The sequence below is a fragment of the Brassica napus genome, chromosome A6 (genome assembly GCF_020379485.1).
Source record: "Brassica napus cultivar Da-Ae chromosome A6, Da-Ae, whole genome shotgun sequence".
Lineage (NCBI taxonomy): Eukaryota > Viridiplantae > Streptophyta > Magnoliopsida > Brassicales > Brassicaceae > Brassica > Brassica napus.
In genome coordinates this window covers 16693560-16835820 of record NC_063439.1, presented here as the reverse complement: position 1 = coordinate 16835820, position 142261 = coordinate 16693560, and the positions used below count along the sequence as shown (strand labels likewise).

Below are 142261 nucleotides of genomic sequence, written 5' to 3'. Positions count from 1 at the left end.
ATGACACAAAACTTGAAGTCAAGTAATTCATGAATTTTTTGTGATGTAATTGTATATTCCCTTTGTATGTATGTTTTGTAAAATTTTGTTAAGAGAAGTATATAATAATGTTTATGGGTTTTGAGAATTTTAGGGTGTCGAAGGATTATTTATGTTAAGATTAGTTATATTTGAGTTAAAATATTTTAATGAGGGGGTTCATTGAATGATTTAATGTGATAGTCAATGAGAAAATGAATTCCTATTCGAAGAGTGTATAAACGTCGTGAATATCTGAATAGGGCGAACCACTCCGTGGATATCTTTACAGTTCCAAAATTCAACCAAGGGTAGAAGAAGTGGAATCGAACAGCCAAATACGACGCATTCCAACTGACCTTGATCGGAATTCAGTGTGGCCGGTGCAGCAAATTTTTATTGGCTGTAGGTTTGAACTGAAGTTGTTAAAACACAGCAGATCTGTCTTTCGTTCGTCGACATTATTTTTGGAGAAGAAGCCGTCTCATGTAGGATTCACTCATGTGTTACCCTACAGCTCAGAAACCCAATTATGTTAAGCCCAAAACACTGATCCGAAATATTTATTAACAAAAAGAGAAAAATTCATTAATAATTGTAACTAAGGGAAACGGTGAGTATCATCCAACCCGGACACGTGTCGGCTTGTCAGGAATTCACTTTATGACGTGGCAAATCAAGAGTGAGGCGAACATATTTATAAATAAATATATATTTATTTATTCAGTTTAATACTTATTTGTTTTCAATAAAAATATAATCCTCATAATTTTACTTCTTAATTTATACTAGATTTTGACCTATACAACTAGGCATGAGCGTTCGGGTACCCGTTCAGGTTCGGATCAGGTTTTTTAGATTTTGATTCCATTTTGTAACACCTCCTAGGTCCCATTCTAGTAAATTTACAAGTACGGATCGGATTCGGATATAACACTTCGGTTTCGGATCGGTTCGGATATGTCCGAAGTAACCATATATCATTCGGATTCGGGTTATATCGGATCGGTTCGGGTATATCCAAAGTAAAATCTAAAATTTAAAAGTAAAACATAAGAAATATATCTTTCTTTGTATATAATTGAGTATTTAAAGTGTTTATTTAAATTTTCAATACTTATTGTTAGATATCATATCCAAATAAATATGAAATTGAATATTTGAAGTACATATTTATGTTTCAAATATTTATATTATATATTAATTTGGATATTCGGATCGGTTTCTTCGGATACTTTTTCGGGTTTTCGGGTTATCCGTTCGGGTTCGGTTAATAACACTTCGGGTTCAGATATGTTTTATAACACCCTATAAGATCCATTGAGGTATTTTTTACATTTCAGATCGGGTACGGATCGGGTGTTTCGGTTTGGATTCGGTTCGGATTTCGAGTTTCGGATTTTATGCCCAGCCCTACATACAACCGTTCTGGTTTTTTATTTCTATACTTAAATATTTTAAATATTTTAGTTTATACTCTCTCTTGATACAAATATATGATGTTTAAGGTTGTTCACACGTATTAAATATTTACTTTTATCTTTTACTTTTTTTGTTTTTGTTTTTCTTTTAGTTTTAAAGTTTTATTTGATTTTCAATAAAGCTCAACCACTTACATTTTTACATTTTGATTAATATTTTAATTTTAAAGAAAACTGCATTAAATAAAAATTGAACATCATACATTCGTATACAAAGAAAAAAAGCTTAAACATCATATATTTGTATACAGAAGGAGTATAACAAAATTTACAAATAATTTAATGTAATTTAGCGTTATATATTATGTAATTTTATAATAACTATGTTTACGTGGCTTAATATTATTATTATAATTTTGTATTTTTGTAAAAAACGTATTTTGAAAAAATTATTATGTAACAATACTACTTTACATATGTTTTTTTTTTAAATTTAAAATCTATATGGAAACAAATTAAATTGGACTATATAGTAGAGAAGAATTTTTTTGGGAAATTGCCATAAATAGCACTTTCATAGTACCACTTTTCATGTTTACACTAACCACTTTTACCCTCACTTTTAATAAAGGGTAAAAGAAAATTATACCTTTAGGGTTAACTAATCTAGACTTAGGGGGTTTAGAGTTGAGGGATGGGATAAGGGTAAAAGACAATTATATCCTTAGGGTTAACTAATCTAGACTTAGGGTTTAGAGTTGAGGGGTGGGGTAGTGTTTTTGGAATGTGAAATTTAGGATTCTAATAAATATATTAATAAATACTTAAAAAATATATAAAAACTATAAAAAATTGTTTCAAACATAATTTTCGTTTTTCAAAAAGAAATTTGAAAAAAAATATAAAATAAAAAATCGAAATTTTTCTTTTAATAAAAAAGTTTGAATTTGAAAAAGTATAATTCAAAAACATAAAAAAAAAATTTACTTTTTTTTATTTTTTTTATTATTTTTTTTATTATTTTTTTATTTAAATAAATAATAATTTATATATATATAAATAACAAGGGCATAAGAGTCTTTTGCCATTTAATGAAAAATGTATTTTTAAAAATGTCTCCTTCGTGGTAGTAAAAATGAAAAGTAGTACCTTGAAAATGGTAAACATGTAATTTCCCCAATTTTTTTGAGATACTATTAAAAAAAACATAATTTTTTTATAAAAAGTAGCGATAATACATTGTATTTCAAAATAATTTTATAGTAAATATCATATTTGAGAAATACACTAAGTTGAGTAAATATCTTCTTTTAATTTGAAATAGATATGAATCTTTCTAACAAAATATTTGCAAATTGTATTTTTGAAAATTAATCAGTTTAAATTGTTATTATCATTAAATATATTGAACTTTCTTAAAAAAATACTGATTTATATTCAAATAAAATGATAAAATATTATAATTAATTCTTAAAGAATGGTCCAAATTAAAAAAAAAATCATGCATGGAAAGATCATCACTATAGTATATATATATATATATATATATAAATATATTTATTAGAAAAACAATATATGGTTGAATCTATAGTATTGTATTTTAATTATATATTTATCAATACATATTTGTTAACACAATACCTATATAAATATTGATATATGCATAGTATAATTAATAATAATGATGCAAATACAATAGTGTTAGGATTTTGGGGAAATTACATGTTTACCATTTTCATGCTACCACTTTTCATTTTTACCACCACTACAAGGATATTTTCAAAAATATCTTATTCATTAAGTGGCAAAAGACTCTTATATCCTTGTTATTTATATATATAAAAAATCATTATTTAAATAATTAAAAATAGATAAAAAAATAAAAATTAAAAAATTAAAAATTAAAAAAATTTACTTTTATGTTTTCAGATTTTTTTATAATTCTTTTTTTGGAGAAATTACATGTTTGCCACTTTCATGCTACCACTTTTCATTTTTACCACCACTACAAGGATATTTTCAAAAATATCTTCTTCATTATGTGGCAAAAGACTCTTATATCCTTGTTATTTATATATATAATAAATCATTGTTTAAAAAATTAAAAATAAATAAAAATTGAAAATTTAAAATTTAAAATTTAAAATTTAAAATTTTAAAAAAATTACTTTTATGTTTTCGGATTTTTTATAATTATTTTTTGAATTTTTTTTCAAATATTTTTTTGAAAATCAAAAGTTATGTTTGAAACTATTTTTTTTTTAAAAAATTATATTTTTTAAGTATTTATTTATATATTTATTAGAATCCTAAATTTCACATTCCAAAAAATTATACCCCACCTCTCAACTCTAAACCATAAGTCTAGATTAATTAACTCTAAGGATATAAGTGTCTTTTACCCTTCATTAAAAGTGAGTGTAAAAGTGGTTATGTAAACATGAAAAGTGGTACTGTGAATGTGCTATTTGTGGCAATTTCCCTAGGATTTTTAATATTTGATTCGATTTTATTATTTGCAAGGTAAAATTCTAATAATATTGTATTTTCATAATAAGTGTTATTATTATTATTATTATTATTATTATTATTAATTAGATCTTATACAATTATATACTCTAGATAATTAAATGTTATTATTATTAAGTAGATTATAAATGGTTATATGCAAATATAATTATATATTGATAGAATTTTATATTTTCGAAATTATGCATATCTAATAATATTTTGATGGAATAAAAAGAGAATTAAATAAATTGTTAGGATTTTATCATAAAAATACAAAAAAAATATAATCAACTTTTTAGGGATAGTCCATTTAAAATATCGTACATAAAAGAAGTCATGACTTCTATTTTATTAGTATAGGTTTATATTTAATGAAATACTTTAATCTTTAGCAAACCATTATTTTTAAATAAGAAAAAGATCTAAAAACAACCTTTTTTAACTGATGTGTCGGTAGTTAATATTAGGGAAGTTAATCTTATGAAGATTTGTTTGTTAATACGCACATGGGAGAAAGGAATATTGAAATCAAGTTGAGCGCTTCTAAACCTTAATCGTTGGATCAACACTAGAAGGCAAAATCTACACCGTTGATTTGGATTAGGAAAAGAAAAATCGCGTCTCTCGTGTATAAAAAGATAAGACAATCAACGAGGGCCGTAAAAGAAACGCGTCTTTGCTTTCTCATCGAGAGGTTTCATAAGATTCCAGATCTGCGCCGCGATCGATCTCTTTGGCTCCTTGATTCAAAACCTTCTCGATTCCCAATTCGCCGTCTATCGTCTACGAGAATCGGCGGAGAAGAAGGAGACGTTATCTGTTCCCGGAGTTGACTTTTAGGGTTTCCCAGATCCGGTTTGTTTTCATCGAGATTCTATCTTGTTTGATTGATCTGATTTTGATTACCGTCGAATCCTTTGTGGCGATTGTTGGTGATTTGGGATTTTTTTAATTGTATCGTGATATTTTTCGATTGGTTATTGATACGATGGCGGCAGGGGGAGTTGAAATCTCGAAAAGCTCTGTCGTCGTTGATCGTGTTCGTGATTTGTATCCTCGTCAGGGTGGTAGGGACGGTGAGAGGCGTCAAACCAAACGACCCAGTGATTCTGATCGCTGGTTGAAAGATGGGCGACGTGATTTGTATCAAAGAGGAGAAGCCCGAGAGGGAGATGTTGGTCAGAAGAGGAGGAAGTGTTCTCCAGTTTCAGGGGAGAGAAAAGATCAAGTCTTTCCACCTCCACTTGGTGAGAAGACCATTGTTGATGTGGGTAAGATTTCATCTGAGGGTGTTGTGAAGTCAACAGAGTATGTTTCTGCAGTGTCAGTGACGTCTGTTAAACATCCTTTTGATGATCTTGAGGAGGGCCAGTTGGAGGACGAGCAGGTGGTTCAGGCACCCAATATTGCTACGTCTAAGTGGTGTTTGGAATCTCCAAAGGATGAGGCAGTTCATGTTGTCAGGAATAGCAGATGGAATAGGAGCAGTCTTACTCCTGAGAGCGGTGAATTTCAAGTGGATTCGTCTGATGAACGTCGGTCCAATTCTTCTGAGTCTCGCAGCTTAGAACCCCTCAGCTCTCATGAAAATTCAGAGCATGAGATTAACATGGATGTTGGTGAAGAAGAATGTTGTGCTTCTGATTTGAACGACTCGGAAGTTGATGAAGCAGAGGGAGGCTTGAGCATGCTATCTGGTAGTAGAGATGTTAACGAATACCAGAAGCTAAGCAAGATTAACGAAGGAACTTATGGTGTTGTCTACAAAGCCAAGGACAGAAAGACAGAGGAGATTGTGGCACTTAAAATGATCAAGATGAACATGGAAGACGAATATGGATTCCCGTTGACATCTTTGAGGGAGATCAACATTCTTTTGTCTTGCAATCACCCGTCGATTGTGAACGTCAAGGAAGTCGTGGTGGGAAACGGTGACAGTGTTTTCATGGTCATGGAACACTTGGAACATGACTTGAGGGGCGTTATGGACAGGATGAAACAGCCTTTTAGCACCAGTGAGGTCAAATGCTTGATGATTCAGCTGTTGGAGGGTTTGAAGTACCTACATAGCAACTGGATCATCCACAGGGATCTGAAGCCATCTAATCTTCTACTGAACAACAGTGGGGAGCTGAAAATATGCGATTTTGGAATGGCTAGGCAATATGGGAGTCCTATCAAGCCCTACACGCAGTTGGTTGTCACACAGTGGTACAGGTCCCCGGAGCTTCTTCTAGGAACAAAGGAGTATTCAACCGCAGTTGATATGTGGTCCATCGGTTGCATTATGGGTGAGTTGCTGTCTCTAAAACCTCTTTTCCGAGGGAAAAGTCAGAATGACATTGACCAGCTTCAACAGATATTTGCGGTTCTTGGAACACCGAGTGAGACGACTTGGCCTGGATTCACTTCGCTGCCAGGTTCCAAAGCCAAGTTTCGTAAGCAGCCATACAATTTACTGCGTAAGAAATTTCCTGCTGCATCTTTTACCGGAGGTCCAGTTCTTTCAGAATTGGGATTTGATTTGTTGAACAGATTATTGAATGTTGACCCTGAGAAGCGACTAACAGTTGACGAGGCTCTTAACCACGCCTGGTTCAATGAAGTACCTCTCCAGAAATCCAAGGAGTTCATGCCTACATTTCCTTCAAAGCGTAACTGAGAGATCTAAACTTTTTGAATTTTTCATGTTTACTCTTTACTTTGTGATTCTTGACATGGGTTTCAAGAATGAGGAGATTGGTCATCTTTGTGCTGCGGAAGCGTTACATCCATGTGTATATATATGAATGCTCCATGAAACTGCAAGGTGTGTGGGTCTTCCCTCTCTTATTGTCTCTCTTCTCTTGTCTTTCATTTAATTCCCTGTGTATCCTACAGTGTTAAAATTAATTTAGAGAGATGTTGACTTTTAAATTTCTTTCTTGTCTTCATTTTCTTTTGTGTTATCTTCTTCACGAGGTAAACTTTGGAAGGAGACTTGCCATCTGTAAGTTACTTTACTTTTGACATCTACAACATTACGTGAACTTGTAGTCTTTTTATCCAGTTCATTACCATGTCGTTTCCTCATTTATTCTCAAGGATATATTCAATTATGCTGATCGATGGTTTGGAAGTAACCGATGCATAAAGGCTCCGCTATTTTCTGATACTTATTTATGCGTCACTTACTAATTATATTGGCAGAGAGAGAAAGGGTGAGCTGAGTTTCTAAATCATATCCTGACTAGACTCCAAAATAACCTCTGTATGTTGTGGTCACTCGAGTGGCTTTAATTTATATCACGTATGTTTGTTTGCTTCAGCGTGCGCTTGATACAGCTGTTGTTATTTACTACTATGCTGATGTATACAAGGCCTCACACTTATACACCACAACAAATACGACGGATTAAAAACTGGAACATCTCTTGAACGGAAGCTATCCGAGTTGTGTTGATTCTGATCATTTGTCTACAAAACAAAAGTCTCTACTAAATTCGTCTTATCAATAAATAAAGCACTTGGACAAAGACCTTATTACAATTCTGAGCTTGGACTATTATAGCGCACTTTTCGGGTATGCCCATTAGGCTTTTTTCTTAAGGCTCCTTTTCTTGATATAATTTTAAAACCAAAATTATGGTGTTCGTTTGATCAAAAACATTACGGTGTTTTGAAATTTTTTTTTTTTAAATTGCATGTTTTTTTTTCATTTACTTAACAACGATATACAAAATTTTTTTTTTTCTCTCGAAGTGTCCCCAGCCGCCAAGACCTTTATTCTTAGATCCATAGCTTTTCCGGTGGTTTGGCTTCGTCACCGCCGGGGAGGCTTTTCCTCCTTTTTCGATTTTCTTTCATGTGGTTTATTTTCTCCATTTCAATTTCGTCATCTTTCTCATATTTTTTGTCCGGCGGTGTTGTTTGACGATTTCAAATACAACTTTTTGGTGTTCTTGGTTGAGGCTAGAGAAAGGAAGGTGTTTTAGTTCTCTTCACCGGTCCAGTCTCAAGTTGGTGGTTTCATATCCATAACTCTCGTTCTCACGGAGGTTTTAATAAATGGTTCGTCGGTGGTAGCGTTTGTCCGGCCATATATGTGGCTGGTGTTTCCAGATACGTTTTTGCTATCCCAGTTAGGGATTAGTCCTTGTTACCTGATAGAAGCAATGTAGCGGCTGAAGAGATTGCCAAAAGTGTTACTCGTGACAATAGGCGTACGGGGTCCATCTTGGTTATCTGACCTCATCCTTGCTGAGGCGATTTCAACTATCAACCAGCATCCTACATGAAGCTTGGGTCAAGACAGTCTCCCAGGAGGTCTTCCCTAATCAAGCTTCCTTGGTTAGCTTCATTTGCAGAAATTTCTGCTTTGTTTACTTTTAAAAAGCACCCACTGGTGTTGTCTTTCTCATTTTGTTTGCAGTTTGTATTCGTGGTACTTTTTCCTTTACGTTGAATCAATGACAAAAAAAAAACAACGATATACACATGTAGTTTACATAAGGAAAATGAATTACATATTATAACAATATTAATATACTAAATTTTTGTATACACTTTAAAAAAGTTACGAAAATACTTCTAAACATCAAATTTTCATCAAATTTGTTTTTCAAACTGTATTTTATTCACGCAAATAAGAAATCTTTATCTGATAAAAAATAATTACATATTTTAAGAAGACGTAATTTCATATACAGTTAGAACTAATTACCAAATGTTTGTAAACAATACATTTTCCTAGTACTTAATTCACACAAATAAGAAAATTGGTAACTAAAATCATATGAAATTAAATCTTAATACAAAATAACATATACAGTTAAAGAAAAATATATCATCAAGTATAAATCACCTAAAACTTGTTTACATTTATATTAGAGGAATCAATCACATGTTTGTTTATTTCATGTCTTCGGTTCTTATGAAAATTTTGTTTTCGGATTCGATCAGACTGTTGAGTTATTTTCGGTTAATTTAGTTACATTCAGTTGTTTTTGGTTACAAAACCTGAAACCGAACTTGACCATTTTTACTTCGGAACTAAGCAGATCGTGAGTCGATGACCAATCCGGCCCGAACCTGATAGGTTCTGAACCGAGTCCATACTGAAATTTTATATAACCCGAATGGAACTTCTGAGCTAAGAACCAAAAACCCGAAAATCCATTTCCCCCAAACTTAATCCGATGGGAGCACCGAACGCTCAAGCCTAATAACACCATTGTCCTGATATTTGAGGTAATGTTGTTGTCATATTTACCTCTGTGGCTTGGTTGGTCTTTCGTACTAATAACACATGTGCCTTGCTTCAGTCTTGCTTCAGTCTCAGCCACAACCTTGCTTCCGTCTAGTGCATCAGAAAATAAAATTTAAAAATAAAAATGTGTTAAAATTTTAGATTTACTATTCGCTTAGAAATTTTAATTTAACTTTTAATTTAGTTAGACATAAAAAATTAAGATATGTAACTAATTTTTGTTTAAAGTTTATATTTAAACTTATAATTTTGTATAGATTTTTATTTACTTTTGTGGGTTAAAATATATTAAATCAAATTGCATAAAATTAAGAAAAACTTTTGCTAGATTTTTTTTTAAAATTATCAAAAAGAAAAACTAAATTGCTTTTAAGAATTTGTAAATATAAAAGGAAACTGATGGTATTAGAATTAGAAGTTTATAGTTGAAAAAAATTGCATAAATGTTTGAAACACTTTTTAGTGAAAAGAAATTCTATAATTATCAAAAATAGAATTAAATCATATTTTTGATTTTTAAATTAACTTTTTTCCTTTTTTGTCAACCTATTTTATTGTATTAATGTTATATTTTAGTAGATTTAACTTAGTGATGATATATGTGTTTTTACCACATTCTAAAAAGTTTACCAAAATTTAAATCAACATTAAATGAAAATGTTTAGTCAGAATTACCTTTAAATCATGTCATCATTTTTACTAAGATATGTCATCTTTTTCTAATAAAAATGAATGCGGTAGTCACACATAAAAAATTTCTCTCCGGTACTATTTCGTTGGCAAAAATTTTTAAGGGCACGAGGTATTAATTGTAATACACGATGCAGTATTTTTGGTGCTGAGGAAGAGTCAGTGAATCATGCTTTATTTGAATGCCCACCAGCTCTGCAAACCTGGGATTTATCAAAAATCTCTTCAGCCTCTGGTATTTTTCCCACCGCTTCGGTTTTTACTAATATGGATTATCTTTTTTGGAAATTGCCAAAAGAATATGATTTTAACAACTTTCCATAGATATTATGGTACATTTGGAAAAATAGAAACAATAAAGTTTTTAGTAATAGAAATGAAAACTCTCAGGAAATTCTTCGAATTGCGGAAGTGGAGAGTGAGGTATGGGTGGAGGCTCAAATAACAATTCCAGAAATGCAGTTTCAGGGTACACAAGCTTTTGACTGGCAATATTCGGGTCACTCGAGGATTTGTTTTATAGATGGTGCGTGGTATCATTCTCCGGCACGGATAGTTCTGCCGAGGCGTAGGATCAGAAGAGAAGATGATGGGGGCGATGAATCTCCGAAGAATCTTATCAGCTTTACATGCAGAATGTGAAGCTCTGTTTCAGATGTAGTTTTTGAAACAGACTAATCTCAACTGGTGAAGATGGTGTCTTCACCTGGTGAATGACCAGCTTTTGTTACACACTAGGAAGAGTTTCGACGCAGTAAGAGTTTCTTTTCTTCCTTCAAGATTCAATATATACCAAAAGCAACTAATCTAGTGGCGGACAAGCTTGCACGAGGTGTTCGGAGTTCCTCTTCAGCTGTGTTCTATGTTGATTTCACCCTACCGGCTTGGCTTTTCGAGTTTGTAGGACTTTTATCTTAGTTTAGTTATTATTGTTGTTCAATTTTCTCAGATGATTACTCTAAATGTATAAAAAAAAACATCGACGTAAAATATTGCAAATAACAAAGTTTATCATCTTGGAAAAAACCCTTCAATATACAAGTTTCTCGGTTTGTATATAAGCATGCAATTTGATCCAGAAACTATAGTTGAATTATTAACCCCATATAGTTGAATTATTGACCCCATATATTATTTTCTCTCGATAGCAAAATTTGGTGATAGATTAAGTTTAGTGATTGCATTTAAAAAATATTGAAATTTCATTAATCATTCGTAACAGACATAAAAACAATGATTACAACATTGATTCGAATAAAATCTATATGATCTAAGGCTTCCCTGCTACACTTCGGAAGGACAACTAGTTGGGTTACTTCATAAGCTCCAGACCCAATTCTAACGAATGACACACATACAAGCCACTTATCATAATTCTAGATTTGACTTTCATGATTACCGACTGATTCCGATTAATCGGTGCGGGAGAACATAGTCTCCACTCTCTTCTCACCATTGATCCACAGCGAAATTTAATTAAGATCGGACAAAAACATAAACACAAGACCATACAACACACACAACAACCTAGACCTAAACACAGACAAACACTCAAAGGACATCACAAACAGATTCAATACTAAACAAATAGACTCGATACCATAAAAATTGGGATTGAATAGCAACTGCAACGCTGTCAAACCAAGCTCATACCCTGCACGAAGAACTCAAGAAATAATGTTCCCAACGAGATCAAGTAACCAGCTGTTGGCACTGGGAAGCATTACTCCGAGCAAATGAAGAAACCGCCAAACACAAGAGTTGAAGACCAACTCAACCACTATGGATCAGCATCATTTGCCGCCTCAGAGAACCCATGACGGAACCCGACCACTATGAACTTTAGTGATTGCATTTAATTACGGAAAGCATCTTATATCCTCGAATTAATTTTATCTAAAGATAAGAAACGACCACTCATAGCACAAATCAAGTTCAAACTACCTACGAAAATATATTTGCAATAATGCAAAAATTTAGTGTCGTCACATTTATCATTTTATGTCACTGATAATATTACAGGGGATAATAAAAACGTTTTGGAATAACTTAGAGCAACATTATCACTAAGAAATCTTCTTGGTTCTAAAAGAAAAAAAAATATCAATATTATATTTAAATGGTTAAACTTTTGTTTTTTTAATTCAGTTGAAAAAGCAGATGAATGACACATGTTGTTTGGAGTTACTAAGAGCATCAATAACGGTGCCTCTTAAGTAGGGTTGTTCAATATGGTAAAACCGAACCGAAATAGACAATATGGTTTAGTTTTGGTATATACCATATAAACCGAATAGATATAATTTTATAAAAACCGTAGGATTTGGATATAGTTTGGTATATAACCGATTAAACCGAATAAACCGAACAAAACCGATTAAAAGTAGAAACATGTAAATATGTATCTATTTTATAACAATACATGAAAATCTATTTGTTACATAAGTTAAATTTGTGTTAATAACTATTACCTTAATTTGTAAAACACTTGAACTATAACTAAATAACAATACATCGCAATTCAGACATCTTATTTTCTAAGTCTTTTTTTGATCTTTTTGATTTATTTTAGTCTTCACTAAATTAATATGAAGATTATAAATTTGATGGACAATAATTAATGGAAAATTTTCAATTGAAAAAGCATGACTTTAGTGAACACTAAATAAGGAAGAGTGGAAAAAATTTTCTTTCATGTTTCTGTTTTGTTTCATATTTTTATTTTCAAAATTTCAAGCTTTGATTTTAGTTATAGATTTGATTATTTTATTTGATGGTAGAAGCATTTTTATTTTTTTGTTCATTTATTTGAACATGTAATATATTTTTAATAAATGACTGTGTTGACAATATGACTCTAAAATTCAGATAATATGATCTCAAACAAAATAATTATGTTTTTTGGTATAAAACCGAATAAACCAAAAACCGACGGTATATAAACCGAACTGAACCGAAGTAAATATAGATTTAGAATGATAGTTATATTTTACTAACCGAAATACCGAAAACCGAAAAAAAACGAATCGAAACCGAACCGATATCTGGATTGAAAACCCCTACTCTTAAGGCTTGCCCTTCCAATAAAAAATAATTTAAAATCATGCGGGTCCCACCATTATTTAAAACATGTATTTTTTACCTCTTCCATAAGAGGTGAGTTTGTGAGGGTTTTGCCACTTTTTGCAGGTTCCACTGACACGTGACGACCCGCGATTGGTCCATTTTTAATTTTTTTTTTTAAATCGGATAAAACAAAAAAAAGTAATAAAAAAAAGATTAGAATCCACGCTCTCTCCCCTTTGCGTTAATGCTGCTCTAAAAGATGAGGTTTAAGAACTTTTGTACACTCTTTTTGATATTTTTAATATTTTTTATTTTCCTTTAACTAGTAAGAATTTTTCTAATAACTCCTTGTTTGAGCAAAAAAGAAAATGGAGGAGAGAATAACTTTCCATGTGCAACTTGCAACCAACCAAACCCTTTAACAGCCTCTTCTAGACCAACACAAGCGGGGGCAAGACAAGCTACAACACGTGTCTAGATCACAATCCGTACAGGAAAAACACACATGTAGGCTCCAACACGTGTTCGGATCACAGGCATTATAAAACCCTATAACCATTGGCTCAGTGTTCCTCAGTCCAAGTAAAATCTTGTATACAGAGAGAAATGGACGGTAGGGGAGGGTGTTGCATTGCAAGGTACACCGACTGAGCTGGACGGTACGCTTATGATCTCTCTCAAGCTGATCGCATCATGCTTCGATTTCGTCCCATCGCTCCTAAACCAACCAGCGACTACGGCTGCGGAGGAAAGCCCGTATCCAGCGGAGAGAGCTTTTCCGGAAGCTCCAACGTTTCCTTTAGAGGAAAGAGGAAATGTCAGCAGACGGAGAACGGAGGTAGCGCTAGGAGGTGCACTCGGCGGAAGAAATTGGAAAAAACCGTAGCTCACGGCGGGGAAGCTAAGGTGACTCTATCTCTGTTGCCGGAGAGGCCCGGTCAAAGTGCTTTTACAGATATGAAACTGTCGGTGGCGTCTGCGGAGAAGCAGAAGCGGCAGGGTCCGTTTTGGCTGAGTTTAAGCGATGGCGGCGGGATGATTACTCAAACTTACCAGTCGGTGGAGGTCATGGGGAGAACGGTGGTGATTTCTTCGTGTATGACGGTGGAGCGTGTAACAGATGCATGGAATGACGGTTACGGCCTGGGGAGGTCCGACGAAGAAAGGAAGATGAATCTCGTGAGGGACACGTGTCCTGGTTTCATATCGGACGGTTCAGGTAGAGTGACGTGGACAAATGAGGCGTACAGGAAGATGGCGAGGGATAACATTCGTGTTAAAGAAGGTGCACCGGAGAACAAGAGCGGCGAAAGTTTCCACGTGATCGTACGGTTGGTGATGAGGGAGAGGCCGATGCTAACGTACACGGCTTTCACATGCAGGATGACACTACAGTTCACGTGTCAAGATCGTGAGAGATGCTCCGTCACGGTGCCTTGCGACGTGTGGAGAATGGACGATGGACGTTAAGGCCGCTTTGTGCCTTTGACCGGGAAATATATATAATGTACTGGTACCGCACCGTAAGATCAGTATAGTCGCGAGCAGCGACGAAACTGTCCTGATCGTGCACTGCATGATCTCTTCGAAACAAAATATGCTTTAGTAAAAGGCAAGTCTCTAGCTTTTTATTTTAAGCATAATAGATCATGTCGTTTTTATTCTGTAGTCTTTGCTTTTCTTTTTTCCTCGAGTGTAATTTGTTTGGAGTTCTTGTGTGCATCTTTTTGTTTGCACTAACGCATTGGTGATGCTAATTTGTTTAAAGGTAATTAATTGTAAGTGTTAAACATAAGAACAATTGTAAGTATTTAATGCATTTATCGCCTGTGTCATATTTCACGGCGAGGTCGTCACCGTCCAACTGCAAAATCCAAAAGTGGTCCAAACACAAAACGTGCTTTCTTGATCGCTTCAAATGAATGTGACCCAACTGGTTTGAAACGTTAATGTATAATATGATATGATTGAACCGGTATATATTTTTCGATTGGTATATGCCTTGTAAAATGCTCTATTATTCGACTATTTCAACGATCCGATTCAATCAAATATCTAAACCTGCCTCTTGTATAATTTGTTGTTTGTCCTTTCACTATATTCTGAATTCCTCTTTTCGTTTGATTGTTTTTCAATCAAACTATATGGATTATATTTGAAAGAGTTCCTGAAACCATTCCTAAGCTTAGAATTTTCTACAGAGGATTTAAAGGTGTGGAAATAAAATTTGTTTGGTGCAAATTTTTAGGTAGTTACTTTCTTGAAGAGATTTTCGAGTCGAACTCACAATTTGATTTTGGTTTCTTTACCCACATTTTGAACAAACAAGGAATATAACAAAGTAACTACCCAATGAAAAGGTAACATGTCGAGCAAAAGAAAACAAAAGAGGAGAGTAAAGAACAAATGTTGTACTACAGTCTACACCTACAATAGCAAGAAATATCCAGCGTTACGTGGGACATCTATCAGCTTTGCAATAATGGAAAACGTTACGTGTACCAATGTTAACTCAGTGTGTTGTTTTTGGAGTCTAATTCATTATGATAGAAAAGAAGACGTCAAATTCATAATGTCCAACGGCGTACCAAATTCCAAATGTATGGCTAAGTTTTAAAGTTTTCGTTTTACACAATGATTAATTATCTTGGTTAGGGGAAAACCAAACCGATCCACCTAAATCTAAACTAAACTAAAGTTATATGCCCCAATTATTTGGTTAAAGATTTAATGAATCTAAACAGTTTGATTTGGTTCAGTTTTAAACCCAATCCAACCAACAAATCGAAGTTTTTATTTAATTAGATCATGGCTCTTCTCCACTACAAAGACTTCAATGGACTCCCAAAATTTCTGCTTCGATACACCTTTCAGGCTACGCTATATCAGAAACTAGGATCGGTCCGTCCTACGGGTAGGATATACTTTACTTGTGATCTAGATTATTATTATTTTATATGGTTTTGTGGTTTGTGTTTTAGGTTTGCATTTGCAAAAAATGTTTATGATAATAGTTTTTTTCTTTTAGAAAAATTTAGGTGAACATAAATGATATATGATAAGATATGTTTTGTTTGTTTACAATAATTGTTTCTTCATTAAAGATATGTGGTATTGATATGTTGTTAGGATTTCAAATGGTCTTTCATATTGTTTCCTTTTACAAAAACTTGATCCTATATTCGATACGTTATTTGTAGCTTATTATATTTATTTTGTTTAACGTCTGATGTTTGTTTATTTTTCTAGTGCGATTTGGTTTTTAGTTGTTGTCTATTATAATTTGCGATCTTGATTATTTTGGATGTTACCTTTATTTTCTGTTATGTCGTTTTTAATGAAAACACATTCACATCTCATCCTTGTATACATCTAATTAAAATTAACATTATTTACGTTTGATGTAGGTAACTATGTAATTGTACTTATTTATTGAATTTACTGATATTTTTTTTCTTTATCCCTTTATTATTAAAGTAGGAGCATTATTAGAGACTAACCTTAAGCTCATGTGTTAATAACAAGAATGTCATTTCCTAGGTGGCAACACCATATTCACTCTCACCCTCTCTAATTAATTATCTTCTCTTTATTAGACTTATTACATTTTTTGTCATTAGTCATTAATTGTAACTTAACATAATGTTTTATTCACATTTACATAACATGTTTGTTAGTGTGTATGCAATGTGATCTCTAACTTAGTTTACACTCAATTTGTTTGATTGGTCCAAGCAAAACCAATGCATCATGATTTAGTTGCATGACAAACCACGATTTTGTCTAATCGACGTGACTATATTTATATTCTTTAAAATGATATTCTATAAGCACAAAATCTATTTGACAGTTTTAATAATAATAAAAAAATCATTTCTCCTGAAGAAAAATTTACAAAAGTTAGCTAATGGAACAAAAATGATTTTTTTTTAGAAACGAAAAGTGTGTTTTCTATAAAATTTGAATCATAAATTCTACTTTTACTTTAATATTATGATGTTAGGAGTTTTCAAGGCTCCTAAAACAAATGTTGTAGTATAAAAGATTGTCGAACCAGTTCTGAGGGATATCAAAGCACTGAGAATGCAAGTACTCACTTAATCTAAGTGCAACCAATGATTTAGATGGGTTTTAAGCTATGACTAAAACTAAAAAGCAATAACAGAATGATACTTTCTTAACTAAGGGAAAAGAGAACTCATGGGCATAGGGATTAGACCTTGGGTGATCAAGTATCGAACTAAAGATGGCAAAAGATCAATCAAACTATCAACCTTAAGCCTAGACACAATTCTAAGCAAGCTCTATGTCTAGATGAATGCTCATTTGCTAACATATCTCAAACATCAAATGTCTTTGGTTGAATAATATGAAAGCAATCATTAATAACAAGTCTATTAGCTATCTTAGCATCTTTAACAACAAATGTCTTTGGCAAAGTATACTAAAAGCCTAGGAGAGTTGTCTCGGGCATTTCATCGAACACCTTTCGGGTGAGAAATGCCTAAGGATCAACTTTTGAGTGGCCAACTCAGAAGATGCATTATGATTACTCTACTAGCAAGGAAATATGAATGATCTACACTAAAACATCCTAGCTCTAACCTAATCACCCTTAATCTCCCTAACCCATGAATTCAAAAGGTGATTACTCACTAATCTCCATGATTCCTCTTAAACCCATATTGGATTTTAGATTAACCATGTAGAGAAATAGATAAGAAATCAACAAGAACACAAGATGAAAAGCAATGAAATCTGAATCAAAAGAGGTTTTTTACTAGTTCTTCTCTAGAAAAGAGATTATCCTTGCCTCCCATGGCTTACAAAGTACTTAACTTAGGTTTAGAAAGTGTAAAACATCAAAACAAATGACCAAAAGGTCCCTGAAAAATCATAAGTTTCGTCCAAGCAAAACACGCGGAGGGACTTCGTGGTGTAGCTCCGAGACGTAGCTCTGGTGGGAGCTACCTTATGGTGTCGCTCTGGAAGGTCCCTCCAGGCCTATGTTTTGGCCTCCAAAATGATTAAAAGGCGAGTGACGTAGGGGTGTAGCTCTGGAAGGTCGCTCTGGGTTGGGAGCTACCTTATGGTGTCGCTCTGGAAGGTCACTCTGCGATACTCGACCAGGATGGATATGCCTCTAGTAAATTGATCATAACTCCTTCATTACATCTCCAAATGACTTGAAACCACTTCCATTAGAAAGCTAACTCAATTTTCTGTGTCTCCACAAAATCTTAGCAACAGAAGATTTCTCTAAAGGCTCCATCCATGCTCATCTTTCACCCCCTTTTGGATCATAATGCTCCCAAACATCTCAAATCACTCCATGGCACACTCCAGCACCTAATAAGGACAATGAATGCAAAATGCAACCTAGACATGGCTAAATCCTAATCTATATGATAAAAATGCTCATGGATGAATGGATAAAACAATGTAAATATGCAAGATATCATATTAAAAACCATATATGTTAAGTAGATTTTTTTAAAACTTATTATATAATGTTTAGAATCGAAAATATGTTTTCTATGATATTTGAATCACACATATGGTTTTTACTTTAATATTGAAAAAACCATACATCTTAAGAAGATTTTATTCAAATTAATATGTTTTGCTGAGAAGATTTTACTTAAACCACATCTTTACACACGAAAATGTGTTTTCTATGATATTTGAATAAAAAATTCTATTTTTTACTTTAATATTGAAAAAACCATATATGTTAAGAGGATTTTATTCAAATTAATATATTTTGCTCAGAAGATTTTATTTAAACTTAATATATAATATTTACACCGTTAAATATGAAATACTGAATAATACATCTTCAAAAGTTATAAAGAGGAGGACCCGTATATAATGTGTATGAATCAGAGCAAATTTTAAAGTTCATATAGTTCTCATGGTCCAATATTTGTTTTATGCAGGTAATTTTAAGTTGTCCACTGTACGTCGGGTGTTTAAATTACGCTAGATACAATTTTCCCAAAATGGTATAAAATACAATGCACTTCATAATAATGTCATTTCCTCTTGAACCCTATCAAGAATGCCTTCCAAACGCTCTGCAATTATATCATTTATTTCCGCGCCATGAACATTCCAAAAATCGATTATACATTGTCAATTAGCATTACTTGTGGGCAAATGAATGATCTTCATTTTTTTTTGAAACACAACGAATGATCTTCACAATATTCAAAATTAGGAATGATGACACAGATCCCTGTTTTAAACGTACTCATTAACATAATTGATTTTGGTAATAGAAAATTAATGTCGAATTAGGAATGTTTCGAGCTAAATATAACACTAATTCCTATTTTAAACGTACTCATTAATATTATACGTTTTTTAATGGAAAATTACAGTCGAAACCGAATCATACATGCGTTTATTCATCGACATTGATTGAGCTTTAATTTATTTGCGTTGACCAATATATGTAATTGTTTTTATAATAGACTAATAGTCCATCGAATCCGACGTGAATTTGAATTATGAACATGGCAAGTGATGGACAGTCAATATTAATTTTCAATACGCAAATAAAGATGGAGATTAGTTATCATTATTTACCCTAGCGCCACACCTTTTTGTATATATATATATACAAAGCTTTCTATTTACATTTTTTTCACCATATTCTCTTTCTCAATACATCCTTACGGCAAACATTCTTGCAAGCAAACACTCATGGCAAACCTAATCAATACATCCTCACCATATTAGTTTCTTATATTTTGTTTCTTTCATATTTTATTACTCTATTGCTTATCCTATGTTTTATTTTATATTTATAATTTATTTATGAAAACAATAATTCTATTGCCAATGTTTTGTTTAACTTTACTTCATAATTTATTTTATATAAGCTTTCTTACTCCTAGAAATTCACTTTCAGGACCTATACTTCAAAGTAAAAAAACAAATAGACAAGGTTAAAAAATAAATCGAAGCTTAATTTATATAAACATACACAATTTCGTGAAATCCTTTTATCATATAAAATGTAATATTTCTTTCTATGATTTTTATTTTTCTAATACCTATATATTTAAAGTGATAAACTATAAGTCTCTTAACTCCGCGTATGGCGTGGATTATCACCTAGTAATTGCTTATTTAGTAAATGTGGGAAAATAGTCAAATTACTGTGATAAAAATATACATTATTGATTCTTCATATGCTACTATATTTGTAGATTAGGTAAACCATATTATCTAAATAAACAACTACAATTTTCTAAATAAATGTTATTGATTATTTCTTAGAATATGATTTTAAAATTTATTTATTTATATATAGTATATATTTAAAAAATTGACTATAATGAAAGTAATAAATAATCACAAAATATTTATGTTTCTAGTGGTTTTTCTGCACTGTGGGATGTCAGTTAGTTATACAGCACAATGTTTTTGATTTGAAAGTCTAATTGTTTATATTGTAAGTTCTAGTATTAGATATGGTTTCATTTCTACACACTCAACGATTTCTCAGTTGTGTTTCTCTAGTTTTATATGTTTTAATTAAGTATTTTCTTTATATCTTTTTTCTTTTAATGATTTTTTATATCATATGAGAATCATTATTCGGTAATTGCTCTTATTTATTTTTCATGACCTCTTTCAGTTGAAATTTTTGATGGTAAAATATTCAACTTTAGTTCGTTAATTATGTATATTCACTCAATTATTATTGGAATTTTTATATTATTGAACTATATTATGTATATTCACTCAATTATTATTTTTTGACAACTAGAACTCTGCTGAATAATTTTTAATTAACCTTTTTTGTTCTCAAAATCAAAATTAACTCAGCATATATCAGCAAACCTCTTTAGTTTTAACTTTGATATTAAGTTGCAGTTATAGTGCTCTCACTTAAATATAATTATTGCTGTATATATATAAGAATGTTGAATTACTGGTTTTCTAATAAACCTAGCCTAAAAATCAATCTTAAACCCGACAATTTCTTGTGTAAAAACAGATGCTGACTGTAAAAACTGATTTGAGCATTGTTTTCTAGTTATACTAATGATAATTTTTTTTAATTTTAAAAAGAAACTTCTTCTAACTTTAGCAATCTCTTGCTTGATGTACTACTACTTTGGTTTTATAATATCCAGCTTTTGCAAATTACTTGGAGGATGTCAAGACCCTAAAAGAGAGCTTCACCAGATCAGAGATCATCTATGTACCAAAGACGCAAAATATAATGGCAGATAGACTAGCACGCAGTGCTAGGAAACAACCGTCTTTTGTCGTTCACATAGATGCAGATCAACTGATTTGGTTTACAGAGTCAGTATGAGTCTGTAATAGTTGACGACAAAAAAAAAGTTAAAATAACTAAATATTCATTGTAGAAGATTTGAAATATTATTAGATAATTCAAGTAATTTAAAAATTAATAATTTATTTGATAATAAACAATTTAATGTAATTACAGTGTCCTTAAAAAATTATCCTAGCTCTGCCACTGTTTACCTTGCTTTATTTTTGTGCAAATGTCTAGAGTTTTTTAATGAGCTTGTCAATATTTTTCTCCTTGATTTCAGTTCCTCATCAAAAGTCTAGTTATAGTTTCACCAACTTGACGGTTGGATCATACCAATCTGCATAAACACAAATGCAGTTTTGTATAACGGCGCTTCTGGTGATCTTTCACATAAAAATCCCAGGAAACAATGTATCCATCTTTATATTGAGCTACATCCGGGAACCTTAGAAATCTGCTTATCCTTCATCCACTGCCTCAGGCTCTCAGCTTCGTCAAACCGACCTGCAGCTGTATATAGACCAGCCAACGTCACATAGTACCCAGCTTTCCCTGGCTTAAGTTGGATCAGCTTCTTTGCCACTCTTTCCCCTACTTGTACATTCCCATACACCTTGCACCCACTCAACACCGCACCCATAACAGCCTCATCAGCTTCCACGGGCATTTCTTCCATAAACTTCTCTGCTTCCTCCAAAAGACCTGCTCTAGCCATACAATCCGCCATACTAGCATAGTGTTTCAACTCGGGAACTATCTTATACTCGTGCATCTGTCTGAAATACAGCCAAGACTTGTCCACAAGGCCACCGTGTGCACATGCTGATAAGACACCAAGAAAAGTAACAGCATTGGGCTCGATTCCTTCCTCGAGCATCTCGTCAAACAGTTTAACCGACATGACAACGTCCCCGTCCAACCCATAACCCAAAACAAGAGAGCTCCAAGAGATCACGTCTCGGGTCGGCATCTCAACGAAAACTCTATGCGCATAAACTAGCTTTGAGCACTTCACATACATATCGACAACAGCATTGCCGAGATTCAAACCCAAGCAAGGGCATCTCCTGATACACCACCCATGTACGCTCTTCCCGTGTTTCAACGTCCCAAGCTGTCCACAAGCCGTTACTAAACTCACCATTACCACCGAGTCTAGCGAAAACCCATAACACATCATTTCTCTGAACAGAGCCAAACCCAAGACAGCTTCTCCTTCCTGAACATAACCGCCAAACATAGCCGTGTAGAGAACAGAGTCTCTCACAAGCATTTCATCGAACAACTTACGCGCATATAAAATTTCACCAATATCAACATACATTATCACTAACGCGGAACTAACAAACAAACTCACGCCGAATCCTAATTTCAAACTCAGCACATGAACACCGAGCCTCGCCTCCCGAGAGGCAGAGCAAGCTCGTAGGACGAGAGGAAGCGTGAAATCATCGGGTCTGACGCTGGACTCACCCCACATACGAAGAAACAAATCGATTGATTGCGAGGGAAAGCCTGATCTGGAGAACTCACCGATGATTATATTCCATGAGAAGATGTTGCGATGTGGCATGTGCCAGAAGACAGCGAGCGAGGTAGGGAAGAGATGGTTAAGCTTGGAGTAAGCGAGGACGAGCTTGGAGCTGAGGACTACGTTGGAGTAGTTGGAGGTGCGGAGAAGATGAGCGTGGAGATGGCGGAGATGGTTAACGTTTGGGGATTGATGTAGAAGAGAGAAGAGATTATTAGGATTCTTCTGTGTGGTTCCTGATAAAGCTCGAGCTGTGACTCTGAACAGCAGATTCTTCGCTGCGCGGCAATAGCAGGAAGAGCCAAACGCTAACCGCATCGAATCACAAAGTCGATACTCTCAAGGTTATTAGATATGGAGCATGGCTCTAAATTTAAATTCTAATCAGTGCCAACGAGAAAATAATTAACAAACTGTTGTTATTTTTTATTGAAATCAGATGCTAAATTCCTTACGTTAACAATAGAAACGTTTTTATTATGAACTAGGTGACCGGTCCGCATCCTACGCGGACATAAAAACATGACCAGCCCGCACCCTATGTTCCCTCTCGGTCTGTACCTCACGAGAGGGAACACAGTAACGTCAGTATGAAGAGGTAGATATTGTGTGTATGTATAATTGCAACGTCACAAAATATTTTGTGTGTTTACGAAGATATTTTCATTCAAAAAATGGAATAAATAGTGTATAATTTTAGAAGTAACATATTTTATATTATCATTAATTAGAATTATATTGTATATGTTTCGTAATTCTTTATTTTAGGTGAATAATATTATTTTTCCATAAATAATAAACAAACATTTATGTAGACATATTAAAAGAAAATATAATAAAAATCAAAATATTATCCATAAATAATATAAATTATGAAGTATATTTCTCGATAAAGAAAACAAATTCAATTAGAAACTTGCAAAAAATTAAATAAATTTTGTAAGCAATTTAACGGGTTAACATTATTTGATAGATTTATAAACTTCTAAATTTTATTGAACATGAAATAATATTAAATTGACATACCGTCATCGAGAAATGTACTTCATCGAGAAATAATATTAAATTGACATACCTCGTACGGTGTAAAATAGTTATTATATAATTATATTCGAACACAATTCATCAAGTAGAGTATAAAACTAGTATGATTATCTTATATAAAATTTCGTTCATTGTATTTTATAGTTTATAAATATTAAAAGTAATAAATAAAACATTATTAATCTTTCTATAATTTCGAGAATTAGTTTCCATAAATTGTTATTTGTAATATTCGTTAGATTATATGGCAAGTGATGTTAATGATTTTAGACTTATCTTAAATTTTTAGATCTAAATTAAATAAATAAAAATTAAAAACAATCGACCAATCAAATTATAACAATTTCTTGAAACTTCACCTATGAACCCCAATCTACGATAGATCAATCCACGAGATTCACAAAAAAATCTAAATCCCTTACAGGTTGGATTACTTAAACGTAGATTTGTCAATTTGACATATATGCACCATGTTGGTAAGTTGACCACGATTATTGGTGGAACTAATATCCGGTCTAATAAAAAAAGGTAGTTGGTTCGATTATTAATTTTCTAGGTTGTTTGACTGCTTTGAAAGTGACCTCATGAATTAAATAAAAAATGCATAATGCTAGCTTACTTATAAGATAGTATATTCAACAAAAAAATGATATAAGATAGTATTACTAAATGATACTATGTAATACTTTCCCCGGACTATATTCAAAAAAAAAAAAGAGAAAGTACTAAAGAACCTCTTCAATAACTGCTTTAACTTGGCGAAGCTTCTCAGCATGTTCAAGGTTTTCTGGATCACTATCACTCTCACGACCTGGTCTACATATAAAAAAAGGAAGACCATATTGTCGTTACCAGTATTCAACACATGGAAAGGATAGATCATACATGCTTTTTGGAGACAAGACACAAAGAGTTGAGTTCATGGTTTTACCTTGTACGGGGAACTAACATTCTTGTTGCATCTAATAGGTCTTGCAACTGGACTGTACTTTTTAGTTTTGTCTACAAAAAGAAAAAAAATATAAAGTCGATTTATTCAAACGGAACCTATATATATACAATCGATTTATTTCTCATATTAATGACGCATAATATTTTGCACAATAAATAATGAAATCGTTTAAAGAAAGATATTAAATGTGTATTGTCAAAAAATGATTTGCATATGATATGATTTTAACTTGCGCAAGTAATCCATATTAGAAAGGTAAGTTATTAAAAACAAACAACCTAATTAGAAACATTAGAATATTTTGTAAGCAATGTAATAAATATGATATCAACATGCGCAAGTTTACCGTTTGAATAATAATGAAAGTTTTCAATATTTGTCTTAATTCTAAATCTTGCCTAAGGGTAAACTAAATCGATAATATTTAATGATTTCAACTTGCGCAAGTAATCCATATTGTGAATAAGTGATTTGCATATTTAATGATTTCAACTTGAGCAAGTAATCCATATTAAGGTAAGTAATTAAAAACAAATTTTGTCAATAAGTTATTTGCATATTTAATGATTTCAACTTGCGCAAGTAATCCATATTAGAAAGGTAAGTTATTAAAAACAAACAACCTAATTAGTAGGGGTGGGCACTTTACCCGATATCCAAAGTGGCACCCGAACCCGATCCGAAAATGCATGTCAAGTTTTTTATTTAAAAAATTAACAAAAAGTTACATCCAATTTTTTTTTAAAAATAACTAAATTAATGCCTTTTTAGTTTTAAAATGTTATGTCCAAATCTATTAACCATTCAATCTATTAAAAATAAAAAATTAGTTAACTGAAAGTTATATTTTTAAATATAAGAAACTTGAGAAATGAAAATTTTAATTTTTTTTTTCAAAATCTAAATATCCGAACCCGATCTGAAATAACCGAATCCGAACTAAAAATACCCGAATCCGACCCGAAGTACAGAAATACCCGAACGGGTTCTACACCTCTATACCGAAATACTCGAAAATCCGAAATACCCGATCCGAACCCGAACGGGTACCCAAACGCCCACCCCTACTAATTAGAAACATTAAAATATTTTCTAAACAAATGTAATTAATATGATATCAACATGCGCAAGTTTACTGTTTGAATAATAAGGAAATTTTTAATATTTGTCTTAGTTTTAAATCTTGCCCAAGGCTAAACTAAATCGATAATTATTATCCACTAGCTATATATGGGCTTAACAAAATCGACAATAGTTTTGGGCTTGTCAACATAAGCGATTGATTAAAATAAATGAAAAATAAAATTCAAAACAATCGACCAATAAAATTATAACAATTTTTCTGAGAAGCTCTATATTAATGTCATATCAGCATAAATCACTAAAGTGACTTCTCTTTTAATGTATAGGAGGATATATTAAATAATCAAAATATTTCATTAAAGATGTAAATATACATTTATATCCACATAGTTAACTAATATCTACTAAAATTTGAGATTTAAGACATGAAGTTTCAGATTTAGGGTTTAATATTTTCTTAAAAGATGTATATAAATTTAAAAGCTTTAAAATAGTTTCAATTTTTTTGGATTTCAAAATAATAAATAAAGTTTGAATTAAAAAACGTATTATTCGACAATAATATTTTTTATTATTTATTTAAATAATTATTTATATTTACATATTTTTAAAGTAAGAGGTATAAGAGTTTTTTATTTATTTAATGAAATTTGTTTGATCTTTTTTTTTCCTTGTGTGTTTTTTTGGTGAATAAAAATAATTTTAATGTTTTATAAGAAAAACGCCCAATTAAAATGATAAGATCGAAAATTTCTAAATGCTCAAAATTTTCTTTAGAAAAATTCAATGGCAGTAATATAAATCTTTCTGACATTTCACTTAGGTGTTTCTTCATTGTGTATTTGAAACCAAATATTATTTGGTGTTTTAGAGCATGTTGATTTAGATTTTTTTTCCAGATTGACGACACCAATATAACATTTAAGAAATAAAACACTTTGAAAACACGATAGAGGATTGGACGAAATATAAGCTATATATTGCATGCATTCATGAAGACTAATAAGAAACAATAAGACAAATACAAAATATAGCAAATTTAGATGTTGACATTGTAATAATTCTATGCAAATAAATGATTTATGTGTTTATCATGTATCTATTTTAAAGTTATTTTATATAAAATAAAAAAAATCATTTTCCCTTGGTTTATATATTAATTAATCTAATGATTTATATAAAATAGGTATTATGTAATGTAAAAGTGTTTAATATGTAAAATGGTAAAACAATATCAAAATGTTTTGAACTGTTAAAAATATTTAGAGATTTATTTCATTGTAAAACAATACAATGTTTTGTTTATATTTATAAAAAATGTACAGATTAATATTTAATATAAAATTTTAATGTGGCCATATTTGAAAAATACTCCTACCATTATGGATTGTTATACACTATATTATCTTATAAAATCGTGTCCTAATTTGAATTGGTCATATCTGAAATTAGTGAAATTTATTAATTTTTGTGGTAATTAATTTATCTAGTATGAAAGTTACCAATAGAATATTCAGAGCAAAAACATAAATTAAATCCTAAAAAATTTAATTGATTAACACCAAATCGTATAATTAATACAAATTGGTAAACAATACTATACTTAAAAAGATATCTAAAACACACCAATTTCGTTGAAACAATTTTTTGAATTTTTTCATGTATTTTAAAATTTCAACACTTTAATCTGTAAATAATCTTTAATCAGATCTATATTTCTTATATGAACAAAATAAGTTGGCAATGATATAAGTCGTTAATATCACAATATAAAAATTAGCTATAATACAAACTATTTAAATCATAAAGTAAATATAAGGCATAAAACTAATTATGATATTACCAATATATTTATTATCTATTTCTAATTAATTATCTCAAATATCAATTCTAAGATAGATTTTTGAATAAAAAATAGTATTAAAACTAATTACTCTTAAAATTATGGATGAATTGATAATAGACAATTCTCTCAAATAATTTTATTTTTAAAGTTTTTATCACGAAATAACCTTCAAAGAATAAAATAACCAAAATGTTTTTTTTTTTAATTTTTTTAATATTTATTTAAATTTTTTTTAAAATTTGAAATCATATCTTCAAAATCTCACCCTTTATAAATCTAAACCATAAGTCTACATTAGTTAAACTTAGGATATAAATATATTTTTACCCTTTAATAAAACTTCTTTAAGTTTTTAGAGCTATTTTTTGAAAATAAACTAAAAAAAAAAAGAGAATTTCTTAGTGATAAATTAACAAAATCATTATTTCAAATAATAGCATAGATAAAAAGTCAAAAACTGTAATGTAAATAACTCAATAAATATCTAATAAAGAGACTTGAAGTCATCTTGACCGTAGAATCGTTGACAAAGGGAGCAAAATCAAGGGCCAAAAGAGGAGTTTTCGTATTCGGGTAAGGTACATTATGGTAGGGAACCACCAAGAGTAAAAAAGGCTGAGACTTTGGACAAGAAGAGAGAAGGAACAGAGAAGAGAAGAAGAAGAATAAGTATAGAAACTCACTGACCTATCTCTCTCTCTCTCTCTCTCTCTCTCTCTCTCTCTCTCGCGTATTGATTCTTCAATGTCGAGAAGAAGAAGTAACCGTGTTAGAAATACCAAAGCCGTCATTGCTCCTCCTGCATCTGTTACTATAATTGAGGGTAATGATTGCCTCCGTTCTTTTTTTGTTTTTGTTTTTGATCTCTGCAGTTTTGGGGATTAGGGTTTAGGAAAATTCGATTCAGAAAATTGGATTAATTTGTGGAAAGTTTGGGACTTTTTTTATGTCGGATCACAATGAAATCTTGATACTTTTAGTTCTGCATTATATTGTTTTTTTTTTTTTTGTAACAGATATTGAGGAAGATGAATATGAAAACCACAGATCGTGTTGGAAGCATATTGCTTATCTGAACACGCGTGATTCTAAACCCAAACTAACCGAGGAAGAGTTTGAGATGTTCAAAGTCACTGCCCCTTGTTTCTATGAGGAATGCACACGTCGTGAAAGGTCAAGAAGAAGGGTCAAGTGCAAGTACTTAGTCTCCAAGCTACGGAAAAAACTCAACTCCAACATATTCATAAACTATCTAGAGTAATCAATCAATCATCTCTTTTACTCTTTCAAAAAAAAAAAAGGAATGTTTATCAATGTCTTTTCTCTGATTGGTCTACTTTTGAATAGGGTTTTGTGGAAGAAGGACGTCTTGGATGAGAAAAAGAACTCTTTTGTGTACGTAGATTGTCTATGGTTTAGTATGTACAAAAGCGAAAACGAGAGAGTTAGAAGCAGTGTTTTCGAATCCATAAAGGCAAAACACATCTTCTCAAAGGAATATGTTTTTCTTCCTATCGTCTATTGGTCAGTTCATTTTCTTGCCATATACTAGTAATGTTCTTGATAAGCTGTTTAACTCTAGTGTTATGATTTCATTTAGGAGCCATTGGACTTTGTTGATCTTTTGCAATTTTGGGGAAGATCTTGATGATGATAACGACAAGACATGCATGCTGTTTCTTGATTCACTGAAAACAACTGAGACTGCGCAGCGGCTTGAACCTGATATAAGAAAGCAAGTACTCTCTTTCTCTCTCTCTCTCTTTCTTGAATGATATTTGGTGAGTAAACATGTTTGTAGCTTCTTCTTTGTCTTTCAGGTTTGTGTTGGACATATTCAGAATCGAGGGAAGAAGTGAGGACTCGAGCTTGGTTGATGATATCCCTCTCCATGCGCCAGATGTAATGACACCATATCTAATTTCGGATTTCTTGATGCTTATATCTCAGAATTGGATTTTTGACTTGTCATAGTTTCAGGTTCCACAGCAGACAAATGATGTGGAATGTGGAAGCTTTGTTCTATACTACATTCATCGGTTTATAGAAAAGGCCTGCAGCTTCAACATCGACAGTTACCCATGTTTCGTAAGTTTATTATCATCACTTAACAATCATTTTTCTCATTGTTAGCGATAAGTTTGTTTCGTTTTTTTTTTTGGTTTAAAATATGCAGTTGAAAGAGGACTGGTTTAGCCATAAAGACTTGGAAGATTTCTGCAATACATTTGATTCTTCGGGAGCCATTCGTTGACCAAAGTGTTTTAACTTTTAACGGCTACAAGACATCAGCATAGCACAGAAGATTAGTAGAAAACTAGTTTCATCAGAAGATTCGAAAGGGTAAAAAGAGATCCTGAGGATGTTATCAGTTGGTATGAAATCTCAAACTTCATCAGAGGAGAAATCTTAGGAACCCCATTGTGGATAGTATTTATGTTTTTAGGTTCTTTGATATATCAAACTACTGTTCTGGTTTTGGCTAGGCATGCCTGTTATATTACTTATATTTAAGTAGTAACCAGCTGATTTTTTATTTGCGCCATTGACTATAAAATAAATCTGAATAGAAGATGTTAAGAATCTTCTTTTAGCACATGTTATCCTTGACTGCTGAAAGGGTTTGCACTCTTAACCTAATTTGTTAATCAAAATGAACAAGTTCCTACTTTTCAAAACAAACACTTGCAAATTGCAATAGATATCAAAATTCGAATTAACACACAATAAGTTTATTTAGTTCAAGAAATGTAGCTATATTAGCTAGAGAAGAACATTTGAAGAAGGAAGTTTGATTGATGTCAGCTTAGAGATAGCAGAAGGTAGACTTATGTTCATCGGTCCCATGCTGCTGCTGCTTTTCCCACCAGCTGGTTCTAAAGCTCGGGAAGTTTGGAGAGCCATCTCGGCGTGAAGTTGGAGACATGACAAAGCCATCTAAAGACAAGACACAGAACATAAGCCAAATTGTAAAACTGTTTAAGCTAATGAAAGACTTTGTCCTTTAGTTATATAACCACGGAGAATGTATGACTTACCGAGTAGCAGTCTCGGTCGATATCTGAGTCAGCTACTTGAAGAGCCCACGTTCTGATCCATTCAAGAGCTCTGGCAAGTTCAAAATTTCCTTCAGCTAAGGCTGAGACTATGTAAGAAGGGTGAAGAGCAATCAAAACAGAAGAGGCTGCAAAAAGAACCGCCCTTCGGACATAGGCTTCTGGGTGATTGCAGACTTCCCTGTATTAAGTTTTTCAAGCATGAAAGCACTCAGTATAAGGTGCTGAAGTCTGGATCATAAGCAAAAAAGAAGCTATGATGTGTACCTTCGTTGTAACATATCTAGAAGAGAGAGAGCTAACGCAGATGCTTCTGGATGCATTGATGCACACTGCATACAGACTCCGAGCATGTGAACAAGTTTCCCAAGGACAACAAAGTCCCTACCAAGCAAGTCAACACCATGTCGTTTCTTGTCAAACTCTTTCATGGCTGGAAGCATAAATGCTGCTGCGTATAGTGGAAACCTATTCTGTGACCAGTCAGTACTACTTTGATCTCTATCTCCTGATCTCAGGCTCCACCTTCGAGTTTTCCCTTTCATCTTCTGTCCAGGTTTCGGCTGTAGCTCCCTCTCGTATCGGTTGGCCCAGTTAAGATGAAAAGATGCTGTCTCCTCGACCTTTTTCCATGGGGTACTCGCATCGCTAGGCAAATACCAGGGTTGAGGATCTGAGATATTCGATATCAGAGGTCCACGTGCTTGGTGTTTAGGTTTCAGTGTCCTGGTATTAGCAAGCTCTCGAGCTGCTTCAGACATGACATCAAGTATCATTATGCGCTGACTTACGTCTACGTTAGGCGAATACAAAACACTGTTAAGAGTTTCCAGGGATTCAAAGGGACGGGTCACGAGCAACGCTATTAGAGCTCTTTGCCGCTTCTCTTCTGCTGAATCTTCTTCACCTTCGACTGTTATATCAGAGCAGCGAACCTGTACAAGAATCCGAGCAAGATCACCAGCTATATGAGTCAGTTCATCCGGAGATGCTCGCACAAGCTTCTCTGCAACATATATCGCTTTCTCCACCTGCAAGACGTCATTTTCATCAAAGTTAGCACTTTCTGTTGAATCTTAGTGAAAGTATATACAACAATTATATCCTAGTTACTTACCCCATCAGCATCATTAGTCTTCCGAAGAGCTCCAACAACATCAACCAAATGTGTAAACTGTTTCCCTAAGTCCTTATCATCATCTAACAGATCATATGGCTCCAAAGAAGTAACACTTGAGTTATCAGAGCTGACACTTGCGTTATCATCACCATCATCTTTATCACTCTCTGTTCCACAGTTTAAAGTAGCCAAATCAACCATTTCATCTGGATCAGCCAATACAAAGTTAGCTATGTCCTTGCTCTTGCGATCCTTCTTCTCCTTGTTTCTGCGGCTAGAGTCTGCTGATGTTTTGGTTTCACCGTCTCCATTTTCCCTTGAACTCGTGATTGACCGGACCCCTCCAACGGCCGTTTGCAATTCAGATTCCCAGTCAATTGCATTCCCAGTGAATGAATCATCAAGGTAGAGAAGATTCTTCGGGTCAATAACTTTAGAGAACATAAAGGCAATAGAGCTAGCCATTTTCCGTACCAGATCTCCTGGGTTCTCCAGTCTACCTGTTTGCAAATAACAAGCAAACGACATAAGACCAATTAAGCGTTTAAGTTTTTTGCCCAATATATTGAGAGAGATGAGTCTTATACAGCTAACTCCTTGGAGAATGTTGTGCATTACATCCTTCTTTCTATCTAGTTCCTCTCTCGACATGTTCTCCAGGCAAAGCCCAAGAGCTGCAGTTATATCTGCAACATATATTATGGGAAACAGGAGCTGGAATTCTTTAAACAGTAGCATGGAGATTAAAACATTTCTTCACCACCTACACAGTGATTAAACAATACGCCTACTCCCAACCTACAATGTGTGATTAATTTTCGACATAAAGTTTTTTAGAAAAAAAGAAGAGGATACAAGCTTGCTGCTCCAATGGGACAGACTGCAGAAACTCCCCTTTTGACCAAACTGAGGCTATTCGCTGCGTTGTTTCAAGCAGTCCTTGCGTGATGTCACCTTTAGCAAGTGTATTAGTAACCGGTGGGCACTCAAGAACCGAAAACTGTAAGATCCATCGCAGACAACGGATAGGAAACACTTTCCACAGCAAAAATTTGTCAACAAATATGGACCTGAAATATTAAGTCCACAAAATTACTTGCAAAATACACTCAAGTGGGAAAAACCAATAGACAACAAATCTGTCTTCTTTGAAAAAAGAGCAACAAAAACACTTTTGCACACCTCACAGATGCCTGATGTTTCACATTGCGATGAAACAGAGTCCAAATAGTCCAGAAAGCTTCAACATCACTTGCATGCTCAGCATATAGCTGATGTAAGAGTTGTTCAGCCATTTTCTCAACAGCATATGGATCAGTCACTGCTTCCATAGTTTTCGACCAAATCTGGGATGTAGGATCCAACTGAAATGATTCAATCTCAACAGAACCCTTATTTGAGTTTAGTAATCTCCTAACATGAGCTAGGACATGAGGTGTTACTTCACTTAACAGCAAATCTGTAAATTAAAGAAAGAAAAAAAAACAGAATAAAAATTACTCTGAAGTACATCAAATTTTGTTTACTGAAATAACTCTAATAAAAAACACATAGTCACACCATCAGTGCTAAAAATATTATTATAGCATATCCTTTCTCCTATCTGTAGCGACGACATTCTCCTAACTCAGCCATTGCAGGGGACAAAACGTGAATACAAGCAAGTCAATGGTAATTCAAAATCCACAAAGAAACTATACAGTAGGTTGAGAAGTGAAATGCTCGGAGCATACCTGATAATCCGCGTCGACAGATACGGGAAAACATTTCCCCCACAAATGATAAAACAATATCTGTGCTGTTAGCCTCATTGCAGGAAGCTCTGTCGTCTAATATTTGAAGAAGCTGATTGGTAATGTGCTTGAAGTATAAGCTGAAGGACTCATGTCAAAGACAAACACTGACCTTACTGTATATGATAGTTAACATAAAAAAAAAAGATATCTAGTTACTTAAAAGATGGCTAAAATAGATCACACTGAAGGCGCTAGAGAAAAGGATACTGAGAGGAAAGCAAAGGCGGGGATTTCAACCGTGCTTTATCAGGAATGGAGGTCAGTATCTGTGACAGCCTTGATAACAAAGGCTTGAGATTTCCGTTCCTGGAACTGTCTCCTTGATAATAATCACCAATTTCTTTAGTCATTTTAAGCACTCCAGCGTTTTCAAGCAAACACAATATAAGCAATCTGTCATCACAACAAAGTCACATCACTGACAGGCGGCTAATAATATATACTTATACTAACATTTGCACCAGCTAGAGTCTAAATATACCACTAGAAAATGAATGGATGAAATAGACAGAAAAGAATTGTGTGTTTCGGGCACCTTTCCACATTGGTCTGGACAGAATTGGCATCAACGGAAGAATTTTTGTCGACATGGTGTAGGAACGGGACCAAGACCTGAACAACCTCGACAACAGGCCCATCTAAGAAGAACGAATCATACAAATGTTTCTGAACTGAAACAGGGAAGCAAGAGAGCCAATCCGATGCAACATCTGTATTATGAAAAACAAGAACTAGTTGAACATACACAAACATAACATCCAAACTAGATGAAAGAAACAACAACTCAAACCAACCAGTATCTAAAACAGAACACAGTAGCAAACTACAAGGAAGTAAGAAGCAAAGTCACACAAAAAAAAATAAAAAAAAAGGTGTGAACTTTGATAGAAACTTACCAAGCAACAAGACGCGAGCAAACGTTGGAAACGCAACACCTCGGTAAAACGTTTGAGACCAATCACTTCTCTCATCTTTTGCACAAGGAACAAGGGAGCTAGAGACCTGTGTGGCGACAAAAGACATAATCATAAGTAAAGCTCTAGACTCCTATGTCGAGAAGTTCGAAATTAGACAAGACACCGATAAAGACAAACCTTGTCTCCGATGCGTGTCGTTGGATCGACCGGGAAGAGAAGAAGGGCGACGGAATGAACAGCGGAGATGACTTGGTCGACGTGCTTGGCGTCGCCAATAGCAGAGATGGCTTCTCCGACCTTATCGACGAGTTTTGTCTCGAGTGCTTCTTCCTTACTCTCTGCTTCGGCCATGGACTGTGTAGGGAGCCAAATTAAAATTAAATTTTAAGAAAATAATCAGACGTAATCTCTCGGTCTCAAGTCTTTCCTCGGAAAATTAGTGATTTTCTCGGAAATTTTTTTGTTGATTCTACTAAGGAAAATCGATGAAATTATTTTCACAAAACACTGCGACCAAACAGAATGATTCTAGATGCTTTCAGGCCCAATGTAGCTACTTCTCAATCATTTTGGGCCTCTGCGGCCAGCCTTCCCGTTCTCTTCTGATTTTATATTTGTTTTTAATAAATCAGAACCTTCTTAGAAAAAAAATACAAAATAATAAGACAAAATTAGATCGACCGGGGCATGTACTTTAGTGTTCTTGTTCATTGTTGAAATTAAACTAAGAGTAATACTCTAGGCAGTCAAAAGGTTCAATGTCAAAACTATACGTCGGTTTGATATGGTTTATGCTGGATTGGATTAGAGATTGAAAACCGGTTATGTACATCCTTAATAATAAAAATTAGATAAGACCGGGCCGTTAAGAGTTTGTTACACACATAAAGTGTACTTAGCTGAGTCACCTTCTTTGTTAATCATTTCGAAGTGTGAGGGAGCTTGAATCTTCGATCCAGGGAGTAGCTCTCACACATCACCTTCTTTGAACACTGGATGAACAATTCTCTGTATTCTCTTTGTTCTGTTTTTTTTTACGCTTGATCAATAAAACGAGTGACGAAGAATGAGTTGAAAGTGAAATGGAGATCGTAGTCTCTTTTTTTTTTTTTGGTGTAAGAGATCGTAATCTCTTGTTTCTACACAACAGTTCTTTTACTAAAGATGTTGCAAGCGGGTGGTGCTGAGTTAGTCGAGCCTCTGATTTTTGGTTTTTGGGTCGTTGTGTAAGCCCATGTGTAGACGATAGAGCCTGTGTTTAGATTTTATTTTCGCTTGTCTGCTTCTTGTTATCTTTTGTAATTCTGTCAAAAACTTAAAAAGTTGATAATAAAATCTTTACATTTTACCATAAAAAAAAAGATGTTGCATGTTATACATAATCCACCTTTAAAATACTAAATTTATCATTTAATTTAGTACTAGGATAAGACGTTCATGGTGAGTTTATTTGTATATATTATCGATAATTTTTTATATATATTTGATCATTTTATTTATACATATACAATATTTTTTTGTTGTTATTATATAATTCTTTCCGATGGATCGAATCAATTTTTATAAAAAATTATAGAACTAAACTATAATTAAAATATCATGGATTGATCAGATTGGACATTAAACAAATTATGACACAAAAACCTTATTTTTTTCCACCGAATACATTCTTCAAAAATGTGAACAATACTGTTTTCATAGTTGAACTATTTTGACATTATCTTCCATATGGTTTTGAAAGGTTTAAGATCAACCATTGAATTGATACATGTCATTTTTAGTGTTTTAGTCGTATGCTTAAGGAAAACTTACATTTTTGTAACTTAAAATCATTTTAAAAATTCAAAATATATCATATAAGAAAAAATCTAACATATAAGAAAAATACAACATATAAGGTTTCTTCATTTTTGTAATTTAAAGTCATTTAAAAAAAAAAATATAACATATAAGGTTTTCTCATTTTTGTAATTTAAAGTCATTTAAAAATTTTTAAAATATAACATATAAAAAATCTAATTTTTATCATAATGTTAATGTGATTGTTTAATTTTTTAATAATATAAAAATTAAACAAAAATGAAGAAAGATGAAAAACTTGTTATCAAATCTTTATTATTCATAGTAATTAATTGTCATATATATGTTAATCATATTGGGTAATTCCGTAGCTTTTATTTAAGGAAATAATACATGCTTCTTATATTTTGGGTAAATATAATGTTCCCTAGTAATTGGATTTGGACCAATATTTTTTTCAATTCATTCTTAAGCTGCCGCGTAAGCTAAATTATCATTCTAATTAAGTGATACCTAAACATGGTCTTTTTTTAATTAGTACAAACTTAAAGTTACAACTTTTTAAATGATCATCAATTAATATATGGGATATATTAAATTTGAACAGAATATATGTAAGTGATATATGAACAAGTGATGTATCTTTGAGGATTGCCACAAATCAATTATATTTCTTCATTTCTTGAAAACTAATCAATACAAATTCAGCGCTTATAGTGACAATTTAAGTTTTCTCCTTTCTTGCACAAGAAAACTCTCGTAAAGCCACTTTAATTTTTGTATTTTCTTTCTATCACAATAAAGCTTTTTGAGTATAATTACTCTTGTGTTTGAAATTGCTATAACATCAACTACAGCTACCTATATTTTGAAAAGAAAAGATAATAGATTGAAAGATGCATATTGGATAGCTTCTTTAACTTTTTTTCATCTGTGTCATCAGATTTGCTTTAATAAGTAAGTAGGAGTCTAAAAAGATTCGCGTGATCATAATTCAACAAACAATGTCAAAACTCCAAAACCATACAATCATATATGGAAATCGGTAAAACCTTTTAATCATAAACCTTTTAGTTTCTTGTTCAACAAGTAACTAAACTTAGGTCGAGTGAAACTGCCGCCGAGGAACATATCGGCCATAACCTTATACATGCCCTCGGTTAAGTGGACTCCGTCCCAGTTAATGTACCGACTCGGGTCCTTACACGCCGTGGCTGTAGCCGACCCACATGTCTCGAATACTTGGAAGTTGTACGGCTCTCCTGTTCCACAGCACGCCTTGAACTTTTCGGAGATGCCGTACTTGCTAGGGTTCTTTATCACCTCACGGTACGCGTTCCAGTAGTCTGCATAGACTATTGTAGCGTTCGGATACTTGATCCTGCATTTTTATATTAAAGAATCTTAATAATAGCACTTTATGGAACCAGCACAAGAAACAACATTGGTTAAAAATGTTACAGTTATATAAACTAACCTAAGTTGTTTCAGTTTGTATTGAAGTGCAAGATTGTGAGTGTAACTCTGATTATTGACACTCTGAACACATCCTAGATAGTCTCGATCGTCTTCTGCAGCCAGCGACATTGCTAACGTCAAGCATCCAGTTGCGGGATGTCCTTGGACAACCATATGTCTCACACCTTTGTTTAACAATGTCTGAAATTACAATTCAAAAAAAGGTTATAAACCAAACATAGGAGAATACATCCAAACCAAACCGGTTGGTTAAGTTCTAGGCCAGCCTGGTCTACAAGTTTACCAAACATTGTTGTTACCTCCAAGAACCTTGTGTAGGTTGAAATACTAAGTTCTCTAATAGTGTCGCTTGACACAGTAGATCCAACGGTGTAGGCGTAGTCGTTAACTCCGATCTCTCCGATCCAAAACAGAGAATCTTTAAACAAAGAAACCTTCTGGTTCGTTCCAAGTGTCCCCAAATACTTCTCGAACCAGCCAAGCTCTGTCTCTAAAGACTGAGGAGTCATATCAAGCGTCAGATTGTTCTCGGCGAAGAAAGCGTGTTTTATCACCGTTGCTCCAGAGACGGCGAAGTTGACGCCGTAACTATCCGTGGCAGTGCCGTTACTGCCGTTAGTGGACCTGAGGCTGAGGTACGGTGGCAGAAACGGTAAGTTCATTGACTGCGCCACGAAGTCAATGGTGAGTCGCCCGTCGGAGTAACGGTTCGTTGGCCGTTTAAAGTAAGTCATGCCATAAGGGAAGCTTGACAAGTGTCCGAATCCAGCGGGGCCTTCGCCGGCTCGTGAGTTTCCTGTGTCGGTGAAAGAGTCGCCGAAGGCGTAGATTCTGTTAAATGGACGACGGACGCCGAGAGTTGGCGCCGCGGAGGAGATGGTTGATAGGAAGAGTATCCCGACGGAGACGACGGTTGCGAGGATAAGAGAGATGGAGAAAGGCATTGTGAAAGGAAGTTTGAGATTTTCAATAAATCAGCTGCATATATATAGGGGCGACCGGTGAGGAAATAATGAAAAAGTGGTGTATTGATTTTAACGACATCTGGTTAAAGAATTTTGAAAGGAAATCAAAATACTTGATTTATTGTTGAATGTGATGAATTATGCCCATATTTCATATTTTCTAATCTCTATAATTGATGATAAACATTTATATGCTAAACTTGTAATAACAAAAACATTTGAATATGATAAACCCCCACAAATATTTGAAATTTGGATGATTGTTTTAGTTTTTGGAGAATAGATACAAATATTATGATCTTAACACGTAAGATGGTTGCTTTTTTACAGTTTTAATTTTCAGTTGTGGCATTTTCATTTTAGATATCCATTATATTTTAGTATATATTAAATCAGTTATTATTTAACTAGAGTATTAGTATTTTGTCATTATTTAAAATTGTGCAGAGTTTGGAGATGACAGTACAACGATAATGCTTGTCACAACTCACAATAATATACATGTTATTTTGGAAGAGTTTCGTTCTTTTAAACATCTTTAATTAATGGGGGTTTTCAACCTAATTTTATTCAAAGATAAAAATAAAAAATTTCATATTTTGTTATGAATATTGAGAATTCAACTTCAAAGTACGTTTTTGATACTTTGAAGTATGTTTTGAAATATCTAATGTAATATTTTATTAACATTTTTAGTTTTTTTTTGTGAGAGTCTCTACTTTTACCAGTTTGTGTTAAAAAAAATATCGTGGCATTATACTTAGGCTCGGACCTAGTCTAACACAATTTAAATGACTATACTATACTAATAGTTTGTCTTTGCCGTAGCATTAATACAGCCATATGGGTAAACATATCTAACGGATAACATATTGGATATATATAATTATATAAATAGAAAATGTGGTTGGGATGTGGAGAGATTTTTAGTTAGCTATTAAATACATCAGCCACCTCCCAATGGAAACACTCGCAAGTCGCAACAGTGCTACAGCTATGAAATAGCGATTAAATTTCCATAGAAACTGTATTGTACACGACGACCACAGTCTTCAAGAATACATTTAAAAATTGTACATAATTTCCATTTTAAAATTTTTGTTGTCTGTTTAAAATTGTAATTTAGCTTCAACAGAGAACAAAGACGGTTTAACCAAAATTATGAACAATGACAAGTGATATGGATTGTCAAAATCTCATCTGCCTAATATACTCCAAAAGACGTACGACGATGGATAGATGGCATATTAACTGCCACAAGAAGTGACGGATGAACTCGCCAGTTAACATGGGCCATTGGCTCATCATCACCATGATATTATTTGTATCTAACAAATTTCCCCATTTTTGGTAACAATAACCTTATGTTTTCTGGTTATATCATCTATACCGTCGTGTTTGGTACGTCGTAGAAAGTTATATACATTAAAAGTTAGTAGACAATCGTACGTCAAATACTTAGCAAAAAAAAAAAAACTTTGATTTTTCGTTTAGCTAGCAAAGTTTTAATTGACACTGTTTATCTTCATAACAAAAAAAAAATTATAATCGACCACTTTATATAAATAGTTGAAAATGTGCATGTGACAATAATGAAGGGAACGTAACTTATGGGTGAAGACAGTTGCCTTCTAGGCAATGTCTCTTAATTGCACTAAAATACAGGTATCTATTTTACCAAAATAATAATACATGCAGGTATCCAAAATTCAGCTTTTGCGCCATTTGCTTACATAAATTACATTTATCACATTTTCTATTAGTAGTGAAATCTAGTCTTGGTAGCAACAAACTGATTTTGTATAAAGAAGCTGATGTTATAAGGAAAATTAATGCACCTAATTTTCCCCAATAGGGTATCTTATATATTAAAACATAAGTAACAACACTGATTCATGTGTAATTTTTTTTAAAAATAGATCTAATGAACTTATTCCTAGAAAATCATGTTACCTTTAATCTCTAATCTTATCATTTAAATTTTGGGCCTACCAGAAATTTTTACTAGGCTTAAAATAATTAGATTTAAACAATAGATGATCCATTGGATTTATAGATAATATAAATTAAATAGATATAATTTAATGTTGTAATACTATACATCCATATGTTAATTATTTAAATATTTATCGATGTTAAATTTTAAAATTATTAAGATTTTTTTAAATAACAGAAATCATATTATCTAACAATGATTAATTTTTACTACCTTAAACCAATGAAAACAAATTTTAAACTATATAGTTTATTTTAAAAATTAAACAAAAATCAAATGTTTAATTATTTACTCGATAATATAAATCTGTGAAGCAAAAATTTTAACTTTTTAAAATTTTTCTAAATTTGTGAAATGTTACAATATTTTTGAATATGACAATAAAACAATATTTTACTAATCTTTATATATATAGTTACGATTTTAATAATGATAATAATTCAAAAATATATATATAGAAGAAGATACAAATACATATGAAAGTTTGAAACAATCTATTCAATGAAAAAAATATACAAACTTATTATGTTTTAAAAATTGATAGACACATATATTATAATATATACCAATTTATAATTAAAAACAAAATATTTATATAAAAATAAATGAAAACAAAAACCGCGCCGAGATCTAGTTATAATTACGTTGACAAAAAAAGAGTATTATAATTACTAACCCCAAAGCTCAAAACGAAAATGAAATGTTTTTTTTTTCATTACAAAAATATAAGGTGTTTTCGTTTTGTTAAGTTAGCTCTCAGTTGTTTTCTTTATGTTAATAAAAGGAAAAGAACAATAGGTAGCCAATTTAACAAAATACAAAGATTACATATATATGTGCAAATGAAAACAATAACATTAAAGAAAAACATTCACTAGTCTACCCTTAGTAGTTACCTATAGTTGTTTCATGATAATGATTGTAATACTTATAATACGTTAGTTTCATAATATGTGATGTTACATACAATGTACTAAAAGACAATTCTGTTAAGTTATTTCATTTTGTCCAATAAGTTCTTTCGCTGATGCTATTACATAAGTAGCTTGGACCAATCTTTTCGTCTCTCTGGTCGGTACCATATTGTTGTCATAATTTATTTTCTTAGTGACCACAAGGTACATAACCTACACGTGTTGACGATGCAGGTGTATGCATTAAGTGCAATCCCTTTAATCATGTTGTTACGATATGAAAAGAAGTTGAAGTTGAAGTTGTTAGTTGAATGAATCTGATACTGATAGAGATTGTGATAGCTACGTCAACAAGAGAAATCTAGAGGGAGATGGTCATTGGTGTTGATGCGGTGTTTACACACTCAAGGGGAGTCATTCAATAGTTATTGTTTTTAACAGTAGTTTTGTTCATTTTCAAGGTCTCCGTAAGATATTAAATTCAAAATGTATTTCGTTTCATGTATACATGGGCATTGACACACCTTTTTCTCACATATAAATCGACATACATAAGGTATAAGAGAATGCTACAAAATTTGATTTAAAGAAAGATGGAAGTATATGATAATACACAGATTATTTCAGTAGTTAGTTTATACAAGAGAAAAACAATCACTAATATAAAACAGATTTGGAAGAACTAGTAAAAAAAGTGATGATATTATATTTTTCTTGATTAAAAATTAACATGTTGATATTATGTAACGCCTCGATCGTCCACGGTTAATGGGCCATCCACATCCGTTCTCTAGGCCCGTGAGACCCCGTCCGACGGACGGTGTGTTAATTTTTCTGAAAACTCAAAATTATTGTTTACTGGCTCTGCAATCACCACATGATCTTTCTCCGTGTTTTGGTTTCACTCACACGAACTAAACGATGTGTGACGAAAAATGTAAATGCACATTTGTGACATAACTAATCAATCAATTCTCTTAAACCTTCCAACATATCCCCCAAACCAGGATGTTACAATTCATCCTCTTTCAAAGAACGCAATGACATCGTTGTTAGTGTGAGCTCTCACTGACTCTGCACTCGTCTGGGTTCGGCTCTGATACAACTTGTAACGCTCTGACCGCCTACGACTAATGGCCCACCCACGACTAATGGGCCACCCATGCCCACTCACTCGGCTCATGGGCCCTATCCCATCCGACAAACAGTCCGTTAATTTTTCTGAATGCTCGAAATCATTGTTTACAGACTCTACAATCATCACATGACTTTTCTCTGTGCTTTGGCCTCACTCACACGGAATCGTGAAACACTTCTCGATAGGTCACCGATCTTTCTACTATTCCAGCTCAAGCAAACTTAACCTTGTAGTTCTAAACGGATGTGTGACGGAAAAGATAAGTATACTTTGGTGACATAGATAGCCAATTCAATTTTCTTAAGCCTTCCAACATATACCACAAACTGGAATGTTATAATTACCACATACAGCTTAGGTACCCTAACATTGTGAATTTGTGGTATATATTGGAAGGAAGAGTTTACCTCGCGTACAAAACCATATTAGGTAATTTCTAGAAATACTCTTCAATTCTTTGTATTCAAAGGATCTGTCCTGCACTAAAAACAAGTATCGGGATTCTGAACCGAAGCGAATAGTCCGAACCAAACTGAACATTGTGAATTTGGATTATTGTTCGGTTAGGATGAACAAACCAATCAAAAAAGGATGAACAAATCAATCATAAATATGCTTGGTTATTGCCTTGGTTTGGTTCATGAATTCTGATTGGTTAATCAAAATTAAGCTAAATACATATACCCTAACTAAACATAATTGCTGGCTAACTTAAACCTAATCACTTAACTTATCCCTCTTTCTCTCGAACCCGAACCTCTTCTTCAAATTCTCCAATTATAGTAATCTCGTTTTATTTGTCAGATTCTCAGATTTTTCAGAACGCGAGGTAAACTCTTCCTTCTCATTCTCTACATCATTTGGGTTTGTGATTAATTTGGGATTTAGAGTTTTAGTCACAATTGATTAGGAGTTTAAGATTTGGGTCGAAGGAAGAGTCAACTAACGATGATGTGATAGTGTTTCATAGGGTTTGTTTATCGATTTTCAGTTTAGGGTTTGGAAAGGATTCAGAATTTAGGGTTTTGGTCGAAATCGATTTGGGGTCTAAGAGGATGAAAAATGTGGATTAATTAATATTTGTAAGAATTATGATTTTGTTTTTACAAACTAAAAAAAATTATGATTATGTATCAAATTTTTAGGCAATTTTTTGATGAGGTGGCTTCATAAGAAAGAGAAGTAACAACTTAATTTATATAGATAATAAATTTATTGGTTCTACCTTGCTTTATATTAATTTCTATTTAAAACACCATAAAATACTAAAATTCAGACTAATTGTTTTAGCCAAAAAATTATGTCAATAAACATTTATTCATTATTATAGTGGACTTTTAGAAAAGAAAATGATACAAAGAAGATGACTATAATTGTAAAAATTCATACAAAATTATGGTTAAACCGTAAACTAAAATATTACGAGCCATTAATAATCCAAAAATTCTTTAAATGATACAAAGCAGATGACTGTAATTGTAAAAATTCATACAAAATCATGGTTAAACCGTAAACTAAAATATTACGAGCCATAAATAATCTAAAAATTCTTTAAAGTTATTGAAGTTATTGAAGGGGATCATGGATATGGAGAAAGTTATTGAAGCTACGACCTCTTGTCTATCAGTTCCTACGGGTTGAGGTTAATGATGGACGAACGACTTTCTTTTGGTTTGATGATTGGCTACAAATGGGGAGACTTATAGACATCACAGGAGCTATTGGAACGTGTTATCTTGGAGTTCCTCGTACTGCTCGGGTGTGTGATGCTGTTGTGCAATCGAGATGGACTGTACGGGGGCAACGGAGTCGTCAGTTCCATTACCTGCATTCTCGCATTCAGAGAGAACCAGTTCCAGACATCAATAGAGGTAATGATGTTTTGCTATGGAAGCATTCTGATGATTCTTATAAACCATGTTTCTCTTCTTCACGAACGTGGGAACAGATCAGAGAAAGAAAACCTACAGTCTTTTGGGGTAAAAGTGTTTGGTTTGCTCAAGGTGTACCGAGGTTCTCTTTTATTGTTTGGTTGGCTGTTAAGAACAGACTGGCTACTGGAGACAGAATGAGAGCTTGGGGGCTGCAGCAAGGCTGTGTGCTTTGTGGAGAGCCTGATGAGACCCATGATCACATCTTTTTCGCCTGTCCGTATTCTTTTACTATCTGGGATAAGTTAGCAAATAGACTGAGTGGCAACAGGACTGATCCAGACTGGACAATCACTCTGCATTTTGTGGCTGGAAATAACTTGCAGATCATGGACAAGATCCTACTCAAAATGGTGTTTCAGACATCCATCTATCACATCTGGAAAGAAGGAAATGGGAGGAGGCATCAGTCGGGGTTTTGAAGTGTTGATCAGGTAGTACGTATAGACAAGGCGGTGCGTAATATAATATCTTCTCTCCGTTACAAGAGTGAGCACAAGTATGCAGGCTTGATGCAGAGATGGTTTGCTGTCTCGGACATCTCCTAGACAGAATTTTTTCTCACGATTTTGCCTTGTAAATTTTATAAAAGGGCACATTAGAATCTTGTAAATGCTCATTTTTTTTACAGTATCAATAAATTTCAAATTTCATCAAAAAAAAATTCTTTAAAGGCTGCTGAACTTTTGCTTATGCTACACGTTTTTAATCTTCAAAGCAGACGACTATAATTGGCAAAATTAATAAAATTATGGTTAAACCGTAAACTAAAATATTACGAGCCATAACTAAACCAAAATTCTTTAAAGGCTGCTGAACTTTTGCCTATGTTCCACGTTTTTAATCTTCAATATTTTTTTTAATTTAGTAATTTATTTTAGGTAATTCTGTTGGAAAAGCCGCGGGAAGGAGAAAAGTGTGTATATGAAAAAAGGAGATTGTTGATGTGTTTCCAACGACGACGTGATCGTCCTCTCTCCTCCTCTATTATTACAATTTCATCTCCTCTTTTTCCAGATTATCATCATTGTCTTGTCTCTCTCTAGATTCTCCTTGTATCAGAAACAAAATCCTCTGTTTTAATACCGACAATGGCGACGGTAAGAACAAATGTTTAAAAAAATTCACATCTTGATCTCTTATAACAAAACTCCCTTCCTTGCATTATAATATCTGATCAATCAAGAGTGGCTATTACCATTACCAAAGATTCAGATATGATGAACAAACCTGTTCTTAAGGTTTTTTTTTGGGTGGTGGTGTGTAGGGAAACAAAGGAAGACAACTGCCAAAATTTGGGGAATGGGACGCGACTAATCCAGGAGCCGCCCAAGGATTCACCGTCATCTTCAACAATGCTCGTGACGACAAGAAGACCAAGAAAACAGCTGTGGCTGCACCTGAGAGTCTTGTTACTCCTCCAACAAACAATGAGCCTCATCAGAACAACAACCATCGTCATCATCGTCACCAACAGAACAACAACCATCGTAAGAAACGTAATTCGCCACCCCCACGAGAAAAGGTATCTTCTTTCTTCCCCCCAAACCCCAATCTTGATTTAAGGGTAGACTACTCACGTGATATTATGTTTGCAGAAGAAATGGCTTTGCTTCCTTTGAGTCCGGTTCGAGCTCTGTTTCCGAAACGCAATGATAAGGAAGCAGATCGGTTGAGCAGAGTAGTTTTCAACAAATGACAACGACAAAACCTTCTGTAAGATGTTGCAAACTTCAATTCTTCTTCCTCTTCTCGTTGAGTTTCTCTTTTCAACTTTGTTTTGGACACATTTGGTTGACATATAAAATAAATACACATTGTTCTTGCTGCTTCTTGGTTTGATTTTATAAAAGGTTAAGACAATGTCCTTTTCAGTCATGTAATACTGCATAAAAGTCATGTTATCTAATTACTTAAATAGCATTTTAACTTCATTGCGACAAAACAAACACATGTCCTTAGGTTCCAAATTTTTTAACTTATTGCAGTTTCAATAGCTGAATCTGAAATTGAGCAACTCTATTCAATGGCTTAGCTCCCATAACATCAAATTTGAACAATTTTAGAGAACAAAAAAATATCAGGAATAAGGTTTTAGAAAGTAACCTATGGAAATAAATAGGCAGGGAGGCAAGCTCCATTTCATCTCAAGAGTCAAGGGTGGTGGATAGATTACAAAAGTTGTTTAATAAAAATGTGGCAAAGAACTGAGCGTGGATTGCCACATAGGTCTTGAGATGGAACTCCACGGCTCTGTGACAACGTGGAGCTGTACCAAAATTTCAAAAATGGAATACCGGTCTATGGGAAGGCTGAGGAAATAAAGCTCATCTACAGAGGGTAGACCAGACTTTGGGTTTTTGTGTGGTTGAACCTACAAGACTCCATATTTGCAACCTCCCGTCGTAAAGTAATACTGCAAACCTCAAACAAGTAAATGGAGCACACGAAACATTCAAAACACAACTTTATCAACGGTGTCTTGCGAAATCTAGCTCGATAAACTTCGGATTAGAGTTGAATTATGACCGATCTCGTGTGAATGAATATGAGGATTCGATGCGATGAAACTCAAAACAGAAAACGTAAAGAATACAAAAGTTTGTTATTCTGTTCGAGCGCAAACTGCGACTCTACGTCTGGTCGACGTTCCTTCCTCGGAATCCACTAAGAGTATGAGAAAGTAATACACAAAGAAACACCGTCATCTCTCACCGGAAAACACTCCGAGAAATCTCACTCACAGGAAACTATCTCTGTTTTCTCTCTCTCTCACCAGTGACCCAAAGTAATCTACCCAGAGCTCTCCGATCGCAAAAAATATAGCGATCACTTGCCACGTCAGTCCGACTCGACCCTTAGTTGACTCACCCGTAACAACTTCTAACGGCCTAAATGGCCACTCTCTTTCCTCGTTACAAAAGACACTAGAGACAACGACGTTTTACACTTAACTCATTAGCTTTAAACCGGACTCCTAAACCGGATCCTCAAGCTTGGTTTTCAATTCAATCAATTGAATCCAACGGCTATATCAACCAACATACTTCGAAAAACTCCACCTTGGTTGTTATAGACTGTTCTCCTTTTAGTGACCTTCCGAGACCTCAAAATTCTTCCTTTAATTTACTCATCAGAGACCCCAAGCAGCTTCAACAGCTTCTTGAGTCTTCTAAGCAGCAGTCTTTGTGAAGATATCTGCATGTTTCACTTCAGTATGAATCTTAGAAACCTTCAGCTCACCTTCCTCAACTTGTTCCCTTATGAAACTGAGCTTCCTTGCCATATGTTTTGTACGCTCATCATGCACTGCACTCTGAGAATCACAAAATATCTCAACCTTCTCTTGTTCATATCCAAAATCTTTACCCAAACCCTTGAGCCAAATAACTTCTTTTGCTGCTTCAGTCATTGAGATATATTCAGCTTCAGTGGTTGAAAAAACCACCACTCTTTGCAGACTTGATTTCGAGCTAATCAAACAATCACCAGCCAGAAATGAAGAACATGTGATTGATCGTCTTCGGTCTAAGTCTGCAGCATAATCAGAGTCACAAAACCCCATGATTTTGAACTCTGAACCCTTCTTATACGCCAGACACATTCTAAGGGATCCTCTGAACTCAACACCCACTTTACGGCCTCCTAATGCTCTTGATAGGATCACTCATGAAGCGACTCACAAAACCCACAGGATACACCAAGTCCGGTCTTGTACCAATCATCCCATACCGGAGAGGAGAAGAACGGAGAAAAACGAAGAGGAGATGAACGGAGAAGACACCACGCCTTGCACTACCGAATAACAAAGAGGAGATGAGATTCGTAGAGGGAAAGAAGAGATGAATATCTGAGAAAGAAAGACGAAAAGACATAAAGGAAAAAGAAAATAAAATATTGAAAGTATTCTATCCATTAGATCAAAGCTCCATCAACGGTTAATATCATAAAAGGAGTGATCCGCACCTTTCTTACGTTAACCAATAGCAGTCCACCTTTTTAGTTTATTTAGAATTTATTTTTGAGTGGTTTTAAAAGTCTGTGTGTGGAAATAATTGGCATATTGGGATTTATGGTTGTGATTCAAAGTTTATGGGCTATGTTTAAAATTTAATAAAGGTTTGGAATCTTAGGATTATGGTTTGGGGTTTGGTAATAAAGGATTGGAATCTTAGGAATAGGGTTTGGGGTTATCCATGTGATTCTTTCTTAACCAATAGATATTTATTTTAATAATTGATGTTTAAGTTTGAAAATATTAAATTAAAATCAAGATTATGATTTGGATATAGAGTTTAGGTTTAGAATTTAGGGTTTAGGTTCGATTCAAAAGTTAAAAAATTTTAAGTTCAGATTTTATGGTTTGTAAAAAAATTATGATTAAGAGTAAAGTTTACTTTTGTGATTTAAGATTTGGATGTTGGAATATGAGGTTTAGGGTTAAAGTTTAATATTTTGGATTCAAATTAGAAAATAATAAATTTGAAGACTATATATATAAGATTAGTAGTTAAATTTTTAATAATTTAAATTTGAAGTTTATATTTAGAATTGAATGTATAGTTTATGTTTGAAGTTAGAACTTAGAATATATAGTTTTATTTAATATTTATGTTTAAGAAATTATAGTTAAGATTAAGAAGACTAAAATTTGACTTTAATTTTAAGATTTGATGTTATAATTTGAAAAGATTTGAGTTTTAAGGGTTGTCTTTAGATTTTTTAGGATTAAAACTATGTTTAGGATTTAGGGGTTCAAATAGCTTTTTTAGCATTAGAAAAATGCTATTATATATCTTTTATAGCATTACTGAAACCGCGAAAATAATGTATTTGGCGCTTGAATATAATTTATCGTTAAGTATTGGCGGAATCTGTGATTTTATCTTCCCGCTCACTTAATTTTTAAAATAACATTAACTAAGTGCTATTTTAGGTTCCACTCTATCATAGCGTTTATCTAACACTATTAGATAATACGGAAAATTTTAAACCATCTACGATAGCAGTTCAGTAAAACGTGCTATAATAATCTGCTATCAATGTAGACTTTTTTTGTAGTGCAATGGCATTATAATAAGGAACCGATCTCATATACTCTGAATCTGTAATCAATTCATCCTTTGTTGCAGTTGCCAATTTAAAATGAACTCCCATTGGCGTTCACTGACTTAGCATTATCCATGTTGTACGTCTTCAATACCTTCTCAAGATAACAAAGCACCATTCTTTTTATCACAAACAATATCAATCCCCAAGATGCTCCTTGCAGCTCCAAGATCCTTTATCTCAAAACGAGTACTCAGCTGCTGCTTTAGATCTTTGATCAGCTTCATGTTCATACACGCCACCAACATATCATCTACATAAAATAAGAGATATATGTAAACCCCTTGTGTGCACTTAACATATACACATTGATCGTGATCACTCCTCATGAAACCAAGTGACATGATCTCTTCATCAAATGCTAATTTGATGTGGAAATTAGCATTTGATGAAGCGAAGTACATTGACGAGGACTTCGCTTCAAGCCATAAATAGATTTCTTGAGCAGACAAACACAATCTTCTCTTCCTTTCACTTTATAACCTTCTGGCTGTTCCATGAAAATTTCTTCATCAAGTTCATCATGAAGAAATGATGATTTTACATCAAGCTGCTCAAGCTCCATGTCTTCATTCACTACAATAGCCATTAGGAACCTGATAGAGACATGCTTCACCACAGGCGAAAATATTTCATTATACCCCTTCCTTTTGAGCATATCCCTTAGCTACTTCTCTTCCCTTAAATCCCAGTTCCTCAACACATGGGATCCATGGTTTCCTTTTATATATCCACCTGCAACCTATGACGTTTCTCCCTTTTGGTCTTCCACCAAAACCCATGTCTCATTCTTATCAAGTGACATGATCTCTTCATCAAATGCTAATTTCCACATCTTTCTATGTGGATCATACATAGCCTCTGCATAGTCTTTAGGTTCAGGTGGATCTCCATCTTCTGCTGTAAGGAAAGCCAAGTGCACATAATCATCAAACTTCTTAGGCGGCTTAGATTTCTTCTTTCTCGGTCTCTAGCCAACATATAATTCTCAAGCTCCGTATCATCATCCTGAACTTCTTTTTCTTCAGGTACTGCTTCAACTTCTTCTGTAGTGTCACCTCTCCACCTGAGTTAATGTTTTCCAGCTCAACATCGAGAAAAGTTGTATTTCTTTCTCGCATACCACCTCCCTTATTCAACAGATCCTTATAGCACTCAGTCTCCTTGAATGTAACATTTCTACTGAAGACACTCTTCTTGTCATCAAGAGACCAGATCTTATACCCTTTAACACCAGATGGATATACAATGAAGATCTCTTTCTTAGCTCTTGGTTGTAGTTTACCTTCATCTGTATGAAAATAGCAAATGCAACCAAACTTCCTCAGATGATCATACTTTGGAACCGTTTTAGACCAAACTTGTTCTGGTATCTTCCCTTGTATTGCACTAGACGACGTTCTGTTGATAAGATAGACAACTGTATTCACAGACTCAGCCCATAAGACCTTTGGTAGACCTGATTCACTTAGCACACTCCTGACACGCTCAAGAATGGTTATGTTCATACGCTCCACCACACCGTTCTGTTGTGGAATGTAAGGTATTGTTATATGCCTTGCAATGCCATGATCTGAACAAAACTTATCAAACTCCTGATTACAGAACTCCAAACCATTATATATCCTCAGCTTTTTGACCTTAAGACCAGACTGATTCTCCACGAGATGCTTCCATTCAACAAACTTCTCATTTGCCTGATCTTTAATCTTGAGAAAATAAACCCAAACCTTCCTGGAACAATCATCCACCAAGCTCAGAAAATAGTGACACTTTCCCAGAGATGCATGAACATTAAGCGACCCCCAAAGATCACAGTGAACATATTCTAGACACTGAGAGCTTGTATGTTGACCAGTTTCATAACTAGCCCGGTGAAACTTTCCAAAGATGCAACTTTCATAGCAATCCAAAGTTGACACACGCTTTCCATCAAGATAGCCTTTCTTGACCATAATATCCAGTCTTTTTTGACTCACATGACCCAGACGACGATGCCACAACTCTGTATTATCCCCTGCTTTTGCCACATTTGCTTCTCCTACACAACTCTTTCTCTGAAGAAAATACAACTTGTTATGCCTCTTCGCTCTTAGAACACTCCTGCTCTCCTTTATGACTTCCAAATAACCATTCTCTGAATTAAAAGTACATCCCAACTCCTCAAACGTACCCAAATATAACAAGTTACGTGAGAATTGAAGTATGTATCTCACGTTCTGTATCAGAACCTATCTTCCATCCGATGTTTGAACTTTGACAGTTCCAACACCCTCAACAGTTGATACAAAATCATTGGCTATTCTCAATGAACCAGATGAACTCTCTTTCAAATTCACAAACCAGTCTTTCCTTGGAGTCATATGAAAGGAGCAACCTGTGTCCAAGATCCAGACTTCCTTAAAGTCAATACCTTCGGAAAGATTAGCTTCAGACACCATGAGAGACTCAACGAACTCAACCCCTGTAACCGTAGACGACTCTCCCTTCTTTTAGGAAAATTTCGGTTTTCCTGATTACTTCTCTTAGGACAATTTCTTTTAAAATGTCTTTCTCCACCGCATATCTACCAAGTGAGAACATTCCGTTTACCGACTTTCTTCTGAACAAACTTGTTCTTCTATATGCATGCTTTTGAGTATTCTTCCCTTTAAAACCATCGTTATTTGAATACAACACCTCTCCCTGAGCCTTGTTGACCTTCCCACTTGATCCAAGCTCCAACTGCTTTGAGTGTATGGAGTTCATGACCTCATCAAGAGTTACTGTCTGCTTTCCATACATCAAAGTATCCCTTAGTTGATCAAACTGTTTTGACAATGACATCAACAAGAGAATCACTTGATCCTCATCAGATATCTCAACCTCAACACTTTCCAGATCAGTGATGATCCTCAAGAACTCGTCAATGTTGTTCTCAAAAACTCATTCATCCTATAACCGTAGAGCCTTTGCTTCAAATACATCTTATTTGGCAGATATCTTGACACGTATTGAGAGTCTAAGATACTATGCATTCCAACTGCAGTCTTCTCCTTGTTAATCTTCCTTAGTATCTTATATGTCACATACATGATGATAGTACTTCGTACCTTCTGCTGCTTCTCAACTAATACTGGATCTACTGCCTTTTCCTTAGATGGATCTGAATCAGATACTTCACCTTTTCCTTTTGTATCCATCAATAACGCTTTTTTCTCTTTACTTCATTCTCCTGACTCGTCAATGCATCTACCAACCCTAGCAAATCCAGATTCGCTAGTAACCTCTCCTTCCACATGTTGTAAACGATAGATCTATCGAACTTCTCCATCTCGATCTTCGCCGAAGACATCGCGATCGATCTCAGCAACAACCACCAGACTGGAACCTGGCTCTGATACTACTTCTTGCGAAATCTATCTCGATAAACTTCGGAATAGAGTTGAATTATGATCGATTTCGTGTGAATGAATATGAGGGTTCGATGCGATGAAATTCAAAAAAGAAAACGTAAAGAACACGAGAGTTTGTTATCCAGTTCGAGCGGAAACCGCGACTCTACGTCTGGCAGAGGTTTCTTTCTCGGAATTCACTAAGAGTATGAGAAAGTAATATACAAACAAACACAATCGTCTCTCACCGGAAAACATCCCGAGAAATATCACTCACTGGAAACTCTCTCTGTTTTCTCTCTCTCACCAGTGACTCAAAGTAATCTATCCAGAGCTCTCTGATCGCAAAGATATAGCGATCACTTGCCACGTCAGTCCGACTCGACCCTGAGTTGACTCACCTATAACAACCTCTAACGGCCTAAACGGCCACTCTCTTTCCTCGTTACAAAAGACACTAGAGACAACGACGTTTTACACTTAACTCATTAGCTTTAAACCGAACTCATAAACCGGATCCTCAAGCTTGGTTTTAAATTCAATCAATAAACCCTCCCCGGTTATCCTAATTGAATCCAACGGCTATATCAACCAACAGACTTCGACACGGTTGTCAACATGTAGTGAAGGATCTGGTTCTTACTATGAACCAAGCGATGGGACCAGTTCAGGAACGTGTGACGCAGATACATGATGCATATGGTAAAGAAATAAAAGTGACCGTTGAGGCTTCAGTGGAGAAGAAAGATTTGATGAGTGAGGGCTGTATGGTTTTACAATAAATATATGTCACTTTATCTATACACACCAACGTTGAGATAGAAACAACCAAAGATCATTTTATCGGTGGGGTTTGGTTTAACTAAACCAATTGTTTCTGCAGAAGGCTTCCACAGAATGCCAAATCAAACCTCTCTTCTGGAGGGTCACCAATGCAGTCGAAAACCGCGTCTGCGTTCACAAAATCTTCATCCGTCGTGTATCTGCACATTCCAAAGAGTGAATGCTCATTTCGTCTTCTGATTGATATGAATATAACAAGAGCGGGCTTTCTGCTGAAACTACTAACCCACTCTTTGTAACTATACAAGTCATTCCCGCAGCTTTTGCAGCTGCTAGTCCGATAGCGCTGTCTTCAACCACAACACATCTGTACACATAAACAGAGCCAAACTATTCACAACATTTTCTACCAACAAAGAAAAACTGACTCATTCTCCTGTAAAGAAAGAAATCATACTTTGAGGGATCAACTCCGAGGGTTTCAGCTGCTAAGTTGTAGATGGCCTGTAAAACAAAAGTTTCTAATGTCTTTAACCAAGATGATGAAGCACACACAAACCATTGTTAGTATATTACCGGGTCAGGCTTCTTTTTGGGGACTACATCTCCTGCAAATATCTTGATCTTCTCTGCTCTTTCTGGTCCAAGCAAGCATGAAACAATAGCAGAAACCTGAAATCAAACCCCGAATGAGAAAGCTGATTCACATTTCTCTTTATACAAAAATAGTTAAATAATGCAGCTCTGGCATTGTCTGTTTTTTAAAAGAAATCAGGACACGATATTGATATCAATATATGCTAAAAAATTATTGTGGCCTTGGAAACTGAAGTAGTAGAACCTGATTGGGTCATACCGCCTTTTCATTTGAAGTGCTGCACACGGCGATTTTTACTCCATTCGTTAGAGCTTGATCAACCAGTCTGCACTGACAAGAATGCTTTGGTTAAGATATAGCCGAAGAACACAGCTGATCAACCCAGAATATATGTATATGATTTACTAGAAATTAACTAGCCTAGAAACGTTCATAGCAGCATGATAATCCTTCAAAATATATATTCATAGTGACTAAGCCAATTTAGATTAATGTTGTAACAAAGACGTTGCATCAAAAGCAAGTGACAGAATCAAGGACGTAGATTAGGACATGCACTGACTTGGCAACACCAGGTCGAAGAGGAAGCAGCTTCTTCTTGATGAGAACCATGAAAAGCTCAGTCTTCTGCTTATGAAGCCCGGCTATGAACGCTTTCCTCTCTGCTTCATCTTTGGGAGTTTCTCAGGCCAACCCACCTTGTTAAAATACGCCGACATCCGACACAAAGCCATTACTCAAATTTCATTCGGACAGGACTAAACTGAAACTTCATCAAGATAGATACCTTTCTTTCCCACCACCGATTTTCAGTAGCTCTCTGTACAAATCAACATCCCATGTAACACCCAAATCTCTCTGCGAGAATTACTAGAACTCAATATTGTAAATCACCAAGAAATAAAAAAAAATAAGGGAGAAAAGTGACCTCTTTGAAAGTGTCGTTGAAGGAGATCATGTGACCATCCTTCTCCGTATCGACAAGCACTCCATAGCAGTCGAAGAGAAGAGCATATGGGAGATTCGCCGGAGAAGATGAAGCAGATCAAATGATTCCCCCGGAACGAGATGCTCTCTGTATTATTCTATGTTTTGCTTTGAGGCACTTCCCCAGGAATCGCGACTTAGACGGAGAAGGTGTCGCGTTAAAGGCACGCGCCGCATTAGGGATGAAAGATGCGGCTGATAGCTTAGGTTGAGTTGAAGAAGAAGAAGAAGAAGAAGATGGTGAAGGAGATAATTTCAGAGTCGCCATTGTTTGAGTCTCTCTCTCTTTATCAATTTTTCTATATCCGTCTGCAGGGAATTATAACGGTCGGAGATGTCTTTAACTCTATCCGGTCTCGCGCTAACGACCACATGATATAACCACCTGGTTCTGGTCGGGTTAGGGTAGGGTACTTTCCTAATCAAAAACCGGGTTTGATCTTTTTTGGTTCTACAATTTTGTGCAGAAAACATCTCGATGAAGCTGGTAGGTAATCAATTTTTTTTTATCGAAAGCTAATATCAAAATGGTAAATTAGGATATACCTGTTATAGAAGACAAAATTAACAGGACATCTCAATCATCTTGTTTACAACAACTATAGACAAACTTGCTATAATCAGTACGACCAATCTAGAAACGCCATCAAGCTCATCTTGTATCTCACATGTATTTCACGGACTCACACTATTCTGAACAGGTCCGATTGTGATTTTAACTTTGTTGGCTTTAGAGGATTTATAGTTTAATTCTAAAGATTTTAAAGTTTGTGTTTTACCGATCAGACTTTAAGATTTCTAAAGTTCTAAAAGCTTTCCTAAAAAATTTCAAAGACAAAATAACTAATTTTACTCTTAACTGACTTGTTTTTTTTTTCAAAGACACAAATTTAGGCTTTTAACAATTTCTAGAGCCATTTTAATTTTTTAAAAGCCAAAAGTTTTAACATCTAAGGGCAAGATTATCGGTGTCCTTAGAGGGATATCTTAGCAATTAAACACTCATAATTAAATGAAAAATAACCAATAAAAACAAGGACGCCTCTTAATTAAGAAGTTTTCGGTGTGGTCCTTACGAGCCACGTGTAGGTCTGAGATTCACTTCGAAAACAAATAGGTTCTCTCTCGAAGGCGATTCTAGCGGCGACGATTCGAGCGGCTCTCTCGACGGCGGTTCTCTCTCGACGCCACATCTCTCTGGACGGCGCTTCTCTCTCAACGGTTCTCTTCTCGTTGATTTTGATCGCAGTCCAGAGGATCTGTTGTTTCATCCACAGCTTTTTCTGCGATTCAAAGGTGAATAATCTACCTGTTTTGCTGAAGTTAATAACTTCATCGGGAGTATCTTCGATCCTGACAGCAAAGGCCGCATGAAAAAGCTCAAGGAAATGGATCCTATAAATTTCGAAACTGTGAGTTACAACATGCTTGTTTGCCTTTTGGTTATATGATGTGTGGGACTGTGATACATCCATAATTTAGGTGATTTTTATCTTTATAGTAAGCCTGTCACATAGCTGAATCTAATAGTAACGGCTGCATTCTGTAGATTTTGTTTCATAAACAAAGTTTGCTTGGTAGTACCCTGATTCTGTGGAGATGTTGGCCAAATAAACAATCTTGGTTCAGTATTTTCTTGTTTAAGTTTCCTGGTGCATATACGTAGCTGCCAGTTGATTGTTATTGGCAGGTACTGATATTGATGAGAAACCTCACAGTGAATATGTCAAATCCTGATTTCGAACCTTCTGTAAGTGTTAAATTTATCATAACTTCCATGCTTGTTAGAAATAAGTCTCCTTCGCTCTTGTTGTGTGTTACTTCTTTAAGCATTCTGGTGATTAGAATGAGGATTGTTGTGCTTTCTAAGACGTATATTACACACACTGAAACAGATGTATCTAACCTTGATATAGTCTGATGTTGCAGAGGAAGGTTCAGAACACTTAAGCTCTTAGCTCTTGTATGGGATCTTTGGCCAAGAACCAAACAAGTGATATATCTTTCTTGATGGGCTTCTTGCTCACAACAACGTAACTGTGTATATCAACTGATATATATATATATATATATATTTATTTGTTCATGCGTTTTGTAATTTGTAGTTTTCTTTATTGGTTATTTTTTTGTCATATATTGAAACCAAAGACAATGTATCAGCTAGCAAATGCCACTAAATTCATAAAGAGACACATGAGTCTGTTTGTATCTTATTAAAAATCCTACCAATAATCAACTCTTTTGTGATTGTCCTTAACTTTGTCTCTTACCAACCAAAAATTATTTAAATAAGCTAGGGACTCAAAACTAAGGACAATCAATAATGTTGCTCTAACCTAAAATTAAAAGTCTCAACAGTAAAAGTGTTGAAAGTCAAAAACAATCGGACTCAACATCTGCCCCATGTACCTGCAATTCTATTCTTATGAAAAATTGTTTTTAGTATGACCAAACGTCCGTAATGTATCAACGCATACAAAACATTTGACTGGTCTACTGGTAATGGAACTCTAACTAACCTGAATCTATGGCTCACGAACCATTCCCTGAACATGATGCCCTGCGTAGCTAGGCTCCTGATTATTTCTCCAGACTTCCTAATCCCATTGACACATCTCTTTAGAATCATGTGGATCTTTAAAGTAGCTGAATCTAACAATTGCGTTTATCCTCACATTCATTGAGCCAAACTTAGTGAAACAGTAGACACTGGACCTAAGAACTTCTCCATTATATTTGTCTGATGAATAAACGAAGGGGAAGTTGGAGCTCTTATGAAAATAGAACGGCGACGCAAACGGGATCACACTGGAAGTAGCCTCCAGAAAAAACCTTAGTGTTTTATTTCATCTTTGTGTTTTGGATCTTCTCGCGCATAACCATTGCCTTGATGTCTGGAGATAATCTTCTACATTCATTGTGACATGCCATCTTCAGACTCCTGCAGCAATCTATCATTTAGCAAAAATGCAGAAATATTATTGTTATTGTAAATTTGAGTTTGGGTAAGCAGAAAGCGACCTGTATAATAATGGAGTGCGGAGGTGGCATATGGATTTTGAGACCATCCTCTCTTTATACAGATATCCGAAAATGCAACATTGGAAACCAATACAAACCAATATATACTCGTATATATACTCACAGATGCTAGTGTTTCATATAGTATAGTTGATGCTTTTCTTTCCACCTTGGGAACAAACTTGTTCCCAGTAGCTGAAAGGGTCTCTCATCTCATAATTTGTCACCAATAAACACTTTCGACTTTGAAACATATCCATGGGAATTTACTCATCCTTTGAATCAAAGTCAGCAAGAACATAGAAAAAAAGATTGGCTTCAATACCTATCACAAATTATAGTACCAAAACCTTGGCTCAAGAATTGGAAATCAATACTTAAAATAAAAGATCATGATCGGAACTCACCAGAGTTAAGTTGCCATCCATAGGATCAGGGGTCTTGTAGCGAAGCAGATAGACAGTGGTGGTTTTGCACTGATGAGAGATCTAAAATTCTTGCTCGAATATGAGATCAAGAGAAATTGGAGGAATCTTCTTAGAGAGGTTTTCTTCGCCTCACCAAGGGTAACCTGAGACAGAACACGCCACAACAATCAACACTTTAAGAATCTTTCAAGAAAACACGTTGGTATTGATACAGACCTGAGCGACATAGAACATATACCCATCTTCTTGTTTGACATTGTTGATGGGCTTTCCATGCTTAATCTCAGTACCTACATAAGAAAATATGTTAAAACAAAAGCTCACAGAAGATAATGTTTTGGAACTGAACACACTATTAAGTATTCACTTATGACCAAACCAAAAGTCCAGTTTTAACACAAGACAATGCTTATAGAGAGGTTTCAATACAGACTAAAGCAATACATGCATAAGCAATAAGAACAAATAAGCTCGTGTAAACCTACATTTAAATCTCAAGGCGAAAAGATTTATGAAACGATATTCATGACGGAAAAACAACATGATGGAAACGGTCAGTAGAAGAGGCCACACTGATGTTGAATAGAAGTTATAAAGGGTTACTTTCATAAAGACATCCCAAAACTCCATAGGTGGCCGCTTGAAGATGAAGAAGAGTTAGGGTTTAAGAATTGTTTGCCGTATTTATTAGATTTTATTTTAGTTTTAATATATATTGACATCATATAAAATAGAATTAATATCATGTTTTCATTATTAAGTCACAACACATTCAATAGGTACAAAAAAAATGTATGTCATGGTAAATTTCAAATATAACTCTAAATTAATGTTAACTAGAATTTGATCCACACAACCGTGCAGATTTTCTTTTACATTTTTCAATAGATTAAATTTTAGAATAAGCTATTTATTTAAACAAAATGTTTGCGAATGGCTATGTTTTTAATTTTTATATGGTATCATTTTCTCATATCGGTAGTATAAGTTTAAGCAAATTTTTAGCATCATATCTCATTTGTCATTTGATAATTTTTCTTTGTAAAATAATTGTAAACAACCGTGCAGATTTTCTTTTACACTTTTCAATAGATTAAATTTTAGAATAAGCTATTTATTTAAACAAAATGTTTGAGAATGGCTATGTTTTTAATTTTTATATGGTATCATTTTCTCATATCGGTAGTATAAGTTTAAGCAAATTTTTAGCATCATATCTCATTTGTCATTTGATATTTTTTCTTTGTAAAATAATTGTAAAAGTATTTTCAAAAATTAATCAGTTTAACTTGTTATTATCATTGAATATAATTAATTTTTCATAATTTTAATATTCGTTTACATAAATGCTAAATTAATTTTAATATCTAATCATATTTTAGAATACTTAGAATTTAAATTGTTAATTATCAGAATTTTCTTTTGAAAAGCTTCTAAAATGTTTTTTCGAAGATTTTTTTAGATTTTTTAAAACAATACTCAGCTGCATTTCGACGGGAAAATATATATTCTATTTTAATGTAAAATGTAAAAATACAATAACAGAAAAATCTCACAGTCCAAAATATACAAATTGGTATAATATTTTATATTTGAAAAACTCTTCTCTACATGCTGACAATTATATATATATATATATCATTATTGTAAAATTATATTTTTCTATGGAAAGAAACAAAAAAAGTTTATCATATAACCTAGAAATTAAGGAAATTGCCAAAATATCACATTTGTAATACCATTTTTCAGGTTTACTTAACCATTTTTACTATCACTTAAAAAAAAACATTTATAACTCTAAGATTAATTAATCTAAACTTAGGGTTTAGAGTTGAGAGATGTGGTAAGATTTTAGGAAAGTAGAGTTTAGGGTTCTAATATGGTTATAAGTGTCTAATTACCTTTTTAAAAGTGATGGTAAATGTGGTTAATATTAATGTAAACATGAAAAATAGTGTTAAGAATGTGAAGTTTAGGAAATTTCTCATTAAAGTTCCTACTATCTCCTCTTTCGGATTCCAAAAATATATATTATTATAACTAGCATGACAACTTTCATCTTACTCATCTTTCCATGGGGTGATTTTCTCACCCGCTATTCCGAAGAATTCAAACAACGATGGCAAACTGCCAGATGCAGCTTCCCGATTTGAAGAGTAGACAGACTGTTTATCACACGACTTTTTCAATTTTGGAAAGCATGTAACATGAAAAAGGCGGTGAGTTCATAAGCGTGAATATGTTTTAATATTCACAGTGTTGAAAAGGTAATTTTTGTTATATTTATTTTCTATAATAGTTTCCACTGGTTTTTTTTTTAATTTCTCACGCTTCTAAATTCCTCCTTGATCTTCAAGCAAGAGGGAGTAATATCTCCACTATATATCTGACATCTCTCTCCGGCGTGGCCTAAGTTTAGGTCTTTGACAAAGCTTCCCTGCATATAAGTTGATTTGAGTTTATGAACATCCATACAAGGTGTTTTGAAGTTCCCCGCGTTCATCTTAGGCAGCGACGGTTAAAACTCAGTTCCCCGCGTACATTGGAACTGACGATCTTTCCTCTTCGTAGCACATGTATCAATGCATGGTAATTGGTGGTTCATCTTTTTCTTGATAAGTGACTAACGATGTGTCTGTTGAGTTTAAACGTGTCTTGGGTTTAGTGAATGCCTTTGTAAGCAGGGGCAAACCCAAATTTTTTCTTATGTGGGGTCAAAATAAATATAAAATAATTACAGAGGGGAGTAGAACTCAGATTTGGGGGTTCACTCAAACTTTTTTCAACCAAATTGCCAGTCAACTAATAAAAATAGCTTATAAAATCTGAGTTATATTATTTTTGTGGTGTTAAGTGACCCCACCATCCAACACATTCGCCCTGTTTGTAAACCTTTAATGGTCTTTTAAACATTAAGAAAATGTTTGGCCGACCAAAAGAAAACAAATTCCTCTACCATATCATAGTCAAAGCTTCTCCATAGCTCCGTCAGCATCCACCAGCAGCTGATCATGTTCAATACTTGACCTGGCTTCTCCTTTACATAAAGAAACTCTAATGCTTCAAAATATTAATATTAACGGCATGGACAAGAAATTATAAAAACTGAATGACGAACTGTGTGCAAGAGGGGTGAAGGTTGATATCAGTTGTCAGAGGTTGACTTGGGCGCTAGTGGGGTTCCCTTTTCCACCAAGGGATTTTGAGAAGAGAGTTTTAATGACAAAATTTGATTATCTTTTGAATGTATGGAAAAACAGAGATGTTCCAGAGGAAGTCACTAGTATTTTTCCATGTGTATTGTGGATATTCTGGAAGAACAAAAACTCTTTTCTTTTCAAAAAAAGGTGTATGAGGCTGAGAACACTGCGCTAAACTTCAGGAAGATGCTAGACAGTGGTTTGAAGTACATAAGCCTATCTTGGATGACCAGGAGAATCGGAAGAGAAGAGTAAATGGAAATTGTAATTGGTGTCCAACTGTTGGAGAGTTTCTCAAGTGTAATGTTGGTGTTTCTTGGTCAAGAGGGAAGGACATGGCTGGGAGGGCTTGGACTGTGAGGAACAATGTGGGAGAGGTGATCATGCATAGAAGGAGAGCTTTTACTAGGGTTAAATCTATAATTGAAGCTAAGAATATTGCTCTGATCTGGACCATAGGGAGCATGATTTCCCACAGGTTGGCTCCAGTCGTTTTTGAAACTGAAGATGCAGAACTGCTTGCAGTGAAGAGACCAAGTGCGTGCCATCTTACCAAGATTATGATGTGGAGATTAGAACTGGGCTGAGTAATCTACCTGAGTGGGAATTGGAGGTGGTGTCAAGAAACTCTAATAAAATTACTTTCCTGATCGCAAGAAGCAGCACCATGGATATGCGGCTGCAATCATATGTTGCACGGGGTGAGCCCTTTTGGTTGAGTGGTTTAATTTGCCATTGTTTTGGATTTGTAATCTTGGGATGTTGCAGTTTTTCCACATCAAATATATGCATTTTCAGAGAAGAAAAACAGAAGTATGGAAGTCAATTGGGCTGTCGATGTCCAAATAAGTTTATCCAAAATGTACAATCTCGTTTTGGGACAATGGTCTAAGCCTTAAAAGAATCACATCCAAATAAGACTATAATCAAGTAGGATGTCCGCCGTGGGTAAAAAAATAAAATTTTATGATTTAACCGAAACGTAATTCCGCAGTTTAAATAAAAAATAACTTTACAGATTTGGAAAATCATTTTAGGTTGGCGGAAAATTATGTATATGATTTTGATGGAAAAATATTTAGCAATTTGACAGGAAATATGGTTTTGCGGTTTCAATAAGAAAATTTATTTTAAATTTTCAGTTGAAAATGTAATTTTGATGTTTTGGCCGGAAAACATGATTTTTTTTCGTTTCGGCGGGAAACAAGATTTTACAGTTTTGACAGAAAATAATTTTGCATTTTTGGTGGAAAAACGTGAATTTGCGGTGATTTTACAGTTATGGCTGAAAAACTTAATTTTACCGTTTTGTCAGACAACATGATTTTGAGCTTTTGGTGGAAAACATGATTTTGAAGTTTTGATGGAAAAAATTTTATTTTAGGATTTGACAGGAAAATATGATTTTGCAGATATGTGGAAAAATGTGAGTGTTGATTTGTCGGGAAATGTGATTTTGGGTATTTGACAAGAAAATGTGATTTTGTGGGTTTGATGTGAAAATATGATTTTTCGGTTTTAGCAAAGAAATATGATTTAAAGATTTTGAGGAAAACTATGATTTCACAGATTTAACAAGAAAATGTGATTTTTTGGTTTTTGCAGAAAACATGATTTTAAGGTTTTGAGAAAGAATAAAATCTTGTAGTTTTAGCAATAAAATACAATTTTGGAATTTTGTTGAAAAATAAGATTTGGAATAAATTGGAATAAATTATTTTTCCAAATCAATTTGACATTGGGCTACCCAATCAATGAGTATGTGGTCCAATTTATTCAAACATATCTTTTTGGAGGACAAAGTTGAATTTATCAATTTAAACTTACGTCCAAATGAACATTTCCATAAATACTCTTTGATAATTTGGATCGTTTTATCAATGGACAGAACACCCAACATTGACGAAAGCAAGAGGCAGTTTAAAAGAGCCAAAACATTGCTTTTCAATTTTTTTTAATATTTTGTACTGGAAAACATAGGGTGTATTGAATTAATGATTTTAAGAGATTTTAGAGTGTTTTAATTTTGATAAGTTTTAAAGTGATTTGAGTGATTTTAGAAAAAAAAGTTTAAAAATAAAAAATAAAATTTATAGGTGATTTGATAAGATATCTTCTGAAAATTTTAGAATTTTTTAGGTGATTTGAAATGATAATATTCAACTTGTTAAGCAAAGCAATCCTCAAATACGAAGCTCTATAAAATTCATAAGTATGTGTAGTTTAGCCAATGGTTTCTGCAATGATAATCCTTTTGGCTGTGGTTTCCAATCAGGTAAACAGATGGAATACCCTCGAAAAGGCCAGAAGCTTCAAGCCTAAAGCCAAGAGAGACAAAACCAAAGCAGATTGATATCATCGAACCCAAAAAGGAACATGCACGATCCAATAACTGAGTAGAACCACCACCACAAAGGACTGCCAAAGAATCTAAATAACTGCACACGACCATTCCTTTGATCATGAGCAAGCATAAACCGAACAAAGCGAGACTGGAATCCAAGGATCAAGCACATGTAGCCATAGAAATGCCACTGGTGAAGCTAATTCAAAGAGGAGGTCATGTGATTCCGAAACTAGATCCGCAACAGTCACTAAGCTCAGGGTCAAATACCTTATAAAAAAAATTGTACACGAAATCAAAAGCTATAGATGACTCTGACGGGCGGTGCCGATGTTGCAACCACCGCCTGATCTAACAACCGGAAACGTTCTGAGAGTTTTCAGAGACCGATGATGAGAGAAGTGAGAGCTTGAGATGTTATGCATAATATATTAATTAATTTGCTTTCAAGTATCTTCGAATACCATCTATGGAGATGTTATTCTTCAAGAACTATTTTTAACTAAAATTGAACGTGAAATCTCCTAAAATCTGTATCACAAATCTTTTTTTGCTAAATATTGTTTTCAATTGAATTACAGTGGATTTGATATAGTTTTTACAAATGGTTAATTGAATAACAGGTGATTGTAAGTGAATTTAAATGATTTTGCACAAATCACACATTGAATAACACTTGATTTTGAAAGAGTTTTTAAAATCATTGAACTGATTGAATAACATGAGATTTAATCAAAATTTCAAAATCTCCTAAAACCCTTAATTCAATACACCCCTCATAATGTATGGAATTTTCAATGAAGATTGAGACAATTCCTATAATAGAACTTGAAAAAGTTTTATCTTAATAGTTGTTTCGAGGCATTGAAATCCTCTTAACGCAGCCATGTAGACCTGTTATTGAATTATATGGTGCTTTATAAAATGTGAAATTAAAGGCCAAAAAAGAAATTAAAGGCCAAATGCTAAATGTTTTTGGTAGGGATGGCGATGATAAAATATTTACTATAGCGCAAGTAGTAATGTAGGATAATCCTTTAGTTGTGGGTTTCATAACTTCCAAATATGATGTGGGATTTGAAGATGGAGCGGACATTACAATCATCTCATAGAGACACAAGGTGATTCTTAATTCTGCAATCTGCTTTTTCTTTTTCTTTTGTAACATCTCCAATCTGCTTTCTAATTGCTTTTACAATCTGTTTTCAACGTCAACGTTAACGTTCAGCATCTTTAAAACGAACAACAATCTGTGGCCACAGACGCAGCTTTAGCCGCACAAACGCAGCCTCGGGCGCACCCGTAGCTACATGAAGCTGCGTCTGCCAAACAAGCAAGGTTAATTTTAGTTATTGCCTACTTTCTGTGAAAAGATTATGTAAATCATGTTGAGCTTCCTACAGCTGAACATCGAATGTGGGCTAGACAAAATTTGAAAAATTAGAAGAATATAAACAAAGGCAGAATTTAAATATATATTTAGAAATTATCATGGAATTAGACATCTATAATTTTATGGATAATTTAAAAGCACTAAGGTGGTCTATTGGACTAACAAGTAACAACATGGTTTTGGACCTTCTTCGAGCTTGTATTATGTTGAATGACAACCTAAGCAACTTGTTAGAGACATTCACAAAAATGTTAAGAGAGTCTAGGAAGAAGCCCTTCTTCACATGTTTATAAGTACAAATTTGACTAGATTTATCTGTTAAAAGAATATCTCATACTGTTTTAAAAGTTTTCATAGATTTTAATGAAAAAAACTCATTTATGCTTTTTATTTATTTATCACTTCTAAAAATTTACCAATTTATGAGTCATTCTTGGGTTCACCCCCTAGGGTGAACCTCTAGGTTCACCAACCAATAGGATTTCATTATTTTAAATTTGATATCTTTTAAAAAATGAAACAAAATATTCTCAAATTATATTATGTTTTTAAAATAAAAAAGTAAAAAAAATAATAGTTACAGAAAAAAAATTTAAAAAAAAAATATTTTTAATGTTCTCAACAAAACACTAAACCCTAAATCCTAATCGCTAAACCCTAAATCCTAAACCCTAAACCCGTGGATAAACACTAAACCCTTGGGTAAACCCTAAACCCTTGGGTAAACCCTAAACCCTTGGATAAATCCTAAACTCTAAATAAAAAACACTAAAACCCTAAACCCTAAACGCTTGAATGTTTTAGTGTATAGTGATTTTGATTTAGAGTTTAGGATTTATCCTAGAGTTTAGGATTTATCCTAGAATTTAGGGTTTATCCAAGGGTTTAGGGTTTAGGATTAAGGGTTTAGGGATTATAATTTAGGGTTTAATGTTATGCTGACGACGTAAAATATTTTTTTTTGTAATTATTACTATTTTTTTTTTACTTTTAATTTTAAAAACATAATATAATTTGACAATATTCTGTTTCCTTTTTCAAAAGATATCAAATATAAAATAAAACAATCCTATTGGTTGCCTAGGGGTGGACCTAAGAATAAATCATTATAAATAGTTGGGAAATTAAATGTTTATTTTCTCAACTAAAACACAAAATTTGAGGACTTTGATGGTTGAGTATTCCAAGTTCCTATCCTTATTACTAATTAGACAACTCGTGATGGAAAAGTGGAATGTTACGTACGTGTCCATATTTCTTTACTTTTCTGCAGGTTTACCAATTTTGCAAAAGAAAGTGTACTAAAATCCAATTAAGAGTTACAATGAATTCATCTATTTGTAAAAGACAAAAGATCACAAAGAGGCAAGTTGAAGCCTACACATCACCAAACTATTCCACTCTTGTTCGGTTATCAAACTATTTCTCTTGTTATTATAGTGGAAAAATTTTCCAAGAAAAAAGATTGAGAGAAGAATGTGTAGAGAAGGAAGAGATAAGAAGAACAAATCTGAAGCTTCTACAAGATCTCACACTCAAGCAAGATCTTCTTCTGGTGATAAAAATCTTACTTTCATCTTTATTAAGTTTTTGTTAATATTTGATCTCACTTGTGAAATAAAATCTGAGACTCTATCACTTACTCTGCATTTTGAAGTAGATATTATAATCTTTGTTAAACTAGAATATTTCTTTTTGTCTTTCATTCACATGGAAAATCTGTGAAAATGCATCCAATAATGTTCACATAAAAAGCAACTCAATAATTGTCTATCCAAGTTAACTTATTAGCCAAGAAACAAGTTTTTAGGTCATACTATGCATTCCAAAATTGTGAAATGTTATTAAAAATTCTTGGTTCCTCTATAATGCAGACATCTTCAAGACCATTCTCCTGGTAGTTATAGTCGGATCTTTGGCATGGTTTTATAAAGCAATCCAACCACCAACCCCGAGAACTATAGGCTCTACCAGCGGAGCCGCCGTGACATGGCCTAGGATCAAACTGAGAGACGGAAGACACTTGGCTTACAAGGAATTCGGATTCCCTAGAGATGAAGCCAAGTTCAAGATCATATACATCCACGGGTTTGATTCTTGTATGCTCGATTCGCCTTTCCCTCAGTTCTTATCTCAGGTAAAATCCCTTATCCTCCATTGGTTGATTCTTTGATGAAATGTGAAAACATCAAAGCTTCTGTCTTTGGGTAAGGTAATGAGTTATAAAAAATGTATATTTGTGAATAACTTTAGGCTCTTGTGGAGGAGTTGAGGATATACACTGTGTCTTTTGACCGTCCTGGTTATGGAGAGAGTGATCCTGACCCGAATCGATCACCAAGAAGCATAGCATTGGATATAGAAGAGCTGGCTGATGGGTTGGGACTAGGACCTAACTTCTATGTGGTTGGTCTCTCCATGGGTGGTGAAATCACATGGACATGCCTTAAGTACATTCCTCACAGGTACTTTAGTCAAGACTGTCTTGTGTCTGATTACATTTATGACATGTGTTTGAAGGGTGGTTTTCTTTCGTTAACAGGTTAGCAGGAGCGGCGCTTTTAGGACCGGTGATTAACTACTGGTGGAGAAACTTACCGAGAGACATAACAAGAGAAGCTTTCTCTTCAACGTCTCCTGCAGATCAGTGGGCTCTTAGAGTGGCTCACCATGCTCCTTGGCTTACATATTGGTGGAACACTCAGAAATGGTTCCCATTCTCCAATGTGATTTCTGGTAACCCGGTTATTTTCTCCCGTCAGGACATGGAGGTCGTGTCTAAGCTCGGAGGCTTCAGACCAAATCTGGTACAAGGAACATATACAAAATCTTGGTGTGGTTTGGTACATACTGCAACACTTTTGAGAAGATGATTTTGATTCAAAATGATGTGTGTTTTTTTTGGTTCAGGCATACATAAGACAACAGGGTGAATACGAAAGCATACACAGAGATTTGAAAGTTGGATTTTCAAGCTGGGAGTTTGATCCGTTAGACCTTGAAGATCCATTCCCTAACAACAATGGTTCGGTTCACCTATGGCATGGCGATGAGGATAGGTTTGTGCCAGTGAAGCTTCAGCGCTACATCGCATCAAAGCTTCCATGGATTCATTACCATGAACTCTCTGGATCAGGACATTTGTTACCTTATGTGGAAGGTTTGACTGATAAGATCACCAAGTCACTTCTAGTTGGGGAGGAAGAGGTACCTGAGAGTAGAGAAGCTTCTGCTTGAGTCACTGTGGGTTTATATCTTCTAAGGTTAAGCAAATTGCTTCTACTTATATTTTCTGAATCTCAGACTCAGTAAGATACTTTCTGCATGTAATTTTCTACAAGTAAAATAAGTAAAAAAGAACACCTTAACAATACAAACATCCCATTCTTGAATCAACTCCACAATACATATCTACGTATACCATAATAGACAGAGATACGCAGAATCAGGTCAGGAATCTGGAGCAGGACAGCCACAACCGTTGTGTACTAGCCATTTAGCATTAGGAATGTCCAAAGACAAGTCATCAAGGCTCTCTTTGACACGACCAAACCCTTTAGTCATTTGGTTAGTTGTAATAATCCCTTGAGCAAAACACTCCTCCAAGAGATTTAGCATCCCATCCTTCTTCCTCTCCATGGCTATCACCAAAGCTCTCGTGGTTGAAAAACGGCATCCCTAGATCACGTATGCACTGAGGACACTACTCCTCCTGTTTCGTATTCTTCCAGAAGTTTCCAGATCTTGTCTTTAGCATCTTCCACCGCCCAGCCGGTTCCTCCACCCCAGCTTCTCAGGAGCCTCTTTCCTGCGTGTCTAGCGGTTTCGCTTCCGGTTGACTTTGGAGGTAAGCTGCTTGAGATCTCTTCCAGGTTAAGCGGAGCCACGACATGGTGCGTCTGATGCGTCTAAGATGTCTAACGCTGTGTCTTCTGCGAGCAAGATGAATCCGTTTATGAAATCTCCTGTTGAGAACATCTCCATGAGCTTCTTTAGGAACACTGAGTTATATTCAGGTGATCCTAAGTCTTCAAGACTTGGGATGAGAGCTCAGGGATGTCATCCGAGAGGAAGTACTCTTGTAACGTCTTAGCTTTTCATCAAGACTCTCTTCTACATGGGAGAAGCCTTTAGCCATTTGAGTCGAACTGATGAGACCTTCCTCGGCAGCTTCTTTCAACAGTTTTAGCATCAAGGGTTGGAGACTCCATGGCTTGAACCAAAGACCTCTTCACGACCTCGTGATGGAAAAAAGAGCCGCTTAGCTCTCTGATGCACCTACAAGCTGCACGAGTGTCACCGTTCTCCACGTATTCCTAAACATTTCTGTTTTTCTGTTTTTTTTTTTCTTTCAACCGTAACGAGAGTGCTCCCACCCCATCTGTTCTCCACAAGCTCCGCGTGGTGAGGAGCCCAGAGATAGCTCTTCTCCACAGTTAAGATAACTTGAAACCCTTCAGAGGATTCAGGTAGAGTCTTGTTTGCTCTAGCTAGAAAAACAGGAGGAAGGATTTCATCTACGATGGCTCGGGCAATAAACAAAGCAAGGAGATCAGGTATGTGCAGAGCAAGATCACCGACCGACTCAATAAATCTTATAAACCCAACCCTGATTTGATCAGGTGAAACAACATCAGCATACAACCTAGAAGCCTTCTCTTTCTCCTTCTCCTTCTCCTTATGGTTCCTGTCCATGGCAATGGAAACAAGTCGCTTGACAAAGTAAGGATGGTACTCGCTCAGACCAATTTCTCTGAGGTCTTACGCCACATCCCCAGAACTAAAGTATTCGTCGATGATGGATACTACAGATCTTTTTTGTAATCATCCAAAGGGTCTAACACCGGCGAACTGATATGTGGATATGCTTCCTGTTTTCAGTCACGTAGAAAATAATCAAAACGAGTAAAACACAATAAAAATGAAAGTAGCACAACAACATGATGAAAAATTCGAAAAATACCCTGTTCAATATCAAAATCAACCGGAAGCGAAACCGCTAGACACGCAGGAAAGAGGCTCCTGATTAGGTGAAGACATCGAGAAGAAACAAACCAATACTAGGAGACAATGCAAGAAAGAAAAGAGAGGATCTTTGAAGCTACAATTTCAAGTCCGGAAGATTCAAATAGGTTGGAGCTACAACATAGAACTAACATTGCAACTGTGTGGAAATGGGTGAGCACTTAGCAAAACAAAAGACTTTAATCAATACTTTGTAACATTATTATCGATCTAATTCAAAACAAATATGTTGAGGAAGCTCTTAAGATTTGCGACCTTGAGCCTTCCTGTACTTATGCTTGTTCATCTTCTTCTTCTTCACACTATCAGCGTAAACCACCACCGCCTCAGTGAACGGCACCATATCGACTAGACCCGAACCATGAACCATAGTCGGGAACTTAAACCCGTACCCGATTGGAAAAGTAGGGTAGTAAAACCGCAGAGGCTCATCGGGGACCGTAATCACGGAATTAGCAAGAGAAACTGGATCGACGATGCAAGGCTTCTGATGTGGTATAAGACTGGGACTGAGCCTCGGAATCGCTCTTAAACATGATTGATTCCTCAGAAATCGGTGCATAAAATTCAATAAACGTGTGGAAAAATATAATCGTTGCCCTCACGCAGGATCGAACTACGGACCTTCAGTTTACAAGACTGACGCTCTACCACTGAGCTATAAGGGCAACCTTTTCAAGATTGCTTGTTGTATATATTAGTCCAAACGTACGCGCACGATATTCCCTTTTTATTGCGTGCAGTTTCCGCTATTATGCGTTTTCTGCAAAACGACTGAAGTCTCTCTCTCTCTCTCTCTCTCAAGTCACAAGTCACGGGAAGCTTTCTCTCACACAACATGAAGGTACTTTTTCCCTCTTAGTGGTCCGAATCTCTAGAGATGTAATTGTGAATTTCCATGGACCTCTAATCGATCAAAAACTTGATAATTCTGCAAAAAAGTTTCATTTGATTTCATAAGTTTCGATGGATCATCAGTGTGTTATTCAGGAGAGATAGATGTAGACACAATCGATTGATTTAAACTCCGATGCTCATGACTTGATGTTGTTGTTGTTGTTGTTGTTGTAGCAATTCTGGAGCCCAAACAGTATCAACAAGAACAAAGCTATGGTGGAGAATCTTCAAAGCCATGGTGTGATTACGTCTGATGATGTCGCTAAAGCTATGGAGGCTGTCGACAGAGGCCTCTTTGTACCAGACCCTTCTTACGCTTACGTCGATAGTCCCTTGTCTATTGGCTATAACGTGACCATATCAGCTCCTCATATGCACGCAATGTGCCTTCAACTCCTCGACAAGAATCTCAAACCAGGGATGCGTGTTCTTGATGTCGGCTCTGGTTTGTTTCTTTACATTTCAGTTTTAGATTTTGGGCTCTGCTTGCTTTCTTTCTGATGATGATATGGTTAATCTTGATAGGAACCGGGTACTTAACAGCGTGCTTTGCGGTTATGGTTGGATCCGAAGGTCGTGCTATTGGTGTGGAGCACATCCCTGAATTGGTGGCTTCTTCCGTCAAGAACATTGAAGCGAGTGCTGCTGCTTCGCCATTGCTGAAACAAGGATCTCTGGCTATTCATGTTGGCGGTGAGGTTCAGTTCAGTTCAAAGTTTTCGAGATTTGCTTTATGTTTTTTTTAACAATGAGCTGTTGTTTGTTTCAAAAATAGATGGAAGGCAAGGATGGGCTGAGTTTGCACCTTATGATGCTATTCATGTGGGAGCAGCCGCACCGGAGATCCCAGAAGCATTGATTGATCAACTGAAACCTGGTGGGAGACTGGTGATCCCCGTTGGGAATTTATTCCAAGATCTTCAAGTTGTGGATAAGAACTCAGATGGTTCGGTTAGCATCAGGAGCGAAACATCAGTACGTTATGTTCCTTTGACTAGCCGTGAAGCCCAATTGAGAGGGGAGTGATGATGCTTGTTATGTAGAACTATGGATCATGTTTGCTTCACTTGGTTTTCTAAACTCACCTTGTTACTCAAGAACATAATCTCAAGGATGTCTTTGCTTGTTAGAGTTACAAATGAGTAAACATGTTTATTGTTGAACATAAATAAAATACTAAGCGTTTTATTAAGTAGTCGAGTAGTAGATGATGCAATGGCAGCGTAAAGTCGGAACATGCGGTGAATCACACTACCGCTTGATTCACAGCAACATTGTCTCACCTCATTCAACAGACTGAACTAAATGCTTCTCTCGCACATCAGGAGGTATGTGTTAATCTCTTAATATGACATCTTGTCTGCACACGAATAGTCTCTACTTGGGTAACCATCTGAGCTTTCTTCACAGTCTCACACAGATTCTACTTATTACCATGAATTTATGCTCTGTATCTCTATATCCAGAGCCTACATCTTTTACTCAATCAGGATCCATCAACGCTCCTTTAATAAGTTCTTATTGTTTTAAATATATGCAATGCATGGATGGTCTGAGTTTGCCACGATGATGATGATTATATATGTTGGAGCCCAACATTGAGGATACTGATAATATCTAGTTACTTTAAGAATATAATCTGGAAGACACTCTTTGCTAATAAGAGTTTCAAATGAGCAAAGGGATGATGATGGTGATGCAATACATAACATAATAAAACATATATACATAATTCCCAAGTCAAGAAGTAGATGATGCAATGGCATAAAGAGGGAACATGCGGTGAATTGCAATACCAGTTGACTCAGCAACTTCGGCCTGATCTTCTGTAGATATCCACCCAAACTGATGCACTAAGTTAGCTAAAACCACCTCATTCAACACCACAGCGAATGATATAGCTGGGCAAATCCTTCTCCCTGCTCCAAATGGAATCAGCTCAAAATCTTGACCCCGGAAATCAACAGATGAATGTAAATGCCTCTCCGGTCTAAACTCCTCCGCGTCTGGTCCCCATGTCTCAACCTCTCTCCCGATTGCCCATGCATTGATCATTACCTGTGTACCGGCAGGTATGCGGTAATTTCTTAATCTGACATCATGTGTTGATTCATGAGGAACCATCAATGGAAGTGGAGGATGTAGCCTTAGTGTCTCTTTGATCACAGCTTTTAAGTAGTTCATGTCTTGAATATCTTCTTCTTCTAATACGCTTGATTTTCCCTTACAAATTGTACGGACTTCTTCTTGAAGTCTTCTAAGACATTCGGGGTGACGTAGAAGCTCGGTCATTACCCATTCCATAAGGGTGTAAGATGTGTCCGTACCACCTACAAAAACATCCTGATAACCAAAAACAAATAAATAGTAACTATAATTATATACTATAACATCACTGAATCTGAACAAGTATCATTTGAGATAGTATGTTTCTTCCCCTAACCAAGATGATTGCCTTTATGCTGACTCGGTCGATGTCAAACCCAACGCTTTTCTCTCTCTGAATCTTGAGTAATACATCCACAAAATCAGTCCTGTCTCCTCCGTCACCATCTTCATGATCTTGTAAAACTCTCTCCAAAAACTCATCAACATCATTTCTTAACTTTTCTAGCTGACTATCCAGACCTCGGATCCAATCTATCCATGCAAGCCACGGGACATAAGTCCCGACACTAAACACCCCCAATAGCCTTGTCAGCCTTTCCATTAACTCCTTAAAATCCGTTTCACAGCCATACTTCCTTCCCAAAGCAACTCTACATATCACATCGTTCGTTAAATTTGCTAAGAGCTCGCTTAGATTCACCGGTAAAGAACTTGCTTTCCGGATCTTTTCCATCATCAGACTCATCTCTTCTTCTCTCACGTTTCGGAAGGAACGTACCATTTTGTTGCTTAGGAGATGGAGGACGCATACACTTTTCATTTGCCTCCAATACTCTCCATAAGGAGCTGCGGCCACATCTTGTCCATCGTAAAGAAGCTTTTGGAAGATTTTAGACCGTGGACGGCTTGCAAACACGCGGTCGTGCGTCTTCAAAACTTCTTTCGCCGCCTCCATCGAAGAGACTACGAGAACGGGGACGCTACCGAAGTGAAGGAGCATAAGAGGACCATAACGGTGGCTGAGGAAGCATAGTGATCGGTGAGGATGGTGCCCCAGCTGATGGAGGTTTCCGATCAAGGGAAGGCTAGGTGGTGATGATGGTGTGTTGCTTTTTCCCCCTTTCGTGAAGAAAAGAATGGTAATGATTACTGAGCATAAGAGAAGTATCATGATCATCATTTGCATGTCTGGCTTCTTCAAGTTCTTCAGTATTGTTTTATTGTGAAGCTTCTGGTGTTCTGCCCTTTTGTACATATATAGAGCCATGGACCAAAACTAGTGTCCGCTCAATTTCCCTAAATATTATATGATTTATATTACACAAAAAAAAAAATCTAGTGATCTATTATTCTTCTAAGTTTTAGTTTTGATTAATTGAAGACCACAGAAAAAAACCGTTTTCAGTTTTACGAAGGGACGTCTTTGTACATGAATTTTCTATATATGTTTTGAATATTTGAAAAGCAAATATACACTTTTATAAAAAATTAGTTAATGTTAGAATAAAAAATATTATTCTATATAAAATTCACTAGGTGACTCTCCAATACTGATATAAAGATAGAATAATCAAATTATAGTTAACTGAGTCCACTTGTGGATTAATTTTTAAAATTTATACTTTATATGTATGAAAAATAAAGAGAATGTTGTACTGAATTAAATTATTTTGTTATCTCAACCAAATATGTGATTTTATGTATAACAATTCAGATTAATTCAATTTTTCTTTTTGGTATAGGTTGTATTTGAACTGAATCATAATTTATTTTGGTTTTCAGTATATTACAATCATATTATTTTTAGCTATATTTAGTTCGATCATCCTATTAGTTTGTTGTGGGAACCAAAATTCACACTGTCGATTTCCGTTTAAATAAAGAAATTTAGGAAAATCCTAATTTCCCAGAAGTGCTGAATATCTGCTAAACCACATACCAAGCAATCAGAACAAGAAATAAAGACGAGAAAAATAAGAAATCGAAAAGAGAGCAAAATAGATCTTATTTCGAATCCGCGTTTGAGCGTTACAACAAGGTAAGAGCCTGAGCTACGAGAGCTATCGGCGAGATTCCTAGTTCTAAACCCTAAGACTGCAAGACCCAATTGAGTCGCAGCTCGAATAACAAAAATAGAAAGTTGCCTAAAATTGCTCTAAGTGCTAAGTTTCCTCTGAAAAAAGTTCTCTTTTGTGCCTCTTGCCTAGGACTCCTTATATAGTCTTCCAAGGTCGGTTTTAGCTTTTCCCTTCCTGCCCTTAAGCCGTCTTAAGTGAAAAATAGAGATATTCTATTTTTTCCGATCTTCATGTTTATCCGCGGAAACTAAACATTTTTTCTGCGGAAACTTATCTTTTATTATTATTATGTTTTTATAAAATAAAAACATAAACCGCCATAGTATCTACGAACTCATTCTTAAAGAATCGTAAGTGGGCTTGTAGTCGCGTTTTAGACCTCGTTGGGCCGTCTTTTGACATGAAACGTTTGTTACGATTTTTCTTTTCGACAAAAACAAGTTCTCGCGGTTTTTATCGCAAAGTTTCAACGGTAACTTTGATCGGAGTGATGTGAGAAATGATATGGCTGTGGTACATGGGAGCTAGCATTGAGGAAAAGACGAGAATGCACGGATTTGGGTCGTACCCGTTGATCGATGTCCAAGACAGTTTGGTCGCTACATAGCGACCTGGTCCGCGCTGGATCGGTCGCTACGTAGCGACCAAACGAAAGGATTGGTCGGTCGCTGATACCACTTGAATTACCCTAAGGAGTGATTTATACTCTCTCAAATAAGAGGTCGAGTTGTAGTACTTAGGGATCGAATTCACAGGGAGCTAGGGAAACTAAAGATTCTAATATGATTTGTTAAGCAAGAATGTTTTTAGAGTTTTAAATGTAAATTGCAGTTTTATATTGAACAAGTGTTTGTTCAATAGGAGGTTTGGGGTTTTGGTGCTTAAAAAGGAAAAAGCTAGAATTAGGGTTTTTATTCAGAAAAATTGGGATTATAATCCTACAAATGCCTAATGAGTTGCATGCATGATAATGTAAAGCTCAACTACTTTGATCAACTAGTCAATCAGCTCTCGCATGTATTAACTTGTCTATTAACTAGATTTATGATCTCAACTCTCGTTATATTGATCAATAGAAAGTCTCGATCTGTAATCCTATTGGGATATCGATTGATACACCTTTTGCACCGTCGATCGATTATTCAAGTGTGATATTGATCGACGCGCTCTAGTCAAGCTTTATGCGCAGGTTGAATGAAGGCTTACTAAACTCACTAGATCAGCTCTCGTCTTGCTCATAGCAAGAAACATAGCTCTATTAGAATGTTTTCAGGATGAGAATAAAGCTCTCGCTTTTATCAATCAATCCAAGGACATGTTCTAGGTAGCTAATCTAGACACATGCATTAATGAACAATCCTAAAGATGATTATCACAACTCACAATCTATAGTTGAGGCTAATCCCACCTAACCTATTTAAACCCTAAAATCTAACAATGGAACTACTCAGACATGGCTAAGCAATTCATAACAGTAGTTAAGTATAAAAACTTCATTAGAATAGTAAATAGATATCATTGGAGTTCCAATCACAAATTATAATTTTGGATCTTCTCTCCAATCTATCAAAATCCTAAAAAACATTTGCTGTGAAAATAGTAAAACAATGAAAGCACAAGGAAAACACACGGAAAGAACACTTTTCCTCTATCAAGGCGGCAAAGCTTATATAATTATGGTAAAACTCGTCAGGGATAATCTTGTAAAATGGTGAAGTCTTGGGCTTCAAGTCGTCTGTGACCAAACGGGCTTTCTGCGCGCTTCGCTGTCGATCGATACCAAGTCATGCGTATCGATCGATTCTAACTCTCCAATATCGACCGTATGTCGAGCTTGATAGTCATCTCAGGTGCTTGCTCCAAATATCTCCAAAACGCTCCAAAATCATCACTTATCTGCAAAACACTTCTGATCTTATAAATATAATAAATATACTCTATAATATAATAATTATTAGTAAAAACACCTATAAACTATGGATAAAAAATGAGTCAAATCCATAGTCTATCAACTCCCCCAGACTTACCATTTTGTTTGTCCTCAAGCAAAACAAACAGACAGCTCTCTGAAATAAGTTTTAAAAACAGCAGGGACTCAAATGATTTAAAACTTAGAACCATCACCTCTATAATACTGCAATCTACATCTAAGAAATCCTAATCACAAAAGCACATTATACTACATCTTAGCTTAGCAACCAAATTCATCTATCCAACAACTTAGCAAATCTTGTCTTTCATTCCCCTCTACCAACCTCATTTCTTAGCATAAAATAAAAGTGAAGGCTTTACCTTGGGAATATCGATCACATGATGCAAGGATTCTCAAACAAGTATCTAGACCTACATGTAAACATTAGTTCCTATCCTCTCTCTCTACTAATTTTCTCTCCTAATCAAAGTCTGCTTATATTAGCAAGATCATTGACCAAGATTGGACAAGCTTCCAGGAATCAAGCTTTAATGGTGGTTGCCACCAAGTCATGTTCACTTCTTTTTGACATATATCCTAGTATTATTTGTGAAGCAAGTCTTAATGGTTGTAGCCACCAAGTCATATTCTAATCATTTACCTATAAAATTCTTATGAAACAAGCCTTAATGGTTGTAGCCACTAAGTCATGTTCGAATTTCTTCCTAATAAGTCTCTATAATAATAATAAATATATAATAATATTTTTTTTTATTCTATCTATAATCTATATTTTGAAAATAGAGAGATAAAGGGTAATAAATCTATATACACAAGGCTTTACCTTCCAGACTTGTTTGAAGAATCCGACTCGTTCGCGGGTCGGTCGCTACGTCGCGACCGACCGAGTGGCTTGGTCGGTCGTTACGTAGCAACTGACCGAATGGCTTGGTCAGTCGCTACGTAGCGACCGGCTCTTTCGCGGACCGGTCGCTACGTGGCGACCTTCTTTGGATCCTTTTATGACGTTTTATGAAAGTGTTCTTGGACTATGGGTGTTTAGTTTCGATGAATCAACTGAGATTAGTGCAAGATTTCACCGCAAATTTCTTCGTAGAGATTTCTTTACGAAGATTACTTTTCGTAAAAATGTTCATGCTGATTTTTACGTATACTTGGATATTAACTTCGTCGTGTCCGTTTTTGACCCCAACATTTGTGACGATGGTGGCCGAGCTTATGGAGGTTTTGGATCAAGGGAAGTCTAGGTGGTGATGATGGTGTATTGCTTCTTTCCCCTTTCGTCAAGAAGAGAATTGTAATGAAGATTACTAGGCATAAGAGACGTAAAATGATTATCATTTGCATCTTTAGATTCTTCAAGTTCTTCAGTATTGTTTTATTTTGAAGCTTTTGGGGCTCCTCTTTTGCACTTTTGTACATATAGAGCCAAGTGTCTGCACAGACCAAAACTAGTGTCCGCTCAATTTCAGCTTTTTGGATAAACTCAGGAACTTATCCCGAAGTTTCAGAGCCCGAAGCTGGTTTCAGATTATAGACCCATTGCTCTCTGCAATGTAGTCTACAAACTGATATCAAAATCATTACTCTGCGTACTGATATCAAAATCATTACTCTGCATCTGAAACCTATCTTCCATGGCATTATCTATTAAACCCACTCAGCATTTGTGTCGGGAAGAGCTATCTCTGATAATGTTCTTATAACACGCGAGATCCTCCATTATTTCAAGGGCTCCAATGCCAAGAAGAAATGCTCAATGGAAGTGAAGACTGATATGAGTAAGGTATATGATCACTTCGAATGGAACTTCATCCAACTAGTTTTGGGAAGGTTGGGCTTCCACAGCATCTTGATCTCAAGTATTATGGCATGCATTAGGACAGTCTCATACTCGTACCTAGTCATCGATTCAGTACAAGGCACAGTGGTTCCTACACGGGGGATTAGGCAAGGCGACCCGTTCTTTCCCTATTTATTTATTCTCTGCAGTAAGGTGCTGTCAGGTTTATGTCGAAGAGCACAACAGGCGGGTCTGTTATCTGGAATTCGGATAGCAGAGGGTTCACCTCGAGTCAACCATCTTTATTCGCGGATGACACGATGTTCTCATGCAATCTGATGAATTAAGGTCCAACACTTTACACTCGATACTGCAACAGTACGAAGCTGCATCCGGGCAAACAATTAATACCAACAAATTATCTATCACCTTCTCTGCGAAAACAACCCAGGAGACTCGAGCTAGAGTAAAATCTCGCCTCGGTATAGCAAGAGAAGGAGGTGTGGGAAATTATATTGGCCTCCCCGAACACTTCGGTCGGAGAAAAAAAGGACCTCTTCACTTCGATAGTAGACAGGATCAGACAGCAGGCTAATAGTTTGTCTAACCGCTTCCTGTCGAGTGCCGGTAAAATGACCATGCTGAAATCTGTTTTATCAGCCTCTCTAACACATGCCATGTCTTGCTTTCAACTTCTGGTGAGCCTCTGTAAGAGAATTCAATCAGCGCTAACTCGTTTTTGGTGGGACGGGAATGATTATAAGAAAAAGATTGGACATCATGGACTAAGCTCTCAAAACCGAAAAAAAATTGGAGGGCTGGGATTCGCTGAAATTTAGCTCTTCAACAAAGCACTCCTTGCTAAACAATCATGGCGTGTCCTTACCAAACCGGATTGTCTCTTATCTTGAGTCTTACAGGGTAAATATTGTCATAAGGCTTCTTTCCTTACGGCTAAGCCGACAACAGCATGTTCCCATGGATGGCAAGGGCTCCTCCATGGACGAGACCTAATTGCACCTAGTTTGGGCAAGGCTATAGGCAATAGAAACTCCACCAGAGTATGGCAAGAAGCGTGGATCAGAGCTAAGACGCTAGTACGACCAATAGGTCCTGCAAGGGAAGATGATCTCGATATCTATGTTTCTGATCTTTTGCTACGAGGGTCAGGAGAGTGGGAAAAGCAGAATATCCATCGCTTGCTACCTGCGTACGCAGAACATATTTTCTGCATGAGACCAAGTCAGCTTGGTGTTACAGACAAGTTTGTATGGCCTCTGAACAGCTCAGGAACCTACTCAACCAAGTCTGGATATTACGAAACAGTCAAACAACAAGAACAAGAGGAAAATAGACAACCACAAAACCTCATCAATTCCCAAGACAGACTTCAAAGCTTCAACTGGATCAGAAACATTTGGTCTGTCAAGACTGCCCCAAAAATTCAAGTCTTCCTCTGGAAAATAGTGCAAGATGCCTTACCTATAGAAGAAGCTTTATAGAGGAGATGAATTTTAACACACCCAGTTACGTGTACGCGATGTGGAGCTCCAGAATCAGCCGACCATCTCTTTCTGCACTGCAACTACTCAAAATGAATCTGGAACATCCTACCTACCACGAGACCTATCAGTATTCAGACGACGACCACCTTTGATCAGATGTTGGTTTCATCCTTGACGTGGTCTTGTCTCCCTCCTATGGGTATCTCGGTTAATATCTTCTCTTGGGTTTGTTGGTGTATTTGGTTGTAAGAAATCTACTTTTTAGAACAGACCACTCAATCCCGATGAGGTCATCTGCAACGCCTTGCGACTCGCACGGGAGTGGCAAGAGTCCTTCGACAAGCTACCTACGTACCCTTTCACGGATCAAGCCATCTCGTAGTTCTGTGGTTTGTGCGAGTGTGTCTACTCGGCTATCGCGTTTGCGTCGGTCGCCTTAGTCGCAGGACTGACGTCTGTTACTGGGTTCTTCTCCTCCAGTTGGGTTGAAACGCTGGGCTCCGAAACTAATTATTTCCTGAGTCGATGATTCTGGACTGTCTTTTTCCGAAGTGTTTTCAGTTGATGTCTGAGTTAGCTTTGCCCATTTAGGCTTTACCATTGCGATGGTCGTGATTTTCCGTAGCTTGTGTTCGGCCAGGAAACAGCGTCTCGACTGTGTCTGGGATCCCCAGATTGCGGCGATTCCGTTATGAGTCGGGAATTTGATGCCTAAATGATAAGTCGATAGGACTGCTTTCATGGCGTTTAGCCAAGGTGTGCCCATGATGACGTTGTAGATGGCCGGGTGGTCAACGACTGCGAAATCGACAATCTTCATGACTTCTTTCACCGCAACGGGATCGATCGGAGAGTCATAGATCTCGTGCCCTCGAAATCGGTTAGTGGTTTGGGAGACGGTACGACTTCTCCTAGCTCAACGTCATCCTTTTTAGAGTATCGCGGAAGATGACGTTGACCGTGCTACCTGTGTCGATGAGAAATCTGACCTCGAGATCCCTTATCAAGAGATCGATCACGAGGGGATCGCAGTGGGGCTAATCGATCCCGCTGGCCTCTTCTTCGTCGAAAGTGATCGCTCATTTCGGGAAGTCGCCAAGCGCGTACCAGGTTAGCAAATTTGCACTCGTCTCAGCCTTGCGCTCATAAGCTTTGATGGCAGAGATGGTATCGCTGCAGTACTACAATCTTCCGATGATCATATTGACTCTGCGGCGACTATTGTCGTTGCCCTTTCCGTCCTTCCTTCTTCCGCGCTTTTCTCCCGATTGGTTCCCTTGGAGAGAGTTCTCCATTTGAGGGGCCTTATCTTTTCTCGGAGGGCGGTCTAAATCGCGGACGAGATCTTTTACGCTAGATACTTCGATGAGTTCTCCCGCGAGCAGCTTTGCAGCCAGCCTGGCACCGAGAACCTTGCAGTTTACGGTCGAGTGGCCGCGGGCCTGGTGAAAGTCGCAGAAGGCGTTCCGTCGTATTTTTGATTTCGGGTCCATGTATTAGTTTTCGTCCGGTTTTGCTCGGGTCTAGAGGTGATGGCGTAGTTATGCGCTCCCTGGGTCTCTTCTTCCCCGTGATGGACGTTTTTCTCGTTACGAGGGTTTCTCCTTTTAGGTTTCTGATTTGACTTGGGATCCTTCGATGATGTTTTTGTCAGCCTCTGTTTTTGCGACAAGATTTTCGTCTCTTCTTCGATGATTATGTAGTCCACGGTTTTATGGAGCGTGTCCTGAATCGTCTGCGGCTTATCCAAAGTTATCCACTTACTGAACTTTGACTTGTACTAGAGCATCTGACGGAGTGCGTCGACTGCTATTTTGTCGCTTATTCTGCTAACTCTAGCGATGACAATCTTAAACCGTTTTATGAAATCGCAGAGAGGTTCGTTTTCTCCCTGGGACATGCTCCAGAGATCGACATCGGAGGACGTGGAGATAGCTTTTTGTAGCTAGAGTCTCTATTCTGTTCAGGGTGTTGAACAGGAAGGACGTGGTTGTACTCATACCCATTTATATAGTGGATTTTTGAGTGGACCATGGTCCCGTTGGTTTTTCCTTCTCACATCGAGGAGGTTTTCCAACGTTAAAAGTGCTTGTCTCATTTAGTTTCTGCTTATACTATATACTGCCATGTCAAAGTATTTTCCTCACAGGTTCACACAAGGTCAGGGAACATGATCGGCCATTACATTCTGCTGCGCCTCGTTCCCCCCTTTTCCCCAACAAGTCTTTCCCTCAAGGGCGGCAATGAACAAAGGAAGCTGGCTGTCTACATGGTTCTCAACACCTGCAGCCTATCAGTTCAAATTGAGACTGCCATTCTGGATTATGTAAATAGTGGAAGTCATATGTTTGATAAAAACATGTTTCAATGTTCAGTCTCACCAGAAGATGCCCAGCCTCAAGAGCTCTAATATTAGTTATTTTTGTCATCTCCCCCATTGAATCCCAAAGAAAACAACTTCATCAGTTTTATCTGCCACACTAAGCTCTACATAGTACCTAAGAGACATAAATTGATCCACATAAATTGATCCATATAAGTTATCATTACAATCTTATGGTTTCTATCTTATATCTCTCCATATGCCAGTAGTGTCTACTTATAGCAGTGCTATTAGCTATGGCTTCTAGGTGCATGCTTCCTCGTCCCTATTGCCTTATTAGCCGTTTGCTTTGATGTGGTCCCAAAAGCAAGCTTAACTTGAGTGATTAGTTTACTCCGAATATTGTTAAGTATTGGTGTTCTCTAGCTGGTAAATTCGAAATCAGACTTTCACATCATGTTAACAAAATTTCAGACCAAATCCAGATGATAGATAAGCATATGACCATATCTGCAGAGCGTGCTTGTGTATAATATATCCCTGAACTGGTGGCTTCTTCCAATCAAGAATATGTATAAAAAACCTCGATATGGTGTTAACAGAAATGTGGAAGAACACTTGAAAAAAGACTCTTAAAAGAGAATAAGAGAACTTTACTAGAGAAAATCTAACCTCACTTTTGTAATTGCGGAACCCATTTTAACTTCTTATTTTTCAGTTTAGGGTAGTTTTTTATAGTCAGCAACAAGACTGTGACTTACGGAAGAAGAAAAGGGAAACTTTGCTATTCATAAGGAGTTCTTCTTGATTCCCGTAAGAGAAACACCTTGAAGTTGACCGAGAAACCAAAATAATTGGCTAAATTAATAAAATCACATGACAATAAATAGGCAAGACAAGAAAATTAACAGAAAAACATCCATGGGCGGGAAAAAAGCAACAACCCACACCTCTTCCACGTGGTCTTGTCCAGTGGATCTCAGTGTCTACAGCATTAAATACGAGTAGCTGGAAAAAGCTTAAGCTTGGTTTGAATGGCAGAAAAGTCAATTAACATCTACGTAACCAATTAATACTCAAAAACAGCTAAATAATGCTTAATAATAGTATTAACAATAATGAGAATGTGCTTTTAAATATGTTCCCAAAGAGGTGCGTTTTTTTCTTTGACCAATTTTTCTCTTCTCTCAAGAAATCAGCTGTTATTAACCCTCAAGAATGAGACAAAACGAGGAAAACTCCGAGGAAGAGTTCGTAGAGATTGATCCCACTGGTCGTTATGGACGAGTCTGTTCTTCTTTGTTTTGTTTTCCTTTTCTAACCATTTTGTTTTTCCATTAATATTCCTTTATAATCTTTCTTGTTTCTCACTTTACAGTATAATGAAGTTCTAGGCAAAGGAGCTTTCAAACACGTGTATCCTTTTCTAACAGATCTCTGTTCTTGCATGAACTTTTCAACAAAAACGCAGTTACAAAAATGTTTTTTCTTTCATCAGTGCAATTCTTCAGATACAGAGCATTTGATCAACTGGAAGGAATCGAAGTGGCTTGGAACCAAGTTAAGCTAGACGATAAACTCTGTAGCTCAGAGGATTTAGATCGTCTTTACTCTGAAGTTCACTTACTCAAAACCCTTAAACACAAAAGCATCATCAAATTCTACACTTCTTGGATCGATCACCAACACATGACCATCAATCTCATCACCGAAGTCTTCACTTCCGGAAATCTTAGACAGTTTGATTCTCTTTTCTCTCAAATATTTGATTATGTTTCTGATATAATTTTAATCAGTTCGAATTCTCGACATTTTAGGTACCGGAAGAAGCACAAGTGTGTTGATCTAAGAGCACTAAAGAAATGGTCAAGGCAGATTCTAGAAGGGCTTGTTTATCTTCATAGTCATGATCCTCCTGTGATCCATAGAGATCTTAAATGCGATAACATATTGATCAATGGTAACCAAGGTGAGGTTAAAATTGGAGATCTCGGGCTTGCAGCCATTCTGCATCGTGCTCGCTCAGCTCATAGCGTCATTGGTGAGTCCTCTAAGCTTGTTCATTCTTAGATTTCAAAGTTACTTTTGTGAAACTATGGCTTCGATTGGTAACAAGTATAATACATTATAACTTAAACATAAACTCAAAAAAAGTATAACTAATTCATGATTGGTAACATTTTTAAATTATACAAACTTAATAAAGTGCAACTCATGTCACCAATCAAAACTAAAATCGTATGTGTTTGAAATTGTTAAGGTACTCCTGAATTTATGGCGCCTGAACTCTATGAAGAGGACTACAATGTACTTGTCGATATATACGCCTTTGGAATGTGTTTGCTTGAGCTTGTAACTTTTGAGTACCCGTATGTCGAATGTACAAATGCAGCTCAGATTTATAAGAAAGTTACATCGGTAAGTGATCTTTCTCTCCAAACCTAACCCAACATCAATCTATGTGACTTATATTTATTTAGTCGGTCCATTTTATTGATGCTTGTTAGGGAATCAAACCAGCCTCACTTGCAAAAGTTACTGATCCGCAAGTGAAAACATTCATAGAGAAGTGTATCGCAAAGGTCTCAGAACGCTTGTCAGCCAAGGAACTACTTGATGATCCTTTTCTGAAATGCTACAAGGAAAAGACCGAAAGTGTCACATCTTACAAAGGTAATCACTTAATATATCTTCTGTGTCGCATCTTACAAAGGTAACCATAACCTTGATATATCTTCTAAATATTTTTGATGATTTCTTTTATCTTGGCTGTTGGATCTAGCCATCTAGGTCGATCTTGTAGATCTCCTAGTACTTCTATCTTTAAACCAATAGTTCGGTTTATATATATACTATATATATGATTTCTATACAGAAAACGGATGCAATGGAAGAAAAATTGAAGATAAACCCTCAGATTCTGCGGTAGGTTTATTAACCGTAGAAGGTCAACGTAAAGACCTCAACACAATCTTCCTAAAACTACGTATCACCGATTCCAAAGGTTTCAATCTTTTGTTCATCATTGAATCTTTCTTTTGACAATAATAATAATAATAATAGTAACATGTTAATACAGGTCAAATCCGTAATATACACTTCCCATTTAACATAGAGACGGACACATCTTTCTCAGTAGCCATCGAAATGGTCGAGGAACTAGACCTAACCGATGATCAAGACATCTCGACGATCGCTAAAATGATTGACGCAGAGATACATTCACACATTCCCGATTGGATCCCTTCTGGTCTTAACGGAGATTATTCAACCATGCAAAGATGTTTATCTTCTCCTGATTCGCTGCGTTTAGATAGATTTCCCTCAGGGAGAAAAGTCTGGTCGTCTCCTAAAGCTGGAGATTCACGTTCACCGTTCGCTCAACGTTCTAATTCTAAGCTTTCGTCGCCATCGAAAGGACGCATCAATGATAAAGAAGTTGGGATTGTAGTTGAGAAACTTGAGTCTTTATTGAGGAAACAGAGAGAGGAGATTGAAAAGATGCATCGAGATCAAGAACGTGTTGTTTGTGAGTTTTTGAAAGAGTTTCCTCCTGAGATCTGCGAAGAGGCTTTGCTCAGATTGCAAGCCATGGATTCTGACAGCTTACTGTGTTAAATTCGTTTGTTACAACATGAGTACATCTCTATCTATTTGGTTTGTAATATTATGTTATACTCCCTCTGTTTTTTTATATATGACGATTGACGCTTTAGGATTGTGCACATAGATTAAGAAACATTTAATTTCTAAACAAAAACATCATTAATTGTTTACCTAACCATAATTTAACCAATAATAAAATAGAAACTATAATATCATTAGCCATCTAACATTAATTAGTAATAAATTTTACATAGAAAATAGAAAACGTCAAATAATTTAGAACAAAAAAATTTCTCTAAAACGTCATATATAAAAAAATGGAGGGAGTACTACACAATAATTAAAGAGAAAAAGACTAAGATAGCACTAAACCAAGTTTTTGTTCCCAAAGTAGCACTCAAGGCTCAAAGTCACAAAAATAGGTTTCATTAAAGAGGTAAATATACACTTATACCCCTTGGGTTAATTAATCCAAACCTTAGAGTTTAGAGTTAAGGGGTGAAGTTTTGGAATTAGGGTTTAAAATTTTATAAAAAATAAATACTAAAATAAAAAATAAAAATTTTAAAAACAGTTTCAAAAAGTATTTTTAAATTATAAAAAGAAAATTTGAAAAAAAAAATAAAAAAAATTTCGAAAAAAAAAATTTCAAAAAAAAATTATAAAAATTTCGAATCTGAAAACATATAATCTGAAACTATAAAGAAAAATTATTTTTTCTTTTTTTTTTTATTTTTATTTTAATTATTTTTATTTATTTTTGTTTGTTTATTTAATTTTAAACCAAGGGTATTAGGGATATTTTACCCTTTAATGAATGTCATTTTTGTGACTTTCTTTTTCTAGTGCTATTTTTGAGACATAAACTTCAAAATGTGCTATTATTGATAATTGCCCATAATTAAAATGTGTTTGGTGCAAACTATGGAATTGTGACTATTATCGTGCAAGAAAAACTGTCATTTTAGTTAGGGTTAGATCCTTATTACTTCGCTCGTTAACAATAAACATAAAAACACACCACAGGTTAACGAATTTCGGGTCTTTAACCGGTATGCTCTGTGGGAGACTATCATCCCAAACTTCATTATGAATAAGAGAGTACATGAAGATGCAAGTCCAGATGTCAATAGTCATCATTTACTAACTAGGCGACTAAGTAGGCGACAAAGTTACTGATACTGGATGCATTAGGCGTTAATACAAAAAAACATATAAACTTGTAGAGACCATGTAGATGCAAAATGCTGTAGGTGGAGAGAGATAATCTTCCCTTGAGAGTTTGTGTCTTAACGTAGTCATTGAAATAGTTGATGAAGTAGTGTGTGTGTCAGTGAATGCACCTGGAGGCATGCAGAGTGGTGAAGACCATGTGGATGCAAGATGCTGAGCTGGCGTGAGATAAATTTGAGAAGCAAGTTTATACCGCGAAAAAAAAGACAAAAAATAACCTTGGGAAGAAAGTTTATGCCCTGAGAAATAAGTACAATTCCAATAAAAGGAAAGTGTACTTATTGATATGAAAGTTGTCAATATCAATGTTCTTGAACAATTGGGAACGTGGAGATCACTATAAAATGGTGGATGACAATAGTATTCTGTTTATATAATACTAGGTGTTTGCCCGCGACTTCGCGGATGATAATATTATACAAAAGTAAAATTAATATTTATAATGTTATAATTGTTGAATAATAATTAGAAATATTAAAATTTTAAGATTTAAAAGTTTGATAATCAAAAATTTCAGTATCTACTTTTAAAAGATATTAAACAATATTTAAATCTAAAAATCCCAGATAATTTATCGTAAAACTAGTTTTTATTTTAGCATTGAAAAAATTAAATAAAAATATAAAATATCAACTATTGAAATTGTAAGATTTCACTTCTGAACGTATATGTAACAAAAAATCACTTAAATAAATTATATTTTAATATATAAATAAATGAGGTTTTTGCAGAATTGACCTACAACTTAAAGTCAAACACAAAACTAACCTCCTTTTTTTTTTGAAAATTGGTTTTCTCCTATTCACCCCACAAGTTCATATAATTTACGAAAATGCCATCAATTTTTTTTTCTTTTCGAAAATGACATTTTTACTCTCTTACCCTCATCATCTTCAAGTAATTATAAGATTGTCATTGTCATCAATACCACAACCACCATGAACAACCAATTTGAAGCTCTTAATGCTCCCAAAATCGATTTACCCTTCTTCTTTTTTCATTCTTGTAAACTAAAGACAACATATCTCTCACTTTCTCTCCACAATGAGCTAAAAAAACTCAAGATTTTGATTCTAAAATTTTTATGGTTCATAGAGTCATAGAAGCTAACGATTCTGGGTAAGTCACTTTCGTTTGTGATTCTGTGTGCTTGGAGAAGCCTTATGTATGCTAAGGAACTTATCTCACCAATTTAAGGTATGACATCGAGTTTTTTTCCAGATCTGTTCGTCAGACGACTTACTTGGGAAGTCGTCTGGCTGTAGACGACTTACCTGGAAGTCGTCTGGTCAACGCATAGGTTATTTTTGCAATTGACTTTGAAATCTGTAACCTGAGACGACTGAAAGTTAAGTCATCTGTTTTTGTTTGGTTTCAAAAAAATCTCCAAAGAACCTAGACTACTTACATTTCAGTCGTCATAGGTTAGTTTTGCATTTGACTGGATAATTTCAGAAGTTTGACTTCCCCAGACGACTTACATTTCAGTCGTCTGGCGAAAATTAAAATAATAATATTTTTTTAAAAGTAAACGACTTACAATTAAGTAGTCATAGGTTAGTTTTGCAATTGAACAAAAAAACTTCAAGATTTAATTATACACAGACGACTTATAATTCAGTCGTCCACGAGACGACTTACTTGTAAGTCGTCTAGGATTTTTTTTTCCGAGATTCTGGTCAAACCTCGTAAATCCTGGACGACTTACATGTAAGTCATCTCGTGGACGACTGAATTATAAGTCGTCTGTATATAATTAAATCTTGAAGTTTTTTTTTTCAATTGCAAAACTAACCTATGACGACTTAACTGTAAGTCGTCTACTTTTAAAAAAATATTATTATTTTAATTTTCACTAGACGACTGAAATGTAAGTCGTCTAGGAAAGTCAAACTTCTGAAATAATCCAGTCAAATGCAAAACTAACCTATGACGACTGAAATGTAAGTCGTCTAGCTTTTTTGGAGTTTTTTTTTAACCAAACAATAGTAGACGACTTATTTTTCAGTCGTCCAAAATAACAGATTTCAAAGTCAATTGCAAAAATAACATCTGCGTTGACCAGACGACTTATATTTTAGTCATCTGGAATACTTAGATTGAAGTCGTCCGCGTCGTCCTAAAACTCATATTTACAAAATATTTCTCTCCCTTAGTTTTACTAAATTTGACTAAGTTTTTCAACGCAAACTTATAAAAAATATGATATGCTTTGACTAGTTACTATTGTTTGTTCTCATCTTTTAAGAATTATTGTTATAAACAATAATGATGACTATTGTTATGAGTTGGAAAAAGGGTTAAAATGCTTCTTAAAATGTTGTATCAATATGAAGCTACCAACATTCTTGTTTATTAAGATGAGAAAAAGGCCATTGGAGTTTATTATTGCATATGAGAGATCCAAAGATAAGAAAAAGGCTACTGAAGTCTATTATTTCATTGATTTGTAAATGTGTAAACACATTGTTAGCACATTTAATACATCTTGGAAAACATTATTACTGATTTTACAAAAAATTCACAACTAAAAGAGTAGACATGCAATTCACAAAACAGACTACAAACAAAACTATTATAGATCATTCCTATACAAAGACAAGCTTGGACTCCACTTGATATGGAAGAAAACTTTGTCAGAAGACTTCCAGGAAGTCTAGACGACTTTTAAGAAGTCCAGACGACTTCCAGAAAGTTCAGAAGACTTTGTCAGAAGACTTTTAGGAAGTCCAGACGACTTCCAGACGACTTTACAGGAAGTCCAGACGACTTTTAGGAAGTCCAGACGACTTCTAGGAAGTCTAGACGACTTTGTCAGAAGACCTCCAAGAAGTCCAGATGACTTCCAGACGACTTCCAGACGACTAACAGGTAAATCGTCCCAGAAGTCTTCCAGATCTGAAAAACCTGCATATTAAATCCAGATCTGAAAAACCTGCATATCCAAAAACGTTCAAATGGCTTAAAAACAGAAAAAATGAGTGGAATATTAGATAAATCTACCTTTACAGAACACACAAAAATACATATCTAAAAATAATAGATCTACCTTTAAATTAGTGGAAGATGAGTACCATTTGATTAAAAACCTGCAAAAGAGATAGATTAGTAAGAAATACATGAGACAAAACTGAAAAATTCATATAAAGTTTGGTGTTTTCAAGTCAAAGAGATTAGAGGGAGGTTGTCTGTTTTAAAAAATATTTACTTTAAAATAATTTTTAAAAAAAATTTTAAGCGGGAATATTTGGACGACTTACATGTAAGTCGTCTATTTTAATTTCTTCACCAGACGACTGAAATGTAAGTCGTCTAGACTCTAAACATAACCCCTAAACTAGCTTTTATATGTCCGGTAAATGATCCGGTTAGGTTAAAACGTACATTGGTAAAATTAAAGGTTCGATACGATGTGGACGACTGAAATATACGTCGTCCGAGTAAATTATTCAACAGACGACTGAAATATAAGTCGTCTACACCCTAAACATAACCCCTAAACTTAATTATCTAATTAAACACTTCATAAAATCAAATCAAACTTGAAAAGTGTTTACTATACACAGAAATAAACACATATAGGTGAAAACTAATTTTTGAAAAAAACATTTTAGTTTTCCCAAATCTAACCCTAACAATACATACAATACTACAACATATGTTTGCCAAACTCCTTAACCAAAGAATATCATGATTCACTACTTCCACTCATCTATCTTCAAAACAAATCAATTTTATCATATCTTAATTTATATCACTTAAAAACTGTTTATAATTACTTGAATTTTATTTTTCACGCATCAAAATATTTTTTTACAAGATTTATAAATTATTTTTAAAATAAACTGGTACCAGACGACTTACAATTCAGTCGTCGAGACGACTTCCAACATCTCAGACGACTCAGATGATTTACTGGGGCTATATTCGTAAAAATAGCTTCTGTTTTTTTGTTTGGTCACAAGGGGCTGAGCTGTAATTTCACTAGGCTTTTAGGTTAGTTTTGCATTTGATTCAAGTTTGGGTATAGGTTTGGGGTTAAAATCAAGTTGTGGGTTAGTTTTGGCAAAAATCCCTAAATAAATAGTGTGTTATAATTTTATATGATTTAAATGACTTGTTTTTTAAAACAAAATAACCATAAGTCACTTAAATTATTTCTATTTTAATAGATAAAATAAGAAGTGTGAAATAATTCTATATGATTTATAAATCATTATAAATATACATTTATACAATTATAATTATATCTAGAAAGCATTTACCATTTTGCATCTAAACGAGGTGTGCTCAAGATTTATATAAATAAATTAAATGATTTAGAAACTCTGATAAAATGATTTTGTAGGCCATAATTATTATTATTATTTATAAATAATTTCAAAATCTTTATAAATTATTTATAAATCCCATGTGGGTTTTCTAAAACATAAAATTTCTAATAATTCTATATATACAAATCTAATTCTTTATATAAGAATATACAACCATTATATTTATTTCTATAAAAAAATAAAAATATTTTAAATAACTATAAGTAAATAATTTATAAAAAAATTGATGAAACATTATGTATTATTTCTATAATTATGCAATTAGTTACGAAAAATTATTATTTGTAATATTACTTGTGTTTTTGGTAACTTGTATTAATTAGTTATAGAGTTTTCTTTTATTTTTAGATTTGATTAAAATAAATATTTAATAAAATATCATCAACCAATCAAATTATTGCAATTTCTTGAAACTTCACCTATGAGCGACACGTTAGCAGAAGTTACTAAAGTGATTTCTTAATTAATATATAAGTGTGAATTAATTCTATATGATATAAATCATTATAAATATACATTTATACAGTTATAATTAGATCTAGAAGCATTTACCATTTTTTATTTAAACGAAATGTGCTCAAGATTTATATACATAGATTTGATAAAAGTCTCATAAATAATTTAGAAACTATAATAAAGTGATTTTGTAGGCCAGAATTTAAAAAAGTTTGTAAATAATTCCAAAATCTTTATAAATTATTTATAAATCTTGTGTGGGTTTTAAAAGACATAAAATTTGTAATAATGCCTCATATACAAATCTAATTCTTTATATAAGAATATACAACCATTATATTTATTTCGATAAAAAGTTATTAAAATATTTTAAATAACTAAAAGTAAATAATTTATAAAAATAAAAAAAATTGATGAAACATTATATATTCTTTCTATAATTATGCAATTAGTTACCATAAATTATTATTTCTGATATTACTTGTGTTTTTTGGTAGCTTGTATTAATTGGTTCTAGAGTTTCCTTTTATTTTTAGATTTGATTAAAATAAATATAATAAATATTTAATACTCTCTATGTACCCGAAAATAAAATTTTCTAAAGTGTTCACGCTTATTGGGAATTCAGTAAATGTTGATAATTTAATTTTTTTTACTTTATTATACACTTTCCAATAAATTTTCACGAATGAAATTTGATAAATTCAAATATTTTCATTTAATGTTTTTTAAAAATATAAAAAAATACTTTAGACATATAGCAAATCTATCTTTGTGGAGCAAGTAAAAAATCTAAAATATCTTACTTTCGGAAATGGAGGGAGTAAAAATAATCAACCAATCAAATTATAATAATTTCTTAAAATTTCACATATGAGCAATACGTCAGCTCAGAAGTCACTTCTCGATTAATATATAATGGGGGTTTTGGAGGGTTGGTTTGGGTCCATACATTTTATACCACTCTACAAAGTCTATTCAGATATGTTTACTGGCTGAACCGAGTATGCAATTCGGGTATTTCGGTTTCAGAAACGGAGGCCTAAAATTCCACATATCCTCTGGGAAAACGCAGCGTTTATGAGGCTGTTAAACCCACACCCACCCACCCACCCCCAATTCGCAAGAAGTTGCATTTTCGCTTAAACCCTAATATCACAGTTTCGTGACTTTGGTCTTCCTTTTGCGCTTCTTCTATTCTATCAGACAGCAGCAGCAGCCATGTACAGGTCAAAAGCAGTTCTGTCTTCTCTCCGAAACGCTTACTCAAAGATCTCAGCTCAGGTGGGTTCGTCTTCCATTCAATTCCCATGGCAAGTCCGCTCCTTTTCTTCGAGACCAGAGTCTATGCTTCAGTTAGTACTCGAAAACGCTTGGTCCAAGAAAGTAGAGGAAGGATTGAAGAATCCAGATACGTCTTTAACCCACGAGACTGCAATCTACCTGCTTAGGAAACTAGATAAGCACCCGGAGAAAGCTTACTCCTTTCTCCATTGGGTCATCAGAGAATCAGGTCTTACTCCAAGCTCTCCCCTTTACAGCACGATGCTGAGGGTCTTGGTGCAGCAGAGATCCATGAAACGGTTTTGGATGACTCTTTCTGATATGAAGCAAGGAGGGTTTTATATGGACGAGGAAACTTACAAGACTCTTTATAGTTTGCTTAATAAGGAGGAGGACAACAACTCCAAGGCCGACGCTGCTGCTTTGGCTCATTTCTATGAGAGAATGCTTAAGGAGAACGCCGTTTCTGATGTTGCCGCTAGTGTTTCCGCTGCTGTTTCGAAAGGTGATTGGAGTTGTGAGGTTGAGAGGGAGCTGCAGGAGATGAAGCTCCCTCTCTCGGATAATTTTGTTATCAGGGTGTTGAAGGAGCTGAGGGAGCATCCTTTGAAAGCTTTGGCGTTTTTTCATTGGGTTGGGGTTGGTGGTGGTACTTCTTCTGGTTATAGACACAGCACCGTTACGTATAACGCAGCCTTGAGGGTTTTGGCTAGGCCTAGCTCGGTCGCGGAGTTTTGGAGTGTTGTCGATGAGATGAAGACCACCGGAGGGCATGAGGTTGATCTTGACACTTATATAAAGGTTTCGAGACAGTTTCAGAAGTCTAGAATGATGGTGGAGGCTGTTAAGCTTTACGAGTTTATGATGGACGGTCCTTTCAAGCCATCTGTTCAAGATTGTAGTCTTCTTTTGAGGTCCTTATCGGCTGGTCCCAGTCCAGATTTGGATTTGGTGTTTCGGGTTTCGAGCAAGTATGAATCAACTGGGAAGTCTCTCTCGAAGGCTGTGTACGATGGAATCCACAGGTCGTTAACTAGTGTAGCGAGGTTTGAAGAAGCTGAAGAAATCATGAAGGCTATGAGAGATGCGGGTTATGAGCCGGATAACATCACTTACAGCCAGCTCGTGTTTGGTCTTTGTAAAGCTAACAGGTTAGAAGAAGCGCGTGGAGTTGTAGATCAAATGGAAGCGCAAGGATGCTTTCCGGACATAAAAACATGGACTATTCTCATCCAAGGGCACTGCAAGAACAACGAAGTTGATAAGGCCTTTGCCTGTTTTGCGAATATGCTAGAGAAAGGGTTTGATATCGACTCTGATCTGCTTGATGTCTTGGTAGGTGGGTTTCTCAGCCAAAACAGGATCGAGGGAGCTTGCAAATTCCTAATGGAGATGGTGAGAAATGCCAATGTAAAGCCTTGGCAAACCACTTACAAGGCTCTTATAGACAAGCTGCTCGAAATCAAGAAGGGCGATGAGGCGCTGGATCTTCTAGAGTTGATGAAGAAGCAAAATTACCCTGCGTATGCAGAGCCTTTTGATGGATACCTTGCAAAGTTTGGGACTTTGGAAGATGCTAAGAAGTTCTTGGATGTGCTAAGCTCAAAGGATTCGCCTTCCTTTGCAGCCTATTTTCATCTTGTTGAAGCTTTCTACCGAGAAGGAAGACTCGCTGATGCGAAAAACCTTGTCTTCATATCTCCCCATCACTTTAAAACACACCCTAAAATCACTGCACTCTTTGGCGCAGCTTGAAGTAAAACCTCAAACCCTCTCTGGGGTAATATTCTTTTTATTCTCGAGTTATGCCCATTCCTAGAGTTATTATGAAGATGTAGCTTCCACAAGTTATGGAACTTCTTTTTTTTTTCACCTTAAATGCAGTTATTTTCATAATTTATTTCACACCATTTGTAATAGAAGTGCTGAATATGGATTTATGGCCTCTTGACTGATTGTCTTTTTTTCTCGTTTCACCATCGATGTGTTTTTGGCAAAACATTTCGAAGATGTGTGACGTTATTGAATCCCCGTAGTTTATTCTTCGATTGAGTCAGGACAATTGCTAAGTACTAGAGAGCAATTTCGATGGTAGCTATATTTTCTTCCATCTCTATTGAGGATAACAAATAACTTCTATAATAGAGATATAAGTTTCTCTAATGCATTCTCTGACTTTTTATTCTAAAAAAATATTTTTAAAATTTTTAATTATTTTATAATTAACACTTTTTATTTACAATTGTTGATAATTAATTTCATACATTATAATTTTGAATTTTTTTTTCATAAAACTGCAATCTATACTATTATTTATGAATTGATTTAGCTTATTTGTCATGATTTTCATGATTTTAGTTAATTTTGCTTATTTGTCATGTTTTAATTAGGTTTAAACTGAATCTTTAATTTATTAATAATTTTTAGTTGACTCCATAATTAATTAATTTAAATAATATAACTATAAAATATGTAATAAGATAAATAATTATTTTGATTTTGCTTATTTGTCATGTTTTCCATGATTTTAGTCAATTTTGCTTATTTGTCATGTTTTTATTAGGTTTTAGTTTAGTCACTGAATTATTAATAATTTTTAGCTGAATCACTAATTTATTAATTTAAAAATATATTCGAATGAATTTTATAAAATTAAAAACAAATTTTGATTTAATAATATATAAATCTATGTCTTATATTAAAATTCGTATTTTCTTATTTGTCATATTTTATTCGGTTTTAAGCTTTTATATATGTCATTGATTTATTATTAGTTTTTAACTGAGTATTTATTAATTTTCATAAAACCCGTAATAAATTTTATATATAATGAAATATCAATTTTATTTTAATAATGTTAAATTTATATGTTATATTAAATAATTAAATTACAAAATAATATAATAAAATTGTGAAAATATATTTAAAAATTAAGAGAATTCTTATATATATTGTGTTACTATCTGAAAATGATATTTTTATTATAAAGTTAAAAAATTAAGATATAAAACAATTTATAATTAAATATTAGTCAAACAAAAATATTTATATAAAAATATTTTCTAAACTATTTCTAATATATAAATGTTTTAAAACTTTTAACACAATAATAAGTACATAGTTTGATGAACGTTTTTTGACATATATAAATAATTTGATGTTTGATTTAACTATTTAAAATCACAAATAAGAACTTAACTTGTGACTGAGTTCAAAACAAATTATTTTGCTTTTACTTTAACCCGTTTAAGTTTAATCCGTAAAACGCTATAGTTTCAATTGGTGACCAGTAGAAGACCAAACTGCTCCATTGTATTATTTTTTCCTGGGTCTTATTTGCTCTCATGTCTCTGTGGAGGAGAAGGAGTCCTTAAAGTCGTCCTCCCCGTGCTTCCACAGCACCTTATCGATTCCAAAAGGTTCATCAGGTAACGGTTGTGCTAGAATCTTATTGTACAGGTCCTGAAATCGCCTGTTACGCTTTCCACTAACATACCATCCATTCAAATTTGTTGCCTCTTTCACAGTAGCTCTGCGAAATAGACCCAAATATACAGTTCCTATAGCTCCAGTAACGTCAATCAACCGTCCCATGCCCATCCAATCATCAAACCAGAAGAAAGTAGTGTCTCTATTACGCACCTCCATCTTCAGGAAGTCATAAGCATGGTCCCTTAGTTTTAACAGCTTTCTCCAAATCCAAGAACCCTATGTATCATCCCTCACATCCCAGAAAGAACTGTGTCTGAGCAGATAAGAGTGAGCTAGGCTGTGTGAAAAGACGCCAGATTAATCTTAGATCAAACACTTTTGAAGAGTCCCTTAATCACCTTACCCCTAAACCACCTTCTTCCTTAGGGTAGCACACGTCTTCCCAACCAACCTTCGCCTTATGTGTCTGAGTTGGTGATTCCAGACCATAGGAATGCGCTACACATTTTTTCAATGCTTTCCAAAAATTTCGCAGGCAAAATGAAAGCCGGACTCCAAAAGTTGACAATGCTTGCTACTGATTTGATCAGTTGAAGCCTCCCCGCGAATGATAAGCTTTTATTAGACCAGCTGAGCAGCCTTCTCCGGACTTTGTCTATCAGAGGCTCGTAATCATGTGCATTCAACAACTTAGTTGTCAACGGCATTCCCAGGTAGCAGATCGGAAGATTGCCAACAGTGATACCTTTTGTCTCAGCCTCAATTAACAGTGGGTCGAGGTTTGAACCTGCTGCAAACATCTGAAACTTAGCTGCATTGATGTCGAGACCTGACATACCTGCAAAGGTCTCCATAACCTGTAGCACTCCCTGAAGAGAATCTGTTGTGCCATTCGTGAAAATCAGTATGTCTTCGGCAAAACTGAGATGAGTTAGCTTAACCCCCTGGCATTGTGAGTGATATGCAAACTGTCCCTCCTCTGCGGCCTTATTGAGCAATTTAGACAGCACATTGTTGAATATAACATAGAGATATGGCGATAGAGAACACCCCTGTATTATGCCCCGAGCACTGGTGAAGAAACTTTCAAGATTACCATTTACTGACACTGAGAACGCTGCAGTGGAGATGCAAATCTTGATCCAATTTATGAACTAAGCAGGGAGACCCATTGCAGAGAGAACCGAAGTGATGAATGACCATTTGACTGTGTCAAAAGCCTTGGATATATCGAACTTAATGGCACATCTCTCAAATACAGTTTCTCTGTGATAACCATTCACCAACTCCGACGCTAAAAGAACATTCTCCACCAGCAGTCTCTCTTTGATAAACGCAATTTGATTCGCTTCCACTGCATCTGGAAATATAACTTTGAGTCTCGAGGCAAGCACTTTCAAAATCACCTTTTAAATGAGGTTGCAGCAAGAAATAGGCTTGTAGTCTTTCATCTTCTGAGCTGTTTCTGTCTTTGGGATCAAAGCAAGGATTGTGGCATTGATTCCTGTCGGCAGGAAACCAAACAGAAAAAAGATTGGATTGCAGTAGTGACGAAATCTCTTCCAACCACAGGCAAGCAGCGACAAAAAATAACCATCGGGGCCAGAGACCTTGTCGTTTGGAAGCGCATGCAGAGCAGCCTGAATGTCCAAGCCAATTACTGGAGCTACTAGTGTTGCGCAAGCCTCCGCTGGACATCTGTAAATCAAGAGATTTCGAAGATCATTTACTGAAACCTCCTCTCCAGATGCATCTTGAGACTGTAGGAATCGCTGAAAATAAGAGACTGCTTCCTTCTTGATGTCCACTGTCGACGTGAGCACCGTGCCTTGCTCTGTTGTGAGGCTCCTAATTGTGTTACGAGCTATTTGTGTCTGTACCATCCGATGAAACAAAACGGTGTTGTGATCCCCTGCCTGCAACCATTGAATACAAGACTTTTATCTATAGAACTTCTCCTCTATCTTTGCCAATTTTTTCCACCTAGCTGCAGCCTCCGCTTCCCTCACAAAGGTCTCTGGACAAGGATCCAAGAGAACTTTATTCTGACATTCACAAAGCTCATCATACACATGCTTTGTTCTATTCTGTAAGTCGTCATAGTTGGCCTTATTTAGAGCCCTAAGATGAAACTTTAGCGCTTTTAGCTTCTTGTGGAAACATGACAGAGCAGATCGTGAGTGATAAAACATGGGAGAAGCCTCCCAAGCTTCCTTAACTGTAGGTAAGAAGTCCTCATGTTCTGTCAAGTAGTTGAACAATCTGAACGGCTTTCTTGACTCATCCAAATGGCCTGTCAGTCGAACCAGACAACGAGCATGATCTGAGACCCCACCCACTTCAAACTTAGCAAAAGATTGTGGAAATGCATTTAGCCATTCCCCATTAACCATAGCTCGATCTAGCTTATTTCCAGTCGGATCCTCCTCACGCTTGTTCCACCACGTAAAAAGAGCTCCCACAAAAGGCAAATCCAGTAACTCACAGTCTGTTGTAGCTTCCTGAAAATGAAACATTCCTGCCTGATCCCATCGATAATCCAATGCACGGGAGTGTTCGTTTGTGGCCAAAGTGACGTTGAAATCTCCTAGAAGAATCCAAGGCAGATGAAGATGAGCATATGCCACTTGAGTTGCCCTGAGATCTCTCCAAAGCGGAATCCTATCTGTAGCAGTGTTGTACGCATAGATTGCTGAGCAGATAAATTTCTCTACCGTGCCCGGCACTTGGATAGCACATGTGATTATCTGATCACTCATGTGAAGTTTTGTGATGTAACCTTATCAGACCACCCAAATCAAATCCTCCCTAGAGGATGATGTTCATAGTTTGTAATAAACTGCTAATGAGGCAGAGCGGCTTCCATAAAATTTTTACTCTTCTCCTCCTGAACTCTTGTTTCTACAAGACAACCAAACAAAGGGTGCTCAGCTTGAATCCAACTTCGTACAGCTCTGTGTTTGCATGGCATGTTGAAACCACACATATTCCATGAAAAGAAACTTGTCATAGCTTCCTTATGGAAGATTTCTTGGTTTGGCCTTGCTTCCCCACAAACTTCAAGTCTCTCGATCTCACTATTGTCTTCTTAGCTGACTTCTGCGGTAGAGCTCCCACCGCCCTTCTCCCTTTCCCAGTCACCTGCTTAGAAGGGTTCGATTTATCCTCAACTAGCTCCCCCTCCTCCATCCCTTCAACCCCATTGCTAGAATCCTCCAAATGTTCTTCCTCCTCGTCTACATCCTCCAACAGAGGACTGAACCTGGAAGATGAAACCACAAAACTCGAATCATCTTCTGCAATCTGTAAGGACCTCTGGTTATCTACATGAATCGATGCAGCATGTGGGCTATGTGCTTTGCCGGAGACCAGTTTCCAATTTTCTTCTTCTGAATCAAAGAATCTCTCTGTCACAGGCTCAGTGATTTGTAGCCTTGGCATCAGATTACGGGTATCTTCAAAACCTGCGCCCTCCAACTGGTATATATGTTTCTCACCCTGAGAGTGAGTACCTGTGGGAAGTGCTGTTAGCTCCCTTAAGAGATCACTCACTACATTTCCTCCCTTCTGAATCCCCTCCAATGACACTGGCTGCATTTCTACTACCTCTAGATTCGCTTCTATCTCACCATTCTCAACAACTTTTACTGCCCTTACACCCTCCAGGCCTCTTTTGAGGATGCTAACACTACCTTGTTTGCAATCTGTTCCCTTATGACCCCAACCTTTACAGGCAGTACACCTAGGTGGAAGCCAAGGGTACTTAACGTCAATCTCACACTGTTCTCCACCTTTATCTTTGAACTCGATTTTCTCAACCAGAGGCTCATGTAAATCCACCTCCACCAATACGTGAGCTACGTCCAATCGAGTACATTTTTCGGTATGGGGGTTGAGCCTTACAAACTTCCCTGTTGTTCGCGTTAAACACTTCAAACCCTTGTACGAGAAGAGGGCATTTGGGACTCCTTTCAAATCTACCCACAAATGCATTGCAGATAAATCGGGGGCCTCAATGCAGCTTCGGGAGACCATTCGCTGACCACTAGCGGAACATCAGAGATATGCCAGTACCTCCGTTGAATCACACAGGCCCTCGTATGGCTATTTTCGATACGGAACAAGACCGTATTTTTCTCAATGAATTGCACATCAATCTTGGATCCACCTTTCGGAGCAGCTCAGATTCGATTCACCGTAGCATGAATAGATCCAACGTGAGGAGCGTCTCCAATGAAATATCCTGTGGGAACCGAAATTCACACTGTCGATTTCCGTTTAAATAAGGAAAGTAGGAGAACCCTAATTTTCCAGAGGTCCCGGATATCTGCTAATACAACACTCTAAGCAATCAGAACACGAGATAACAACGATAAATTATAAAAATCGTAAAAAGAGAGCAAAGTAGATCTTATTCCGAATCTGCGTTTGAGCGTTACAATAATGTAAGAGCCTGGGCTTCGAGAGCTGTCAGCGAGATTCCTAGTTAAAAAACCCTAAGATGGCAACAACCTAATTGGGTCGCAGCTCAAATAACAAAAAACGGAAAATTTCCTAAACTGCTTTAAATGCTAAATTTGCTGTGTAAGAAGTTCTCTCTCCATGCCTCTCGCCTAGGACTCCTTATATACTCGCTTCTAGGTCGGTTTACGCTTTTCCCCTTCTGCCCTTAAGCCGTCATAGCCTAAAAATGGAGATATTCCCTTTTTCCCGATCTTCGTAATTATCTTCAAAATTTCGTATTTATCCGCAGAAACTTGACATTTATCTTTCCTTGCGAACCAAGCGTAAACCATCCCACGGTTTACGGGCTACTGGTTAAGAAATCGTAAAGTGGGCTTCAAGTCATGTCTTAGGTCCCTTTGGGCCGTCTTCTGATTTGAAGCGTTTATTACGACTTCTTTCGATAAAAACAAACTTTTCGCGGTTTTTATCGTAAAGTTTGATCGATGACTTCAAATGATGGAAAACATGAAATGGGTTCGCTACGGTCTTCGGGAGATAGCATCAAAGGGTAGACGAGAATGCATGGATTCGTGTCGTATCGATGTTTCGGAAGAGCTCGGTCGCTACGTAGCGACTGAGCTTGGCTCGAGCTTGTCGCTAAGTAGCGACCGTGCGACCTTATTCGGGCTTTTCTCTGATGTCTCGTGTTTCTTCCGCAAAGCTCTTCCTAAGAACAAATCTTTTCCGAAAAAGTATTTGTCGTAAGAAAATTCTTACTTTCTTCTGCAGACGTTTTGAACGTTAACTTCGTCGCAACCGTTTTTGACCCCAACAGTTAGCCCCCCAGCTCGTTAGAATCATGGATCAAGAGACGAGGTTCTAGCGTGCGGTTTGGCGATTTAGGCAAAGATAGGCGTACCAGACGAAGTTTATACTCTAAACTCCGCGGAGGAAAGTTATCGAGAAAGTATATGTTTAAAAATAAATAAAATTCTAAGCTCATACTTCTATAAGTAGTGAGCTCTTGTTATTCATTTCCTTCATACCTTCCTTTATTCAAATATTCTCTAGCTTCTCTCCTAAATTTTAGCTTTCAACATGTCTTCTTCCCAAGGTGGCAAGAGAAGTTTGGACGTTGAGATGGGCGAGGCCACCTCCCCAGCTCCGATTCCGACTTCTTCTGTCGAAGCGCCGGCTTGCGTCGCCGACCATCTTTCCTTCTGAGAGAAACTAGCTCGTCGCAAAGCCGAGAAGGAGCCGGCTCGAGCCGGTACCGAGTTCCCCTTCTTTTTTCTGCCCTGGCCGTTGCTCCGGACCATGGGACCGAGGTCAAGGTTCTGCAAGACGCAGGAACTCTTGCTGGCTCGAGCGTTCCAGATACTTTGGTTCTCCCTGCCGGATCGGCCACGACTCTGATTCTCGTCGAGGATAAGGAGAGGGCCGCTGAGTCTATGCCTCCTCCTCTGGTCAGAAAAGATATCGTTCTAGCGCTGCGTGCTCCTAGTGCTGTTCCGGTTTCTCAGCCTAAGGGCCGGAAGAGGAAGTTTACCAAGGGCGGTGACGGAGAATCTTCGTAACAAGGAGGCTCGAGTCTAGTGTCGGGGCTCCGCGGAAAGGTTTGTCGCCTGTTCAACCCTTTTTTTTCATGATGATTTTTTTTTATCTTTAACTGTTTTGTCGCTTCGCAGTTCATGTCATTGATCGACGGGATGATCAGCGAGTGCGGTTCTGAGGCCAGTCGTCTTGCCGGGGAGTTGTCAAAACTGCAAGGTAGATGGTCCGAAACTGAAGCCATGCTGACGGCTGTCAAGGATTCTCATTCCGCGAAAGTGTCCAAACTCGAGGCTGAGATAGGGGAGCTCGAGAGGGACCTCGGGAAGACGGCGAACTCTCTGCTTAAGGAGACGAAGGTCAGGAAGGCCGAATGTTCAGAGGTGCATCGACTTCAGCGTCAGATCGAGGGTGACGTAGGATTAGCGAGCCGCGGGATCCGAGAGGCCACAGATGCTCTCTGCTCTGAGTTCCAGGCTTGTTTGGCGAAGATCTCTGCCTTTCTTGGCTCCCTCGAGTGCACCCGGAGCAGGGATTTGGCCTTGGCGACGATCGAGGGCGGGATGGCCGTAGTTCGGGTGTTCCAGAGTGAGACTCCTCCATCCTTAGAGGCCGAAGAGACCCGGTTGTCCGACTGTAAGGGGGATTTGGTAGCCGTGGATGGAGATTTCGATCTCGTCCTAGCTGACCTGAACTCCGCGTGCTTCCTTCCGGCGTGTTCAGAAGACCCAGAGGGAAAAGATCCCATGGTCGGAGAAAACGGGGGTGACGCTGCTCCAGACTTGGACGAAGCGATGGGTTAAGAGGGAGCGTGAGTTCAGAAGACGACTATGGTTTAGATCTCTTCTGAGAGATTTTTTTTTTATGTTTGATGTTTTGGCCTTAAATGGCTTTATTTCATGTTTCGGGACTGGCCGTTTGTGGCTTTGAATCCCTGCCGTTTCTGCGGCTTTCTTTTATGACAAGATGTGAAATGTTTTGTTCGAGACCTGTTTCGAGAGTTAGCGTATGGTTCGGAAGGAAGGTGATGAGTTGTCGTCTCATATCCTTCTTCGATGTGAAATGTTTTGTTCGAGACCTGTTTCGAGAGTTTTTCCGCGAGATATAGATTTTACGGGATATCTGAAGATGTCGAATATAAACATATAGGCATGGTTTTAGGATCTCTTATCTTTTCGATATCATGCCTTGAGATGTTAGAGATCAGAGCGCTGGGCTTAGGGCAAGACCTAGGTATACTTTCGGTTTTAAGATTTATGCGGTGACTAGCCGACTATCGATTTATCTATCGCAATTTTTACCTGATTTTTACCGATTTAAAGTCCGCGATAGGTCTCGGCTTACACGACTTGTTTGATACGAGTCGAGCATCTCTCCAGAGATAATTTTTAAGCCAACTGGGAGTGCTAGACCAAAATTTTGGGTTTCTTTTATAGCGCTATTATCTTTGTGTCGGATGTACGAGAGTCATCTTTGTGAGATGGCTATGTCTGTTGATACCACTCAAATTACCCTAAGAAGTGTTACTCTCATCAAAAGAGGTTTAGATGTAGTACTTAGGGATCGAATCCACAAGGAGCTAGGAAACAATTAAATGCATGTACCACTGGTTAACAGACTAGATCTTGTGTCTCACCGGTTAGATGCAGACAAAAGAGAGTGTCGATCGATAGTCTATTAAGACGTCGACCGATACACCTTTGCCAACATCGATCGATTGTCAGTTAAGGACATCGATCGACGGGTTCTAGCCAGACCTATATCCAAGAGTTCTTTGCGAAAGCGAGCCTTGAAGATTGCCGCCTCCAAGTCCCGTTTCAAACTCTTTTATTTGTGTCCTTATGAATCAAGCCTTAATGGTTTTAGCCACCAAGTCCTGTTCAGACTCATCCTAATTAAACAATAGATCTTATTTATTTTTTATTTTTATTTATTTATTTATTATTATTTTTTTTATATACTCACTAACTAATCTAGGGTCAAAATCTAGAGAGAAAAAATGTGATAAATAATCTAAACCAGGCGTTACCTTCCAGACCTGTCTGAAGAATCCGATCCCATGTATACCAAGCCCCAAGACAAGCGGTTATGTCAGGTTTACTGTTGGAAATCAGCTCTGGTTACTTCATACGGTTCAAGGCAAGTGTGTAGTTGATAGGTTGATCTGCTTTAGCATCTTTAGTGCTATCTGCAATCAGTAAATCTAAAATGGTGCTAAAGATTGGTTAGATATTCATGTTTAAATCAGTATAAGATTATAGTCCCTATTTTCAATAGCTAAGCATAATTTATTTGAAATTCCTTTTTACATAAGAATAAAATAAATTATATCAGTAAATCTCCCCCAGACTTAAATTACACTGTCCCAGTGTAACTCAGCCGGAGTTATGATGAATAGTTCATGATGTACGAAATGTAAAAAGTTGGGAAGATACATCTGACCGGATTAGATATCGATCGATGGGTAAGTGTTACATCGATCGTCGTGTGGTTGCCTATGTCGAACGATGTCGACGTCTCGTCGTCGGTCGATATTCAAGTCCTCTTACTTGGGTCTCCTAAATCTGAAAGAAATAAAACGAAAGAAATTAAATGCTAGATAATAAAACCAAAGTAAAATGCCTAATAGTGGGTTATCTCCCACTCAGCGCTTGGTTATAGTCATTTAGCTTGACTGTGGTAGTGATTGGCTATTGGGTGGAGAAGCAGCTGCTTGTTGGAAAGCAAGCATCCACGTCATCTCAGCGCATTCTGGACCAAGATGCAATGAAACTTCTTGTGGCCTCATCATTTCTTGTCCATTTGTCATCCATCTTCTCAAGTACATTGGAGATGTTCTGTAGCCTTTCTTGAACGTTGTCAGTGCTGACTTGGTGTCAGCCTATGTTGTCATAGGCGTATGCTGAAAGATCTGCCAGTTCCTTTTGCATTGACTCTACTGTCTTGTGTATCAGCTGTTCGCCGATTGGTATAGACTCGGCGTCGATCGATGCGATTATGTGTTTGTTGGTCGATCTCGGCGAGTTGCCGTCGATCGATTTCGCTTTTGTCCTGTCGATCGATGCTGATATCTGGTGTTGAGCTGCGAGTTACCGCTGAATGGCTTTGACTTCTTCTATAGCCATTCTGCGTGGTTGTCTAGTCCACTGATTTTGTTGTCGAATGGAAAGTAGATGTCATCGCAGCGTTTGTCAAGTCGTTCCTCCATGGTGTCTAGAGCAGTGTAGATCTTGGATGTGATCTTGTCAACCTCTGCTGCTGTGTAAGGAAGTAACTCCACAGGTTTCTTATCATCGATCCAGGGTCCTCTTAGCCTGTCGATCGATGCTGATTTTGTCTGCAAAAAACTTTGATTAGTAATGTTCTCAATATCCTTTTGGACATGAAGTAATTGACTAGGCAATTTGTTTAAATCTATCATGACTGGTGATATAAAGCGGTCATGCATATCCTCGTAAGTCCTCAGCCTCTCATTCATGGCTGAGACTTTAGCGTCGAGCGATGTGAAGGTACACATGTCGATCGATGTGGCTGGTTGTTGGTCCTTCTTGCGAATGGTGTCCAGATCTTGCTGTAGTAGCTCGATTTTGGTGCTTAGCCAGTCCACGTTGTTGTTGAGTGGGCAGTAAACGTCGTTTATCCTCGTGTCGATGTATGAGACTTCCCATTCATCCCTGTGTTGTGTTAAACATTGCGGTTCTGCAGGGATCTGAGTTGTAGGAAGACTGACGTCGATCGATGTTGCACGTGGTGTGTCGATCAATGCTGAGGTCGTAGCTTCCTTCTCAAGTTGGTGACGTAAACTCTCAATTTCTGTCCTCATTTCTGCCATACATCTGAAAAGCTCATTGTAGCCTCTATCCAAAGGCTGATGTGTGTCTTCTACCAATGTTTTGAGCTCCTCTCCCAGTTTCTCCTGAGCTCCACAAATAACAAACACCATCTCATCGATTTCTTCTTTGGTGTAGAGTTCTGGTGTCAGTCTTGTGAGTGTAAAGGAAATGGCATGTTCTGGGAGACAGATGTGGCTCTCTTCAAAAAGAGATGCTCTTTCCAGTATTTTCCTGATGTTGTCCTTTGTGACAGGTATCATCTCACCAGCTACGCCTCGTGCGTGTCCACGCTCATCTCTGTAGACTCCATATTCGTCCCTTTGTTCCCAAGTGAACTTTCTGGCTCCATACATGTCGAAAGCGCGGTTCCCACATTCATATCGTCTATCGATCGACGTCGGTTCATCCATATCGATCGACGTTGGTGTTACCCTGTCGATCGATGTTTCCGTTGTACCGTCGATCGATGCTTGCACTTTTTGTAGGCGTGATAGATCTGGGTTGATCTCTGTTGTGGTGACGCCTGCGTGGTTGTTAGGATCTGTTTGAATGACGTCTGGAGTGCCACGTTGCTGTGAGAATAGGTTGTCAGGTCCATTGGCTACTTGAAAGATATCTGCTATGTCCTCTCTGGACACTTGTAAAATCCTTCCATCCATTGCACGTGCGTTGCCATCTGGGTCCCTGAAAATACCAAATTCATCAGGTGTTAGAAAACCGTAATCAATGTTTGCATAATCATTCAATTTAGAAATAGAAAGATTAAGGTTTAGAGTAGTATCGATCGATGTAGATACAGTTACATCGATCGATGGCAGAATAATTTCTGCAGAACTTGTGTTCTTGAGATGATTGCTCTTCATCGATTTTTCTGTTGATGTAGAAGGAAGAGTATTCATCTTTTTTGATTGTGTGTTTGCTCTAATGTGTGTAGGTGGTTTCGGAGGTGCAAAACGATTTATATATGTATCTATAAACCTAGTTGGGGAGGGAATATTCTCCTGCTCCTGAATTTTCACTGCGGCGCGAATATCGATCGATGTTCCTTTACGGGTGTTGATCGATGTGAGCGGTTGTTTTGCTGGACGAGGGTGGGTATCGACCGATTTGGAGTGCACAGCGTCGAACGATGTTGGAAACGTGTTGGTGAACTTATGTGTTTCAAGTCTTTCATCCTGCAAAGACATTTCTATTGAACGTTCTTTCCAGTAATCCTCATCGTATTCCTCGGTATGTTCCTCATTAGGTGAAGTAATTACAGTGTCAACTGCAAAACTTTCATGGAAACCACTGTCTGCCCAACTGCCTATGGAATAATCATCATGTCCTCTCTTGCTTGGAGGTTGGAAGGCAAAATGTTGGTAACAATGATTGGGTGAAGCGAAATGGTCAACTGGATGCATTACGTCGAGTGACGTGTTGTTGCGGTCATCGGTCACCGTTGACTCATTGGAATCGATCGAGGGAAAGCTTGGGGTGTCGATCGATTCAGAGTACTCTGTTTCATACTCTGCTCCACAATGGCATGCGCCAATGAAGCCGAGTTCTTTCCCATAATCCACAGAATTAATGACCTTTCTCTTAGGTCGGATGGGGTCGTAGTGGATGTTTGGGTCTATGAGCGTTAGACACAATTTGTTTTTGTTCATGTCACATACAGCTCCTACTGTATCTAGGAAAGATCTTCCAAGCAGAAGTGAAGAGTTCTAGTTAAGCTCGATGTCTAAGACATGAAAATCTACAGGGACAAGGGCATTACCAATCTGTACCTCCAAATCTCTTATGATACCTCCTGATCGTTTCTCTGAAAGATCCACGAAGGTGAAGGATTCCGTTGAGGGTTCGATGGTCAAACCAAGCTGGTCTGCCATGATCCTAGGGAGGATACTAACTGATGCTCCTGTGTCACACATTGAATGGGGAAATTCAACACCCTTGACTACGCATGGTATAGCAAACTTCCCAGGATCACTCTTCTTCGTCAATGTGATCATGTGTTTCATCTTCTCTCTGACTTGATGAAACATTCTCCTAATGTCCTTCTCGGTTACCTTTGTTTCTTTAAAGAACATCCACAACCGGTGTGTTAAGTAAGCTTCATCAAAAAGGGTTTTTCGATTGGGATTATGAGGACTCGTTTAGTGAAACCATCCATCTCCTTATCGTTAGCTTCCCTCTTAAGGTTTTTAGAAATCTTCTCCTTTTCTTTCCTTCAGATTCTTGTTCTTCTTGAACTGATTCTGGTGAACTATTTAAAGGGTTGGGTTTTGGTTCAGGTGGGTTTGCTAATGGTTTAGGTGGTGGTCTGAGTGCATTGATGTAATCATTATCGATTGAGGGTAACCGCACTCGGTATGTCAGAGGTGCCTGTCGATCGATGGGAGGTGTGTTGTGACGATCGACGTTGGACTCACTCTGTCGATCGATGGTTGGCTCAACCGATCGATCGATTTTTTCATAGAAAGAGGAGGGTGGGTGAGGATGCTTAGCTTCAAATTCTTCATGAGTTAGAATTCGAACCGCATTGCATTCAGTCGATTTGGCAGATGACGTCGATCGATGACTGGAGTAATCTGTCCATCGATCTTCATCATGGTCTGTCAATCGATGCGAGTTCATCGACATCGGTCGACACCATTGGGGTCCGCCGAGACTCATGGAGCTTTCGATTTTGAAATCTCCTTCCTCGAGCTTTCTATTTCTCACCACTTGCCAGAAATCATCATCTCTGATAGCATTTACGTGGTGTTTTTCTTTGTCGGCTCCTGCCTATCTAGCGAAAGCTTCTTGCCTATTTATAGTCTCGCCCGTCTGAATTACTTGGGTTTCAAGTTTTCTCACCTGAGTCCCTAAGGTCTCGATTTTGGTGTTCAGATTGTTGTAGGCGGAGTCTATCTTACCGTTGAAATCCACGGTGATTTGTTGTTGTCCCAACAGTACTAGATCAAGCATCTCTTCGATCTTGCTTTCCTGAGTCTGGGGTGGTGGATTTTTGTAGTAAGAGTTCGAGTAGCTCTTGCTGTTGTTGAAGGGTTTTTGAAATTGTGAATTTTGGTTACTTCTTTGGCCATTTCCAAAGAAGTTTCTGTTTCCGTCCTGGTTTCCAAATTTTTGGAATCCGGTACCTCCGATGTAGTTCACATCTTCTTCTCCTTCTGTATCTGCTACTTCTCCTTCAGCTGAACAGACTTGCTTCCTAAGAAGTTCGTGCACCACATCTAACTTAGCTCTTACTTCGTCCATCTGTTCCTTCCCGATAGAGGCTACAGACTTCTTCCGTTCAGAGTCAGTGTTTTTGGTATTGCTGCTGTTAACAAGGTTTTCGATAAGTCTCACAGCTTCCAACGGATTCCAAGTAGTGAAGTTTCCTTCACTCGCCGTATCAAGGGCCATTTGATACTGTAAGGCGAGACCTCGGAAGAAAGTGCTTAGCAGCTGCACTTCGTTAAATCCGTGGTGTGGACAGTCTCGCTGGAAGAACCTAAATCTAATCCACGCATCTTTGGAAGACTTTCCAGCCTTCTGCGATAATGTGGAAATTTTGTTCCGAAGTTCTTCAGCGCGCGCCTCATCGAAGAAGTTTCGTAAGAAAGCATTCTTGATGTCGCTCCAGGATGTTAAAGATCTTGTGGGTTGCTGCCTAAGCCAATGCATCGCTTCTCCATTCAGCGTACATCTGTAGAGCTTGCACAGCAGGTAATCATCGGGGACTCCTTCCATCCGAATAGCAGCGATTAGATCCTTGAACCGTTCCAAATGGTCAATAGGATGCTCGTGCGGTAACCCAGAGTAGGGTATCTGCGATACGAAAGTGTAGTATTGAGGCTTCAGCTCGAAATTCTGCTTTTGGATCTCCGGAAGTCGAATAGCTGATCTGTTGGAATAGTACTCATCTGGGCGATTGTAGTCGGCCAGTGGTTTCGATCGAGCGTCATCATCTACAGGTTGAACTAAGGTCTCGATTTTGGTGTTCAGATTGTTGTAGGCGGAGTCTATCTTACCGTTGAAATCCACGGTGATTTGTTGTTGTCCCAACAGTACTAGATCAAGCATCTCTTCGATCTTGCTTACCTGAGTCTGGGATGGTGGATTTTGGTAGTAAGAGTTCGAGTAGCTCTTGCTGTTGTTGAAGGGTTTTTGAAATTGTGAATTTTGGTTACTTCTTTGGCCATTTCCAAAGAAGTTTCTGTTTCCGCCCTGGTTTCCAAATTTTTGGAATCCGGTACCTCCGATGTAGTTCACATCTTCTTCTCCTTCTGTATCTGCTACTTCTCTTTCAGCTGAACAGACTTGCTTCCTAAGAAGTTCGTGCACCACATCTAACTTAGCTCTTACTTCGTCCATATGTTCCTTCCCGATAGAGGCTACAGACTTCTTCCATTCAGAGTCAGTGTTTTTGGTGCTACTGCTGTTAGCAAGGTTTTTGATAAGTCTCACAGCTTCCAACGGATTCCGAGTAGTTAAGTTTCCTTCACTCGCCGTATCAAGGGCCATTTGATACTGTAAGGCGAGACCTCGGAAGAAAGTGCTTAGCAGCTGCACTTCGTTAAATCCGTAGTGTGGACAGTCTCGCTGGAAGAACCTAAATCTAATCCACGCATCTTTGAAGGACTCTCGAGCCTTCTGCGAGAATGTGGAAATTTTGTTCCGAAGTTCTTCAGCGCGCGCCTCATCGAAGAAGTTTCGTAAGAAAGCATTCTTGATATCGCTCCAGTATGTTAAAGATCCTGTGGGTTGCTGCCTAAGCCAGTGCATCGCTTCTCTATTCAGCGTGTATCTGAAGAGCTTGCACAGCAGGTAATCTTCGGGGACTCCTTCCATCCGAATAGCAGCGATTAGATCCTCGAACCGTTCCAAATGGTCCATAGGATGCTCATGCGGTAACCCAAAGTAGGGTATCTGCGACACGAGAGTGTAGTATTGAGGCTTCAGCTCGAAATTCTGCTTCTGGATCTCCGGAAGTCGAATAGCTGATCTGTTGGAATAGTACTCATCTGGGCGATTGTAGTCGGCCAGTGGTTTCGATCGAGCTTCCTCATCTACAGGTTGAGCAGCTCCTGTAGCATCAACATCAGGGATTACAGTTCCCTGAGCATCTAGTTTCTGACCTGTTGCATTACGCATATGACCGGCCTGGTCATACAGGTTTCCGTTCTCATCCTGAGTTAGAATAATAATGTTTACCATTTTTGACGACACGTTATCGATCGACGTACGCGGTGTAGTATCGATCGTTGTCGAACGACTGGGATCGATCGACGATGATGGTCTGGTGTCGGTCGACGGTTGATTGTGCGTATCGATCGTCGACAAAGTGGTTGCGTCGAGCGATGTGGAACGTTGACCTCTACGGATGGTGCGTTCCAAATGAGCAGGATCGTCTGAGAACAGCAAGTCTTTCTCCTTGTTACCGCTGGGCATGCACCTGAAAAGACAAGAAAAAGATTATTAGAAAGTGGGTAAAGAAAAGAATAAGAATTAATAAAACTAAATTTAATGGCGATCAAAGCTCCCCGGCAACGGCGCCAAATTTGATACCACTCAAATTACCCTAAGGAGTGTTACTCTCATCAAAAGAGGTTCAGATGTAGTACTTAGGGATCGAATCCACAAGGAGCTAGAGAACAATTAAATCTAGTGTTTATTAATTCTAAGGGTTGTAAATGTTTTAATGAAATAGCAATAGTAACAAGCGAGTAAATAATAAATGTAACTTTGGTTGGAAATGATATTAGATGCAGGGCCACTATTCAGGTGTTGGAGATTATAATACATATAGATGCCTAACTGTTGCATGCATGATATATTAGAGCTCATTCGTTTAACTCAGTGATCAGCTGTCGCATGTACCACTCGTTAACAGACTAGATCTTGTGTCTCACCGGTTAGATGCAGACACAAGAGAGTGTCGATCGATAGTCTATTAAGACGTCGACCGATACACCTTTGCCAACATCGATCGATTGTCAGTTGAGGACATCGATCGACGGGTTCTAGCCAGGCCTATGCGCGAGTATGAAATGCCCTATTAAGATTCTAAATTGGCGGTTAGTCCTCTCTAGCAATCCTAATATGATAGATAAATGTCAGGATGGGATAACAAGGGTGCTTGAATATGCAATCTTATGATCAAGTTCTAGTTAGCAAGGCTAAAACAAGCAATGAATACAAATCTATCATGAATATCACAACAAGGCAGATCTATAGTTTGGGGCTAATCCCACAAACCTATCTGAACCCTGGATCTAATAGTTGAACTACTCATACATAGCAAAGCAATTCATATCAATAGAGAAATAGAAACTCATAGAATAGATGAAAAGAAATAGAAATAAGGAGTTCCAATCACAAGTGATCTTCTCTCCAAATGAAACTTGCAACAAAACTAGGTCTAGAAAAACTCTTCTCTATGTCGTCAAAACACTTGCAGTATATATTCTACTAGGTTAAAAACTCGTCAGGGCATTTTGGTAATTTGGCTTGGCCTTGGTTTTTAAGTCTGCTGAATCCAAAATGTCGCGTCTGGTGTCTCGACATCGATCGATGGTACTTGTGTACATCAATCGATATTAATCTTCATCTGTCGAGGCATTTCCTGATATTGATCGTCAGCACTGATGCGCATCGATCGATTATTCTTCCTCTCGTCGACCTCTAAGTGATCAGCTCGGGTGAAATGTCCTTTAAGCTCCAAAATGCTCCAAAGTCATAGCTTTACTCCGAAATGCACCTGAACCTGAAAACATACCTAGAAGAGTAGAAAACACAGATATATATATAGTAAAATACTAATATACCATGGATAAAAATGGGTCAAATCCAAGGTATATCATCTGTTTAGGACGTTCAAGAGTTCGATGTGATCAGAAACTTGTTCAGAAAGTTGGACAAAGTTTGATTGAAGATCGTTGAAGATGGCGTGATGGGATTTCTTCCTAGGTTTGGAAGGTGATGATCTTCGAGTTAGTTTTTGACCATGATGTGACTCATGTGCACTCATCATAACTGGCTTGAAAACCACGTCTTCAATCTCTCCCTATGAGTCACATCATGGTCAAAAGCTAACTCGAAGATCATCACCTTCCAAACCTAGGAAGAAATTCCATCACGCCATCTTCAACGATCTTCAATCAAAATTTGTCCTATTTTCTGAACAAGTTTCATCCTCATCATCCATGATCTCACCAGTAACTTAGGTGACCCGCTCTGATACGAATTGTAAGTGCAGATGAGGCGACGAAAAACAAGTACAGAAAGTAAAACACACAAAATTTGTTAACGGAGTTTGTTTCCTACATCCCCGGGACCTCGTCCAGATTTCATTGACTTAGAATAAGGAGCAACCTACAATTGCTATATGATACAACACACACACTAGTGTTTACCACTCTTTTCTAAGTAGCAATCTACAAAGATTAGGAATCAAGCACGCATGCATAGATCACCATCCGACGTATCGGAGCTCACAGTCTTCTACAGCTGCAATCTTCACAGATCTCTTCAATGAAACCGCCTTTGCTAAACTCCCCCTGAGTCTAGGCTTCAATCTTCCACCTCCACGGAAGTACTTCACCAAGTACGTCAGCACCCAACGCACACCAGTGACACCAAAACGCTTGATCACCCAAGCACACACAAAGTTCACACGAGCTATACACGATGGCTAACTCCACCACACAAAGCGCCAACTCCAACGCCACCAAACTAAGTCCACATCGGACTCCATCAGACAATGCTTCAGAATGTCCTTCGACACCAAGCAGTAACACACATCAAGGAAACCTCTCTCTTTATTCTTTGAGGTCTTGCTTTCTCATAAGGCACGCCCCTCCTTATATAACAGACCAGAACTTGTTCTCCACGTCTTTAACTCGCTCTCCAAGTCTTCAGCTTTCTCTTCAAGTCTTCCAAATACACATAAGGTAACTTTCTATTTTCTCTATGGAGAACTTCATCTTCAAACAAACTCCGTTTTGCTTTATGGAAAACGTCCATATGTCTTCAAATACATATCCTTTTTCCTTTTCCAAGCTCAGCAAGCCCACGCATATCACAAAACCCAAACTTCCATTAAGCTCCATCTTCATGACACGCCTGTAGTACTTCCTGTAGTACTTTTCGAACTGATACGGATCATCTCAGCATACTGCATCTTCAATCCTCTCTTTTTTGACTATGCATGTGTACTCATCATAACTGGCTTGAAAACCACATCTTCAAAAACACGAGTCTTAACGGTGACTACGACATCTGATCTAAGAATAGAGTTTCCCGTCGAACGCATGGAGAGACTAAGAAGAGCGGACGTTGTTGCCGCATGTACCTTCAATGGTGATGAAATAGTCGATATAGAAGAAGAGAATGATGATTTCTTTTATGATTCTAAAAGTGACCAACTCCATTTTGTAAAAATGAAAAATTGTTTACTTATAATTAAAATTTCAACACTATTTCTATATCCTATAAGAATCTCCTTTATGAGTTTCAGTGACTTTGGAGACTCATCTGTTTGTAAGACCATCTCAAGTGTTTTTATTTTTCTATTTTTTCTTCTAAAAAAAATATTTTTTCTTATTTTACAATTAATATTTAATACCTTTAACTTATAAATGTTGAAAAGTAGCCTATTTATTATAACTTTCGATTTTTAATAAAATTTCAATATTATTTAAATTAAATATTTTATAATTTACATTAGACAAAGTAATAAAACAAAATAGACATTATCTAAATACCAATATTACTATTACTATACTTTTTCCACAAATAATCAATTAATGCATTCCAAAGTGAGAAATGAACAAAATCAACAAGTTGTTCTTCCATCCACTTTGTTTGGACAATATTTTAACAATTTTTGTGAATCCTAAATAAATTTACCAGTAGTATTAAGTTATTTCAATATGTTGTATTAATTAATATTTAAGTTCAACTTAATATGTTATCAATATGTAAAACCCGTTAAAACATAAAACCGAATTCGAGAACATGTGAAAAACATTATCAAATTTGAAAGGCACATATAGAAGTCGAGCAACAAATTTAGATTCAAAGCAAACTATACCTGCAATACAAGAATATTGAACATTAACAAAAAAATCTTTTAGTCAAAAATAAAAACGTACGTCAACAGAAAACAAACGTAGAAACCTTTTCTATGATTCGAGGAGACAATAAGAATATAGTTAAAATAAAATAAAACAAACATAGAAAACCTTTTCTGTGCTTAGATCAAGGAAATAAAAGAAACTAGAAAATCATGGAAATTGATAAGCCTTTTTGTCATTAACTTTTGTTCTAAATTTTTCATCAAGAACACAGTGACGAACACATCATGTCACAGATATAGAATTATTCAGAAACAATGACTACCAAACAAACTTGAATATTACTTGGCAAATTACAGGAGTAAAAGACCAACAATAACATGTTTCATGTTACCCTAACAACACTGAATTCCGTGGCATTCATGCTACCAGTAAAAAACAAATGACTAAATTCGTTGTTATTATTTGAGCACCAGGTATATACACGCATGGTCTTCGTATACCTTTTCTAATTTCTGGATAAAGTTCAAAACATTACTTTAACTTCTTCCCAATTACGACTCCAGTTTTAATTTGAAGCTCTGAATTAAACGTTAATAGTCGTAAATGTGGGAAATTCTAAAATACAACACAACCTTCCTACTTTTTAAAAAAGTGTTCATAGGCACACAAAATCTATCCCACAACTTAAACAAATAAAAAAAATAGAACTCCACATAACCATAATACAAACCTGAAACTATGTAAAAGAATCAAAAACCAAAACAAACACATGCATTTACGTGTTTCATTTTGAAACATCGACTTTACTATATATTTTAAGTTCAACTGTAATTATTTTGGTGCAACTATTAGCTATTTACTATATTTTTATTGTATTAATCTATAAAAACCACGTATATTATTCCTCTTTGACCTAAATAACTTCAAAATAAAATAATAGATTACTGTCTCTTAACAATGTCAAATGGATCAAAAACAATTTTAAATTCATTAGAGAATAAAACAAATGAACCCGGCGCGTAGCGCCGGAAAACCAATAGTATAGAACAAATTTGTTCTTCCTTATCATAAATAATAGTTTCTCCTCATTCTTATAATTTTATTACGGTCCATTCTTTTTCTATCCCTTCCCAATATTCATGTGATGGTTACTAGCCCGAACTATAGATTTTATTGAGAAATATATATATATATATATATATATATATATATATATATATATATATATGTATTTTGAACAATTTGAGAAATATATATGATAGTCAAAATATGCTATGAACTTTTACTAGTTAAAATATATACATAAGATTGTAAAAATCATATATCTAATTTGAATTAACACTAAAAGGGCCATTTTATTATTTTAATATTATTGGTTATCAATATGACATATTTTTACATGACAATCACTTAATAAAACTGGTTGTCCACATTATCATATGCCAGTAAGTAAACAATTTGACCGCTCGTAAGCATTATTGGACAACTGATCATAAAGTTAAAACAGCCCAAAGATTTCTCATCAATATAACCTTGTTCATATTTATAATTCAATCTCACCTATGAGTTAATAAACACTAATCATGTCTTTTCACTTATTCTACGGTAACAATTCTGAAATTTTATTAACGGTGTTAATATAAAATATTATAAGTTTAACAAAAATTCCTTTTTAACACTCATATATTTTTAAAACATTTTATTTTATATAAGAAAATATTATTTTTCATGGTTAATATATTAAGTAAACCAAACTTTGTCTTTCATCTTGTACTAGTTATAATATTTGCTGTGTATAAATATGTATTATATAATATAAGTATGTTTTAGATTAAAGATAATAAGGTAATACCAAAATGTTTTCAAGTGTTATACGATTTATTGTCATTATGAAAAACAATAAAATGGCTTTTATACATCTATACTAAAATTATGTTTTAATTATTAATTTAAAATTTTAATGTATTTGAGAAAGACCTCCTCCATTATGGATTTTTTTACAATATAGTATCTTATTGTCTTATAAAATTGTGTCATATTTTGAAACGTATCAATCCAAGACTAGTTGAAATTTATTAACATTTGTGGTAATTAATTTAGGAGAGTTTGCCAAAAATGACTCAAAACTTGATTTTATATACAAAAGTTTACTCCAAATTCAAATGTAAAAGTAATCCAAATGACTAGTGAAATTACAACAGCCCCTTTATGACCAAACAAAAAACTTGTATTTAGTTTTACCATTATACCCTTCCGCGTGAGAAAACTTCTCTGAGAAGACTTATTTGTAAGTCTTCTCTGAGAATTCTTATTTGTAAGTCTTCTATGTAAGTCTTCCATTAGAACACTTTTTGTAAGTCTTTTCTGTAAGTCTTCTCGTACAAAGATCTTTAAAATAATTTAATTTTCTTATAAAAATATTTTGATGGAGAAAAATTGAAATAATGTAATTATAAACATTTCTAAATGATGTAATTTTACATTTACCAAAATAGAATTGTTTTCAACATAGATAAGTCAATGTAGAATGAGTCAAGGTAGTATTTGGTTTAGGGTTTGGTAACATATGTTATAGTATTGTTTATATGTTGGGTTAGATTTTGGAATTTTAACTTTAAGAATTTTTTGTTGACCTACATGTGTTATGTTTTGTGTATATTAAACACTTTATAAGCTCATTTTAAGTTTAATGAATTGTTTTTGCTATTTAGTTATTTGATTAGGTTAGTGTTTGGAAGACTTCCAGAAGACTTCCCAAGAAGTTTTCTCAAAAATATTTCTGACATGTTCCTGCCTAAATTTTAGTAGAAATTTAAGTTTCACACCTAGATTTTAGTAGATTTTTGTTTTTCCGCCTAAATCGAAGTCTTCTAGAAGTCTTCGAGAAGTCGTCCAAAAGTCTTATCATGTATTAGGATATTTGGATGAAATAAAAGATAAAGTGAAAGGAAAATAGTTTATGTGTTATCATGTACTAGAATTTAGGTTCCCAACCTAAAGAGAAGTCTTCGAGAAGTCTTCAAAAGTCTTATCATGTATTAGGATTTGAATGAAATAAGAGATAAATTGAAAGGAAAATAGTGTATGTGTAAAAAATGAGGATATGAAGATGTATATGTTGATTTTAGGTGCATTTAGAGCTTGAAATTTGTTGTTCATGGTGGTTGGTGTTTTGATGACAATGGCAATGTTATAAAATAAATGAGGAAGATGAGGATGAATGAGTAAAACACTCATTTTCAAAAAAAAAAATAAAAAAATAATGGTATTTCCGTATATAATTTGAACTTTTAGGGTGAATATGGCAAATAAAAGTTTTAGAAAAGCAAGTCATTTTTGTGTTTGATTTCAAATTTTGAGTCATATTTGACAAAATCTCATTAATTTATCTACTATTAATTAACAAACTCTCTTTTGTATTTCCGTTATATATATTATTATCAATTTATTCAATAAACCGAGCCTGTACATCGTTAAATACAGTTAAAAAGTCTACAATAGTTGTATTATTTTTTCTATAAAATTTTAAACTTCCTAAATACTATATAAGAATTTCATAAAAAGGCAAAAGAACTATATATATTGAGCTCTTCGAAGAAATACCAAAATATTTAGAACATAATGCTTCGAAATATTTAAATTATATAATTTTAGAAATTCTCTTCAGAATAATTCAACGGCCCTTGATACAGACCTTCTTACATTCCAATTTGGAACTTCGGCATTGTTTATTTGAGCTGCAGCACCAAAGAAGATGTGGATTAGAGCATGTCGGTTTGGAAGCTTTTTCCAGGTTGGCACCTGTATAAAATTTAACGAATAAAAAATTAAAAATGATGACAGAGGATTTTTTTACGATTTTAATGGTAATGATTGTGTAGGATTGGAAGAAATGTAAATTATATATGACATACATTCATGAAAACGAGTAAAAAAAACGAGGACAATACAAAATATAGCAAATTTAGATGATGACATTGTAAATCTTCTCTGCAAATAAATGTTTTGTGTGTTTATTATAGAAACCCTTAAAGGTGGAACATATACATATATATAATTCTTTGAAAACTATTATCAGGATGATCCGAAAAACTGTTTATAATTGACTGGTTAGTTTTTGATATATGTAACGTTGAATGATTAAATATGTGGGTTAAGACTAGCTACCAATTTTAGCATTTACTATTTTCTCAACAATAACCTTATATGTTACAAGATGATCCAAAAGAACTGAAATTAGATCGGCTGGTTATTTTTACTTTCCTTATATCCTAAAACTAGATATTCCGTTCGGAGATAAAGATCATCCTTATATATTAAATGAGAAGTCACTTTAGTGATTTCTGGTGACGTGTCGCTCATAGGTGAAGTTTCAAATAATTGTTATAATTTGATTGGTCAATTGCTTTTAATTTTTAATTATTTAAATTAGATCTAAAAATTTAAAGTAAGTCTAAAAATATTTAACATCACTTGCCATATAATCTAAAAAATTTTACAAATAACAATTTATGGAAACTAATTCTCAAAATTATAGAAAGATGAATAATGTTTTATTTATTACTTTTAATATTTATAAACTATAAAATATAATGAACGAATTTTTATATAAGATAATTATAAAAGTTTTATACTCTACTTGATGAATTGTATTTGAATATAATTATATAATAACTATTTTAAATATTACAAAATCCAAACATGTCTATTAATATGATTTTTAAATTATTTATCGTTGTTTACAGAATAAATTTATCAGAATTTTAAAATTATTTATATAATATTATAAATTATTTATAAAAATATAAATCCTACTATATATTGATTGAGAAGTCACATAAGTGAGTTTTTATTACGTGTTGATCATAAATGAACTCTTCAAATTGTTATAATTTGATTGGCCAATGATTTATAATTTTATTTATTATAATTATATCTAAAAAGAAAGGATAATTAAATTACCACTTTCCAAATAATCTACATAATATTAGAAATAATTATTTATGGTAACTAATTGTTGAAACTATGAAAGAGTAATAACGCGATCAATTTTTTTATATATTTATAATTACATAAAATAATAAACATAAATGTTTATTTGAATTGATATAGTGATTTTATATTCGTATAGAAAGCATTAAATTTGTATATAAAATATCATAGTAACTATTAATGTCTAATAATTCAGTGCATGCTTTATAAATCATTTATAAAATTATAAATACATTTATAATATTATTTATATTGGCTTTTGTCATTAACTTTTGTTCTAAATTTTTCATCAAGAACACAGTGACGAACACATCATGTCACAGATATAGAATTATTCAGAAACAATGACTACCAAACAAACTTGAATATTACTTGGCAAATTACAGGAGTAAAAGACCAACAATAACATGTTTCATGTTACCCTAACAACACTGAATTCCGTGGCATTCATGCTACCAGTAAAAAACAAATGACTAAATTCGTTGTTATTATTTGAGCACCAGGTATATACACGCATGGTCTTCGTATACCTTTTCTAATTTCTGGATAAAGTTCAAAACATTACTTTAACTTCTTCCCAATTACGACTCCAGTTTTAATTTGAAGCTCTGAATTAAACGTTAATAGTCGTAAATGTGGGAAATTCTAAAATACAACACAACCTTCCTACTTTTTAAAAAAGTGTTCATAGGCACACAAAATCATCCCACAACTTAAACAAATAAAAAAATAGAACTCCACATAACCATAATACAAACCTGAAACTATGTAAAAGAATCAAAAACCAAAACAAACACATGCATTTACGTGTTTCATTTTGGAACATCGACTTTACTATATATTTTAAGTTCAACTGTAATTATTTTGGTGCAACTATTAGCTATTTACTATATTTTTATTGTATTAATCTATAAAAACCACGTATATTATTCCTCTTTGACCTAAATAACTTCAAAATAAAATAATAGATTACTGTCTCTTAACAATGTCAAATGGATCAAAAACAATTTTAAATTCATTAGAGAATAAAACAAATGAACCCGGCGCATAGCGCCGGAAAACCAATAGTATAGAACAAATTTGTTCTTCCTTATCATAAATAATAGTTTCTCCTCATTCTTATAATTTTATTACGGTCCATTCTTTTTCTATCCCTTCCTAATATTCATGTGATGGTTACTAGCCCGAACTATAGATTTTATTGAGAAATATATATATATATATATATTTTTTGAACAATTTGAGAAATATATATGATAGTCAAAATATGCTATGAACTTTTACTAGTAAAAATATATACATAAGATTGTAAAAATCATATATCTAATTTGAATTAACACTAAAAGGGCCATTTTATTATTTTAATATTATTGGTTATCAATATGACATATTTTTACATGACAATCACTTAATAAAACTGGTTGTCCACATTATCATATGCCAGTAAGTAAACAATTTGACCGCTCGTAAGCATTATTGGACAACTGATCATAAAGTTAAAACAGCCCAAAGATTTCTCATCAATATAACCTTGTTCATATTTATAATTCAATGAGTTAATAAACACTAATCATGTCTTTTCACTTATTCTACGGTAACAATTCTGAAATTTTATTAACGGTGTTAATATAAAATATTATAAGTTTAACAAAAATTCCTTTTTAACACTCATATATTTTTAAAACATTTTATTTTATATAAGAAAATATTATTTTTCATGGTTAATATATTAAGTAAACCAAACTTTGTCTTTCATCTTGTACTAGTTATAATATTTGCTGTGTATAAATATGTATTATATAATATAAGTATGTTTTAGATTAAAGATAATAAGGTAATACCAAAATGTTTTCAAGTCTTATACGATTTATTGTCATTATGAAAAACAATAAAATGGCTTTTATACATCTATACTAAAATTATGTTTTAATTATTAATTTAAAATTTTAATGTATTTGAGAAAGACCCCCTCCATTATGGATTTTTTTACAATATAGTATCTTATTGTCTTATAAAATTGTGTCATATTTTGAAACGTATCAATCCAAGACTAGTTGAAATTTATTAAAATTTGTGGTAATTAATTTAGGAGAGTTTGCCAAAAATGACTCAAAACTTGATTTTATATACAAAAGTTTACTCCAAATTCAAATGCAAAAGTAACTCAAATGACTAGTGAAATTACAACAGCCCCTTTATGACCAAACAAAAAACTTGTATTTAGTTTTACCATTATACCCTTCCGCGTGAGAAAACTTCTCTGAGAAGACTTATTTGTAAGTCTTCTCTGAGAATTCTTCTTTGTAAGTCTTCTATGTAAGTCTTCCATTAGAACACTTTTTTGTAAGTCTTTTCTGTAAGTCTTCTCGTACAAAGATCTTTAAAATAATTTAATTTTCTTATAAAAATATTTTGATGGAGAAAAATTGAAATAATGCAATTATAAACATTTCTAAATGATGTAATTTTACATTTACCAAAATAGAATTGTTTTCAACATAGATAAGTCAATGTAGAATGAGTCAAGGTAGTATTTGGTTTAGGGTTTGGTAACATATGTTATAGTATTGTTTATATGTTGGGTTAGATTTTGGAATTTTAACTTTAAGAATTTTTTGTTGACCTACATGTGTTATGTTTTGTGTATATTAAACACTTTATAAGCTCATTTTAAGTTTAATGAATTGTTTTTGCTATTTCGTTATTTGATTAGGTTAGTGTTTGGAAGACTTCCAGAAGACTTCCCAAGAAGTTTTCTCAAAAAAATTTCTGACATGTTCCCGCCTAAATTTTAGTAGAAATTTAAGTTTCACACCTAGATTTTAGTAGATTTTTGATTTTCCGCCTATATCGAAGTCTTCTAGAAGTCTTCGAGAAGTCGTCCAAAAGTCTTATCATGTATTAGGATATTTGGATGAAATAAAAGATAAAGTGAAAGGAAAATAGTTTATGTGTTATCATGTACTAGAATTTAGGTTCCCAACCTAAAGAGAAGTCTTCGAGAAGTCTTCAAAAGTCTTATCATGTATTAGGATTTGAATGAAATAAGAGATAAATTGAAAGGAAAATAGTGTATGTGTAAAAAATGAGGATATGAAGATGTATATGTTGATTTTAGGTGCATTTAGAGCTTGGAATTTGTTGTTCATGGTGGTTGGTGTTTTGATGACAATGGCAATGTTATAAAATAAATGAGGAAGATGAGGATGAATGAGTAAAACACTCATTTTCAAAAAAAAAAAAGAAAAAAAATAATGGTATTTCCGTATATAATTTGAACTTTTAGGGTGAATATGGCAAATAAAAGTTTTAGAAAAGCAAGTCATTTTTGTGTTTGATTTCAAATTTTGAGTCATATTTGACAAAATCTCATTAATTTATCTACTATTAATTAACAAACTCTCTTTTGTATTTCCGTTATATATATTATTATGAATTTATTCAATAAACCGAGCCTGTACATCTTTAAATACAGTTAAAAAGTCTAAAATAGTTGTATTATTTTTTCTATAAAATTTTAAACTTCCTAAATACTATATAAGAATTTCATAAAAAGGCAAAAGAACTATATATATTGAGCTCTTCGAAGAAATACCAAAATATTTAGAACATAATGCTTCGAAATATTTAAATTATATAATTTTAGAAATTCTCTTCAGAATAATTCAACGGCCCTTGATACAGACCTTCTTACATTCCAATTTGGAACTTCGGCATTGTTTATTTGAGCTGCAGCACCAAAGAAGATGTGGATTAGAGCATGTCGGTTTGGAAGCTTTTTCCAGGTTGGCACCTGTATAAAATTTAACGAATAAAAAATTAAAAATGATGACAGAGGATTTTATTACGATTTTAATGGTAATGATTGTGTAGGATTGGAAGAAATGTAAATTATATATGACATACATTCATGAAAACGAGTAAAAAAAAAGAGGACAATACAAAATATAGCAAATTTAGATGATGACATTGTAAATCTTCTCTGCAAATAAATGTTTTGTGTGTTTATTATAGAAACCCTTAAAGGTGGAACATATACATATATATAATTCTTTGAAAACTATTATCAGGATGATCCGAAAAACTGTTTATAATTGACTGGTTAGTTTTTGATACTAATGACAACCACATATATGTAACGTTGAATGATTAAATATGTGGGTTAAGACTAGCTACCAATTTTAGCATTTACTATTTTCTCAACAATAACCTTATATGTTACAAGATGATCCAAAAGAACTGAAATTAGATCGGCTGGTTATTTTTACTTTCCTTATATCCTAAAACTAGGTATTCCGTTCGGAGATAAAGATCATCCTTATATATTAAATGAGAAGTCACTTTAGTGATTTCTGGTGACGTGTCGCTCATAGGTGAAGTTTCAAATAATTGTTATAATTTGATTGGTCAATTGCTTTTAATTTTTAATTATTTAAATTAGATCTAAAAATTTAAAGTAAGTCTAAAGATATTTAACATCACTTGCCATATAATCTAAAAAATATTACAAATAACAATTTATGGCAACTAATTCTCAAAATTATAGAAAGATGAATAATGTTTTATTTATTACTTTTAATATTTATAAACTATAAAATATAATGAACGAATTTTTATATAAGATAATTATAAAAGTTTTATACTCTACTTGATGAATTGTATTTGAATATAATTATATAATAACTATTTTAAATATTACAAAATCCAAACATGTCTATTAATATGATTTTTAAATTATTTATCGTTGTTTACAGAATAAATTTATCAGAATTTTAAAATTATTTATATAATATTATAAATTATTTATAAAAATATAAATCCTACTATATATTGATTGAGAGGTCACAGAAGTGAGTTTTTATTACGTGTTGATCATAAATGAACTCTTCAAATTGTTATAATTTGATTGGCCAATGATTTATAATTTTATTTATTATAATTATATCTAAAAAGAAAGGATAATTCAATTACCACTTTCCAAATAATCTACATAATATTAGAAATAATTATTTATGGTAACTAATTGTTGAAACTATGAAAGAGTAATAACGCGATCAATTCTTTTATATATTTATAAATTACATAAAATAATAAACATAAATGTTTATTTGAATTGATATAGTGATTTTATATTCGTATAGAAAGCATTAAATTTGTATATAAAATATCATAGTAACTATTAATGTCTAATAATTCAGTGCATGCTTTATAAATCATTTATAAAATTATAAATACATTTATAATATTATTTATATTGGCTTATCAGATGTTTTAAATTATTATAAGAGGTTCTAAGTCATTTATAGAAGCTTATACATTAATTTCTAAAATGTATTTTGAAAATTTATCCTCTTATTACAATATTTTTTCATTTTTTCATTTTTTAATGGTAAAATTCTTCAACTATGTTTACTTAGTGTAGAAACCCCTAAACTAAAGATTTACTGGTAGTAATGGTGATTATGACCTGTTAGAGTTTAATTCATTAAATAAAGCTAGTTTAGGGGGTTTTCGTTAAATACTTAGTTTGGGGGGGCTTTACCCAAAACAAACTTAGTTGAGGGGTTTTAACGTTAAAATTCCTTATTCTATCCTTATTATCTATTATTTAAATCCTTATAGTGGGATTTGTTTTATCAAAAACGAGTTGCAATCAACTGACGGGATATCTTCTTTTCTAATATCATGCATTTAATATTTAAATATATATATAGAAAGATTTGTGTTACCAAAATTACGTATATATTATTACCAGAATATTTTTAAGAATTTATTAGAAGTTATTCTATCTCATAGCTGAATTAAAATTTATTAGAAGATATTATATCTCATAACTTCTCTTGAAAGCTAGGTCATTTAGAAACTTAAACTAATTTGCTATATAAATATCACGTCACCCCTAATAGTTTCACGCATCTATCTTTTAAGTTTTCATATGTTTTTGATCGTTCTAATTTAAATTCTAATTTTTTGATCTTGCGCAGTTGTATGATAATTAATAAGTAACTCATAGACGGAAACACTATTACTGGTAATTTTATGGGGGATTCTTCTTCTCTGTTTATTTTTTGTTCTCTTCCTCTCCATGTTGTATCTCTATCTATATTTTTGCATCAGTAGTGATTCAACTAACAAAAAGAGACGACTCTGTTTATCCAGAAACTGATCTTCTCTTTCAAAAAAGGTAATTCTTTTTTTTTTTATAAAGTTAAATCACTTAGCACGAATATAATATAAAATGTGTATGCTAATCAAGTGCAATTTATTTATTGTGCGTGATCCTCTTCAGGTACGTCTGAGAGCCAAAGCTAATCTCAAAGCTTTTTAAAAACTTTGAAACTCATTGACGTTGTCCTATCAATTATATAATTTATTATCTTTTGGGGATTGTTTAGATCTTTAAATATTTTTGTTAGAATTACCTCTTTTCTGACTCAAGGCTTAGAGAAGGAACCCGTAAATTATCTCTGCTGTTACAATGAAACCAATGATAAAAAATCTCAGGTAATTCAAATCTCTTTTTTATATTTCATGGCTGATTTTTTTATTGGGGTTATGCGTAAAATATTTGTTTTTTCTCAACTATATTTTTCTGACCTTTTAAGATTAATGTTAAATGTGATCGTTTAAAGCATAATGCATTCTCAGAACACACATCCATGATAAACACTTCTATGTAAATTATGTCAATTATGTTAGTGATTTTGCATCTGAATATTGTGACTGATGTTCCAAGAGAGAAAGCGTATCATCTCAAACCGAGATTGTTGGGAAAGATAATTGGTTTATAGATGTAATAAGATAATTGACATCTAAAGGATACATTTTATTAGATAGTACCCAAACAGTCCTTTTAAACCTTTTGAACTCTAACTTTTTGAACTAACAGAATAATCATGCTTGACCTATAAGCAGTTCAAAGAGTTATGTATCTAAAGGATACGCTTTATCAGATATAAATGATACGTTTTATTAGATAGTACCAAAGAGTCCTTTTAAACTTAAACAATGGTATGTTCTGAGTTGTACACAGTATATTGATCTTTTTTTTTCCTTGCAGTGTGTATTCAGATATCAGTAGTGAATATGAAGTAATATCAACCAAAATTAAGAAAAGTCTTTTAAAAGCAGAGATAATCACATGGGCCTCTCTTGAACATAGCAAACAACCAGCAGTTTTTCCAAACCCAAATTTCTTAAACAGTTTATCTACTTTCTATTTCCTTATTATTTAGTTTCACCTGATGAGAAGTTTGAATCACAGACTCTTGACATTTTAAAATTTATATTATTTGGTTGTGTAATGGTGCAGAAGTTTCAATAAGACCGACTTATCCTTCTTCCAAGAAAGTAAAGGACTATGACAAGCTTGAAGTTGAAGTGAAGAAGAATAGAAGGATGATAAGCTTGAAGGAGACACTGTTTTGAACAAGTTCTTCTGTGAGATATATTTGAATTCTGATGAAGATATGACGAGTGCTAGAGCAAATCATTTGATTGACTCTTTTGCAGTTTTGCACAATCAACAGGTGGAATCTATTGGGACAGTGCTTTCAATAAACTGGAAAGGTTGGTGCTAAGAAAATCGAGAGCACTCTTCATGATGATCTGGCGTTCAAGACATGAGAAATATGATCTTATATGATGTTTGGGTTTTACCTAAATCTAAACAGAACTCGAAGCCTTGGTCTTAAGGTCTAGTTTCTCTACTTTATGGACTTAAGATACTTTGTGTTTTCCATAACTCATATTGTTTATACGAAACACTGAAATTTTTAATCTAAACGTTTTAATATATTCTTTGTTCATATGAACATAGTATAAATATCAATATGTAACATAGAATCTTTCATTTTAACCACATACATGTAACATAAGTATTATATAGTTGTAAATATGTAATTATCAATTTAATATTAATGTTAATGCTCGCACATGCGTGCGGGCGGTCCACCTAGTTTATAATTACTTATTAATACATGAATTAATAATTAAAAGGTTAAAATGGTAAATTATTATTTTTATTTTTCTTTGAATTTTTTACATATTATAATTTTTTAAATTTCTTTATACACTAAATTCATTATATTGAAATAAATCTTATTTGATTAATATTTAGTTAAATTTAAGAATTTTACTTGATTAATATTTAGTTATGTGTTTTCTGTTTTTTACATTTTAATTTTTTGTTAAAATATTTTTTTCAGAGAAGAACATAATATATATAAGATTGCCTTTTTTATTTAAAATATATTTTTAGTTTTTGGATAATTCTTATTATTATTAATTTTAATAACTTATCTAATAAAAAAAAATTAAAATTGGTTTTTATTTTTTTATTAAGAGTATAAACGATATTATCATATAACTTTTAACGTCAGAGCTCGAATGACTTTAGTTATGTGTTTTTTTTAAATTTTTAACGTTATATTAAAAGATTTTTTCAGATAACAATACAATGTATATAAAAATTATCATTTTATTTTAAAATATATTTTTATTTTTGGATAATAATTATTAATAAAAACTAAATTTCGTTTTTATTTTGTGGCTAATTTATATATTTAATTAATTAGGATATAAATGATATTAAACCGCGCAAATATCCTCCTGTGCATTGCATATAAACGATATAAACGATATTTGCTAAGACCTTGATCTATAATGGTCTCTCACGTTCGGGTCTCAGTCCTAGTGTCAAAACTAACTAAGCTGAAACCAAACTAAAACCAGAACTTAACATCAGAAATGCTTACTCTCTTCCTCGAACTTCATATCCCCTATATATTATTTGAGAAGCATTGCAACATTTTTTTGTAGCCACATGTCATCACTATAATGATTCTTAGAATCCTTAGAGAAATAGGTTGGTCCATCTAAATATATAATAAGTTTTTTATTAAACCACAATAAATACATTATTAAATGTGATTCATTATTTCCTTAAATAAGATTACAGAATTGCCTAATATGCCTAAAGTATATATGACAATTAATGATTTTGAATAATAAAGATTTGGTAAAAATAAGTGTGTATTATAATTATATTTGTTTAATTTTAAGCTATTAAAATAAATTAAACAATCATAGTAACTATATAGTAAAAATTTAAAATATTATTTATATATTATATTTTAAATTTTTAAAAACGAGTATAAATTACTAAAAGTGTTAAAAGTTTCACATTCAAATTTTGTGATCTATGATTTAAAACTTTTGTTATGACATGATAAAAATAATTAAAAAATAATATAAGTTGAAAGTCTCATTTAATAAGTATCAAAAATAAAAGATATATAAATATATGTATCATTTTTAATTAAACTTTATGCCATATAAAAATATATAAATATCTTAATTTTGAAATTTATTTTGAACATTTTTTGATAAAAAATTTGAAAAAAATATTGACAACTTAATTTTTTAAAATATTATAAATTACTTAAACCATTAATCTCACATTGAAAATTTTGTTATCACTAATTTAGACTTTTTGCTATAACAGATACAAATGATAAAAAAAATATGAGCAAAAAGCATCATCTAATAAATATTATATTAAAATATACCATATATATGTTACTATCATTTAAGTTTAATTATATATCATATCAAATAGAAATTTTTTTTTGATTTATAAAATTTATTTATATGTTCGCACTAATTTAATTATATAAGTAGTAGATAATGACTTTTTTAATTATTTAATATATATTTATTATTTCATAATATGATATAAACATATAATATATAAAATAATTTATATATATATATAATGTTTATTCCGCGTAAGACGCGGATCTTAACCTAGTAAAAGACTAAAAGAAAAGGAAGCTTCGTATCTAACTAACCATTTCTTGTTCTCAAAAATAAAAAGATTAACCGTTTCCTAACTTATTTTATGTCTCCTGTTCTCATGCAGGTGAATTAATGGTAATAACAATCATGTAAGCAAGTATCAATCATCATTAAGCAAATCCTTCCTCCCTCTGGAGAGAAAAGAAAAATATAAAATACTTTAAAGGAGAAATGAAAGATGATTGAAAATAGGGTTCAAATGTATCCCAAAAGAGAGAGAAGAACAATGATGAAAGAGTATCAAGAGAGGTATCTGAAGAAGAGATAAAACCAAACAACAACATAGAGTTTTTCATAATCTTTTTGTCTTTTCAGTTTATCACGTAGTAAACCTGTTCTTTTGTGGCTGAGTTTTCATTTCATTTCCAGAGTCTTAATCAGCTGCTGACGACATCTCTCAGCGGCTGGGTCCTCCTTGAAAGAAAAAACAAACAAACAGACAAAAACACTCCAAGTCTTGATTATTGTTGCATCAACCAAACCCATGCAGAGCTAAAAACAGTAATGGGAAGGTTTCAATCTTACAGCTAGTAAACAAGCAAAAGTGCCGTTGAACAGCATGGCAGGAAGGTAACGCCTTAGCCCCCTTCGAGTCCTAATACATTAACAGAATATCAAGTTTGCTTGAGAAACCAATAATTCAAAAAGATAAAAAGGTGTAAAGCAAAAAAAACCTGGGTTTGTAGGAAAGATTGGTGTAGCAACCAACAAGAAGATTGAACAAGCTGGGACAAGGTGTGCCCATGGCGGTAAGATACACAAGCAGCTTTTTCAGGAGACCGTCTATGAAGAAAAAACGATCAGGCAAGACGCAGCAGTACTGAAGCCCCTCACCAGTGGACATAATCTTGTTAATTATGAATACAGCAATCTGAAGAAGTGTTAGTTCAAAATTGATGTAGAAAGATATTTGGATATACTCCAAATATATTAATTATCTAGATTATTATTTATTCTGGTTTTTATCTTAATTAGTTATAATTATCCTAAACATTTTTAATAGGTTTAAAGTTATTTGGATTTTATATATATAGACTTCTGATGCCTAGAATTGTAGACAGTTTATTGATTGATTTATAAAAGAGAAGTACGAAATCCTTTATTTCCTTTGTATGGCTAGAACTTGAGAGTTCTCAACGAATCAAGAAGACATTGATTCTTAGGTATTCTTAGACTAAATAAAAATCTTTGTAGTTATTGTAGCTTCCGCTACATCAAAAAATTTGATGCTTTCCTTCTTGTCTAATTTATAGTAGGAGAAGGGAACTTACAGTTTTTGATTCTGTTGAGCCAATCTCGATGGCTTTTGTGCAGTGTTGTAAACAACTTGTGTTCACAAGGTAACGAACAACAGCTGTGTCTGCAGGCTGTAAGAAAAGTGGGATGTTCTAAGTAAATTCAAAACCTTTTGTGACAAAAATATTTGTTTTTTAAGTAGGATGGTTTAGAATATCAGATATGTATGTACCAGCTTCAACATATGAGCAATAACACCTAATGCACCAAGCCTAAGGCATTCAAGAGGCTTATCGGTGAGATTAATGTCCATCAAAGGATAGAAATAGGTTGGCATATCAGCTTCAACAACCAACATAAGATAATATATTTCTTGGAGAATTTTCATGTTTACGACTTTTTTGATACCATTATTCATGTTTACCACTATAAAAGAGATTTTTTCAAAAATATATTATTCATTAAGTGAAAAGACTCTTATACCATTGTTATATATATATATAAATATATATAATAAATAGCTTTTTAAATAAAAAATATATAAAAATAAAAAATAATATTTTTTATGTTTTTGAATTGTACTTTTTAAATTCGAACTTTTTTATAAATTTTTTGGAATTTTTTTTTCAGAATTTTTTTTGACAATCGAACATTATTTTTGAAACTATTTTTTAAAAAAATTATATTTTTTAAGTATTTATTTATATATTTATTAGAATCCTAAATTTCACATTCCAGAAACCCTACTCCACTCCTCAAATCTAAATATTAAATATAGATTAGTTAACTCTAGGGTTATAAATGTCGTTTACCCTTCATTAAAAGTGAGGGTAAAAATGGTTAGTGTAAACATGAAAAGTGGTACTATAAATGTAATATTTTTGGCAATATCCCATGTTTTTTAGACAGTGTAACAGCATCTCCTTGATATATAATCAATATTATTTATTTATTGCAATATTTACATAATAAAACTAAATCACTTATCAAAAATATATTAAAAATTTTCATGTTTTTTTTAAGTTTCTCAAACAAGAGACGGTTTTCTTTCTTTTCCATTTTTTCTTTTTCTTTTAGTTGGTGACATATTATATGAAAAACCATCAATGAATATGCTCTAGTATGATATAAAATAATATAGCAAATAAAAAGAGAATTTTTGTTGCAATGAAAGGGGAAAACGTACCCTTAAGAAACCGGTTTCTTGTCTCCGGGTAATGAGTTATGCACTACAACAGGAAAAATAAGATAACATCACAGAGCCAATTAAGGCTTAGGTATTAAATGGTTCTTAAATGAAGAAAGCACAAAAATGTGAGACTAAACAAAAGCAAAATGTTGTACACTCGAAGGTGCATCATATCCCGTTCTGTGAGTAAACTAGACGTGAGGTGTGCGGGTAGATTTTCAAGATCTGCTGCATAAATTGAACGAAATCCAAAGTGAGTATGACAAAGAGAGGGGGCTACAACGAGAGATGGATAGATCTTGAAAGTTTAATCAATCTAATATGTTTTAAAATGCCAAAACATATCAGCATTAGTCATATGTGAAATCAAATTAGTTGGTACTGAACCTGCAGCATCATGGCCATTGTACAACGAGATTTCCATAAAAGCCGAGGCAATATCTCCAACTTTTTCCTATGCTGCCATAGAGAAAAGGTAGATAGTGACAGTATAAGTTTCTGACATTCCAAAAACATTATAAATCGTTCTCACCTACTAATATATAAGTTTGTGACGTTTCATAATTAAAAGATAAAAAGAAAGTGGTAGTCATGGTCAATTCAGTCTAAGACCTTAGATGTTTTGGATTATTACGAAGATTATCTTTTTAAAATTTAAGTAATCCAAAAGTAAAGAAGAAGATTTTATATGAAAAATCTATAGTCATACATACGCAAAACATATGTGCTTTTAGATTTGATTTCCTAGTTTTCATTGTTTTAACTATTTACCTATTTGGATTAATCAGACAATCTAGTGAAAAAAACTAACTTTTGAGTAAAATAATTTTCACCAATGGACAATAAAGGCATAGTCTAATGATGCATATCGAAAGAGATAGTAAATGAACGGACCAGAAAACAGAAGATAAAGAAAAAGTCAAATTTTAAAATTTTAAAATTTCCAAATTTCCAAATTATGAAATTCTATTTTTACATATATGTGAATCTTACCGAAATATATTTCTATACTTGCATTTGCTACAAATATGTTTGGCAATTATTTTTACCTACCGTTAATTTGGAAAAAGAAATTGCATACCATTTATTTGAAGATAAAACTTATAATACATCAAGTGGGTACTCAATCCATATAAACAAATCAAAACTTAGAACTGTATGAGGTGGTTAGTGTCACACACATATAATCTTGTTTTCAGTAATATCCTTATGATCATTCAATTAAATGGGTAGGACACTGACATAATTTTGTTAACCTAGGCAGCAAGTAACAAAAGAGATTTCAAGATTTTACCCAACTGAACATAATTACAGTCCTTCACAAGAAATTAAGAAGTCTATCAGACTTAAAAACATAAAGCATGTTAACTGATGCAAATAAACATATAATAAATAGATAAGTTAATAAACTAAAATCATATAATAGAGAAAACATGGGAAATATTATCTTTAGCGCTTACAGTGCTGAGATTCTGCAGCGTGGAATCGAAGGTGGATGGGATTGTATTATGAAGATCATCGACCCTCTTGATAATCATTCTTAAGTCCGGTGAAGGTAGGACAATGGAGGCTGAATCAGAAGGAAATTCACTATGAATCTAGTGTAGTCTTCGTAAAGTGAATCTGGTAGATTCGCCATTTTCAGGTACGAGGTCGTCAGAAGAAATTCTCTAGCCAATTTTTGTTTTGTCTCTCTGAGAGTATCAATTCAGCTCCAAGTATTGATACAGTTGATGAGTGGGAGAAGAACTTATATAGAGGCTAAGATGCATGCATACTTCAAATATGTAATTGACCAAATTCTCTCTAATAATTTTTTGGTTAAGTATTAAAATATAATTGAATAATAAATATTGTCAAAGCAGGAAAATAATAATACTTTCAGAAAAAAATGTGATGTTATCTACAGACCAGAGATTCTAGAAAACATATTTACCGGATGCACTTTAATTAGATTTTTCCCGCACTATAAAGAGAAAAATTGTTTTGACAAAAAATAATCTATTCAAATCTGTTTTCTATTGGTCAAAATTTTTTAAAATATTTTTTATTATAAAAATGAAATAATCCATTTTTGATACTCTTGTGTTTTTTTCAGAGAACAAAATAATATATATAAGAATTATCTTTTTATTTTAAAATATTTTTTGGATAATTCTTATAATTATTAATTTTAACAACTTATCTAATCAGAAAATTAAAATTTGTTTCCTTATTTTGTGGCTAATTTTTTTATTAAGGGTATAAACGATATTAATCACTCTAACTTTTAATGTGAGAGCTTGAATGCGAAAATTCACTATGCAAATAATACTATAGATAGATATTTATGTTAAAAATTTAATCTTAATATTTATTAGATCTCTTTCGATTTCAATTTCTGTTTTCTGGTGGTTTGATTTCAAAAATTTATGTTCTTATGGGTTTAATTTCGGAATCTCTCTTTGCTGGGTTTTATTACATGTTCCTATAATCATACCTAAGGTTTTCTTTTTGGAGGAAACAGTCATGAAGCTTATCTATCATGGGTTGAACCATATACATTTTTTCATTCTCCATAATCAAGTACCTTCCTGGAAAAAGCTATCCTTTGCTATTAGTTTTCTAAGAGGTGAGGCTAGAGCATGGTGGAAAGTAGAGGAAGAAGCACGCTGGTATGATGAAGAACCGATCTACACTTGGAAGGAGCTCAAAGCCCAACTATCAGTGGGAAGAGACTGAATTCAATTTTGGCTTGGGAGAGTCTAATTTGCAATACCCACCACAAGAGGTTCCCTTGTCCATCGTTTCAGCTGAACAATAAGGAGAAACACAAGTTTTGTTTGTACATGTACCTGACCAGACAGTGAAAGGAATACCAGATCAGTCATCTACATCTTTTGAAGTAGAGTATGCTTTGGTTGATCAAGGTGAAAGTGTTAAAACACTAACTTGTGAAACTTTTATCAGACATTTGCTATACTGTCAGTTCAACTTTGTGGAGTACTTGAGGGCTGTTAGAGGATTGCAGCAGGTTGTTTTTGAACCAGTAGGAATCTCGTGTGTGTTTGAAAGGAATAACAATATTTCGGGTCTGAAAACAGATTCATTCAAGCTTATCTTGGGAGGTTCATTCACTCTTGAAGATCAGAATGGGAGGAAAAATCTGCTTGAGGGGAAAGAGACCAGATGCAGTGACAAGAGAGGAGATACAGTAGGCAACATGTTCTTGTCCAGTTCCATATCTGATCAGAACATGATGAGAAGAGCAAAGCATGATCTTCTTGTGGTCAAAGAGAATCCAAAGCTGGAAAATGAGTATGGGGGGATCAATGCACTCGTCCAGCTAACCTGAGATTAACTGTCACTTTATGAGGAGATATGGTCAAGGTAGTTTGAGAAACCACATAAGTATTCTCCTACTCAATTTTAGGAAATATTTGTTTCGTAAAATTGTTTTCTTTCGTTTTACAAAAGTTTTTCTGTAAACATTTTCTGGAATCAGTTTCACAGAAGATTGTTTTGTCATTTTTTATTTCCTAAAAACCTTATGAAATAACATTTTCCGGATAATTCTTGTTCGGACACACATCTTTCTATTTCCTTTTCCGGAAAAAATATACGATACTTTTATGTATTTTTGTTAAGGTTGCACACCGTATTCATAATCCTCTTGATATTTCCGGCTCATTGTTGTAAGTGATACAATTCTTGGGTGATTTTACCCGTTGATATCGATAGGACGGATTTTGACTCCAACATTTAGATGTCCAGCTCGTTGGAATTGCATGTAATTCTGGAGATAAAAACAATTTTTTAAGTGGGATCAGTGGTTAAGTGTCTCCCTTCCAATCCTGAGCATTTTTAGGCGAAGCGAGTGTTGGGTGGCATACTTTTAACCTTCTTATAAAAAAATGGGTGTTCGCTTCATTATAATTTGCTTGCTCATCATCTCTCAAAATTTTTTTTAAAGTAGAATCATTTGCTTTTTCTCTCAACAAAATACTTGTTGTGATGTCGTCAAGCAATTTGGATGCTCTCCTTCCTTTGTGAGCACAAAGGTGAGTTTCTTAGTTCTGAGAGGTCTGACTAGGACTTCCAAGAACAGGTTTTTGGCACTCAGAAATACTTTATATGATCGCACCAATACACCCCCCCCCCCCCCCCCCCCCCCCCCCCCCCCCTCCTGGCTACTTCACATTGTTAAGCTTACCTCTCTTCTAGCTTCTGTTGGTTCCAGATCCTGTCTTTAATCATCCTATACCTTCATGAACAAGGATTGGCATTCGGCCAATTAACTCATCGTGGGCTGTGCCACTTGGTTAGGATCATGGTTCGTTGTTATGAGTGTAATGTCGAGCTGGGCGTGTATCATTTAAACAATCTCCTAAATATTATTTATTAGATCTCTTTCAATTTCAATTTCTGTTTTCTGGTGGTTTGATTTCAAAAATTTATGTTCTTATGGGTTTAATTTTGGAATCTCTCTTTGCTGGGTTTTATTACATGTTCCTATAATCATACCTAAGGTTTTCTTTTTGGAGGAAACAGTCATGAAGCTTATCTATCATGGGTTGAACCATATACATTTTTTCATTCTCCATAATCAAGTACCTTCCTGGAAAAAGCTATCCTTTGCTATTAGTCTTCTAAGAGGTGAGGCTAGAGCATGGTGGAAAGTAGAGGAAGAAGCACGCTGGTACGATGAAGAACCGATCTACACTTGGAAGGAGCTCAAAGCCCAACTATCAGTGGGAAGAGACTGAATTCAATTTTGGCTTGGGAGAGTCTAATTTGCAATACCCACCACAAGAGGTTCCCTTGTCCATGGTTTCAGCTGAACAATAAGGAGAAACACAAGTTTTGTTTGTACATGTACCTGACCAGACAGTGAAAGAAGGAGTACCAGATATCGCGAAAATAAGTAACCTTCTAATACCTGTTTACTTCAATGGCGTAGTGTCATCGTAGGACTCTTCATACTAAAATTTCACCTCCTTAGTTTTACCAGCATGTACATATAGAACAATAGGTGTATAAACATAGCACCAATACTAATACACTGATCAATGTTGTAGTAAGCGTGACAACAACAGTACTCAGATTTAATAGGAATGTCAAACAACAGAATGTTGTCAAAAGTCTCTAAAACACCATCAATATCTCAGTTTGTGTATTCCTTGATGCCGGTGAAAAAGAAAACAGAGCTCCACCTTCATTTCTTAGCCTGTTACATGTTAGAATCAGTATATGAGTTCTCTGTTGGAAACTTTAGGTTTCCACGTGACCAGTTAAAAAAATATGTCCACTAGTTATGAAGGTTCCTGAATCCTAAACTATTGGAAACTATAGTCCCTCACAAAGATTTGAGTTTGGTTTGGTGCAACTTTAAGAACACAGTCGGGTATCTGGTACCTTAAGGCGAGAAGAACAGCGAGTGGAAGACGTGGGTGCAGGAGATTGGAGTGGAGAATTGCTAGATCGCTTCTGTCGCCGATTCACTTGAACCTTAGATACCTTGTTCTCTGGAGTTAACATGCTTGTATCAGTAGTAATTGACATAGCTGGAGCTGAAGCATATATGATGGAAGTTTCCTGTGGCAGATTTTCTGAGTGTGCTGGTAGTTCTGAGAAGTCAAATTATACAAAAAAAAAACACAAGTCTTGTTCAAATCCAAAAATACATATACTGAAAACTAGATGTCTCGTTTTTAGAGATACAAAGGTCTAAAGATAAAGAGTGGGAGTCAGTGTAGATACCAGATAAGGTAGGTTTCTGAAACTTATCCCTCATCAGACGAACAAATCCGAAAAGGTCATTGGTTGTATTCAATTCTTGGACCATCTCATCCATGTCATCTAATTGTGGGTTGCAATCCAATACTGATGATCATGTAAGCCAAATATTGTACACAGTGCTTGTTACTAGACTCTTTGTAATCAGTAAATGTAGTTGATAGTTGTTTCAGTAAAGAGACTCACGTGTGTAGATGTCATTTCCATAGTGAACTGTGAATGAAAACTCGTGTGTGGGCCTTTTCGCATCAATGTTGGTGAATGTGAACTTAACTCCTGCAAAGAGAAGTAAAACAAGAAGATCCTCCAAGGTCAAACATGAATAACAAAGAAGTATAAGTGTTCAAAACTTGTCTCATTACCATGTCCAGCTTCAACATGAAAGCCAAGAGCGTGATTATACCAAGAGATGGCTTCATCAATATTGGATTTGTTTCCCGTGAGTTTACTACCAGCATTGTCCTTGGATACTGATAAGCCTTCATTGGTTGGATGAAAGAAGTAGAAATTGAAGTTAGATTGGTCAATTCAGTGGTCTCTAACTTAGAAAATTGAAACAAGCTGAGTCACACTTACCTTGCAAACGGTGGGAGATAGTTTTGGAATGCTCTTCCTTGTTTGACTTGTGTAACTGCAGACTTCTTTTAAGAAGTTGGATTCGAGATTGTGTTGCAGAAATGGAGTCCCTTAAACCCATTTGCTTTGCCTCTTTACGGGTTTTCACTAAAAACATTTAAAAAAAAAGATGTAAATATTCAAAAAAATAAAAGCTTTCAAAGTTTGAAACTTTAATTATACCTCCCAACACTTTAACGAGCTCAGCCTCTGCTTCTCTCAGATCCGCTTTCACATTCGCTAGTTCCACTACAAAATCAAAGCCATAAACCCTAATAATAGTTTCACGATTGAATTACAGTTATGCGACCCAAACCTTGGCTCTGTGCAGTAGCTTTAGCTCGGTCAAGTACGGACTCCATAGATCTCTGGAAGGGTGAAGCGATGAAGGAATCGATTTGAAGCCGCTGTTCCTCGATATCTTTCTCACACAGGATTCCCAGAGACGCCATACTGTTCTTCGTTGTATCTCCGCTTATCTCTTCCATCTTCTTAGCCCCCCGCCCAACCTTTGATTCGAGTTTCGAAAAGCTTCGCAATGCTTTTTCCTCGTTTGTTTTTTCCTATGTTCAGATATATTGGGCTAAATGTCTAATTCTAAGCTAGGCCAGGCCCAATCCAGGTTTCTGTTTTTTTCTTCTTTCGGTGTCAATTCCCCACAGAGCATCTCCAAACAATCAATAATTTTTTGCTCTTCAAAAATAAACTTCAATTAAAGAATGAAACTCTATACTTAAAGTTTTACTATTCAAAATTTCAAATTTGAAGTTTCATATTTTTATTTGCATTTTGGTTCATAAAATCACACATCACCTTTATGATTCATAAATATTTTCCCGTTTATTGTTTTAATACTTAAAAAAGTTATATCTCATAAATATTTTACATTTTGTTTAACTTTTACACATAAAATTTAATAAAACTTTAAAATAAGATTTAAAATATTTTAAGCTAGATTTGGACAACAATAATATACAAAAAAAATACTTAACAAAAATATTTTTAAAAATTACATGATGACATAATTATTACACAAATTTAAATATTACAACAACACCAATAGTCAGGTAAGTTTGATCCAGAACCTTCAACATTTCCAAATATTGTCCAAATTTTTTTGTGTAACTGAAGATGGTTGTTGTTGTTGCTTTTGATGTCTTTTTCGTACAATTCTTTCTTGTTCATATCGAATATATTCACGAGTTTAATATCAAAGAAATTAGTCATTTAGCAATATTTTGTGTTTCTCTTTTACTTTCTTATTCCGATCTAATGTATTTACAAGTATCAATATTACCCTATTTCAACAACTTTTAGCTCGTAATCTACAACGTAAAAATGAGGAGATCCATTTTTACTTCGAAATGCACTAATAGATCATATATGCATTACGTAAATTGTTTTATGAAACAATATGGTCTTTTTTTGAAGTTTAATATTAATTAAGTTATTTTTATTTAAAATTTTATATTTTAACAAAATATTTTATTAATTAATATTGTGTAATGTGTTTATATATGTGCTAGTTATTTACAAGAATTCAAATTAGTTATGACAAATATAAAGACCATATTATAAAATATAAATAGTTTTTAAGTTCAGTTTGAAGTTTTATTTTTGGAGAATAACACCTTTAAACTTCAAATATAGAGTTTTG

General features: G+C 34.8%; 17 protein-coding genes, 1 non-coding gene and 2 pseudogenes across 20 annotated transcripts; 9 read left to right on the top strand and 11 right to left on the bottom strand.

The window, feature by feature from the left end:
• Positions 1–4593: 4593 nt before the first annotated feature.
• LOC106452606 (cyclin-dependent kinase G1) lies at positions 4594–7478 on the top strand. 2 transcript variants are annotated; one of them, XM_048734876.1, is made up of 3 exons: positions 4594–6939; positions 7035–7150; positions 7259–7478. In XM_048734876.1, the coding sequence occupies exon 1, from the start codon at positions 4939–4941 to the stop codon at positions 6610–6612; it is 1674 nt and encodes a 557-aa protein (XP_048590833.1). In that variant the 5' UTR covers positions 4594–4938; the 3' UTR covers positions 6613–6939; positions 7035–7150; positions 7259–7478. The 2 variants fall into 2 exon arrangements, with proteins under 2 accessions (XP_048590833.1, XP_013750217.2); XM_013894763.3 differs by lacking the exon at positions 7259–7478 and having other exon boundaries at positions 4594–6412; positions 6486–7054.
• Positions 7479–12834: 5356 nt separating this feature from the next.
• LOC111213369 lies at positions 12835–14775 on the top strand. Its single transcript, XM_022715114.2, has one exon. It carries the CDS (start codon positions 13648–13650, stop codon positions 14422–14424), a length of 777 nt encoding a protein of 258 aa, XP_022570835.1. The 5' UTR covers positions 12835–13647; the 3' UTR covers positions 14425–14775.
• Positions 14776–21377: 6602 nt separating this feature from the next.
• LOC125575795 (pentatricopeptide repeat-containing protein At4g14170-like) lies at positions 21378–23212 on the bottom strand. Its single transcript, XM_048734875.1, has one exon. The coding sequence runs from the start codon at positions 23103–23105 to the stop codon at positions 21678–21680; it is 1428 nt and encodes a 475-aa protein (XP_048590832.1). The 5' UTR covers positions 23106–23212; the 3' UTR covers positions 21378–21677.
• Positions 23213–28299: 5087 nt separating this feature from the next.
• LOC111211108 (probable ubiquitin-like-specific protease 2B) lies at positions 28300–30248 on the top strand. Of its 2 annotated transcripts, none has more exons than XM_022711995.2 (7): positions 28300–28535; positions 28729–28969; positions 29060–29236; positions 29313–29447; positions 29533–29614; positions 29693–29800; positions 29889–30248. In XM_022711995.2, exons 1-7 carry the CDS (start codon positions 28457–28459, stop codon positions 29964–29966), a joined length of 900 nt encoding a protein of 299 aa, XP_022567716.2. In that variant the 5' UTR covers positions 28300–28456; the 3' UTR covers positions 29967–30248. The 2 variants fall into 2 exon arrangements, with proteins under 2 accessions (XP_022567716.2, XP_022567715.2); XM_022711994.2 differs by having other exon boundaries at positions 29687–29800.
• Positions 30249–30262: 14 nt separating this feature from the next.
• LOC125575794 (telomere length regulation protein TEL2 homolog) lies at positions 30263–35049 on the bottom strand. The gene is made up of 12 exons (XM_048734874.1): positions 34779–35049; positions 34581–34686; positions 34220–34394; positions 33892–34077; positions 33622–33761; positions 33071–33347; positions 32744–32958; positions 32476–32574; positions 31886–32388; positions 31036–31799; positions 30751–30949; positions 30263–30649 (listed from the first exon to the last, which is right to left on the bottom strand). The coding sequence occupies exons 1-12, from the start codon at positions 34950–34952 to the stop codon at positions 30476–30478; spliced, it is 3012 nt and encodes a 1003-aa protein (XP_048590831.1). The 5' UTR covers positions 34953–35049; the 3' UTR covers positions 30263–30475.
• Positions 35050–37366: 2317 nt separating this feature from the next.
• Positions 37367–38929, bottom strand: LOC111211110 (GDSL esterase/lipase At3g48460-like). Its single transcript, XM_022712002.2, has 3 exons — positions 38180–38929; positions 37879–38060; positions 37367–37782 (listed from the first exon to the last, which is right to left on the bottom strand). The coding sequence occupies exons 1-3, from the start codon at positions 38822–38824 to the stop codon at positions 37461–37463; spliced, it is 1149 nt and encodes a 382-aa protein (XP_022567723.2). The 5' UTR covers positions 38825–38929; the 3' UTR covers positions 37367–37460.
• A 5654-nt stretch (positions 38930–44583) lies between these two features.
• On the top strand, positions 44584–45246 carry LOC125609962. Its single transcript, XM_048781593.1, has one exon. It carries the CDS (start codon positions 44584–44586, stop codon positions 45244–45246), a length of 663 nt encoding a protein of 220 aa, XP_048637550.1.
• Positions 45247–45721: 475 nt separating this feature from the next.
• On the top strand, positions 45722–46768 carry LOC125575793 (protein NOI4-like). The gene is made up of 3 exons (XM_048734873.1): positions 45722–45924; positions 46092–46349; positions 46423–46768. Exons 1-3 carry the CDS (start codon positions 45916–45918, stop codon positions 46444–46446), a joined length of 291 nt encoding a protein of 96 aa, XP_048590830.1. The 5' UTR covers positions 45722–45915; the 3' UTR covers positions 46447–46768.
• Positions 46769–54040: 7272 nt separating this feature from the next.
• Positions 54041–56218, bottom strand: LOC106347620 (CBBY-like protein). The gene is given in 9 exon segments (XM_048734872.1): positions 54041–54290; positions 54377–54457; positions 54548–54594; positions 54667–54762; positions 54947–55013; positions 55251–55368; positions 55371–55410; positions 55478–55546; positions 55617–56218. Coding segments are annotated over 9 exon segments (966 nt in total). The 5' UTR covers positions 55944–56218; the 3' UTR covers positions 54041–54169.
• An 11173-nt stretch (positions 56219–67391) lies between these two features.
• Positions 67392–69438, top strand: BNAC03G53130D. Its single transcript, XM_013787191.3, has 5 exons — positions 67392–67616; positions 67936–68198; positions 68315–68526; positions 68604–68868; positions 68972–69438. The coding sequence occupies exons 1-5, from the start codon at positions 67538–67540 to the stop codon at positions 69296–69298; spliced, it is 1146 nt and encodes a 381-aa protein (XP_013642645.2). The 5' UTR covers positions 67392–67537; the 3' UTR covers positions 69299–69438.
• On the bottom strand, positions 69408–70756 carry LOC125609961 (annotated as a pseudogene).
• A 424-nt stretch (positions 70757–71180) lies between these two features.
• Positions 71181–71926, bottom strand: LOC125609960. Its single transcript, XM_048781592.1, has 2 exons — positions 71920–71926; positions 71181–71686 (listed from the first exon to the last, which is right to left on the bottom strand). Exons 1-2 carry the CDS (start codon positions 71924–71926, stop codon positions 71328–71330), a joined length of 366 nt encoding a protein of 121 aa, XP_048637549.1. The 3' UTR covers positions 71181–71327.
• Positions 71683–71754, bottom strand: TRNAT-UGU. The gene has a single exon. It is a non-coding gene; the product is annotated as a tRNA-Thr (tRNA).
• Positions 71786–73175, top strand: LOC106376606 (protein-L-isoaspartate O-methyltransferase 1). Its single transcript, XM_013816696.3, has 4 exons — positions 71786–71930; positions 72158–72428; positions 72509–72676; positions 72759–73175. The coding sequence occupies exons 1-4, from the start codon at positions 71925–71927 to the stop codon at positions 73007–73009; spliced, it is 696 nt and encodes a 231-aa protein (XP_013672150.2). The 5' UTR covers positions 71786–71924; the 3' UTR covers positions 73010–73175.
• Positions 73176–73586: 411 nt separating this feature from the next.
• LOC106376604 (cytochrome P450 71A26) lies at positions 73587–75387 on the bottom strand. The gene is made up of 2 exons (XM_013816695.3): positions 74427–75387; positions 73587–74326 (listed from the first exon to the last, which is right to left on the bottom strand). Exons 1-2 carry the CDS (start codon positions 75357–75359, stop codon positions 73724–73726), a joined length of 1536 nt encoding a protein of 511 aa, XP_013672149.2. The 5' UTR covers positions 75360–75387; the 3' UTR covers positions 73587–73723.
• Positions 75388–84887: 9500 nt separating this feature from the next.
• Positions 84888–87429, top strand: LOC125575792 (probable serine/threonine-protein kinase WNK3). Its single transcript, XM_048734871.1, has 8 exons — positions 84888–85001; positions 85093–85130; positions 85226–85453; positions 85532–85755; positions 85975–86132; positions 86222–86387; positions 86590–86718; positions 86794–87429. Exons 1-8 carry the CDS (start codon positions 84933–84935, stop codon positions 87330–87332), a joined length of 1551 nt encoding a protein of 516 aa, XP_048590828.1. The 5' UTR covers positions 84888–84932; the 3' UTR covers positions 87333–87429.
• Positions 87430–94423: 6994 nt separating this feature from the next.
• Positions 94424–96576, top strand: LOC106399455 (pentatricopeptide repeat-containing protein At3g48250, chloroplastic-like). The gene has a single exon (XM_013839940.3). It carries the CDS (start codon positions 94565–94567, stop codon positions 96380–96382), a length of 1818 nt encoding a protein of 605 aa, XP_013695394.2. The 5' UTR covers positions 94424–94564; the 3' UTR covers positions 96383–96576.
• A 1393-nt stretch (positions 96577–97969) lies between these two features.
• Positions 97970–100818, bottom strand: LOC125609959. The gene is made up of 6 exons (XM_048781591.1): positions 100030–100818; positions 99670–99975; positions 99244–99465; positions 98613–99111; positions 98463–98557; positions 97970–98335 (listed from the first exon to the last, which is right to left on the bottom strand). The coding sequence occupies exons 1-6, from the start codon at positions 100816–100818 to the stop codon at positions 97970–97972; spliced, it is 2277 nt and encodes a 758-aa protein (XP_048637548.1).
• Positions 100819–131854: 31036 nt separating this feature from the next.
• On the bottom strand, positions 131855–133398 carry LOC106441769 (annotated as a pseudogene).
• Positions 133399–139173: 5775 nt separating this feature from the next.
• LOC111213974 (kinetochore protein SPC25 homolog) lies at positions 139174–141149 on the bottom strand. The gene is made up of 8 exons (XM_022715818.2): positions 140921–141149; positions 140788–140853; positions 140566–140712; positions 140352–140468; positions 140176–140265; positions 139954–140076; positions 139609–139820; positions 139174–139420 (listed from the first exon to the last, which is right to left on the bottom strand). The coding sequence occupies exons 1-8, from the start codon at positions 141090–141092 to the stop codon at positions 139409–139411; spliced, it is 939 nt and encodes a 312-aa protein (XP_022571539.1). The 5' UTR covers positions 141093–141149; the 3' UTR covers positions 139174–139408.
• Between the last annotated feature and the right edge of the window lie 1112 nt (positions 141150–142261).

What these genes read in the sequence shown, in the direction of transcription:
- LOC106376604 (XM_013816695.3), bottom strand. Translation starts at nt 75,359, where the DNA reads ATGGCTCTATATATGTACAAAAGGGCAGAACACCAGAAGCTTCACAAT. An exon ending in GCATAAAGGCAATCATCTTG is followed by an intron (nt 74,327 to 74,426) that starts GTTAGGGGAAGA and finishes TTTGGTTATCAG; the next exon opens with GATGTTTTTGTAGGTGGTAC.
- LOC125609959 (XM_048781591.1), bottom strand. Translation starts at nt 100,818, where the DNA reads ATGAGTGATCAGATAATCACATGTGCTATCCAAGTGCCGGGCACGGTA. An exon ending in AATGGTCATTCATCACTTCG is followed by an intron (nt 99,112 to 99,243) that starts GTTCTCTCTGCA and finishes GGCATAATACAG; the next exon opens with GGGTGTTCTCTATCGCCATA. An exon ending in AGGAAGAAGGTGGTTTAGGG is followed by an intron (nt 98,336 to 98,462) that starts GTAAGGTGATTA and finishes GATGATACATAG; the next exon opens with GGTTCTTGGATTTGGAGAAA.
- LOC125575793 (XM_048734873.1), top strand. An exon ending in CGCCACCCCCACGAGAAAAG is followed by an intron (nt 46,350 to 46,422) that starts GTATCTTCTTTC and finishes TTATGTTTGCAG; the next exon opens with AAGAAATGGCTTTGCTTCCT.
- LOC125575795 (XM_048734875.1), bottom strand. Translation starts at nt 23,105, where the DNA reads ATGCGGTTAGCGTTTGGCTCTTCCTGCTATTGCCGCGCAGCGAAGAAT.
- LOC111213369 (XM_022715114.2), top strand. Translation starts at nt 13,648, where the DNA reads ATGCTTCGATTTCGTCCCATCGCTCCTAAACCAACCAGCGACTACGGC.
- LOC106376606 (XM_013816696.3), top strand. An exon ending in TGTTCTTGATGTCGGCTCTG is followed by an intron (nt 72,429 to 72,508) that starts GTTTGTTTCTTT and finishes TAATCTTGATAG; the next exon opens with GAACCGGGTACTTAACAGCG. An exon ending in TCTGGCTATTCATGTTGGCG is followed by an intron (nt 72,677 to 72,758) that starts GTGAGGTTCAGT and finishes TTTCAAAAATAG; the next exon opens with ATGGAAGGCAAGGATGGGCT.
- LOC106452606 (XM_048734876.1), top strand. Translation starts at nt 4,939, where the DNA reads ATGGCGGCAGGGGGAGTTGAAATCTCGAAAAGCTCTGTCGTCGTTGAT.
- LOC111211110 (XM_022712002.2), bottom strand. Translation starts at nt 38,824, where the DNA reads ATGCCTTTCTCCATCTCTCTTATCCTCGCAACCGTCGTCTCCGTCGGG. An exon ending in CCTACACAAGGTTCTTGGAG is followed by an intron (nt 38,061 to 38,179) that starts GTAACAACAATG and finishes TTGTAATTTCAG; the next exon opens with ACATTGTTAAACAAAGGTGT. An exon ending in TACAAACTGAAACAACTTAG is followed by an intron (nt 37,783 to 37,878) that starts GTTAGTTTATAT and finishes ATAAAAATGCAG; the next exon opens with GATCAAGTATCCGAACGCTA.
- BNAC03G53130D (XM_013787191.3), top strand. Translation starts at nt 67,538, where the DNA reads ATGTGTAGAGAAGGAAGAGATAAGAAGAACAAATCTGAAGCTTCTACA. An exon ending in TCAAGCAAGATCTTCTTCTG is followed by an intron (nt 67,617 to 67,935) that starts GTGATAAAAATC and finishes TCTATAATGCAG; the next exon opens with ACATCTTCAAGACCATTCTC. An exon ending in CTTAAGTACATTCCTCACAG is followed by an intron (nt 68,527 to 68,603) that starts GTACTTTAGTCA and finishes TTTCGTTAACAG; the next exon opens with GTTAGCAGGAGCGGCGCTTT.
- LOC111211108 (XM_022711994.2), top strand. Translation starts at nt 28,457, where the DNA reads ATGTCGAGAAGAAGAAGTAACCGTGTTAGAAATACCAAAGCCGTCATT. An exon ending in CTTGAACCTGATATAAGAAA is followed by an intron (nt 29,448 to 29,532) that starts GCAAGTACTCTC and finishes TTTGTCTTTCAG; the next exon opens with GTTTGTGTTGGACATATTCA. An exon ending in TCCCTCTCCATGCGCCAGAT is followed by an intron (nt 29,615 to 29,686) that starts GTAATGACACCA and finishes GACTTGTCATAG; the next exon opens with TTTCAGGTTCCACAGCAGAC.
- LOC125575792 (XM_048734871.1), top strand. Translation starts at nt 84,933, where the DNA reads ATGAGACAAAACGAGGAAAACTCCGAGGAAGAGTTCGTAGAGATTGAT. An exon ending in AAAGGAGCTTTCAAACACGT is followed by an intron (nt 85,131 to 85,225) that starts GTATCCTTTTCT and finishes GCAATTCTTCAG; the next exon opens with ATACAGAGCATTTGATCAAC. An exon ending in TTTATAAGAAAGTTACATCG is followed by an intron (nt 86,133 to 86,221) that starts GTAAGTGATCTT and finishes GATGCTTGTTAG; the next exon opens with GGAATCAAACCAGCCTCACT.
- LOC125575794 (XM_048734874.1), bottom strand. Translation starts at nt 34,952, where the DNA reads ATGGCCGAAGCAGAGAGTAAGGAAGAAGCACTCGAGACAAAACTCGTC. An exon ending in TGCTCGCGTCTTGTTGCTTG is followed by an intron (nt 34,395 to 34,580) that starts GTAAGTTTCTAT and finishes TTCATAATACAG; the next exon opens with ATGTTGCATCGGATTGGCTC. An exon ending in CCGCCTTTGCTTTCCTCTCA is followed by an intron (nt 33,762 to 33,891) that starts GTATCCTTTTCT and finishes TGAGTCCTTCAG; the next exon opens with CTTATACTTCAAGCACATTA.
- LOC125609962 (XM_048781593.1), top strand. Translation starts at nt 44,584, where the DNA reads ATGGGGAGACTTATAGACATCACAGGAGCTATTGGAACGTGTTATCTT.
- LOC106399455 (XM_013839940.3), top strand. Translation starts at nt 94,565, where the DNA reads ATGTACAGGTCAAAAGCAGTTCTGTCTTCTCTCCGAAACGCTTACTCA.
- LOC111213974 (XM_022715818.2), bottom strand. Translation starts at nt 141,092, where the DNA reads ATGGAAGAGATAAGCGGAGATACAACGAAGAACAGTATGGCGTCTCTG. An exon ending in AGCTACTGCACAGAGCCAAG is followed by an intron (nt 140,854 to 140,920) that starts GTTTGGGTCGCA and finishes TTGATTTTGTAG; the next exon opens with TGGAACTAGCGAATGTGAAA. An exon ending in TCAGAAACCTACCTTATCTG is followed by an intron (nt 139,821 to 139,953) that starts GTATCTACACTG and finishes TTGACTTCTCAG; the next exon opens with AACTACCAGCACACTCAGAA.